The 144,179-nt window shown below is 36.2% G+C and overlaps 11 protein-coding genes and 1 pseudogene across 12 annotated transcripts; 4 read left to right on the forward strand and 8 right to left on the reverse strand.

Moving 5' to 3' along the window:
• Positions 1–2,161: 2,161 nt before the first annotated feature.
• Positions 2,162–4,120, reverse strand: LOC133305996 (uncharacterized). Its single transcript, XM_061506259.1, has 5 exons — positions 4,007–4,120; positions 3,188–3,280; positions 2,809–2,910; positions 2,618–2,725; positions 2,162–2,266 (listed from the first exon to the last, which is right to left on the reverse strand). Exons 1-5 carry the CDS (start codon positions 4,118–4,120, stop codon positions 2,162–2,164), a joined length of 522 nt encoding a protein of 173 aa, XP_061362243.1.
• Positions 4,121–28,173: 24,053 nt separating this feature from the next.
• LOC133305991 (precursor of CEP9-like) lies at positions 28,174–28,590 on the reverse strand. Its single transcript, XM_061506255.1, has one exon. It carries the CDS (start codon positions 28,588–28,590, stop codon positions 28,174–28,176), a length of 417 nt encoding a protein of 138 aa, XP_061362239.1.
• Positions 28,591–39,115: 10,525 nt separating this feature from the next.
• LOC133305997 (uncharacterized) lies at positions 39,116–40,378 on the reverse strand. Its single transcript, XM_061506260.1, has one exon. The coding sequence runs from the start codon at positions 40,376–40,378 to the stop codon at positions 39,116–39,118; it is 1,263 nt and encodes a 420-aa protein (XP_061362244.1).
• Positions 40,379–41,165: 787 nt separating this feature from the next.
• LOC133305999 (uncharacterized) lies at positions 41,166–43,145 on the reverse strand. Its single transcript, XM_061506262.1, has one exon. The coding sequence runs from the start codon at positions 43,143–43,145 to the stop codon at positions 41,166–41,168; it is 1,980 nt and encodes a 659-aa protein (XP_061362246.1).
• Positions 43,146–61,847: 18,702 nt separating this feature from the next.
• LOC133306000 (uncharacterized) lies at positions 61,848–62,675 on the reverse strand. Its single transcript, XM_061506263.1, has one exon. It carries the CDS (start codon positions 62,673–62,675, stop codon positions 61,848–61,850), a length of 828 nt encoding a protein of 275 aa, XP_061362247.1.
• A 6,274-nt stretch (positions 62,676–68,949) lies between these two features.
• Positions 68,950–72,950, forward strand: LOC133306003 (SPX domain-containing protein 4). Its single transcript, XM_061506266.1, has 3 exons — positions 68,950–69,378; positions 71,265–71,430; positions 72,260–72,950. Exons 1-3 carry the CDS (start codon positions 69,100–69,102, stop codon positions 72,748–72,750), a joined length of 936 nt encoding a protein of 311 aa, XP_061362250.1. The 5' UTR covers positions 68,950–69,099; the 3' UTR covers positions 72,751–72,950.
• A 968-nt stretch (positions 72,951–73,918) lies between these two features.
• Positions 73,919–83,726, reverse strand: LOC133306001 (phosphate transporter PHO1 homolog 9-like; annotated as a pseudogene).
• A 1,195-nt stretch (positions 83,727–84,921) lies between these two features.
• LOC133306006 (mogroside IE synthase-like) lies at positions 84,922–86,643 on the reverse strand. Its single transcript, XM_061506268.1, has 2 exons — positions 85,996–86,643; positions 84,922–85,638 (listed from the first exon to the last, which is right to left on the reverse strand). Exons 1-2 carry the CDS (start codon positions 86,641–86,643, stop codon positions 84,922–84,924), a joined length of 1,365 nt encoding a protein of 454 aa, XP_061362252.1.
• Positions 86,644–92,067: 5,424 nt separating this feature from the next.
• LOC133306002 (transmembrane emp24 domain-containing protein p24delta9-like) lies at positions 92,068–100,064 on the forward strand. Of its 2 annotated transcripts, XM_061506265.1 has the most exons (5): positions 92,068–92,089; positions 96,151–96,299; positions 96,651–96,863; positions 99,035–99,111; positions 99,729–100,064. In XM_061506265.1, exons 2-5 carry the CDS (start codon positions 96,159–96,161, stop codon positions 99,871–99,873), a joined length of 576 nt encoding a protein of 191 aa, XP_061362249.1. In that variant the 5' UTR covers positions 92,068–92,089; positions 96,151–96,158; the 3' UTR covers positions 99,874–100,064. The 2 variants fall into 2 exon arrangements, with proteins under 2 accessions (XP_061362249.1, XP_061362248.1); XM_061506264.1 differs by lacking the exon at positions 92,068–92,089 and having other exon boundaries at positions 95,967–96,299.
• A 1,535-nt stretch (positions 100,065–101,599) lies between these two features.
• LOC133305993 (uncharacterized protein At5g39570-like) lies at positions 101,600–106,137 on the reverse strand. Its single transcript, XM_061506257.1, has 2 exons — positions 104,894–106,137; positions 101,600–101,880 (listed from the first exon to the last, which is right to left on the reverse strand). The coding sequence occupies exons 1-2, from the start codon at positions 106,052–106,054 to the stop codon at positions 101,806–101,808; spliced, it is 1,236 nt and encodes a 411-aa protein (XP_061362241.1). The 5' UTR covers positions 106,055–106,137; the 3' UTR covers positions 101,600–101,805.
• Positions 106,138–108,823: 2,686 nt separating this feature from the next.
• Positions 108,824–119,542, forward strand: LOC133306005 (pectinesterase 31-like). Its single transcript, XM_061506267.1, has 6 exons — positions 108,824–109,066; positions 109,177–109,281; positions 110,432–110,509; positions 110,761–110,948; positions 118,253–118,426; positions 119,237–119,542. The coding sequence occupies exons 1-6, from the start codon at positions 108,824–108,826 to the stop codon at positions 119,397–119,399; spliced, it is 951 nt and encodes a 316-aa protein (XP_061362251.1). The 3' UTR covers positions 119,400–119,542.
• A 17,029-nt stretch (positions 119,543–136,571) lies between these two features.
• On the forward strand, positions 136,572–137,806 carry LOC133305990 (uncharacterized). The gene is made up of 5 exons (XM_061506254.1): positions 136,572–136,739; positions 136,820–136,906; positions 137,158–137,307; positions 137,404–137,601; positions 137,702–137,806. The coding sequence occupies exons 1-5, from the start codon at positions 136,572–136,574 to the stop codon at positions 137,804–137,806; spliced, it is 708 nt and encodes a 235-aa protein (XP_061362238.1).
• The last annotated feature ends 6,373 nt before the right edge of the window (positions 137,807–144,179 follow it).

Genomic DNA, 144,179 nt, shown 5'->3' on the forward strand with positions numbered 1-144,179 from the left:
GAATATGAAGTTTTAGATTAAAATGATTAGCGGAGCTATTAGAGTTAATACCAACGGATTAAGTTAAGTGCACCTATATATAGGTTGCACATTAACCTAGGTCAGAAACCTTAAACCCTCAACGTGAAATTCTGAGCTGCCTTAGTGCTCCACCTTAGCTGCCACCTTCCTCTCTTCTTGGAAGCCTGAAATTTTGCATGAAAACCAACCAAGTCATCACCTTTTTCACTTGATTCTTCCTTTTCCACCTTGTGAGCGCGTGAGAGTATACATTGTGAGGGAGAAAGGCACCTTCTTGCTGTGTAGGAGCTGCTGGTTGGGGAGGTTAGGGGCTGTCTTCACTGTTTGGTTGAGAGGGAGCCATTTACTTAGCATTTGGAGCTTCAAGAAGCTACCTTTGGAGAAAAGGACCAAGCTTGTGGACCATTTTCGTGGCCTTGTAGTGGTAGAATCCTAGAGTGGTGTAGAAATCACCAAGTCACTTCCTTTTCTGATTTCACAAGCCTTAAGGTAACCTTTGATCATTTCACTTGAAATTTCATGATTTTAGCTTGTTTGAGTCATTAAAAAGGGAAACTTTGATTATTCAAGTTGAGGGCTGATAATCTATACATAATAAGTGTTAATGAACTTCTGTTTGTGAAGTCATTGGACTCAAAATCGTGGGAGGACCTTTAAAATGGAGATTATGCAGAAACTGCACGAGTTTCTGCATTCTGTCTGATAAGTATTCGAATACTTTTCGTGAAGTATTCGAATATTCATCAGAAGGTAGTCGAATACTCATCATGGAGTATTGGGATACTTTTCTGGAAATGAAAGTATTTGAATACCTTAGTAAAAGTATTCAGATACTTAGTAGTATTTAAATACTTATCAGGGAGTATTCGGATATCTTGTGGTATTCAGATACTGTAGTAAAAGTATTCGGATACACTACAGCAAAAGAGGTATACAGAGGCGGTTCATAAGGCATTTCACGACGGTTCAAACCGCCTCCATATGCGAGCTTCGGCTGTTATCCAACCGTCGTAGTTACTATCGTCGAGAGGCAATTCCACGACGGTTTCACTGAACCACTGGAATGACCGTCGAACCCGACATCAGCGACAGTTGCCAAGGCGGTTATCACCGTAGTAGCATATCTTTTAAATAAATTTACGAATATTTAAAGACGGTTCACAAACGATCGTCGAATTTAAATTGACGTCATTTGGACAACCGTCGTGGAATAATAATTCCAAGGCGGTTAGACAACCGTAGTGGAATAGTAATTCAAAGGCGGTTAGTTAACCGTAGTGGAATAGCAATTCAAAGGCGGTCAGTTAACCATAGTGGAATAGCAATTCATAGGCGGTCAGTTAACCGTAGTGGAATAGCAATTCAAAGGCGGTTACATAACAGTCGTGGAATAACAATTCAAATGCAGTTTGATAGTTGTTGTGGATATGTATACTAAGGTGGTTTTAACCGTCGTTGAATAATAAATAAAATTTATTAATTTTTTATTTTAATAATTTTGTAATAAAATAATACACTATTTTTTCGAGTAACTAATGCAATATTGTACAATACGTTGTCAAATAAATATTAATTTATTTTCAAGAATTTAAATATTGGATATCATTAAAGCTGATAATTAAATGTTTTAAAATTTACATTTATTTTTTAAATACAATTTGATATATATATATATAATTATTAAGAATGGAAATATATGTTTAATTATTAAAAATGGCAAATTGGATTAAAAATCAATCTTTTATAACCCAATATAATAATTATATAAATAAATTAAAAATATCAAGGCTTTTCATCCATAATCATAGTTAAAGGCAGTAAACTTTTCTACAAATAGCCATCTAACCATTTGCACCGAATTCTAATAATTTAAAACATCAAATATACAGGGGAATGTAATAGTTAGTTAACAGTAGCATTGTCATAACACCAAAAAGACATTCAATCACCCTGACATTGTGATATACACCAAAATACAAAAGCTATCCATCAAAAAGTAATCACCAAAATACTCGAAGTTCAGGTCCTTGTGCATTTGGGTACTGAAAAATGCACAAATCCAAAATACTTGAAGTTCAGGTCCTTGTGCTATTTTAAATACATTCTGGAAAACAAAAACAAAAAAATATAAACCCGAGAACTATGGAGGAAATGGGTGTCCTTGAAGTTCAGGTCCTTGTGCATTTGGTACATGGCTAGCAGAAGAGGATGGCCTGAATCCATTGAGAGAGCCCAAATCTTGAGGCTGTAAAAAAAAAAAGAGAGCTCAAATATAAGTCTCAATCTTATACATATTGGGTACTGAAAAATATAATATGATATAAGCAAAAGAGGGTATTTTGTCCTTGAAGTCATATTATACAATCATCATCTCAAACAGAAAACATAAGAAAATTTAAGTAAATGTAATATATACCTGATGCAATCCATTTGATGCAAAACCAGGGGGCATTTGATCCCAAAGCTATGTATAAAAAAGTCAATGCTTCCTCCAAAGACTGAACCTTAGATTTCAACTCTCTAATTTCATTGTCTGTAGATGTTGAGGGAGATGCCCAGAACTACAACGATGTTTAAAAAATTGGGAAGGACAGACCCCAAATCCCATACCCCGTACACGTCCAGGGTGCTCCTTCCCAAACACCTGGACGTAAGCTTCTTCTTTGGATAAAGTTCCATAATTTTGTGCAGCTAATAACAAATCCTACAAAATTTGATCCAACAACCAATTTAAAAACAGTAACATTGTCATATAGGAATACAAGTAAACAACTATATTCCACTTACATTTTTCTGCAGAGCCTCTTCATTCACAAATGTACCATCTTTTTTCAGATGCGAATAGGCATAAAATTCCGCTCTACTGATAGGTCTACCTTTTTCAATTTCCTAAAATAATAAAATAACCAACAAAAGAAAAGAAAAATTATGATTATAAACTACTGCACTATATTTATTTGATATATTAATTGGACATATCACTGAAGAGACAAAACTAAGTGTAGATTTATAGCAAAACTAATTGGGCATATAAACTACTACTGATAGGCATTACACGTGAGCTTGGATATAGCAAAACTAAGTGTAGATTTAACCAAAAAAGGTTTTTTTACTTAACAAGAACCATAGAACCACATAATCATACAAAATAAAAAAATACATGTACCAGCTCTCTTTTTCTTCTTGCAATAGACTTTGAGCCTAAAGTGTGAGGAATTGTTAGCTTTGCCCTATTGGCAGTATTCTTTTCAGCAATTTCCTACATTAAACATAAAATAATTAAGTAACTTATTAAAAAGTTATATCAGAAAATACATACTCGAATGTTATATCAGAAAAACTACCAAATGTTCGATGATGAAAATGAAAAATGAAAAAGGTACCAAATGTTATATCAGTAAAACTACCAAATGTTATATCAGAAAAGGTACCACTATTATTTTAAGAAGTGCTACTATGCTACACATAGGAACTAGCAACACAATCTTTTGAGTTTTAAAACCCAAATAGACGAAGATCCCAACCCTGTCGCTAAGGAACAATCAAGTTCAACATTGATAGTAAATTTGAATCAGGACCTATTCTAAGAGTCTCAGAAACAATGAATCAACAAGAAGCATTCCCACTAAATCATATAAAATGAGGACAAATTGTGTTATTAGGAAACCATCAAAGGGAATTACATAACACAGTATATGGAGAATAAAGTAAAATCTTATTACTCAAAAACAACCATTTTACCTAAAAGTGTTCACTGAAGTTACTTAACCTATAATAAGCACTTTCCTACATTACACAAAATAATAATTAAGTAACTTATTAAAAAGTTATATCAGAAAATACATACTCGAATGTTATATCAGAAAAACTACCAAATGTTTGATGATAAAAATGAAAAATGAAAAATGCTATATAAATGTATAAAAAAGAACCCCAGAATGATTACCATAATGATGACATGTATAAAAATGAGAAATGCTATTACCATTGTTCTTTTCTCAAATATGTACTCCAAAAAAGAAGCCCATTGTTCTCTTGAAATTCCCATTGGGCATCTCTCAATACTTTCTTCTAAGGACATATCAGAATTCTTAAACATGTGCCACAGCCTTGATCTATTGTCCTTCCATTGTTTGGTGAGTGTGTACACCTTTGGCTTTGCATTTCTGGTGCCAAGGAGTCATCTTTGGTGCAAAGAACCAAGCTTTGACCACCATTTTCGTAACCTTGTAAGATCAGACGTGTAGAGTTGAAGTGAGAGCTCCAAGAGTATCATTCACCTCTGTTTTGAGCTTGTGGTATGATCATCACTTTTGTTCTTGAGTTTCCTTTGTTAAAAATGAAACCTTGATGCATGTAATAAACTAAAGTTGATAACTTAATGTTGGGTAAGGTTAAACACACCTAAAAATGCATATTTAAGCTTCTGGAATCGTTAAAAGAGCAACCTTTGGGAAGGATATCTCGCGAAATGCAGAACTGCATTCTGTCACGAAATATCCGGATATGGGGTCTTGTGATATCCGGATATGGAGATCCGGATACGGCCCCGACCTATATCCGGATATTCTGGGAATTTCGAGACAGTAGCTGTACTGTTCATAGTGAATTACATTTTGGGTTTGTGGACCCATGATTGGTCAATGTGGACTTCTATAATAATTAATCTAAGTCAGAATCTAAGAGATTAAGGGCTTGTGGCTTTGTGAGAAGCCTAAAGACATGAAACGTAAAGGGAAAGCGTTGTCTTTATGTTATATGTTTGTAGAGTATGATTGTTGATATGATTGCTGGTCTAAAACAGATTGTGATTCTGCTGTTTGTGGACTTTGAGCGTGGTTGGACTCTTGTTTGGATAGTTAACTTAAGAGGTAAGCTTTCGTGTCCTCAGTTTAGCCGTTGTTGGTTCGACCATACGCCATAGGGGAATGGTTTATATGCATGATGTGTTTTCATGTATTGATTTATTGAAATGTTGTTGAGTTGTTAAGTGCAAAAGCCCTATGATATGTATGTGATGTTCGCCTAGACGGGATTAAGTTCCTTGGGCAAGTACGGTGTAAGAACCCACACCGTTAATTAAAGAAGTTAATTAATTAATTATGTGAAATTAGGAAATAATTCCATAATTGACTCTAATAATTATTATAAAGCTTAAATAATTATGGTAAGTGATTAATAATGCTGAAAGTCGCTTTTCTGACGAAAAGTGCAGATACCGGTTCTGCTACTCGGTATAAATGTGTACCGATGAAGTATCCGAGAAAATTATAATAAGTGCATGAATATTCCTAGAATAATATATATTCCCAGAAAATTAGAGATCTCACCTTGTGTTGGGGAACATTTTCAGGTACAGGTACCTCGCGGGTTGAGACCAGAGTTGAGTTGATTATGCATGCTGCTTACTGATATTCCTGGATATTGATTATGCTTTACTTTCAGTGTATTGCTATTAGATTGAGACACTGTGACTATGAGCCTTATTTGGTGAGCATGGGGGTTGTCCATGCCATATTGATATCAGACGTGTTTGATTTTATTTGAGTTGTATAATTGTATCTGGATATGGTCCGATCTATGTGTTGTAGTTGCGTGACTAGATGCATATATATATATATATATATATATATATATATATATATATATGATGAGGTTATTCAGTTAGTTATTTATTGCAATGTACTTACAGGCAATATTTTGAAAAGGAATAAGTAATCTACATGGTTAATAATGTATAGTTCATAATTGAAAAGAAAAAGTTAGCTCCGCATTTATTTAGCTGCGCTATTACCATATATATGCTTAATACATCGGGTGCACACAGGGTGTTACATTTTATGGTATCAGAGCACTTTCTAGGAAAAAAGCATGTATGTATTGCAATAATTTAGGATGCCTTGTTGTCTGAACTGTCTATTGAGTTTCTTTTGGGTTTTTACTATGATGATGCATGCGTGACCATATTGTGTGGGCTTGATCAGCTCATTATTTGTGTAACATGTGCAGAGTCATGGTACTTCCTAGGAGGAACCGAGAGACGAACGAGGGTCAGCCGGACCCAATCCTGAGTGCATTAGCTGAGATGCAAGCGACTAAACAAGGCGACCAGGAGGCCGCTAGTGTGGCCAATCAGGCTATGATGAACGACGTGAGAGAGGCGAACAGGAAAGCAACCGAAGACGTGCTTGAGGCGAACCGGTTGGAGAACATGACCATGATAAGTGTAAGAACCCGCACCGTTAATTAAGGAAGTTAATTAATTAATTATGAGGAATTAGAAAATAATTCCATAATTCACCCTAATAATTATTATGAGAATAAAATAATTATGGTAAGTGAGTAATAATGCCGAAAGTCGCTTTTCTGACAAAAAGTGCAGATACCGGTTCTGCTACTCGGTATAAATGCGTACCGATGAAGTATCCCGGAAAATTATGAAAAGTGTGTATAAGTCACTAGAATAATATATAAGACTTGTAAAACGAGTTTCAAGTTAAAATAATGAGAAATGGTGCCAGAATTGATACTGGCTATGGAAAAGCGCGTACCGAGAAGGTGCTGCGAAAAATAAAATAAAAATATGAAAAATCTTAGAAGAATGGGTAGGTTCATTCACAAATGTACCATCTTTTTTCAGATGCGAATAGGCATAAAATTCCGCTCTACTGATAGGTCTACCTTTTTCAATTTCCTAAAATAATAAAATAACCAACAAAAGAAAAGAAAAATTATGATTATAAACTACTGCACTATATTTATTTGATATAGTAATTGGACATATCACTGAAGAGACAAAACTAAGTGTAGATTTATAGCAAAACTAATTGGGCATATAAACTACTACTGATAGGCATTACACGTGAGCTTGGATATAGCAAAACTAAGTGTAGATTTAACCAAAAAAGATTTTTTTACTTAACAAGAACCATAGAACCACATAATCATACAAAATAAAAAAATACATGTACCAGCTCTCTTTTTCTTCTTGCAATAGACTTTGAGCCTAAAGTGTGAGGAATTGTTAGCTTTGCCCTGTTGGCAGTATTCTTTTCAGCAATTTCCTACCTTAAACATAAAATAATTAAGTAACTTATTAAAAAGTTATATCAGAAAATACATACTCGAATGTTATATCAGAAAAACTACCAAATGTTCGATGATAAAAATGAAAAATGAAAAAGGTACCAAATGTTATATCAGAAAAACTACCAAATGTTATATGAGAAAAGGTACCACTATTATTTTAAGAAGTGTTACTGTGCTACACACAGGAACTAGCAACACAATCTTTTGAGTTTTAAAACCCAAATAGACGAAGATCCCAACCCTGTCCCTAAGGAACAATCAAGTTCAACATTGATAGTAAATTTGAATCAGGACCTATTCTAAGAGTCTCAGAAACAATGAATCAACAAGAAGCATTCCCACTAAATCATATAAAATGAGGACAACTCATGTTATTAGGAAACCATCAAAGGGAATTACATAACACAACATATGGAGAATAAAGTAAAATCTTATTACTCAAAAACAACCATTTTACCTAAAAGTGTTCACTGAGGTTACTTAACCTATAATAAGCAATTTCCTACATTACACAAAAAATAATTAAGTAACTTATTAAAAAGTTATATCAGAAAATACATACTCGAATGTTATATCAGAAAAACTACCAAATGTTTGATGATAAAGATGAAAAATGAAAATTGCTATATAAATGTATAAAAAAGATTCTGAGAATGATTACCATAATGATGACATGTATAAAAATAAGAAATGCTATTATCATTGTTCTTTTCTCAAATTTGTACTCCAAAAAAGAAGCCCATTGTTCTCTTGGAATTCCCATTGGGCATCTCTCAATACTTTCCTCCAAGGACATATCAGAATTCTTAAACATGTGCCCATTGTTCTCTTGAAACTTCGAGTTTTGATGGTGACCTCTTTGTTTGGGGGTGCACTTCTCGAGGCGGAGATTGCGAGAGTCGAGAATGAGTTTTTGGAGAAGACCCAATAGGTGCAAGTGCTAAGAGGGTGCCGGGATCGTGTGAACAACCAGGACAGTGTGTCTTGGAAGAAGGAAGAACTTTGTTGCTTGTGCTTAAAGGTGAAGATTAAACACCAGAAGCCGTTTTGTAAGCTTCAACCTCTTGAGGTACTGCAGTGGAAGTGGGAAGGTATTTCCATGAACTTCGTGGTGGGTTGGCCTAAGACTCAGGCTGGTATTGACTCTATTTGGGTCATTGTGGACAGATTTTCAAAGTCTGTCCACTTTCTTCCGATACAGGTGAGTTTCTCTTCATTGCAGTTGGCCAAACTGGTTGTTCGCAAGATCGTGAGTCTTCACGGGGTGCCCGAGAGTATCATTAGTGATAGGGACCCGAAGTTCACTTCTCGGTTCGGGGAGGCGCTGCAGAGAGCTTTTGGAACTCAGTTGCTACTGAGTACAACCTATGACCCTCAGACTGTTGGACAGACTGAGCGGATCATCCAGGCCTTGGAGGACATGCTGAGGGCTTGCACCTTGGAGCAGGGCCCAATATGGGATAGGTACCTGGCATCAATTGAGTTTTGTGCAACTGTGTTTTCCTTGCTAGCCTGGGCAGGGAACCCTATGAGGCGCTGTTTGGTAGGAGGTGTAGAACTCGTACCTGTTGGTCTGAGGTTGGAGATAAAGATTTATTTGTTTTGGACCTTGTCCAATTTACCACCAGCCAATTCAGATGATCAGAGAAAAGCTGAAGCAGGCGCAGAGTCGCCAGGAAAACTACACTGATGTTAAGCATCGTCCACTGGAGTTCAGTAAGGGTGAGCACGTGTTTGTGAGACTTTCACTGTCACCGGTGTTGTTCGGGCCCTCGGAGTGAGGAAACTGAGCCCACGATTCATTGGCCCATACCAGTTACGTGGTAGAGTAGGACCTGTTGCCTACCGGTTTGCCTTGTCTCCGAACTTGACCAACACCCACGACGTGTTTTACGTGCCCCAACCTCGCAAGTTTGTAGCAGATCCTTCGCACGTTGTACAACTGGATGTTGTGGAGGTTCGGGGGAACTTGAAAACTCCCGTCGGACCACCCAAGTTTCTTGATCGTGGCGAGAAGCAGCTGAGGAGCGAGATCATTTCGATGGTCAGAGTACGATGAACGGGAAGAATTCCTGAAGGGTAATTCTGGGAGCGAGAGGACGAGCTTCTCCGGTAGTATCCAGAGTTCCGAGACAGGTATGTTTATGATTTTGAGGACAAAATCCTTAAAAAGGTGGGGTGAATGTAAGAACCCGCACCGTTAATTAAGGAAGTTAATTAATTAATTATGAGAAATTAGGAAATAATTCCATAATTCACCCTAATAGTTATTATGAGGCTTAAATAATTATGGTTAGTCAGTAATAATGCTGAAAGTCACTTTTCTGACGAAAAGTGCAGATACCGGTTCTGCTACTCAGTGTAAATGCGTATCGGAGCAGTATCCCGGAAAATTATGAAAAGTGTGTACATGTCACTAGAATAATATATAGGACTTGTAAAACGAGTTTCAAGTTAAAATAATGAGAACTGGTGCCAGAACTGATACTGGCTATGGAAAAGTGCGTACCGGAAAGGTGCTGCGAAAAATAAAATAAAAATATGAAAAATCTTAGAAAAATGGCTAGGTTCAGAATCCCAAGTTTGAGATTAAAAAGATAAGCGTAGCTATTAACGCTAATACTGCGTGATTAAACTTGATCGCGCTTGTAAATACCCAAAGGCACATGATCCTAGGTCAGCCCTTCATCTTCTACGTAGCATTTTCTGAACCTACGGAGGCAGCCACCTTCTCTCACCTTCTCTCCTCCATTGAAGCTCCAAGAGAGCACCTTTCCACTTAGTTCCTTCACCAAAATTGCTTATAAGAGTGTGCTCTAGCCTTGGGTGGGTGAAAATCCAGCCATTTCTGAGTTGTGGGTGTTGTGTTGAGTGAGGGAGCTGCTGTCTTGGAGGTTGTGAGGTGTAGGAGCCATCTTCATGCCATTTTGTGCTTTCATGGATCCATTTTGATGAAGAAAGGTCTAACCTTGTGATACATTTTCGTGGCTTTGTTGAAACTGAGTTTTGGGTCAGTTTGGAGAGCTCCAAGAGCCTATTTTCTGCTGAGTTTGAGCCTCCATAGGTATACCTTGAACATTCTCTTTGAAATTTCATGAAAATAGCTTGTTTGTGTTATGAAATAAGATAACTTTAATCATTCAAGCTTAAGGTTGTTAATCTAGGGTTAATAAGTGATAATGAACATCTGTTTTGGGTCAAAACCGAACCTTGGATCATGGGGAGCCAATTTTGCTTCGGATTGTGAAGAAAAATTCTGCAGAAAACTATTCTGCCCGCGTGGTAATCGATTACCTTTTGTTGGTAATCGGTTACCATGTGCAGTAATCGATTTCCAAACCATGTTTTTGTTAATCGGTTACCTAGTTCAGTAATCGATTACCATGTTTTTGGTAATCGGTTACCTAGTTCAGTAATCGATTACCATGTGTTTGGTAATCGATTACCACCTGTGAAAATGACCAGAAACCAGTTTTAATACGTGGGAAAGTCCCCATTTGGGCATGGCCTAGGAAGTTGGTGTTACTGTTGGGAAACAGTGATACCTTTAATTGAAGGACTTAATACTTGATATTTATGAACTAAAAAAGATGTAAACGAAATAGGAAATGTGTCATGATGAAATGAATCGTTAAAGTATGGTTATTGATGATATTTCTGATATAAACAAACTGTGATTGTGCTGTTTGGTGACATTGAGCTTGTGGACTTAGTTTGGATTGATTGCTTGAGAGGTAAGCTTTTGTGTCCTCGGTTTAGCCATTGTTGGTTCCACCATTTTCCATGGGGAGATGGTTGTATGCATGATGTGTTTTCATGTACTATTTTATCGAAATGCTAATGAGCTGTTAAGTGCAATTGCTTATGATATGTATGTGGTGTTACGCCTACAGGAGGCCAAAGGGTGGTCCTGTAGGCGGGTACAGCAATGGCAAGTACTGTGTGGGTTTAGATGGATTCCTACACTTCTCTGATCAGTAGAAATTTTATAACACACATGACATGATTATTTTCCGCATTGCACTATTTTGAGAACTTATACTGTTAAACTGCCTTTTGAACTTATATTGCACATGTAAGTGAGCTTGGGGTGGAAGATCCTTTAGGACCCCTTGTCTTACTAAGATTTCTTGTTTAGAGATCTCACCCCACGTTTGGGGACGCTTATTTCAGGTTCAGGTAATTTGGGGGCTGATGCCTCTGGCGGCAGAAGGTCGGAGCATAGTTGATTATATATTTGTTGTATGCTGACATGACTGGATATTGGCTGCTGTTTATTTTTTCTGTCCTTATTATGATATTTGAGTTGAGACTGCTGTTGGGAATTGTTGCCTTATTTGGTAAGCACGGGGATTGTCCATGCCACATTGATTTGAGTTTGATGTTTTAGTTTGGAGTCGAATAATGTCTCAGGATTATGTCCAAACTACGTGTTGTAGATTCGTGACTTAAATACACACATATATTTACATTATGAGATATTTCAGTTAGCTGTCTTTTGCAATTTACATACAGGCGATGTTTTTATGAAAAATGATTAAGTAATCAACTTGGCTAAGTATAATGACGTCATAATTGATAATAAAAGATATTCCGCAAATTTTAAATTAAGCGTGGCTTAATACGATGACATGTTAACAAACCGGGTTAACACGGGATGTTACAATGAGGGTCATGTTGGAGGAGATGAGGGCTGGCCTCAATGATGGTCAGTTTCCTCCACCACCACCTCCGCCGCCGCCGCCTCCACCTTGTCACCAGGATGGGGATGGAGGAGCTGGGATCCACATTCTTGAGGACGATAGTCAGAGTCGCATGGAGGGTGTTAGTCACCTCACTGGGATGATGCAACCCTTGTATAAGCTAGTGGAGGACCAGGAGACGAGAGACCGTCGGCTGAATGCTTTCCGTAAGCATAAGCCATATTCCTTTGATGGATCCTACGATCCTATAGTTGGTGCGAGATGGCTTTAGGCCCTGGACAAGATATTCAGGGTGAAGCAGTGTACAGATCCCCAGAAGCTGATGTTTGGTACTTATATGTTGGAGGGAGATGCTCACGAGTGGTGGATGAACACCTCTCAGGTCTATGAGATGTAGGGTGTAACACCCTGTGTGCACCCGGTGTGTTAAAATACATATGGTAATAGCGCAGCTAATTAATTGCAGAAGCTAACTTTTTCTTTCCAATTATGTACACGTTAAATTAACCAAGTTGATTACTTATCCTTATTCAAAATATCGTCAGTATGTAAATTGCAATAAATAACTAACTAAATAACCTCTTAGTATAATTAACTGTATATCTAGTCACAGAACTACAACATGTAGACCGGCGATATCCTGATACATTATACAACTCAAATAAACTCAAACATGACTGATATCAATGTGGCTTGGACAACCCCCATGCTTACCAAATAAGGCAACAAAGCCAAACAAAGTCTCAAATCAAATAACAATATACTGAAAATAAGAGATGATCAATATCAAGACATATCAGCAATCGACATGCATAATCAACTCAACTCCGGCCTCCTGCCGTTAGAGATATCAACCCCCGAGGTACCTGTACCTGAAAATGTGCCCCAACACGGGGTGAGATCTCTAAAAAGAAATGTCAGTAAGACAAGTGGTCCTCAAGGATCTCTCCACCCTAAGCTCACTTACATGTGCAATATAAGTTCCAAAACAATATACAGTATAATTTCCAAAGCTTGTGCAATGCAGCATATATCCATGTCATGTGTGTAAGCATCCTACTGGCCAAAGAATAAAAGGTAGGGTTTACATACGTCTACAACCTACAGTACGAGGCTCCCCGCTTGAACCTAACCCACAGAGTTACCATCTTGTATGTCTCCACATACTCATGGGTTACCGTCTAGGTGGAACATCACATACATATCATATGGCAATAGCACTCATAATTCAGCTCAATAGCATATCAAGAACCATCATATATTTTCATAAAGACACAATATACATATAACTATCCCTCCATGAGGTATGGTGGAACCGAGGACACGAAAGCTTACCTCTCAAGCTAACAATCCCAATTAACAGTCCACACAAGTCCATGGTCACCAAACAGCACAATCATAGTCTGTTTATATCAGAAATAATCATTAATATTCATGGCCCCGAGATTCATTAAGTGTTTAAGACTTTCCTACTTGTTTTAAGTGATTTTAGGCTGAATCTGCAGGAGGTATTTGAATACTCCTCGATGAGTATTCGATACTCCATGTCACCAGAAAGTATTCCAACACTTTCACTAAAGTATTCGAATACCACAAAGTATCTGAATACTTTCACTATAGTATTTGAATACCACAAGGTATCCGAATACTTTCACTATAGTATCTGAATACCACCAAGTATCCGAATACATTTACTAAGGTATCCAAATACTTTTTTTCCCAGAAAAGTATCCCAATACTCCTTGATGAGTATCTGAATACCTCTTGATGGGTATTCGAATACTTCACGAAAAGTATTCGAATACTTATAAGACAAAATGCAGAAACTCGTGCAGTTTCTGCATAATCACCATTTTAAGGGTCCTTTCACGATTTGGAGTCCAATGTCTCCACAAACAGAAGTTCATTAATACATTTTAAGCATAGATTTTCAACCTTTAACTTGAATGATCAAAGTTTCTCTATTTAATGACTCAAACAAGCTAAAATCATGAATTTTCAAGGGGAATGATCATGAGTTACCTCTAGGCTCAAGAAATCAGAAAAAAAAGAACTGACTTGGAGCTTCCCACACAGCTCAACCACACTGACTTCACAAGGCCACGAATTTGGCTTGCAAGCTTGGTCCTTTTCCTCCAAATGTAGCTTCTTGAAGCACCAAGTGCCAAAATGATGACTCCTTCACCACAAACTAAGGAACTCAGCCCTCAACTCACACTAAACAGTAGCTACCACTCAGAAATGGGGAACCTTTCACCTTCCCTAGGCTTATGCACCCACAACCATGGAGTTTTTGTGAAGAAATCAAGAGGAAATGTGACCTCTTGAAGGTTTCTATGAAGAGAAAGGTGGTGGCAAGTGAGGAACACCAAACTCAGAAATGGAGGCACGTATAAACTTATGGGAAATCAGCCTAGGGTTTTGTGCATTTAGTATTTATAAGCATATTAAGTTTTAATCGTCGGTATTAGCACTAACAGCTCCGCTAATCATTTTAATCTCAAACTTCATATTTTGAACCTAGCCATTTTTCTAGGATTTGTAATATTTTTATTATAATTTTCACAGCACTTTGCCAGTACGCAATTTTACGTAGCCGGTATAAGTTCTGACATCAAAACTCATTATTACGACTCGAAACTTGATATACTCGACCTAAGTATTTTTCTAGGAATATTCATGTACTTATTATAATTTTTCGAGATACTTCATCGGTACGCATTTATACCGTGAAGCAGAACCGGTATCTGCACTTTTCGTCAGAAAAGCGACTTTCAACGTTATTAAACCCTTATAATAATTATTTAAGTCTTCCCATATTTATTCAAGGTCAATTATGGAATTACTACTTAAACTCATAATTAATTTATTTAAATTCCTAATTTAACAGTGTAGGTTTTTACACAGGGTCATGTTATCACATGGCCATTCTTTGAGTAGCTGTTCCTTGTAGATACTTTCCATATGACGCTCAGGAGAGAAAGCAGGGGGAGTTCGAGCGTTTGGTGCAGGGCTCGATGTCCGTTGATGAGTACTTGGCTAAGTTCAATGAATTGGCCAAATTTACCCATTTTTGTATTGCTATGCCTACACCGGCATTCTTAGCTTCTAAGTTCCATAGGGGACTTAATGGAGAAATAGCGGATCGCATTGCTGGTACTGCTTCTAGAGGTTTTGGTACCTTGGTTCAGCGGTGTAGAGATATTGAGGATGTTTGTGTGACAAACAAGAAGAGAATGACGGGAGAGCTTGAGGTGAAGGGAGCAGGTAGCTCCACTTCCTTGAGACACAAGAAGTTTGGAAAAAAGGCAAAGGGAAGCAGTTATCTGCTAGGCATGCGCCGAATCAATTTAAGAGGACTTCGACTCAGGGGAGTGCAGCTAGACCTTCCACTATTCCCAGGTATACTGGATGTGGGAGATCATATATTGGGTCGTGTGCGACCGGTCAGATCATTCATTTCCATTGTTGCAATGAGGGCCACTATGCCATAGATTGTCCTTCGTTAGCTGCTAGAGCTGCAGCAGTTCAGGCAGTTCCTTTGCAGATGATTCCTACTCCACCTACAGAGACACTTGTTGTGCCATAAGCCACTGGCCGAGTTTACACCTTGGATCGGCAGCAGTTGGACCGAGCTCCGAACCTTGTGAGAGCTACCGTTTCTATTGGTAGTCGTGCTGTAGATGTATTGTTTGACTCCGGGGCTACGCATTCTTTCATCGCGACCCCGATTGCTGTGGGGCTTGAGTTGCCTATTTCTGTGCTTTCTCCACCGTTGTGGGTTACTACCGCCACCAAAGAAAAGTGTGATACTTTCGCTGTACATTGCGATGTCGTGTTTCAGTGGGATGGCCGTGAGTACTCGGTAGATCTGATTGGATTGTTGATGGCTAATCTGGAGATCATCCTGGGCATGGACTGGTTGTCCAGGAATTGTGTGATGATTGACTGTTGTGCTAAGAAAGTGGTGATGTCTCCGTGTAATTTCACTTCCAATTCTTCTCCTTATATATCAGTGTTGCAAGCTAGTAGAGCCTTGAGAGCGGGGGCATTTGGTTATGTCATGTTGGGAGGTTTGGTAAGTGGGACACAGGAGGATATTACCGGCATTCCTGTGGTGAGGGAATTCCTCGAGGTGTTTCCCGAGGAGATTTCTAAGTTTTCATCACAGAGGGAGATAGAATTGTCCATTGACCTGTAGCCTGGTGTGAGGCCTATTTCATTAGCTCCATACCAGATGTCTCCACCTGAGTTACCGGAATTGAAAAAGCTTATTGAGGATCTTTCCGCGAAGCATTTCATTCGACCGAGCGTGTCTCCATGAGGAGCATCGATCATTTTTGTTAAGAAGAAAGATGGGACAATAAGATTGTACACTGATTACAGACAGCTGAACAAGGTGACAATCAAAAAGAAGTATCCCCTCAATCGTATTGATAATTTGCAGGATCAACTTAAGGGTGCTTGCGTGTATTCCAAGATTGATCTTCGATCTGGATATCATCATATCCGGGTTAAGCCGGAGGATGTCCCCATGATCGCGTTTCGTTCGAGATACGATCATTATGAGTATTTGGTGATCCCGTTCGGACTCACCAATGCACCAGCGGTATTCATGGATTACATAACCGTATCTTTCAGCCGTACTTGGATCGCTTTGTGATCGTCTTCATCGATGATATCTTGATTTACTCCAAGAGAGAGGAGGAGCATGCGGAGCTCTTGAGGATCGTGTTGCAGGTGCTTAAGGAGAAAAACTTTATGCAAAGCCTTCACAGTGTGAGTTTTGGCTCAAGTCGGTGAAATTCCTTGGACATGTGATTTCTGTAGAAGGAGTTGCAGTAGATCCGAACAAGATTTAGGCAGTGTTGGATTGGGAGAGACCCAAAACGGTTACAGAAGTTAGGAGTTTTTTGGGTTTGGCAAGTTACTATAGGAGGTTCATTGAGGGATTCTCTAAGATGGTTTCACCAATGACTCACATTACCCAGAAAGAGACTCCATTTGTATGGACTCACCAGTGTGAGAAATGCTTTCAGGAGTTGAATGAGAGATTGACCACTGCACCACTGTTGATCCTTCCTGATACTGCTAAGCAGATTGAGCTGTATTGTGACGCCTCTAAGAAGTGACTGGGTTGTGTGTTGATGCAGACTGGTAGAGTTATTGCATATGCTTCGAGGCAGTTGAAGCCTCATGAGAAGAACTTCCTGACTCGTGATTTGGAGTTGGCTGCTATTGTTTTTGCCTTTAAGATTTGGAGGCATTATTTATACTGTATGAAGTTTGTAGTGTTCAGCGATCATAAGAGCTTGAAGTACCTGTTTGACCAGAAGGAGCTGAACATGAGACAAAGAAGATGGATGGAATTTCTGAAGTACTACGACTTTGAGTTGAAGTACCATCCTGGCAAGGCCAATGTGGTAGTTGATGCTTTGAGTCGGAAATCCGTAAGTTTTTCCAGTTTGATGATGGGTGACTTTGATGTAATTGAGAAGTTTCGAGACTTGACGGTGACCTCGTTGTTTGGGGGTGCACTATTGGAGATGGAAACTGTGAGAGTAGAAAATGAGCTAATGGAAAGGATTAAAGAGGTGCAAGTGCAAAGAGAGTGCCTTGATTATGTGAAGAACCAAGATGGTGTGTCTTGGAATGATGAAGGATTACTGATGTTCCAAAAAAGGGTCATAATACCTAGAGGTCCATTGACTGAGGAGGTGATGTCAGAGGCTCATAAGGGTCAATTCACTATCCACACTGGGGCTACAAAGATGTACCAAGACTTGAAGAGGAATTTCTGGTGGCTGGGCATGAAAAATGACATAGCGGTGTATGTGTCCAAGTGTTTGATATGTCAGAAGCTAAAGATTGAACAACAGAAGCCGTCTGGTAAGCTTCAACCTCTTGAGATTCCACAATGGAAGTGGGAGAGCATTTCCATGGACTTCGTGATGGGATTGCCTAAGACAGAGGTTGGTTGTGACTCTATTTGGGTCATTGTGTATAGATTGACTAAGTATGCCCATTTTCTTCTTGTGAAGGTGAGCTTCACTACAGAGCAGTTGGCCAAACTATATTTTCACGAGATTGTGAGGCTTCACAGGGTTCCCGAAAGTATCATTAGTGTTAGGGACCCAAAGTTCACTTCTCGGTTCTAGAAGGCACTATAGAGAGCTTTTGGTACTCAGTTGAGATTGAGTACAACCTATCACCCTCAGACTTACGGACAGACTGAGCAGACCATCCAGACTTTGGAGGACATGTTGAGGGCTTGCACTTTGGAGCAGGGCTCAGCATGGGATCGGTACCTACCATTGGTTGAGTTTTCGTACAACAATAGTTTTCATGCTAGCCTAGGCATGGTACCCTACGAGGAACTGTATGGTATGAGGTGTAGGACCCCTACCTGTTAGTCTGAGGTTGGAGATCGTGAGTTATTTGGCTTGGATTTTGTCCAAGAGACTACCCAGCAGATCCAGATGATTAGAGAGAAGCTGAAGCAAGCGCAGAATCGCCAGAAGAGTTAATATGATAACAAGCATCGACCACCAGAGTTCAGTAAGGGTGAACATGTGTTTGTGAGACGGTCACTTGTCACCGGTGTTAGTCGTGCTCTCGCAGTGAGGAAGCTTAGCCCGAGATTCATTGGACCGTTCCAGATACTTGGTAGGGTAGGGCCTGTTGCCTACCAGCTTGCCTTGCCTCTGAACTTGGCCACATCCACGACGTGTTTCACGTATCTCATCTGCGGAGATACATAGCGGATCCTTTACATGTAGTGCAACCGGATGATGTGGAAATTCAGGAGAACTTAAAGACTCCCATAGGACTATGTTGGGTGAAAAATATATTATGATGAAGAACGTTCTAGTTCAGTAAGAGAAAACACTTGTGCTCTCTCAACTTCAACCCAAGTGCGCAAGTGCACGCATCAAGTAATAAAGGGACTATTAGTGCCCAGATTATCGTTCGCACGAGGGTAGAACTCTAATTAATGCCTTAAACTATTTTAAGAAAATAATGAAAATGAAATGAAAAGTTAGTAATTGACCTGTTTGGTCCAACATTCCCTACTGTCTTGACAGCGTTCCTCAAGAATAGTACGTTCAATCTGACAGCAAATAGTTTATCATTTCGTTATGTATGATACCCTTCTTGTTGAGAGAAGGAACAACAATAATCATGAGAGATTTATAGAAACAAGATTTAATAAAGAGAAAATAACAATAGTAATAACAGTAATTAAGAGACAACAGTGTGAAGGGTTTAAAACAGTTTTAACACAAGGAGCAGATTCATTGTTCCATTCTTAAGTAGTTATTTTCTCTACTCAAGACTTAACACTTTTGTCTTTGTTGCAGTCTCTTCACTGCCAACTCTGATTCCTCAGCTCATGGACTAAATGGCTCACAAGTTTCCATATTCCTATGGCTCCCTTGACTCCAACAGTTACTTAGCACATGACCTTCAAATGAACGAGGTGGTCCCTTATTCCTAAGGCAACCAGCAGTGTTGTTCCGAACAACACTGCCTTCCCCCTCTGATTAAGCTGTCTGAAATCCCTTCCTTATGGAAGTTCCTCTCTCAGTATGTGTTCAATTTCCATTGATACACAATGAATATAGCTTACTTAACCAAAGAAATACAAAAGCTCAGTACAAAAGTTTTGAAAATAATTCTTTAAGAACTTTGCAGCTTTTCTGTTCCACACATAGTTTAGCCCATGGCTACTACTATAAACAATTATTCTAAACTGAAATCCCATAGACCCGAGATTCGGTGCAGAGATAACGAGTGGAAAAGAGAGAAATAACACTTATATTTACATGGAAACAACTTAGGTTACAATAAAATAGAAAGTGGAGAATATGGTTGCTGCTCGTGAGGAGTCTCAAGTGGGTGATATAGAATAGAGAAGAAGTGTTGTCACTTAACTACAGCTAAAACTATACAAAAGAAAAACTACAAAATAAACTAAGTGATCTCTTCTTAAGGAATTCAATTATGTTCTTCGCGCTGGGACGTCCTATTTATAGGAAAAAGAGCGGATGACAAAGTGTGTAATCCCCTTAGAGTTGTTTTCTTGACTGCATGAACGGGGCGGTGTGAATAGTGCTTTGAGGGGCGCAAGTGGTTGGATGGGACAATTATTGTTGAGATTTGTCTTTCCTTCTGATCTCCCACATGCCTTGCTTTCCTCTTTAGCCAATAGGAACCGTTTATTCCCTGCTGCGCACGTTTCTTCGTGCTTGATTGTTGTACCGCTTACGCTTTATGGAACCTTCTTTTCAACGTTTCCTGCAAAGTGGTCAGAGAGATTGAGTGAGTGGAGCAGGTGTATTTAATGTTCCCAATCTGTTCCCCTTTTTATATATTTTCCGAAGGATTAGGTCACCATCCGTTCTCCACTGTGTTTTTGTCATAAAGATATTAAACATGTGCTTTTAGTGCTAAAGTTGCTCATCAGATGAGGGAACAGATGGTATTTTGCCATCAAAATGGGCTTAGATGGGAATGAATTTTCGTCCCATCAGACCACTCAAGATTCTTGATCGTGGTGAGAAAAAGCTAAGGAGCAAGATCATTCCTATGGTCAAAGTGCAATGGGAAGGAAGAACTTCTGAGGAGTGTACTTCGGAGCGGGAGGACGAGCTTCTTCGGCTATACCCCGAGTTTAGGGACATATATGTCGCTAATTTTACGGATAAAATTCTTAAAAGGTGGGGTGAATGTAACAACCCACACCGTTAAATTAGGAATTTAAATAACTTAATTATGAAATTAAGAAATAATTCCATAATTGACCTTGGATAAATATTGAAATATCAGAATAACTATTGAGAAGGACAAATAATGCTTAAATCGTTGTTCTGATGAAAAGTACAGATACCGATTCCGCTTCACGGTATAATTGCGTAACGGTGAAGTATCCCGAAAAATTATATTAAGTATATGAATATTCCTAGAAAAATACTTAAGTTGGGTAAACCAAGTTTGGAGTCATAATTATGAGTTTTGATGTCAAAACTAATACCGACTGCGTACAAAATGCGTACCGGCAAAGTACTGCGAAAATTATAATAAAAATATAATAAATCCTAGGAAAATGGCTAGGTTCAGAATATAAAGTTTTAGATTAAAATGATTAGCGGAGCTATTAGAGTTAATATCGACGGATTAAGTTAAGTGCACCTATATATAGTTTGGCACATTAACCTAGGTCAGAAACCTTAAACCCTCAACGTGAAATTCTGAGCTGCCTTAGTGCTCCACCTTGGCTGCCACCTTCCTCTCTTCTTGGAAGCTTGAAACTTTGCATGAAAATCAACCAAGTCATCACCTTTTCCACTTGATTCTTCCTCTTCCACCTTGTGAGCACTTGAGAGTATACATTGTGAGGGAGAAAGACACATTTTTGCTGGGTAGGAGCTGCTGGTTGGGGAGGTTAGGGGATGTCTTCACTGTTTGGTTGTGAGGGAGCCATTTACTTAGCATTTGGAGCTTCAAGAAGCTACCTTTGGAGAAAAAATACCAAGCTTGTGGACCATTTTCATGGCCTTGAAGTGGCAGAATCCTAGAGTGGTGTAGAAATCACCAAGTCACTTCCTTTTTCTGATTTCACAAGCCTTAAGGTAACCTTTGATCATTTCGCTTGAAATTTCATGATTTTAGCTTGTTTGAGTCATTAAAAAGGGAAGCTTTGATTAATCAAGTTGAGGGCTGATAATCTATACATAATAAGTGTTAATTAACTTCTGTTTCTGAAGTCATTGGACTCAAAATCGTGGGAGGACCTTTAAAATGGAGATTATGCAGAAACTGCATGAGTTTCTGCATTTTGTTTGATAAGTATTCGAATACTTTTCATGGAGTATTCAAATACTCATCAGGAGGTAGTCGAATACTCATCATGGAGTATTGGGATATTTTTCTGGAAAGAAAAGTATTCGAATACCTTAGTAAAACTATTCGGATACTTGGTAGTATTCGAATACATATCAGGGAGTATTCGGATACCTTGTGGTATTCGGAAACTGTAGTAAAAGTATTCGGATACTTTGTGGTATTCGAATACTTTAGTGAAAGTATTGGGATACTTTCTTGGGACATTGTAGTATTCGAATACTAATTGAGGAGTATTCGAATACTTCCTGCGTATTGAGCCTAAAATCTTTTAAAATAAGTTGGAAAGTCTTAAATACTATGTAGAACCTTAATGGAACTTTGTGTGATGAATATTAATGATATTTCTAGTACAAACAGACCGTGACCTTGCTGTTTGGTGACCCGGGGTTTTTGCTTGAGATTGCTAGCTTGACAGATAAGTTTTCGTGTCCTCGATTTTGCCCATTGTTGGTTCCACCATACTTCTTGGAGGGATGGTTTTATGCTTGATGTGTTTTATGAAAAAATATGATGATTAACGATGTGCTAATGAGCTATTTTATGAGTGCAAATGCCATATGATATGTATGTGATGTTCCACCTAGACGGTAACCCCTGAGTATATGGAGACATACAAGATGGTAACTCCGTGGGTGAGGTACATGCGAGGAATCTTGGACTGTAGGTTGTAGACGTATGTAAACTCTACCTTTTATTCTCTGGCCAGTAGGATGAGTACACACATGACATGGATATATGCTGCATTGCACAGATTTTGGAAATTATATTGTTGTTATTGTTTTGGAACTTATATTGCACATATAAGTGAGCTTGGGGTGGAGAGATCCTTGAGGACCCCTTGTCTTACTGAGATTTCTTTTGAGAGATCTCACCCCGTGTTAGGGAACATTTTCAGGTACAGGTTGTAAGAACCCGCACCGTTAATTAAGGAATTTAATTAATAAATTATGAGAAAATAGGAAATGATTCCATAATTGACCCTAATAATTATTATGAGGCTTTAATAATTATAGTAAGTGAGTTATAATGCTGAAAGTCGCTTTTCAGAAGAAAAGTGCAAATACCGATTCTGCTAGTCGGTATAAATGTGTACCGAAAAAGTATCCCGGAAAATTATAATAAGTGCATGATAATTACTAGAATGATATGTAGGACTTGTAAAACGAGTTTCAAATCCAAATAATGAGAACTGGTGCTAGAAACCGGTACTGGATTTGAAAAGCGCGTACCGAAAAGGTGCTGAGAAAATTATAAGAATAATATGATAATTCTTGGAAAAATGTGTAGTTTCAGATTCCAAAGTTTGGGATTAAAATGCTAAGCGTAGCAATTAAAGTTAATACTGTGTGTTTAAGTGCGTTTGGGCTATAAATACCCTCTTTATGGGCACTCAACCCTAGAAAACAGAATTTTGAGCGTGAGAGTGACTGACCAGAACTTTGAAACACTGTTCCATAGGCTTCTCTTCTCCTTCTTGAGACTTGAAGCCATTTTCTTCACACTTTCTTCTTGTAGACACCTTGAGTGAGTGGGAAACACTATGGTGAGTGTGTTGGGATCATCATTCTGAGTTTTTACCTCTGTTGGAGGGTCCTTGTTTGCTGACTTTGGGGGTTGAGAGTGTTGAGCCTTTGTGGTAGCATTTTGGAGCTAAAAGGAGCTTTCTTGTGGTATAAAAGAACCACCTTTGTACACTATTTTCGTGTACAGTGAGAGACAGAACCTTGGAGCTGTTGTGTGAGCTCCAAGAGCACCCTTTTTCTGAGTTTGAGCTTTGGTAAGCTTCATCACCTCTGATCTTGAGTCTTTTATGCTTAAAATGGAACCTTGATGCATGTAAAGGTTAAAAGATGATAACTTAATGTTGGGGTTGGTCAAACACACCTAGAAATGCATGTTTAGGTGTTTAAAATCGGTAAAAACCCAACCTTGGAAGGATATCTTCACGAAATGCAGTTTCTGCATTCTGTCGTGAAATATCCGGATATGTGCCCGAGAAATTTCCGGATATGTGATATCCGGATATGGGTTTTGAGTATCCGGATATGGGATTCTGGATATCCGGATATTGCATATCCGGATATATCCAGTGAGATATCCGGATATTGCATATCCGGATATGGTCCCAAGGAATATCAGGATATTCTGGGATTTCGTAGAACAGTAGCTGTGCTGTGTGTACAGTAGGCTATTGGGGGGGTTTGTGGACCCTAGATTGATGAAGTTGAACTTCTGTAATTAATGAGTTAAGTCAGAATCAAGTGATTAAGGGCTTATGGCTTGGTATGGAGCCTTAAGACGTAAAACGTAAGGAAAGGCGTTGTCTTTAAGTTATATGCTTGTGTTGCATTATTATTGATACAGTATTGGTCCATAACAGATTTTGAATATGCTGTGTTTGGACTTTGAGCTGTGGACTCTTGGCTTTGGGTGTTAGCTTGCAAGGTAAGCTTTCGTGTCCTCGGTTTAGCCATGTTGTGGTTCCACCATGTCCCTTGGGGGTGTGGTTGTATGCATGTTGTGTTACATGCTTTGAATATTTTAAATGCTGTTGAGCTTTATGTGTAATGGCTTTTAATATACATGTGTTGTTCCATCTTGACAGTAAACCTGAGTATGTAGCGCCATACAAGACGGTGATCCGGGGTGGATGCAAGTAGCGTCTTGCACTGGTGTGGGTATTTGGCATATGTAAATCCTGCATTTCTCTGGCCAGTAGAATAGAATTGACACACATGACATGATTATCTGCTGCATTGCACTATTTTAGAACTGATGATGATAAACTGCTTTTGAACTTATATTGCACATGCAAGTGAGCTTAGGGTGGAAGATCCTTGAGGACCCCTTGTCTTACTGAGATTTCTTGTTTAGAGATCTCACCCCACGTTTGGGGAATGCTTATTTCAGGTTCCAGTAGTTTGGTGACTAATGCCTCTGGCGGCAGGAGGCCAGAGCTTAGTTGATGATATTATGTTGTATTGCTGCCATGACTGGATATGGATGTTGTTTATGTTTTCCGCTATTTATGCTTATGTTGTTGTTGAGACTGATGTTGGGCGTGTTGCCTTATTTGAGTGAGCATGGGATTGTCCATGACACATTATGTTAGTATTTTAGATTGGAGTTGTATAAACTGTTAGATGGTCCGGTCTACATTGCTGTAGTTCCGTGACTAGAGCCACACTTTTATTATATATGTGATGAGGTATATTCAGATAGCTGTTTTATTGCAATTACATACAGGCGATGTTTTATTAATTGATTAATAAGCAAGTTGGTAATGCTAATGACATCATAATTAAAAAGAAAAAGATATTCCGCATTTTTAATTAAGCGCTGCTTAATACGATAGTATGATAACATTACCAGATATATACGGGGTGTTACACAGGTACCTCAGGGGTTGAGACTTTTGGTGGCAGGAGGCCAGAGTAGAGTTGATTATGCATGCTACTTACTGATATGCCTGGATATTGATTATGCTTTACTTTCAGTGTATTGCTATTAGATTGAGAAACTGTGGCTATGAGCCTTATTTGGTGAGCATGGGTTTTCTATGCCATTTTGATATCAAACGTGTTTGATTTTACTTGAGTTGTATAATTGTATCTGGATCTGGTCCGGTCTACACGTTGTAGTTCCGTGACTAGATGCATATATATATGATGAGGTTATTCAGTTAGTTATTTATTGCAATGTACATACAGGCAATATTTTGAAAATGAATATGTAATCCACTTGGTTAATAATGAATAGTTCATAATTGGAAAGAAAAAGTCAGCTTCCGTATTTATTTAGTTGCGCTATTACCACATGTATGTTTAATACACCGGGTGCACACGAGGTGTTACAATCTTCATGGAAGTTTGAACCAGTTATGGTTTTACCTTCCTTAATCTTCATCGCGCTTCATGGAAGTTTTAACCAGTTAAGGTTTTACTTTCCTTAATCTTCATGGAAGTTTTAACCTGTTAAGGTTTTACCTTCCTTCATCTTCACGGAAGTTTTAACCAGTTAAGGTTTTACCTTCCTTCATCTTCATCACGCTTCATGGAAGTTTTAAGCAATGAAGGTTTTACCTTCCTTAATCTTCGTGGAAGTTTTAACTAGTTAAGGTTTACCTTCCTTAATCTTCATTCTTGAGTTTTTAACCTATAGGCTTTATCCTCAAGTTAAAACTTGAGCTTTTAATCTTTGTCAGGTTTTACCCTCAAGCGTCTTCAAACCTAAGCTTAAGATCTTTAAATGCTTTTAGCAGATTGTAGACGAGGTTCATATCTCTCTCGTTTGGTAAAACCTGCAATTTCCACAAATCTCACAGGATAATAATATCATGTCATTCGGATGATAAGGGCAACAAGATCAGGTTAAATCAGTTCAAAGTAATAACTTTGCTGATATCAAATGTAAAACTTTTCTGAGTTTATCTGTGGTTCACGCGAGATTTTGGTCTTTGTCTCTTATCAATCGTGGATCCTTGCAACCTTTTAAGAATTTGCAGACATGGATCCTTGCAACCTTTTGGGGTGGGAATTGAATTTTACCTCTTTCCCACAGACAGCGCCAATGATCAGAACCAGTTTTACAACTGGGCTGATCATGTGATCTTCCTCTACAAAATGACCCGGAACCGCCTTGGGTCAGAGCATCTCGCTGTTGGAGCAGCTTTAACCCATGGGTCTTCAATGGAACAAGATGTGGGGTGTACCTGCAAGACACTCCGACGCTCAAGTCAAATATGGTTCAAGCAGGTTTTAATTATGTAGAAAATGTGGACCTTTGTGTTAACACATATGTATTTATAATGCAGAGATGACCAACTTGGGAGATGTCTTTTTTCATGGTGAAGGCATTCATATCTTTTCATTGGTTCTTGTGGGTGGCTGATGTTTCTTGGCAGTGAGGTTTGTGAAAGAAGAAGCTTGCTGTCATACGGCATTTAATCTTGAAGAGCTTTGCAGAGATAGGCTCTAGGAGATAAAGAAGTGGTAGCAGCCTTTGTTGACTATCATCTTTCTTGGTGATGAAGGCTTTTAATTTGGGTCTTGTGTTATTATAATATAAATCCAGATCAGGTATATTTGAAAGTTTGTTTTCTTCGATTTAATTATTGAAAAAAGTCATGCAAAAACAATAATAAATGTTGCATGCAAGTTATTTTGTTTCTCTTATAAAGCTGTGAGTATGGGTGCTAAACGAGCCAGGGGCCTTACAGGGGCCTTTGGCTCGGCTCGTGAAGGCCTGAGCTTACATGTCTAAAATTGATTGTTAGAACAAGGCTTGGACTTGTATAAAAGCTCGTTTAATAAAAAGGCCTCAGGCTTCAATTCAAAAGCTCGGCCTTAGAACCTCTGAGGCTGGCCTAATATATTAATTTTTATTTATATTTTATATTTTTTTATACTACTTGTGATAGCCATCTCTCTCTTCTCAATCAATTTCATCCCATTTTATTAATTAAACATACTTTTTGAATGATTTTGTTTTATATTATGTTGTTTAGATATACATTAAATTTATGAATATTTATGGAATTACTAGTGCTGTTGATTGTATATTTTGTTTGGATAAGTTTTTTTTGTCTTATTTTTTTAAACAAGCTAACAGGCTAAATCAGACTTTTATTTTTTGTAAATAAGACAGATCACAGGCTGAAATTATATTCATAACAGGTAACAGGCTTGGTCAGGCTGACACATTTAAACACAAGCTTAACCTTTTAAGACCAAAACTCGGCTCGACCCTTTAACACCCCTAGCCGTGAGCCTAACGTTTGTCCGTCAAAATTAGTGACATAATTTGACGTGCATCCTTTCATTTAAACAATATTTACAATATTATGCAGACATATATGATTTTACTGAATTTTTAAATAAATACTTATAATTTCATAATTTGTAAATGACTGCCGCCATATATACAATTAACCTTAACTGTATTACATCAGTTAACAAATCAAAGCTAAATTTAAAACATACCAGCGGTTAACTCTAATCACCACCAGTGAACCGGCCACAGTGTAGTGTAAAATAGAAGGGATCATATTTTTCAATATATAACATCATTTATTTATTTTGCAATTTGCATCACATAAACACTATAAATAGAGCAAATGCAAAACAAAATTTACATACGATGATGTCGCTGAGATTTTGAACCTATAATCTCATGTAAACTACACAAATTCTTCACCACCAGGACAATTCTAATAGCTTAAAAACGCTAACATTTTGAATGATGCATAGAGGGGACCTTAACACGACTTTAAATTTATGATATTCACATAAACCTACTAACCCAAAGCAATAATTAAAGCCAAGCCAATGCCACATAAATTGTTTGGCATGCAAATACAAGAGTCGAAACTGAGGACATTATTATACGTACACATGAAGCAGGACTACCACTGTTTTGGGACATATGAGGAGTCGCTTATATTGATATTACTAATTTAGTTTTCAATTTTGTTTTGGAGAGCATGGCCAACACCAGGGCTGTGACCTGGGTTTGTGGGTTTGAAATCATTTTTTGATCCCTCAGTCATAGAAACTTCAACATTTGGACTCTTAACTACCACCATTGCTTTCATATTGTTATCTTCTCTTGAAAAACTACAGTGGCCAACACCAGGACTGCAACCTGGTGCTGTGGGTCGGAAACCATTTGTGTAAGGTGCATCTGAGTCTCCAAAACTAGGTACTGCATAATTTGGCATCATGGGTGAGTCAACTTTATTCTCTGATGATGGAATAGAAACATGTTGGTTCGATGGCTTTATCTGCCTGCCATGAGTTAGAAGGAAATCATTGCAGGCAACTAGTGCTACAAAAACAGCAAAATATTTTAGCGTGGCCTGAAATTTAACCATGACTAGAGAAGCTAGAGGTACGTAACTGAAAGGCTTTTGTGTAGGTAGGGACTAGAGAGAATGACCTGTAGGAAATTAGAGCTAGTTTGCTCAAATATTTGTAAGAGGCAAATGCGAAGGGAGATGATATGATCACAAGTTATGGGATCCTCACATATTTATAATCTTGTTGAGTATGTAAATGCTCTCTCAAGATTCCAACTACTAATTATGTCATTTGACTAAATGTGTGGAGTACATGCTCTGCAAATGGGATCATTTGAAAATGGATCCTCTGACATGATATGAGGTATACATGAGACGATCAGAAATGTTTATAGACAAATGAATAGTTATCATTTTCTTTTTCTCTATTCTAATACGCATTCTATAGCTGTTTGTAAATGGTTAAAAACATCTCACCTGATCTCATGTCACATGACATATGATCCATTTCATGGAAAGTTTATGTAAATTAGCTTTTAATTCCATAGGTCTCACTCTAATATGTTCTTTTGCTTACATAAAAATAAATTGGGCTCATAATTTTTTTTATATGAAATTTTCTCTTGATTTTGATATTTGTCTCTTTTGATCTTCACCTCTTCTTGTGTTGCATAGTATTGTATGATTTTATATCTATGTATCATATCTTAATTAGAACAGTCACGATTACGCACAGAAATGCTATATAATATACATATACATATTGAAGGACTTGAAATTGAAGTTTGAATTTAAACTTAAATCGTAATTTACAAAGCCCCCTTGATATATGTTTTTTTTCATTAGCCAAACAGGTACTAAAGAAGAGCTATGAGAAACCAATTAAAGAATAGTTATTCGACTTGCGCACCATCAAAATGGACCCTTCAGAAAGATATGGGGATTCTTCTGTACCTTCCTTCAACATGATCCTCTGTTATGAAAAATATATTTTTGTTTTTGGGACGCTAATTATCAAATGGGGTAGAATGATTGCGCAGCCGCAGGCTCAAAGCTAAAGAAAGATAATGATTTTTATAAGCTTATCGCTTTTAAATTTGACTTGCATCAAGATTTGGTAATGCACTGCGTATATGATCTATTTGATTGGGTATTGTTTAGACCATTATATTTGGCAATCGATATTCAAGCCTCCTTAATTTGAATCATCGAATCACAAAGCTGTGGTAACTACACTGTTACGTGTACCTGTTCTTCACCACCATCATCCAAAATAAACTATGCATATGATATGATAGATGCACACATTCATGCTCCCACATACGTCATATTCTTAGTTGGGTTTTTTTTTTTTTTTTTTTTATGACTCCTATGTTGAACGGAAAATTCAGATGCACACATACCATAACATCACACTTAAATAGAAATGAGTTGATGTGAATTTCTGGGATGACACATTTTTCATTATGTGAGGCTATGTGGTATATATATGCATTTAATTATTAGCTAGTAAGGATTATTTTTTAGATATTATTATTATTTTATAATTTTATGCAAAAGGAAGGCTAGGTATAAAGATTGTCTCCACCCCACATTCACTAGTCGATTTTAACAGGGAGTGGGCTTTTTTTTAATTTAAGGTCACTTAATTTAAGAGAGAGAGAGTGATGATTTATTTATTGGAAATATTCCATCGGTTCATCGCTTCGCGATTAGTCCGATTCGGGGCGGGTCCAGGATTAAGGCTTTAAACCCCTCCCAAAGGTGGTACTGGGGAGGTTTGAACACATGCCCTCACCCCACCTGCTCAGCTCCCATGCGACAACTGAGCTACCACCATTTGGTGATGATTTATTTATTCGGATAGCGGAGAACAAACAAAGACAATTAGAAAGCAAAAACTATTACCCTGAGAAGGTCTAAAATCTCATAGTATCCGCTACGCTGATGGGAGCAAGACCGGTAGAAAAGGAAATCAGGAACACCATTGCCTTCCCTCAAATGATGAAATTTACTATTAATAAAAAATAAGAATAATAAAATTGATTCTAATAAATAAAGCGCGCAAATGAATAAAGGTCGTAAATGTCTTTGCAAGTAGTATAATATTACGCTTTTAATAAGTTTTACTACTCACTGTGATGATTTTTCATATATCCAAGTTGCGATGAATCACGATCTTGCACCATGAGATACGAGATATAACATGATACGACATTTTGATACATTAATTCTAAAAAAATGATATATTTTAATATATTAGAACATATTTTGATATTAAATAATATTTTTAATATATGTAGTGTATATTGTATTTAATATTCAATAGTCTAATAAAAAAATAAAACTAAATTTATAATACCCATCAATTTTGTAAAAAAAAAAAATATAAGATATAAATATTTACTATTATATTTTCAAATTGAAAATCTCTTATACACTCCAGTGAGATTTATTTCGTATCTATTTTTTATTTTATTTTATCAGTTTGGTAAAATATCGATAATTTTTCTATTGATATGTAATGAAATTTCTAATATTATAAATGTCAAAACGTGTCAAAGAGTCGGAGAGTGTCGGGGTGTTGAGAAGTATCAAACATGATACTTCATATTTTTTGAAGTATCGGTGATAAATAGATGAATCCCTATGTCAATGAGTTTGTATAAACTTTTTACTTTACAATAACTGTAATTATAAATTAATTTGTCGCGAATTTTATACGTAAGTTTTTCTCTTTGACTACTTTAGGAATTTTAAACTTTTTAGTAAATCATCAAATTTGTCAATCTTTTTTTATTTTTTAATGTGAATTTGTTAAACTTTGTTACATTAATTATTATTTATGAATGAAACTATTGACAATTCTAATGGAAGAAAAGTTAATCCTTTATTAAGAAGTCCCTCTCTTTAGGAGACGATTTTGTGGTGCTTCTTGTAGTTCCTGCTGATCTGGATCATGTTCCCTCTATTTTGTAGTTTTTTCTTTGGCCTTGCCTTTTCTATGTACTAAAAAAAAAAACTAGTCCTTTATTATGAAGAATATGATATATTTTTTTCGTGTCTACTTTGCTTATTTATTTCCAGTATTATTAGATCAGAATTTTGGAAGTAGAAAAAAATTGTGAAAGTTAGATGAATAAGTAGAGTAGATATATATATATATATATATATATATATATATATATATATATATATATAAAAGCACAATATCTTATACCTATTCAAATATTAAAAAAAATTATTGAACAAGGTATGTTACTCTTTTATATAGACTTGGCAAAAACTGGTCAACCCATCCCGCAATGTTTTTAGCCCGTCAAAATTGGAGAGAGTTAACCTGTTATTAGTGAGTGCACGTAGATATAGATTGTGACCAACGAAGCACGAACACGTTGAATTTTGTAAAAGTTGCATGTCGAATACTGACACACTCCGACATGCGTCTGACATGCAGTCAACATTTTGGGACATGTGGTCAACTCTCCGATACGTTCCGACACATTTTTCTGACACGCAGTCGACTTTTTCTGACACACAGTCAACGCTCGGACACGTTTTTTTTAGGTCTTAATTTTGATTTATTAACTAAACATAAAAAAATAATTTATAAATCATATTTTTTCTGTTATAAAATTTGACATGAAAAATTAATAAGATAAGATAAATTTATTTTTGTTTATATTTATATTGTGAAATTTGAATATTTGATTGGTTATATGACTTGTTATGGGTTGTTATATATATTAAATATAAATTATAGTATATATATTAAAAATATTATTTAATATTAAAACGTGTCCCAACGTGTCAAAATATGACATTTTATAGAATTAACATGTCGGTGTGTCGTGTCGTATTCAGTATTCCATGTCAGTGTCGATGCAACATAGATTGTGACTCGTGAATTATTTTCTTGAATTTGGTCGCCATCTTTTTTCTTTAAATTTATTTATTTTTTATTTTTTAATTTTACTGCCCATTGTCAGTTGTCACTGTTTGTGAGACTATTGAACTGGCATTCTTTTCTTCCAATGTATCAACCAAGAATGAATGAGATTATTGGCCAACGCTAGAAATTTTTCTTTAAACTACGCATTATCGCTTTCAATTATTTGCATACTGTTTGTACCGATGAGATCTATAAGCCCACTATGTTCCCGATGGGATGAGTCAATGTATGGATAATACCTTTAGCACTGATACAGACCAGGCTAAGAAGTATAAAGCCAAGCGTAAGCAGTGAATAGATAATAAGCAAAAGAATGATATGACTCAAGTAAATGGGCAATATAACGATACATAAGATACCTGTAAGGTGTGCCCATGGGGGTTATTTATAGGGGAAATGGTGTGGGTTGGTGAGGGGGGGTCAACTCTCCTTGGGATTTACTCCCATGATGAAGTGTTAGGCGTGCTGGGGCTATCATTGTGGCAGTGTTGCGCCCTCTGTATACTGGCGGTGTCAGCACCGGGCAAAGGGGGAGTTTCCCTTTGCGGTGTCTGTGGTAGTCGCCTTCGATGGCTAGCGTTCCAAGATGGGACATTTTGGTGTATGTCTTGGACCTGCTGCTACGTTGGGGGTTGAGTGGGTCCATGTCAGCCCTTAGGGCTGACGCGGGGTCACGCCCGGTATTGGGCCTGGATAGTTGGGCCACTTTAGTACTTGGGCCATCCGGAACAGGAGCCCCCCAGCTTGGTAGCAAGCGTAGTTTGGTGCCAAGTTGTAGTCTTTGGGCGCTACCTTTCTGGTGATTACAATGATTAATCGTTGCCTAAATATTGTAGTAGACTTGTGCGGTCGCTAAGTCGCGACTGTTAGGCGTTCAGGTTGGTGTCGCCCATTCGCACCTTCTCGGTGCCTCTTGAGAATAGTACGGGTAGACTTATATTGGAATCGAGTCACAATTATTGGGCGTCTCCAGGTTGGTGTCGCCCATTTGACGGATCTTGGGCGTCTTTGTTTGGTGCGGTGACATCAACCGTTTTGTCTCTTGCTCTTCCAGGGATACATAGGGTATTTCACCTTCCTAACACGGGAGTTGTCTTTCCGAATTTCGAGGAATTATAATGATGAATTGTTGATCTTTGCACGCATCTGTTCTTGAAGGCACGTCGCATTAATGTGACGTGAGGGGTGTCTTATCTCCTTGAAGTTACCTATAGGCCCCTTATCTTGACTGTCCCTTAACTGACGGTTATGACATCCAACGGTTGGAATATCAAAGGGCTGAGTGTTTGCTTCCTCTTTAAAAAGGGGGGGTTTATTTTCCACAAGCACATTGTGCTCTTCTCTCCTTGCCATAACGTCCGAGCCGGTCTTCTTTTCTTCAGTGTCTGCATTTACCTCAGGTACAATGTCTCACTCTTTTTCTCCTTTGTGCTTCTTTCTGTACAATTTCTCCTCTTCTTTTCCTGGGCATAGTACAATCATGGACGTTCCTGGGTTGGGTTTACAGGAGTTGGAAGTTGAGGTTAAAGAGGAAGAGTTTGATGAAGCCTTCGACTCACTCGAAGGCTGTACGGTGGGGCCCGCTATGCAGGAGTATCTTGCTAAGCAAGGTGCTTTCCCTCTTATCGTTCTTTAGTTCCTGGGGTAGAGTCGTTGCCCCATGGTAGAATTCCTGAACTTCTGGGTTTTTCTGAAGAAGAGATTCAGAGTCTCTTGCCTGAACGGGCTATAGGACCTGTGCTTCCCTATCTGGGTGAAGCATTTGGATCTCGACCGCGTGGTGATGGTCAGGTGCCAGGTGGTGAGTCCGTTTCTGGGTCTGGTAGACGTCATTCTGCCAGATCTGAGGGGCGACGGTCTGGGAGTTTCAGTTGAGGGGTGAGGACTCGCCCATCCCATCGTCGTGGTTCAAGGTCTTCTGTTCGTACCCACGGACAAAAGGGAGGTTCATATCGCCGCGTTTCGCGGCGTTCCGCTCTCGATATAGGGCGACTTGTTCAACCTTTGTCTTCTATTAACCGCCTCTCACAAAATCGCCCCATAGAGTATTACTATAAGCCTTCCCGTCCGACTATTGATTCCTCTGTTGCTTTGAGCGCTTCGCGGGGCCATATTCCAAACATATCTCAGTCCTTTCATCGCCGTAAATATGACGAATCTACAGACAATCGACTGGGTAGATTTCACCCAGAAGACGGGCGACTTGTGAAGTATGGTGTGTGGGATGCCATACATGAAGACTTGGGGCTTTATAAGATACTACCTGCTTGGTGGCCTTCTTCTTTAAGCTACTCAGATTTTTATTCTTCAAGCTCTTCGGAAACATCAGAATCTGATGGTAAGTTGTTAGTGTTTGAGCTATTTTTTCTTGTAGTAGTTGGTAAGGAGGGTGTTGACGTTCATAGGAGTGAGGGATAGGGTGAGATGGGAACTCTCTTTTCTTTGCAGTGGTATTTTTGACATTTGAGAGGTATTGAGGATTGATTGTGTGTTTGTCGCTCCCAGGTAGGGTTTGAAGGTACTTTCTTGACTTATGGCGACTAACCGGTCGGTCGACTGTCTTGAGGCGAGGAATTGGGTTGACCTGGCGGTAGGTAATGCGTCATCGAGTTATGCTGACCATGATTCTTTGTGTTGCCTCTACCAATCTGAATCTAGCTTTGTCATCACTGCAAATGGTGTAGATGAGGAGAAGTGGCAACCCTTCGCGGTCAGTAGCGATCGTCGGGCTTGTGACAAACCTCAAACTGCGGCGAGATCTCGGTGGCGGTTCATGGTATATAAGACTCATTTTACGGATCATAAAGTGAGGTTTCCGCTGACTGAATTTGAGATGGGAGTACTCTCCCACTTGCAGGTTGTGCCATCTCAACTACATCCGAACACTTGGGCGTTTGTTCGGGTCTTTGAGAGCATATGCCAATACTTTGACATGACGTACTCCGTATGATTATTCTTTTATTGCTTCCAGGTATCCCCTTCAAAGAAAAAGCTTGGTTGGGTTTCACTAAAGGCGGGAAACACAGTAGGATTGATATTTGCCCAGTACGCCAACTCGTATAAAAACTGGACACGAACTTTTTTCTGGATTGAACCAATGTTGGGCGAGGGGGAACTTCCTTTTTTGTAGATCGGGAGAGCAGGGAGTGCATGTTTCCCTTGTATTGGGCTAGAAACCATTATGAGACGCCCGCTGGTTAGTATTCTACTGCGTTTGGAAATTTGACTCCTGAGGAAGTGATGATGGTTAGTTGGTTTGTTGAAGTAAAGGAAAGCCTTGACCGGTGGCCGTTGAAGCAGGTGTTGTGCCATGGAGGTGTGATGGCGTTCTGATTTTCTTGCGTTTGTGATGACCTTTCTTATTTCTATTGACGCCTGTCTTTACTACTTGATTTCTTCTAACTTTTACTTACTGTTTACAGTTGGGAGTATGGCGACGGATATGTTGAAGCTTGCACGCGAGGCGGCTGCTAAGGTGAAAGCCAGAAAGGGCGCGGTTCCTCAAGCTCCGCCTGTCCCTGTTCCAAAGGATACTGGGAAGGGAAAGGCTCAGGAAAACAAGGTTAAGAAGAATAAGGTTCATTCAGCTGCTGACATTCCTGCGGGCGAACTGCAGAAAAGGATCAATCGTCCTATCATTAGGGATCCCCCGGGCGTGGCTGGTAATTATTTGGCGAGCGAGTCAACGCCGGGATCTGGGTCGTTTGCCCCAGGTGGTTCTGGTGTGAAGCGTGGTGCGGATGCAAGTTTGACACCGCCTTGAGCTTCGAAGTCCACACGCCGCGAACCTTCAGAGGGTGGGCAATTTGATGACCAGCCTCGAATGAGCCCGAGGGTTGAGGGTTCCCCTGCTTTTACTGCTGTATTTCCTGTTGGCAGGGCCCTTACTTTGTCAGAAAGGGACCTTGGTACCGGATTTTCGAACATTGAGCGTCCTGAGATGGTGGCCGCCCCCCCCCCCCCCCCCGGCCTTGATCGTAAGCAGTTGATGGATTGCGCCCAAGTTGTGATTGGTCGCATCTTAGGGATGCAGGAGATCGCTCTTGCGGTCGATGAACAATGTTCCTTGCAAGAGGGTCGCCTTGACGAATTTTGGCGACGGGTGGAGGGCCTTACTGCTGAGGTGGGGCGTCTTGGTAAGGATATTGCTGACAAGAAAACTTCTATCCAGTCATTGTCTGAGCGGCTGGAGAAGGCGAAAGGAGACGCCAAGCAGTTTTCTGATGAGAGAGATGATCAACGTAAGGCATTGGTCAGCATTAAGAGGGAGAAGGAAGCCCTTCAGACTGAGAAGGATCAACTATCTGCCGATTTGTTTGCTGTGCAAGGGAGTCTTCATGCCAAAGATGAGGATTTCAACAAAGTCAAGGGGGAGGTGGAGAAATTGGAGGAGGCTCTGGCTAACCTGATGTATCATTCTTTTAACAACGCCCTACGGCAGGTCGGTGTCAGATATCCTGGGGCTGACTTGACTGGGCTCACTCCCGACTATGAGGTAGAGGATGACAAGATTATACAACGCCTTGACGGTGGCGCCATTAGAGTGGTTGAAGCAGCGCCTGAAACTGATGATGACGAAGGTGCCAGGGGGGTTCTTCCACCCACAGATGCTGACAGTGATGATGATCACGAGAGTGATAATGCTGGGCGTGGCGTGCAAACGGAAACTGTTACTGGGATCTTGGTTGACTCTGGGGTTGCGAGTGGAGGTGGAGTCATTAACGCGGTCGTGTCAGAACAAGCGGAGGATGCTCACGCCGTTGTGGATAGCGGGAATGATCGCGCATTAGATGCCGAAACGGTTGCTGTTAATACAAACTTAGGTTCTTAGCTTTTCTTCACTTTAAGCCTGTGGTTGGCATGTCAACCACGGCTTTGTAACCCTTTCCTTCTTTTGTGTCGATCACGCATCAAATGAATTTCCTTTCCTTTCTTGCTTTATATTCTAAACTTGCATATGGATGTTTATTTAGTCTGGTGGCCGTTGACCGTGGATGAGAACCATCTCAGTCCAACTATGGCGGGGGTGAGAACCGTCCCGCATTTGGGCGTTGGCTGGGGGTGGGAACCATCTGAGTCCAACTATGGCGGGGGTGACAACCGTCCCGTAGTTGGGCGTTGGCTGGGGGTGAGAACCATCTCAGTCCAACTGTGGCGGGGGTGAGAACCGTCCCGTAGTTGAGCGTTGGCTGAGGGTGAGAACCATCCCAGTCCAACTGTGGCGGGGGTGAGAACCGTCCCGTAGTTGGGCGTTGGGTGGGGGTGAGAACCATCCCAGTCCAACTATGGCGGGGTGAGAACCGTCCCGTAGTTGAGCGTTGGCTGGGGGTGAGAACCATCCCAGTCCAACTATGGCGGGGGTGAGAACCGTCCCGTAGTTGGGCGTTGGCTGGGGGTGAGAACCATCCCAGTCCAACTATGGCGGGGGTGAGAACCGTCCCGTAGTTGGGCGTTGGCTGGGGGTGAGAACCATCCCAGTCCAACTATGGCGGGGGTGAGAACCGTCCCGTAGTTGGGCGTTGGCTGGGGGTGAGAACCATCCCAGTCCGACTATGGCGGGGGTGAGAACCGTCCCGTAGTTGGTCACAATATTTGACAGTGTTAAATTGAATTGGCGATTTTTTATTGAAAGCTCAAAACTCTGCCTCGTTAAAAAATTTTCCCAGCAAAACCCTTTTTGGGATAAAAGCCTAGGAAAGGAAACGAGTGCAGGAGTTGTTACATGATAACTCAACTATAATATTTTTTGAGCTTATCGGTGTTCCAAGCCCTCGGTAGCGCCTTTCCTTCTAGTGTTTCCAGGGAGTAGGCTCCATGACCTAGCTTGTTGATTACCCTGTAAGGTCCTTCCCATGTTGGGGCGAGCTTTCCTTCGCGAGCGTTTTTGTTTCCTACGTCTGCTCTTCGAAGCACCAAATCTTTTTCTTGAAAACTCCGGGGGATGACCTTCTTATTGTAGTAAGTAGCTGATTTTTCTTTTGAATGGAGATCAGACTCAGCGGCAGACCTTCTGAGTTCGTCTAGCAGGTCTAGTGCTTCTTTCAAATTTTGGGTGTTGTCGATCTCGGTTACGTGCTCTCGCCGCCAGGAGGGTTCACCAATTTCTACTGGGATCATGACTTCAGTGTCGTAAGTCAGCCTGAACGGAGTTTCTTTTGTGGATGACTGGGCGGTCGTCCTGTACCCCCATAGGACGTTGTCAAGGTTGTCAATCCAAGCCCCTTTGTGTGCTTCTAGTTTCTTTTTAATTCCTTTCCCCAGCATTTTGTTGGCTGATTCTACCAAACCGTTGGATTGTGGGTGTTCTACGGCAGCAAAGTGGTGTCGTATGTGCAGACTGCTCATTAATTCGCAGAATTTGGCATCGGTGAATTGAGTGTCGTTATCCGTGATGACTTCCCCGGGAATGCCAAAACGGTAAACGATGCTTCTCCAGAAGAACCTTCTTGCTTTTTGAGATGTTATAGTCGCCAAGGGTTCTGCTTCTACCCACTTGGTAAAATAGTCAATAGTGACAATCAGCCATTGAACCTGCCCAGCTGCCATAGGGAAAGAACCCAGAATGTCGATGCCCCACTTGTAGAAGGGCCATGGTGAGGTGATTGATGTTAACTCTTCTGGCGGTGCTCTGTGTATGTCGGCGAACTTCTAACATTTTTCACACTTTTTGACGTGTTCATAGGCGTCACGTTCCATGGTTGGCCAATAAAATCCAGCTCTCAACGCCTTCTTTGCTAGTGAGTGACCGCCCATGTGATGGTCGTTGATTCCTTCATGGATTTCTTCTAACACGTATGGAACATCAGTGGGATTTAAACATTTCAGGAGTGGGGTTGAAAGTCGTTGCTTGTACAACCGCCCTTGTACTATGCAGAAGTGGGCGCTTCTGCGAATTATCTTTCTAGCATCTTTTTGGTCGAGAGGCACGACCCCTTCAGCTAAATAATTGACAATGGGCGTGATCCAGGTTTCTTCAGTGGCTTCAGGGGCTGCCTCTGAGATACTCATGACTATGCATGGGTTTGGCATACTCTGCTGGACTATAGAACGGTTGTTTCCTGGGCTTTTAGTGCTTGCCAGCTTGGAAAGAACGTCCGCCCGGGTGTTTTCAGTACGCCAGATATGTTCTACCTCAACACTTTCAAAACCTCCAATTAGCTCTCTGACTTTTTCTAAGTATTTGCACATCAGTGGTCCTTTGGCTTGGTACTCGCCAGAGATCTGAAATGTCACCAGTTGGGAGTCACTAAAGACTTTGAGGCGTTCGGCCCCCATTTCCTTTGCTTGGATCAGACCAGCTATCATGGCCTCATATTCTGCCTGGTTATTTGTGGTGTTGAAATCAAATGACAAAGAATGTTCGACAGCCACGCCATCCGGATTTTCTATTATCATCCCTGCACCGGAGCCTTTGGCGTTTGACGAGCCATCTACGTATAGTTTCCACACTTCTGATAACGGCGTTATCATGGCTTGGTTCTTGGGCGGGGAAAGTTGTGTCATTTCTGCAATGAAGTTAGTGAGTGCTTGAGCCTTGATGGCGGTTCTAGGCTCATAGGTGATTTGATACTCGGACAGCTCGATCGCCCAAGACATCATCCTTCCAGCCAAGTCAGGTTTGTGCAGGACTTGGCGAATTGGTTGGTTGGTCCTGACGGTGATTGGATGGCACTGGAAGTACGGTCTTAATCGCCGCGCGACAAAGATAAGCGTTAAAGCTACCTTTTCCACCTGTTGGTATCGAAGCTCTGCTCCTTGTAGAACCTTGCTAATGAAATAGACAGGCTTTCGTCCTTCTTTTGATTCTTTGACAAGGGCTGCACTGATCGCCTCGGTACCTACGGCGAGATACAAATACGACATTTCTCCATTGTCTGGTTTGGCAAGTACCGGTGGGCAAGAGAGCGCCATTTTGAATTCCTGGAAGGCGTTCTCACATTCTTCTGACAACCGAAAGGCGACTCCTTTTTGGAGTAGGCTAAAAAGAGGGAGCGACTTGTGAGCCGAATTGGCCAAAAAATGAGTGAGAGCTACTAACCTTCCCGTCAGTTGCTGAACTTCCTTGATTGTTTGCGGGCTTCGCATTTCAATCACCGCTTTTCATTTGTCAGGATTGACCTCAATGCCTCGCTCAGTGAGCATAAAGCCTAGGAATTTGCCTGCGGGAACGCCGAAGGCGCATTTGCTGGGATTCAAGCGCATGTTGAATTTTCTGAGTCTTTCAAATATGTCTTAAAGGTCAATCAAATGTTGTTCCGACGTTCTTGATTTAGCGATCATGTCATCGATGTATACTTCGATGCAATTGCCAATCAGTTCTCTGAATACTTCATTCATCATCCTTTGGTAAGTGGCCCCAGCATTCTCTAGACCGAAGGGCATCATTGTATAACAGTAATTGGCGTTATGAGTGATGAACGTCGTTTTGTCTTGGTCTTCTTCAAGCAGCGGAATCTGATTATAACCAGAATATGCGTCCATGAATGACAGCATTTTGAATACGGATGCGTTGTCGACCAACTGATCAATGCTAGGAAAAGGGTAAGCATCCTTTGGGCAGACTTTGTTTAGGTCGGTGTAGTCAACGCACATTCTACATGCGCTGTTTGGTTTTTTAACCAATACTGGGTTGGATAACCAAGTTGTGTACTTGATTTCCCTGATGAACCCGGCGGCGTGGAGCCTTTTGACTTCTTCATCAATCACCCTCTGGCGGTCGAGACCGAATTTCCTCTTTTTTCTGGGCGACTGGCTTGGCTTTGGGATCCACCGACAAATGGTGGCAGCAAACGTCTGGATTGATACCCGGCATGTCAGAAGGTTTCCATGCGAACAAATCTTTGTTATCTTTGAGCAACTTGCATTTCATTTTGGGGTCGATGGTGGCCCCGATAGTTGTCATTTGATGATCTGCATCGCCTAATACAACATGTTCTAACGCCCCATCAGGCGTGGGTCTGTCATGCTCCACGCGCGGATCATCCCTGGCATCAAATTCTACCAAAAAACATTGGTCACGCTCCTTTGTCTCCTCGCCTGGATTTCTTTCGGCTGGCGATGTCACCCTCTGTTTGGGCGCCATTTCATTATAGAAACTAGCTTTGGCCATTGGCCTCAAGGATATGTTGTAGCAGCTTCGGGCTATCGTCTGATCTCCCCGTACCGTGGCGACTTTGTTATCCCGGGAAACAAACTTCATTGCCAAGTGGGGGTGCGAGATGCTTGCCTCGAAGGCAGCGAACATCCTTCTACCAAGAATGGCGTTATAAGCTGATGGGGTGTCGAGCACCAAAAACTGGATGTCTGCTGATCGTGAGGTGGGCGGCGTTCCAAGGGAAAGTCGCAAGGTAATCACTCCCAGTGGCTTTGTGGTGGTAGCATTGAAACCTGAGAGTTCATCTGTAACAGGAGTTAAACTATTAACAGTAAACCCTAATGCTTTAAAGCATGGTAAAAACAAAATGTCGGCTGAGCTGCCGTGGTCAATAAAAACGCGATTCACGCCCAAGTTGGCGATTATTGCTTGAATGACGAGTGAATCGTCATGTCCTGGGAGGATATCGCCCAAATCGCTGTTGTCCCAAACAATTTGAGGCCTGGTTGGGCCAGGGTTGTTCTTTACTTTGCTAATGACTCTGCCAACAACCGCCAGACACTGCTTCAAGTGTTTCTTTCTGGCGTTCGCCGTTTCTCCTCCTCCGCTCAGTCCGCCTGATATCATGTTTATCACTCCGTTCTTTACCGCGGCTGAGTTTTCTTCCACTTCTTCACGCCTCCCTCTGCGGTTTGGGCTTGCTTGCGCTCTGCGATTCCTGGGGGAATCTTCTCTCCTGTCACGGTTGTAGAAGGGTCTGGAGCCAGATTGATTCGTTCTTCTTCTTTTAGGCGATTTGCTGCGCTCGCGATATCGCCTTCTTGTTCCAGAAGGGCGTGGACCGTCTCCTCCTCGCCTCTGCGCTCCGCTTTTGATGAGTTTATCAATCTCGTCTTTGAGGTGCCTGCATTGCTCAGTGTTATGACCGTTGCTGCGATGGAACTTGCAGTACATGACGTTTTCTTTAGGCGGGTTCTGAGGCTGCGGGGTGCTCTTAGATTCTTCCTTATATTCCGTTTGTAGGACGGCGTGTGTCTGACGACCTGATATGTCGCGCCCAGAAGGGAGGTTTGAATATTTGGCTGGTTTGTTTCCTTTCTTACTTTCTTCCATTTGGTTCTTCTGTTTACTGACCGCCTTTTCTTGACTGTGGGCGTCATCAACTCGGCTTCCTTTGTACTCTTCGATTCGCATGTACTCCTGGGCCACCTTCTTGACTTCTTCCAGGTCAATGATTTCATGGCAGGAAAGTTCGTACGCGAACGCACCCTGTCGCAAGCCCGAAAGAAGTATATGTACCTGTACTTTTGGGTCCATGCCTTGTACCTGCAGGGCCTCTTTATCAAAGCGGTCTAAAAAGGACCTGAGGGACTCGCCCGGCTGTTGGCGTATTTTTTCTAGAGAGTGGACAGATTTTGGCACAGGGCGACTGGTTGCAAAGTGAGACTGAAACTTGCTCGCTAACTCGTCCCATGAAGCGATACTACCAGTCGGTAGGGTGGTGTACCATGTTAAAGCTCGCCCCCCAAGTAGCGTGGGGAAGGTCCTGCACATGAGGAGGTCTGTTTCATCATGGAGAGTCATTGCTGCCTCAAATTTTTGGATCCACTCAAAAGGATCGGCATCTCCGACATATGTGGCGATATTGGAGGGTCCTTTAAAACCAAGGGGTGTGGGAGTTAACCGGAGAATATCATTCAAGGGTTTGTTGCGCCCTGACGTATGAGCTGGCGTGACTCGTATATTGTTGTTTCGGGCGGGCCGGTCTGTTTGTGGTTGAGGGGCTTCAACAGAGTAGGAGAGGTCGGGGCGTGATTGAAAGGCTGTTGGGCGACATATGGTAGTTGACCCTGGTTTTGATAGGACACTTGGTGTAGTGGGATGGCCGGATTCTGGGGTTGGGCAGCGTAACCATGGAAAGGAAAACCAGTTAGGTAATGTTGAGGGAAAGGGGTGTATGGTCCCATAGAGAACGGGGTGACCATCGGCGCTCGGTAATCGTTGTGCATGGCTACTGGTAGACTTTGGGCTGGTAGTGGACGATGGGCTCATGGGATGGGAATGACTGGGGGGCAGTAGTGTGGAAAGGCATTCCAAAACGAACTCCTGGGGGCGGGGGTTGGTCTTGTACCAAGTTTTCCCCTTGCATTTCACGCATAGGTGCGCGATAGTTCAACTGTGCTACTCTGGGTTCAACTGCTTGCATTTGTGGACGGACGGATTGTAATACTGGTTGGAGTATCTCGCCGGGGGGTCTCTCGGCTGGGGCTGAATGCATCGATGGTGGGGAATTTGAATGTATTGTTTGTACATGACCGTAAGGAGTAACGACCCTGGTTTGTTCCGCTCTTCTGGTTGTGACAACCATGTTTGTTACCAAAACGTAAAACACGTCTTGTGGATCTTTGGTAGGAGAATGGGAATAGAAGTTTATAGATTCCCACAGACGGCGCCAATGTACCGATGAGATCTATAAGCCCACTATGTTCCCGATGGGGATGAGTCAATGTATGGATAATACCCTTAGCACTGATACAGACCAGACTAAGAAGTATACAGCCAAGCATAAGCAGTGAATAGATAATAAGAAAAAGGATGATATGACTCAAGTAAATGGGCAATATAACGATACATAAGATACCTGTAAGGTGTGCCCATGGGGGCTATTTATAGGGAAAATGGTGTGGGTTGGTGAGGGGGAGGTCAACTCTCCTTGGGATTTACTCCCATGATGCAGTGTTAGGCGTGCTGGCGCTGTCATTGTGGCAGTGCTGCGCCCTCTGTGTTTTGGCGGTGTCAGCAGCGGGCAAAGGGGGAGTTTCCCTTTGCGGTGTCTGTGGTAGTCGCCCTCGTTGGCTAGCGTTCCAAGATAGGACATTTTGGTGTATGTCTTGGACCTGCTGCTACGTTGGGGGTTTAGGGGGTCCATGTCAGCCCTTAGGGCTGACGCGGGTTCACGCCCAGTATTGGGCCTGGATAGTTGGACCACTTTAGTACTTGGGCCATCCAGAACAGATTCAAATCTCAATACCACCATTATATCCAAAAAATATATGTATAAAAGGCAAAGCTCACTCCACATAACTCCCAACTTGAGGGTAGGGATGAGGTCATTGTATGTAGCCTTATTCTTATATTTTTTTCAAAAAGACTGTTTCTTCGTAACCTTTTAATCACAAAAAACAATCTTAATGTTGCTTCAAGGTATAATCTTGTCTTCTGACGAGAATATGTACACCAGTCTTTTTTTTTTTTTTTATCCAAACTGACTTAATTTAGTTTAAGTTATGTCCGCTTATATTCGGGTTGGGTCTAGTAACACTATTTTCTCCGTTCCTAATTAGTCATTGGTATCTATGTCATTATTCTAACTGTCAACTTAAAGTAGTCTTCGATTACCAAAATTGTTTGTGAATGTAGATGGTCCTGATTGCTGGAAGCCGGAAGAACTCTTAACGATGTGAAAAATTACTGGAATACCTATATTCGAAGGAGGGTATCCTCTCATAAGGAAGATATCATTGCAAAGCATAAGGAAATAGTGAAACCTCATCTTGTGATAATGCCTCAACCTCTAACTTTCTCTAGAACTTCGCCCTGGTTGACAAAGAGATTCGTTAGCGAAGATCAAAGCAAGGCCAAACAGTGCAGTATCCAAGCACATGGACAAAACGACAAGGGAGACAACACCGACAACAAATGCAATAATTGCTGGGAACAGTGGTGGGAAACAATGATGGACAACAAATGAGGGGCTTTCTTCATTTACCGTAGATGCTGAGGACTTTCTTCTAGAAGATCAATGTTGGAGTGATTTTCTTCTTGATATCAATTTGTGGGGTTCATGATTTTAATTATGGGATATTAGTTTCTTATATTATAGGAGAAATTTTTTGTCTTCTGCTGAAAGAAAAAAAATGTGGGATCCATTTAATTAAAAAAAAAATAGCACAACCTTTTATGTGTTTGCTTAAGTCTTAAGAATATGTTTTTCTCGTACACATGAAAAAAAATATCAGTTCGTTTTTTTTTTTTTAAGTTACATTAAAAAAATTTGTCTAATGTTCACCGAAACAACGTCGTTTTGGGGCGAAAATCATAGTGTGTTTGTAATTTTAATCTATTTTAAGATTATAATAGTCTTTATCACTCTAATTTTTTAATCTTTCACTCCAAAAATTATGTCGTTTTGATGAATATTAGATAAAAAATTTTAAAGTAACTTTAGAAATTTTATTCCCATTTATTTTAATTAATAAGTTATTATGAGTGATCTAATAGCAAAGAGTATGACATTTTTACAATAGATCATAAACTTAAACTTCATATGACATGGGCTAAGAGACTGATTGCGATAATTGAATTTGATATTATATTTCAATTCCAAATATTATGACAAAATTTAAATATTTTTCAAGGATATATTATTTCTCATATTGCATGAGATAATTTGTCACAACCAACATATAAAAAATAGGTGGAATTTCACCTATTTTTTTTGTATTAGATGCGACAAATAGTCCATGCAATATGAGAAACGATCCCACCTATGTTTTATGTGTTGCATAACGAACAATATCCCCGTTTTTCAATCATATGATACTCACCTCAACCATTTCTAATTAATATATACTTTTCATTCATAATTAAATTTAATTTCTAACATTATACACTTAAATGTCAAATCAACATTTGTTTCATTATCAATGTAAAAAAATAAATAAATATATTATTATCAAATGACAGGTCGTTCATCATTCAAATCTGCCAATAAAACTTTAATGTTTACAAGTTGCATTTATTTATCCCAGAATGCATAGATGAATTTGTTAGAATCTAAAAATTCGCCTACCTATTCTAGGATAAATGAATGGCAAACGGGAGTACTAAGTTTTTTTCCCCAAATCTTCTCTACTGGTCATGGAGATTCAGGTAATTAAGCCACCAATCAACAGACATAAGTTCATTTTCATCAATTTGACTGGTAGTTGAATTAGTCAATTCTCATGTGGGGCATCTCCGCATGTGCAAATGGAAAACTAGAGTTAAGAAGTTGAAAGTAATGTTATTAAAACTCACTTGGTGATTAATCCGGTCAAGGTACTGGGTCACTGGTTCAACCAGTGGGTCACTGGTTTAACCGTATGACCCGATAATTATATGTAATTTTATAATTTATATTAAAAAAATTATAAACATACTCAAATATCTAAATAAAATTATTAAAAATTTCAAATATTTTAATACAAAAAATAATAAATCACATATTATTATCAAATAAAAGAGCAAACAAAAATATAATGCTCGTCATACGAGGCTTTAGCTTCATAAAACGACATCTCTAACTATAAATTAATTCAAACTTTTATGCATAGTACATAATTGAGATAATATTAGTGTTGTAGGTACATAACTTATGTAAGTCAATAAGCAAAAAAATATTGAAATATGACTATTATGATTTTTTTTGAAAAAAATAAAAATTTGGAATTTTTTTTTTTGAGACTGGGCCGAGTCACCAATTTTTATGAAAACCGACCGAGTCGGACAGGGTCGCACGGTTCTGATGCATGACCGGTCCGTTGCTTCAACCGGACCGATTATATAACCAGTTTACTAGTTTCCGGGTCGACCTGGCTGAGTCAGTCCGATTTTAATAACTATGGTTGAAAGGGTGTTGTTCCCCATAGTGCTTTTTCGTGGCTTCACTTTTGACACTCCCGGCTGACAAGATATTGGGTGGGGTGGAAGAGAGAATGAAAAAGAGATTGATAAAAGAGGGGGGAAAAAAATCATGTATCGCTCTGTTAATAGAAGGATTGTCATGGTCCAGAAACATATTAAAAATTTCCCAACTATTACAGCTTGCACTCATGTGTCAGGTATCAGAACGAGAAAGGAAGAGATGACATTTTCAACAGATTCTTTCTCTTTTTGATTGTTTATTTTATGGGGAAAAGGTTTGCAATTTTTAAAGACATAAATTATGTTATCTTAAATTTTAATATTATATTGCCAATAGTATATAATTATAATATAAAAAAATTCTTTTTCTTCAATCACTTAAACAGACGTTAAAAGAGAAATAAAATAATTTTTTATATTATAACTATATATTACCCATAATATATAGTATTAAAAATTAAAAGGTTAAACTCTTATTTTATTTCAAAACTTGATTATGTTTAATCTATTTTCTTCCTATATGGAATCAAATCAGTTTCGGAGAGGTGAAAGTTGCATTAGATTTAAGTGCCAGCGAGTTTTGCATAGATTGAAAACGAATTAAGTGAGAATGATTATAATTTTTCACAAACTTATTACATTTAGGTTTTGGGTTAAAATATATTTTCTGGCTCATATATTATAAATTATAATTTTTCGCTTATTAACAGTGGTTTTCTTCAATGATGGATTACCTAATACTTGAATTTTTATATATATATATATATATATATATATATATATATATATATATATATATATATATACTAAGATTAAGTTAATTTATAATGTATAGTAATTTTTCATGCTTACAAAATCTGGTCAATTTAACTATTAAATTAAAATATTTTATTAAATAAATTATGTTTGGATATTTATATAATTTAAAAATTAATTAATAATTCAAACTATAATATTACTTAATATTACATGACTTTACTAATCTACGATAAATTGTAAATTTTAAAAATTAAACCCTTAAATAAATCATAAGAAAATAATTATATTAAATTACTACTAGGTCGTAAACTAAGAAAATGTATCTCTAATTTAGAGGTGGAAAGATCAGCCCGTCGCAACCCATCCTGTTAAAATGAACGTGGGTTGAAAGGCCCAACCTATCCTATTTTATGATGGGTTGGCGGATCAATCTTCTTAAAAAATAAAAATATTTAAAAATAAAATAAATTATATTTTATGAATTTTATAATATTACTTATTTTCGTTTTACACTTCCCTTAATTTTTTTCATCTCAAATCTAAATAAATGCTAATATTCAGTCAGACATTCTTTTGTAATTTATTTTTGCTTCTATATATAGATAACATTTGTCATACATAATTTTTTTCTATACTTTTTATAAGGGAGTACTAAGATAAAAAAAATTAGGTATCACAAAAGTTTAGGGACAAATAAAAAATTACCTAATTGTAAAAAATAAAATAAAGAATTGACCCAACAGGCCGACTCGCCCCTAACCCGTTTTGACCCGCAACCCAGTGAGGCGGATTCAGATGGGTTGGTGGGTTGAGATGTGTAAGTCAACCAGTCCCATTTTGACGGGTTGACTAGTTGAATTCAACCCATATTACCACCTCAAATCTAATTTATTATATGAAAAGAAAGTCACGTCAATATTGTTAGGAAATGTACATTTGATTTATTATGTAAGATTTTTATGTAGTTGAAAAATAAAATTGAAAAGCACGTAATGTTTAATTTAAAAATTAATAGTCAAATATAAAAGATAACATAATATTATTATATTTAGGGAAGGAATCAATTTATATTGGTGTAATTTTGTACCTGAATCAATATTCTTACAATGTTTTAAAATGTTATATAGAATTGATTTTTATAGATTCAACTGATTAATTAATTGTAATTATCTATTATCTTAATAGTTTGTGTCAAATATCCTGGATGTACCTCATAGCTAAGGGTGTAAATGGGTCATGCGGTCTAACAGGGCCGTAATATCAAGTCAAACTCGACTTATTACATATAGTCAATTAGAACACATCCAGACTTTTAAAAAAGCCTATTTAGAAAGCAGGTCGTAGACTTTTATTTACATGTTGGGAGCATAAGCCTATATAGGCTGGTCTATATCATATTATTTATTTTAAATAAAATTACTACTTTAATGATTTTGAATAATAAAATAATATTATTTTAATTATTTTTTTAATTATTGAATATCTGATAAGCTTAAACAGACTAAAAAACCTAGGTCAAGACTTTTATTTTTTAAATATAAGCTAAACCAAACTTATGATTTTGAGCTACACAGACTAATAGACAAGGTCAGACCTAAAATATTTTATATACGTTGAACCTATTTACACCCCTATGAGTCACATCCCAATGTTATGGGCTAGCTCGGGCCTTAGAGGTCCATTAAAGGGTCATTTTCCTACCTTGCTATAGTAAGATCATAGATTTTATCATGGAGAAGCTCTCATTCCCCGATAGAGCTCACCACTCTAAATGTAGTGGTTACAGCCTCACTCACATTGATGCAGGGCAAAAAGGTTATAACTTCTCTTCTCATTATTAGTGAATATTTTCCACCTATATATATATATATATATATATATATATATATATATATATATATATCTTTACCATTTGAAGAGGCATTTTGCATCCATAACTTTCATGTTGTTATTCTACTGAAATATAGAATCATTGTGCCCTTACACATTACTCCTCTCTCTGCCTTTCTGTGATATGCCTATGATATAACTCCTCCAAAAACTTTAGTCCGTACCATGACTTCTAAAACCACCCTTATACTAATATACTTCACCCTATCATGGATACGAGCTAACTTTACTATATAACATCTCATCAAATATTATAAAATTTCAGCAAGATTAAGAGTATAATCAAATTATTCTTATTTTCAATATTTCAAAATTGTATATTACATTAATTTTGATATATATAAAAATACTAAATAATTTTGGATTAAATGATATTTTATAAATACTATCGATATGATATCAGCTTCTTCTTTTGTTGGGGTTGGGGGGGGGGGGGGGGGGGATGGGGTTAGCTAATATGCATTTTAAGATAAAATTATTCACTAAAACATTATTAAATATGATCACTCCTCTTTGAAGGGGAGAGAACATATTCACACTTCTTAATTAATATTGTATCATTTAACACTTCATAATTGGTATGATTTATGAATATATGATCATTTCTATAAATCACTGCTTAGCTTATTCCTTTTATGCAGATGGTACATGTTTGCAGGAAACCTTTTGGACAATTGCTTGGGATCAAACTAATTGCGAGAAATATTGTCTCATCTTATGCTAGCTTGACGAATTTGAAGTATGGACGTACAAACAATTATTAATATTAATGAATCCGATGAACACTTACCATATGCAATTATTAATGCATCAGATGAAAACTTGAAAATCTGGGTTGGCATGAACAATTTCAGTTTTGAAATATCTAACAAATGTTATTAATTAACGCATCAAATGAACATGAGCATCTCACTACATGGAGCATCTCATTTCACCACTCTCACCTAACTTTCATCCACTACAAATAACCATCCACTAAGCATTGCATGAAACCATTAAGTCACCTACAAACTACACATTAGGGGCATAATCTCCTAGTGCATTTCATATATATATGACCCCCTATAACTAACAAGGAGAGGGATCCATCTGATAACTTATTTAAGTATTCACAAGGCTGGCCACCATGGCTACAAGCTTCATATTTGTCTTCAGAGCACATCCTATCCACTAAGCATATGACTCACACACACCCATTGTTAATACCATCAGACTTTGGCCTAAGGTGCAGGACTTCTCATTGTCTGTCATCTTTACCATAAGCTCCATAGGTACAAATACTAGCTACCCTGCTAGACATAAATGTTCATTCCCGAACATTTGGCGCCCTCTGTGGGGATCATTAAATTTCGATTTCCACCCACCACACAACCGGGATCAGGGACGAATGACATATCAAATGCAGAAGCCGAGTTGATCTTTGTATCGCCTTACGAGTTTTGGTCTCTGTGTGTGCATCCACAATACACAAACTAGATGAATGCTGATGGTTACTCCTTTAAGCTAAGTATTCTTTCTTTTTTTCTCATCTTTAACTCAACACCATCATTGTAAATTTTAATGGTTTCATTTACCTCTGTATGTTCATTCTTTAATGTGGAAAAATTATAGTTTTGAAGTCTTAAACATTTTTATGCATACCAAGTCAACCTGAAAAGTTCCTAGTTTGATATCTTGTGTACAACAAGCATTTAGAAATATATACTAGAAATATAAAAGTAATAGTATTCATTTTCTTTCCTTCTTTTTCTCTTTTATATCAATGATTCACACTAAATTTTGTGAAGCATCCTACCTAAACGTTTCAATTTTTTTTTGGTATAACCTGGAGGTATCCCCATTCAACCTCCTCTGGTCGCCTTGCCCTCGAGGTACGACCCTGTAGGCTAGCCCCTCATTAGAACAGCGGGTGCATTGAGCTTCGCTACCAGAGAAAGGATGACACTAATCCCTCAATCGAAGAGGGAGGCACATCCTCTGGCCCCCAAAGATTTTCCCAAAATTTGCTTGAGGCAGGGTTTGAATCCTTTACTCAAGGAAACCCTTGGGAGCTCAGTTGCCAACTGAGCTACCCTTGGAGGTTACCTAAACGTTTCAATTTGATAATGCCTTCGTTCCACCATACCTCTTTTTGAATAATTTCGATTGTACATATAATTTTTTAACAAAGAAAAGATGTTTATACGTAAAAAAATATATTACTTTTATATGTTTGAGAAATAAAAGAATAAACAATTCATACAGTATGAATTGCATGACTTGTGTTGAATTGTCTAATATGGTTAAGTAAAAAGAAAACTGGTTATGACTTGTATGAATAGCATAATATTGGCATAAGAATTGATAAGAAAAAAAATTAAACAATAAAGTGTGTGTCTTGTATATTTACATGGTATTATATCATTTTATTGAGTTTTATGTTGAATTCCTTCTCTAGGTGTGCCTAGGGATTGCGAACATTTGGATTCTTTTGGAGCAAGATAAGTGAATTATGCAACAAGTAAGAATATTGTAAAAGCTCCAAGAGGTAAACTCTATGTTTAATGAGTTATCTCCTATCTATGTGCCCCACCGTGATTAGTGGACTATGGTTGGATTGTATGATTATATTTGATGCTTTGTATAGATGCATTCATCTAGAGCTATATGATAATATGATATATTTTGTTTTGATGTGATTTCTGTAATGATCTTTGGCCATTGATTCTATGTGCACTGATGTGTGCTTGGGGTCTTCCCTTGGGACTGGTTGTGTACACCTCTGTTATATGTTTGGTTCCACTTGGGGTCCTCCATTGGGAACATGTGCGTTGATTTCCGCTTGGGGTCCTCCCTTGGGAATGGCTGCGTACGCCTCTGATAAGATATGTATATATGTTTTGTTCAGTTATGATATTTGTTTATATGATGCCTTGTATACTCTGTATCTGACTTTCATGCAGGAGTGGGCCCAGGGTATGGAGATTTCTCTATAAACCTGGAGCTTATTGAGATTTGTTATCTCACCCCGTTTGAGGACATCACTTCAGGTGTACAGATTGCCGATGAGCCTTCACGTGGCAGGGATACGACCCGTGGATAAAGTGCATTCGTGGACCGGATTTTGGGTAGCCGTATGCTACTACTATTTTGGAGGATTATTATTTTGCTTTAGTATTCCATTCGTTTTGGGGATCATGATGTCTGATCCGTTATTTTGTATATGGCCTGTATATGTTTTGTGCATGTTTTTCCTTTTGATGCATGTACATTTGTGTATTCAAGCATGCTTATATAATGAGTAATATTCAGATATGTGTATCTGTTGGTTATGCAAGCTGTTAGATTTAGTTGCACGGAGCCAAATTATGCATACGCCCATGGATGAGTATGTGATCCTTGATGGATATCTGATATTTCAAAAATCATAGATTGTATAAATTGTTTATTAGGATACCTTGAGAGTGAGATTCGTAAATCTCCATTTGTCCAGTTTTCAGCCGTTACTCTGTCCGATTTTCGTCTCCATTAAATGAAATGTAAACTAGAAAAAGTATGCAATATTATATATCATGTGAAAAGGAAAAAAAGAAAAAGTTAGCTCGTATTTTCTTAAGTTAAGTCTTTCGCTGATCATGTTTAGTATCATATGTGTGTTAACTGAATCGACTCGAGACGGGGATGTTACATTAGATATAAATGTTCATTCCCAAACAGGCATATATAGTGGCTGATTATAGAAATATATATACATGTTATAAGATTGCAAGGCAACCACGTGTAGATAATGAAATATTTCCCGAACAGGACATCATCTTTATTTGCTAATTGTTAGTTAGAGGTGATAAGAATTTAGTTAGATTCTATTTGGATTTGTTAAAAACCAACGATATAATGACTAAGTAGTCAAAACGAAATCAACAGAGTGCCTATAGATAATGAAATATTCCCTAAACATGACATCATCTTTATTTGCTAATTGTTAGTTAGAGGTGTTATGCCAGAATGTCAGAGGTGTCTAATCGGAGGTTAGTTTGTTGATATTGGATCTATTGCTTTCTCTAGATACCTACAAATTTTGGTATCTTGGGGACAACAAATCACGACACACGATATGACGACCTTAGCCAAGATGGGGAGTGAAGTGTGTGCTGTGTGATTGCATAAAATAGGTCAAAAAGGGATCAGTCATACCTGTGGTCTTTAGCTCTTATTTATAGAACTTACCTGTGGGCTTTAAGTCGTCTGGGCCTCTCAAGAATATGAGCCTTGCTCAGGTCCATAACAGTTGCCCCCCAGCCTGGTAGACTGATAGTTCAGGGTGCCAAGGTGTGTAAGTCGTCTTCTTCCGTATGGATGTTTATCCCAGATTCATTTTTGCCCTGGTTCATTTCACACTCCTCTTTTAATTCGATTATCCAGGCCATAGCCGAGATACTCCAACTAAGCACGAATAAAGGTTTTATCCGAGCTTTCATCTTTAATCAAATTACTAACCGAGATATCCTGGTTGAATCACGACAACAGTTTCTCTTTTAAAGAAATGATTTTCCTCCCATGCAATGATTTTCTTCTCATGTAATGATAACCACTTTCCACGTGGCTTTCCCTGATAGACGCGGCGTGTGCCACTACTCCCTTCCATGTCGCTTCTCATTAATTTGTAACAGTCAGAACGTCCCTCAACTGTCCTATCTACAAGTGATTTTACTCTTTTATCCCTGTCCTTTCGTTTCGCGGGTTATACCCATTCAACTTTGTTTCCCTCTTCACACTTTCATATCTTGGTATCTGTTGATTTGCTCCTGCCTTTGCTCCTTCTGGATTTTCTTTCGCTTGCCATCTTCAGCTTTTCTTTCGTCTTCCATCTTATCAGCTTTACGTTCACAACTCTTCAAATCTTGTTTCAGGTATGGTCTATGATTCACCTTTCTTGTTATTATCTTGCTTTCCTTCTTTCACGTTGTTTTTCACTTTTATCATTTTCTTTCACTGTATGCTATGAACATGCCATTTTTCTAGCGCTGCTGCATCTCATGTTTTGAATATATCCAGTTTGCCTCTGTTCCTATGATCATTCACTATTTACTGTACTTAGCATGCATTGCATTGTTTGCATAGAACTTCTCGTTATTGTTATTTTTCAATGTTCCTCACTTCGAAAACTCCTCTTACTATGAGTGAGAGAAATTCCACTGGTCGGGGAAAACCCACTTGCACTTGTGGCTTTGGCCGTAGTGATGAGATGGACGCAGAAGAAGAAAAAAGGTTTATCCAGAGTTTGTCTCCTGGTCCGAGGTTTTGGCTGTTTGGTAGACCTCGGACTGAAGAAGAGACTCAAGCCGCCCTACTAGGAGGCTATCGAGGAAGTGGAAGTAGGGGAGCACCTTCATCTCGTCCTTTAACTAGAGGATTCAACCCAGGCATCTTCCGTAATCCAGGGGGATTATCAAAACGTACTACTCACACCCTAGGTCAAACCTCTACCTCTTTATATTCATCCCCAAGTTCAAATTATAACCCTGCTTGTCCTCTTCCTGTTCAAGCCGCGACAATTAATCTGGGTGGTAGGAATCTAGACCCTTGCTTTAATTGTGTTTATCTCAGTGCCCAATTTGTTGAAAAGGGGAATGACTTCATGGCCGATCTAGTATTAGGTAGTTGTTCACACCATCTCGGCTCATCTACCCTAGCTCCTTTGGTTGCCTCTAATGACTCTTCCAGCTCTTCCCATAGTAGTTTGTTTAGTTCAGGTACGTACTTTTCCTGCTACGTACTTTTCCTGCTTTTAATCCTCTCATGTTGTTGTTCTAGGTATTTATGGAGTCACATTCTGTAGAATTAAATGTGGAAAATCCCTCATTCAGCCAAGGACAAGAAGCCGAAGTGACCCAAGCTGAGCAGGGCTCTACCCCTATCAGTAGAGATCTTCGAAGACAATTTCCATAGGTAACAGAGGAAGTTCTGAGCTTTAGGTCCACCATGTCTACTAAAGAGGTATCCGAGCTTCCGATAGGTAACCCAGTTGGGTTTAATACTTTCTGTCCTGTAAATGATGAGCCTGTTTGTTCAGGCCGAAATCGCGAAGAGCCGCATTCTTTTTTCTTTTATCGTGACTTCATAACCAAGATTGGTATTCGATTCCCTTTCTCTCCCTTCCAAATACAACTTTTAAATCACCTTCTCCTTTCTCCAACCCAGATCCACCCTAATGGTTGGGCTTATATCATTGCTTTCGAGCAACTGTGTGCATCTTTGTCCTTGCCTTGCACTTCTCCTCTCTTTTTTTATTTCTTCAACGTGTATACTCCCCGCACTGGTTCTGAGCCTCCTAAATTCAAAGGATGGACCAGCATCCGAGGTCGTTCTAGTAGACGTTCAAGGAAATTGTTCTCCGTTTACAATGACTCCTTCAAAGACTTCAAGGGCTCGTACTTCAAAGTAATTGTCAAAGTTGGAGAGAGACCATGGTTCATTGGAGAGGATGGAGAAGGAAAGTTTCCCCTTTGCTGGTCTCAGGAACATCACCTGTGTAGGTCGTCTGACTTTAAATTAAGACTATCAGGGGAAGACAGGGTCAATGCTAAGACCTTATTGGCTCATGTGAACTCCAGGGTCATTTAAGTTCGGCCTCCCTGGTAGCCAAATCACAGATCGACACGAACCAAACTAGTATACCTATTTCAATGTTTTATCTGTCTTTAACTCTTATTTTTCTTTCCTATTTTAACTGTTCTTGTTTGATTTACAGATTCCAACATGGATCCCAACATGGAAGAAGAGCCTGACTACATATTATCTTTATGAGGAAAGGCTGCAGCTCGGCCTCCTCCAGCTGCTAAAAGGCAGAGAACTGTTAGCCCTTCTATGGCTACCACTTCTTCTATCCCGACTGCTAATCCCAATATATCGGTGTTAGATCTCACTAATGATGCTAACAATTGTTGGATTCTGGTTGTAACCAAGCTTCTCCTGCTGAAGGCACTGGAGGTACCACTCGTGCCGTGGTATCTGTGGATCGTGGTACCCTAATTCCTCCTGCTCTCCCAGCCGGACTTAGGAGAGGTGCGTTATAGGAACCAGGTAAGCTACTGAACTCCGAGGTGTTACTCGTCCCTTGCCCGCATTTTTTGGGTCTGGGGTCATTTCGAGAACCGAAATGGAGGAACTACAGAGGGCCGAGTTATATGCTTTTAAGGCGACCTTCTTACTGAAGCCTTACTCTTTGCTGTTGGAGAAGCATACAAAACTTTCTGTTGATAGAGATGCACTCTGGGTTGACCGTGACAAGGCAGTCCAGGAAATTCAAAACTTAACAGTTGCTGCCGCTGAATTGAAGTCATCTTTGGAGCAATCCAAATCCGACTTGAAATTTCTATCAGATTCTTTTGACCTTGATGCTGACAAAGAGGCTATCGTCAATTACTTCAAAGAAAAATTAGCTTTGCTAGCATAAAAGGAATCAAGAATTACGGATTTGGCTTTGGATAATGACAAGTTAAAATCCAACCTTCAGGATTTGCAGTCTGATTATGACTTTAGTCAAGCCGCATTGGAGAAAGATGTTGGTTCTGCGTTTAATAATGCTATCAACCAAATGAAGTGCTTTAATCCTGAAGTAACATTGAAGACTGATCAATTGGATTGTTTTGGTTACATCCGGGTGGAGTCTATATCCCTCCTCGAGTTGAGCCAAATCTGGATGTACCTGAGAATGTGACCATTACTCTAGAAGCTGAGGCCGCTGGGCAGGAGTTTGAGGCCGAGGTTGGGGAGATGCTGCGGAGTGACGATCAGTAGTTTGAAAGAAGGACCAGGATGCCGGTTTATTTTGTATTTTTTTGCAATGACTCTGAAAAGTCCTGTTTTGATTTATGATGAACATCGCATATTTTACCATGCCATATGCATTTGAATATACATTTAACTCGTCATTGATTGATTTTTAGATAGCTTACTAACCTGATCAGGGTTATTTTATGCTATTCAGTATTTCCATTTTTAGCAATATCCTCGCTTTATTCGCAAGAACCTAAAAATTTAAGGGTGTCCTCTTATTTTTCAAGTTTATTTATCTCAGTTAGAACTCACATGTTGCTATTTTGCAAGACAGGTTCCAATATCGAAGTTTTGTTACCTCGGCCAGAACTCGTGATCTTGCTATTTTGGCAAGACGGGTTCCAATACCTTGGTTCTAATGCCTGGCTAGAACTCACGATCTTGCTATTTGGCAAGACGGGTTCCAATACCTCAGCTTTAATGCCTGGCTAGAACTCACGATCTTGCTATTTAGCAAGACAGGTTCCAATACCTCGGTTTTAATGTCTGGCTAGAACACGATCTGGCTGTTTTAGAAAGACGGGTTCCAATACCTCAGTTTTAATGCCTAGATAGAACTCACGATCTTGCTATTTTAGCAAGACGAGTTCCAATACCGCGGTTCTATGATAAACATCAAATTTCTGAAGAAATGAATGCTTGCTTTATTCAACTTACTCATAACCGAGTTTGAAATTACAAAGTAAAATTTAAATATCTTTCTGCTCTTCAGCTAAAATACTTCTTCAATTTGTCTGCATTCCACTTTCTTTTAAATTCTTCGCTTGTGGAATCTCCAACATGTAAGCCCCCTTTAAAAGCTTTTCCTTTACTTTGTACGGCCCTCCCCACTTTGGAGCTAGCTTTCCTTCAACCGCGTTACAACCTCCGACGTCTGCTCTTCGAAGAATCAAATCCCCTACCATAAATGATCTGGGCTTCACCTTTTTATTGAACCAGTTAGCAACGAGCTATTTAGCTGCGAAGTTTCTGCAATGAGCCATAACCCGGACCTCATCTATCAAATCCAGCTCCACTGCCATTTTCTTACTGTTTTCTTCTTCTGTTTGTGCTAACACCTGAACTCTCCTCCAGGACGGTTCTCCTAACTCCACTGGAATCATGGCTTCGCATCCATAGGTCAACCTAAATGGGCTTTCCCCTGTGGAAGTCTGCATCGTGGTTCTGTACCCCTAAAGTACGTAATATAGTTCTTCTACCCATTTTCCTTTGGCAGACTGTTCTATCCTCTTTTTTAGTCCTTCTATAATGACTTGGTTAGCTGCTTCCGCTTATCCATTTGTCTGGGGATGCTCTACTGATGCAAATCGATGTCAGATATGAAGGTTCGCCACCAGCTCTTGGAAGGATTTGCTTGTGAACTGTGTTCTGTTGTCAGTGACTACTTCAGCCGGGATACCGAACCTGCAAATTAAGCTCCTTTCAAAGAAATGTTGTATCCTAGCCAAAGTGATTGTAGCCATTGGTTTTACTTCTATCCATTTTGTAAAATAGTCAACAGCCACAATAAACCACTTCAGCTGGCCTTCTGCTACAACGAATGGGTCTAAAAGGTCCATCCCCCATTTAAAAAATAGCCATGGAGCCGTAATTAAGTTTAACTCTTCTGAGGGAGCTAGAAGGTTCTTCCCATGCCTTTGACATTGATCACACCTCTGAACATGCTCCTTGGCATCATTGTTCATTGAAGGCAAAAAATGGCCAGCTCTAACTGCCTTTCGAGCTAAGGCTTTTTCTCCGACATGCTACTCGTTTATTCCTTCATGTATTTCAGCCAATACATATTGTGCCCTATCCGAGTTCAGGCATTTTAACAAAGGTGAAAAAACTCATTTCCTGTAAAGTTTTCCTTCTATCACAGTGTACAAGGCTGCTTCTCGGACCAATTTCCTGGCTTCTTCTTTTATTGATGGTAATACCCCCTTTTCCAAGTATTCCATGATGCTAAAACGCCAATCATCAGTCCTTGTTATTTGCATAACCCAAGTGGGCTTTAGGATGCTCTACTCAACCACTGTCCTGTGATTCCTTCTTCCTTTTGTACTTGCTAACTTTATCAGCCCTGCTATTTTCGTTTCTGGGAATGTGATTGATATCCACCTTTTCAAATTCCGCCATTAATTGTCCGGGGGTGTCTAGATACTTTGTCAGCAATGGCCCCCTTGCTTGGTAACTCCCTGCAATTTGGGAGGTAACCAATTGAGAATCACTAAAAACCTGCAGCCTCTGTGCTCTGAGTTCCTTAGCCTGCTGAAGACCGACTATGAAGGCTTCATATTCTGCCTGGTTATTTGATGTTTCAAAACCCATCTTCATTGAATATTCTATCGATATACCTTCAGGGCTCTGAATGATGATCCCGACCCCACTTCCCTTTGAATTGGAGGAGCCATCCACATATACTTTCCACATATCTGGGCTACTCGAACTCTCGGTTTGGATTGAAGTGAGCTCACTGAAAAAATTTGCCAGTGCTTGAGATTTAATTGCTTTTCGACTTTCGAAAGTTATGTCGAACCCCGATAGTTCAACAGCCCAGCTCATCATCCGACCTGCTAAATCAGGCTTGTGAAGGATCTCCGAATTGGCAGATCTGACCTGACAACAATATCATGCCCTTGGAAATATGCCCTGAGCCTTCTAGCATAAATTAACAAGGAAAATGCCACTTTCTCCAACTTTTGATATCTGAGCTCCGCTCCTTGTAAGAGCCGACTTACAAAGTAAATCAGCTGCTGTCCTTTCTCATCTTCTTGCACTAAAACTGAACTGACAGCAACATCACCTACAGAAAGATATATTATTAGAGTTTCCTTCTCTCTTGGTTTTGTCAAAACTGGTGGAGAAGCTAGCTGATTTTTATCTCTTGAAATGCGACTTCGCATTCCGGAGTCCATTCGTACTGTACCTCCTTCCTTTGTAATTTGAAGAATGGTAATGCTGTTTCTGTAGATCGAGGTAGGAACCTGGTAAGAGAGGCTAACCTTCCTGTTAACTGCTGTATTTCTTTCTTATTTTTAGGAGCCTTCATATCTAGAACAGCTCTGCATTTGTCCGGATTAGCTTCGATACCTCTGTTAGTTAGCATAAAGCCAAGAAATTTTCCTGCATAAACTCCAAAAGCACACTTTGCTGGATTTAAGCGGATGTTGTGCCACCTTAACTTCTCAAAAGTCTGCTCCAAATCTTCAATATGCGCCACATACTCCAATGACTTGACTATCATGTCGTCTATATACACTTCTACACTTTTACCTAGTTGGTCTGCAAACACGTGGTTCATCATCCATTGATAAGTAGCCCCCGAGTTTTTTAATCCAAAAGGCATCACATTATAGCAGTAGTTTTCCTTATCCGAGATGAACGCTATTTTTTCTTGATCATCCTGGTGTAACGGAATTTGATTATATCCCGAGTAAGCATCCATAAAGGATAACATCTGCAATCCTTACGAGCTATCAACCAGCTGGTCTATATTGGGCATAAGGTACGCATCTTTTGGACATACCTTATTTAGGTCGGTATAATTCGTACATACCCTTCACTTTCTATTTGGCTTTTTTACCATCACCACGTTAGACAACCACGTGGTATACTATATTTCTCGAATGAACCCTGCCTCTAACAGCTCCTTGACGTGATCTTCTAGCACTTGTCGGCGCTCAGGGTGAGCTTCCTCTTCTTCTGAGCTACCGGCTTAGATCCTGGGTACACCCCTAACTTATGACAACAGAAAGCAGGGTTTACTCCAAAAAAATTTGTTGACTTCCAGGCAAAAATATCCTTGCTGTTTTTCAAACATCTGACTAGCAGGTCTTTAACGTCATCCTTCAACCCCTTGCCGATCTTCGTGGTTTGCCCTTGCCCCCCAATGGTAACTTCCTCTAATTCTCCATCAGGTTCTGGCCTTGGCATCTGGGTGTCATCCCTCATGTCTAATTCCACCATGTTAACTGATTCTCATTTCTTCTGGCTTGGACCGACTTGGCCATTGTTGTCATTTTCTTTGAGTTGGGTTGAGGATATGGGACCTTTCTCGACCGCTCTAACTGACTTAAAGTAGGATTCCCGAGATTCTCTCTGATCTCCAGAAATGGTGACCACCGTATTCTGTTTGCCAATCATCTTCATTTTCTAATGCTTGGTAGAGACCAACATATCCCAATTATGGATAGTTAGTCTTCCCATTATCATATTATACTCTGAGAGGAAGTCGGCTACGATGAATCGTACCCTTTCGATCTTGAATGCCTCTTTTGACCCGAGAGTAAGTTTGACATCGATGTATCCTTTAGGGGAGGTATTCTGCTCATTGAATGCTATCAAGGTCGTTTTACAAGGCTTCAGATCCTCCTCATCTAGGTTCATTTTCTTGAATGCCTTCCATAAAATTATGTCAGCGCAACTGTCGTTGTCAACAAAGATCCTCTTGACTCGACAGTTGACTAACATCCCTGTTATGACTAGTCCATCAACATGTCTTGGCATTACATCTTCTAGATCTTCTTTGGTAAAGAATAGCAACAGTGGCTCTGGTTGTTTGGGTTCTTCTTTGAACTTGGGCCGCCCTTGGATTGATATCACTTCCCTTAGGTATTTCCTCTTAGCATTCATCGTGTCACCTCCTCCACCAAAGGCTCCACTGATCACGTTACATTCGAACTCTGGTTCTACGAACTCATCTTCTTCTCTGACCGGCTTCTTACCTCGGTTTTCCTCCTTCAGTCTTTTTTCTTTCGTCCGGCTCAATGGCCGACCTTTCCTTTTCCTGTTGTTCTTCCATCCTTGGGTTCTTATAAGGTATTGATGCAACTTGCCATCCCTGATGTACCTTTCGATTGCGTCTTTTAAATCCCAGCATTCATCGGTTGTGTGCCCCAGTCCATCATGGAATGCACAGTATCGAGATTGATCTAACTCGGCCTGATTTAGTAACGGCCAAGGTCTATCAACTTTCTTCATCTTGGTAGAGGCCACGTCCCTCCAGATTTGGGATCTGGTGCATTAAGAGGTGCGTATTTTTCAAACTTTCCTCTTACTGGAGTTCTTTCTTCTTGCTTTTTACCCCGGAAATCATTTTGTCTTTGATTCCCAAGATTTTCAAACGTATTTGGGTTCTACCTCTGATCCATGTTCTCCATTTCCATTTGTTCTAATTCAAGGTACTTCTTCGACCGAGCTGTGAACTCCAGCAACGTTCGAGCCGGATCTTTGTAGACTGATTTAGCCAGCCTAGAGGATCAATGCAACCCTGCTATCACCAGGTGTAGGTGAACGTTTTTAGATAACCTTTAAACCTGCAAAGCTGCCACTTTAAAACGGTCCAAGTATTTATGTAGAGTTTTACCGGGTTGCTGTCTTACTTTCCTTAGTGCAAACTCTGACTTCGGCTGTTTTTTGCTAGTAGCAAAATTCAACAAAATTCTTCAACCAAATTCTTCAAAGGATCAGATAAACCCGGCTGGCAATGATGAAAACCACATTTAAGCTGCTCCTGTTAATGTGGTTGCAAAAAGTCGTGTAATTAAAGGCTTTTCTATCCCCTTAATATACATGGTCGTGTCAAAAGTATCTAAATGCACCTGGGGATCTTGAGTTCTGTCATACTTAGGGAGTTCTGATAAGTTTAAATTTTTCGGGAAGGGTGCATCAACAATCTCGTTCTCGAAGGGACTATCTTTGTATTACCCCCTGTTGTACTTCTTCCTGTATATCCCGGATACATCATTTGGGTTTCTGATTTGTTGTATGTCAACTTGAGGCTGGAAGTTCTCCATTTGTCGTGTCAGATTCCTCTCTCCACCCCGGCTACCTTCATGCCGAGTCCTTGGATTTTGAGCTGAGTTGGTAACTACCCTTTGACCTCGGCTGTCAATGTTCCTCAAATGACCAAGTCTCCCCCCTCGATTATCATTACCCTGACGAGGGTTCGTGATTCTCAAGTCGGTCATGACTTGCGTTATAGCTCGTGCAGGATCCGGGTTCCTCACTTGCCAGAGTTGCGATTCCAACTCCCGGATGTGCCTAGCATCTTCTTTTCTTTGGAGCTCATTCCTTCTCTCCATCTCATCCATCCTTCTGAGCACCGCAACAATGGCTAGATCTGTCACTCGCTGGTCATTGTTTGCACCTTTTGGCATTTGTTCAGCATTCACAACCTGTCTTTCAATCGGCTATAACCCTTCCACATATGGGGCATGGGAGTTAACTCTTGGAGTTGATGTCGAGTCAGAATGTACATCGCTGATATGAATAGCGTTGGTATCTTCTTGCTGATGGTTGTTGGGCACCTGACGCCCGCTTGGATCCTCCCTAATCAGGGGAATTAGTTCATGTCTAGGGTTCGACATTTCCGGTTGCTGGTAACCGCTTCTAGTTGCTCGCACCATTTTGATTGTTGACCTTTAACCACGTGATCGTGGAAACGTGGGTTCGTTCCCCACAGACAAAGCCAATGTTCTGCCTGAATGATAGAGGTGTCTAACCAGAGGTTAGCTTGTTGATGTTGGATCTAGTGCTTTCTCTAGATACCTATAGATTTAGGTATCTTGGGGACAACAAATCACGACAGACGATATAACGGCCTTAGCCAAGATGGGGGGTGGTGTGTGTGATGTGTGATTGCATAAAATAGGTCAAAAAGGGATCATTCATACATGTGGTCTTTAACTTCTATTTATAGAACTTACCTCTGGGCTTTAAGTCGTCTGAGCCACTCAAAAATATGGGCCTTGCTCAGGTCCATAACAAGAGTGATAAGAATTTAGTTAGATTCTATTTGGTTTTGTTAAAAACCAATGATATAATGACTAAGTAGTCAAAACGAAATCAACAGAGTGCCTATATATATATATATATGGGTTTGATTTTTCTGCAGTCGCTTTATGTGCAACATGATTTTTCTGCAGCCGCTTTATGTGCAGCAGTGACAAATTTTCTATATATATAGGTTGAAGCATTTAATATGGGGAATTGTAATCATACAAAAGGTGAAAGCATTAAATGTGGGAAACCATAACCATACACCTATCATTGCTGCACGTACATCATCTTTAGATATGATTTTACCTATATATATATATATATATATAAATGTTATATTTACAAACTTTTTGTTTACAAACTTGTACAAACTACATTAAGTATGACCGATGATACTTCATTAAAGAGTGTATGACCGGTCATACTTAGTGTAATTTGTAAAAAAAAAAAATTGTAAACGGATCCTTCCCCATATATGTGTGAGAAAAATATTTCTCAAGCTGTTTGATATATTTATCTCCGATTATTTTAAAACTACGTTATTTTATTTATTTATTTTCTTATATTAATTGATTCACCTTTGAATAGTTATGGTTCTCTTTTCTCTCTCTCTCTCTTCCTTTATCACCATTGATTCATCTTTGTACGGTTAGTGGCCGGAGATAAAGTTATCTCAAGCAGCTTGAGAAACAATAAGCCTTATATATACATAACCTGAATTCGGAAAAAGGAAAGGGAGTTACGGCTTGGGAAAAAAAAAATAGAGGGAGAAGAAGAGAGAAGATATAGGAAGGGAAAAATGTAATATTGGGAGATAAAACCTCTCTCTTATTCTTCTTCTTTTCTTTTAAAAGTTTTTTAACGGTACTGTTACTCTGCCAGGTTCCTTTCTCAAAATTCTTTTTCTACTTAATTTTATTCATGCCTTTAACTTTATAATTACCTATTTTTTTAAAGTTGATTATTGACTGGTGAATTATTTGGTACCAAATAAATATTAAGAGAATGTGTAAATTTTAACTGTATGATATTGTTATGAACTGAACCACAAAGTTTTGGGTTCAAACGGTTATAGGATAAAGGACGCCTTATCATAGCTTGAGCTCCGCCATACAAAATCTTTCACATGCAAAGACCCACAAAAATTGGGCATTTAAATTAGCTTCAGTTAAATATTACACAATTTATTATTTATTTATTATTATTTCTGATATAATTTCTTTTTATGAAATTACTTGAGAGAATGATATTGTTCGTTATTACGACTGGAATGGTTATAGTTATAAAATCTCAATATTACTGAGAATTTTATTACGTTTTATTTCTTTTGCTAACCTTTCCAGATGCCTAGCTTGTATTTTTACGAAGAAGGATGGAATATTACAGTTTATTTTTATGATGACCATTGTGAATACTACATTGTGATGGGAAATCGGGGAGCCGTATCTGTATTTTATCCAGATAAGGTTATGCATATACTTTAGACTAAACGAGAATCATGTATTAGTGTGTGACTTTAGGATGTAAAATATATAATAAAGTGAGGTAATATGACGTAGGATGTAGGATTGATGTAAACTAGCACTGTAGGTTAGAAAGTATACTTTGCTTTGAAATATGTAGCATGTATAAGTCTATGTACAAATTCACATCCATGTTTATATAAATGAAAGATGTTAATTTTAATTAAATAATTCTTCTAAATTTAATTCCTTAGATTTTCTTTTATTATTATTATTACTATTATTAGAATACACTTTAAGATTTAAGAAATATTTTACCAAAAAAAAATTAAGAAATAATATGATATTCTCTGGATCGATGTTACAAGCTATCCCTGTTTTAAAAGTCACTATAACAACAGCTTAATGTCCTATATGTGCCATATCATGGAGGGACATGTTAGTAGGAACGAGTCATCTTGCTGCACTCGCTGTGGCACATAGGCGTGATAAGTGCCGAGGCCTTAGCTTTCTCTACTCGAGTTCAACTCTTTGTTGCTCTCTCCATGTTTTAATTATATTCATTTTATAGGTTAGTCAACAGTCTAAATTTATTTTATAATCAAATTTTATTACAGAATATTTAAGAAATTTTTTTATTAAGAATATATGCTTTGAATAAAAAAATTGAGTCATAATATTATAGATAATAGCACTAATAGTCTAATACATTATAAGCGTTGACAAAAATAAAATAAAATTTGTTTATAACAAACACTAAAATCGTATAATATCAAGAAGGAATCAACGGTTCACTTGGGCCAAAAGTGCTTTAATCAAAGGATAGATGCTTCCAAACAAAAATGGTTAACCAAGAAGCAACACCATTATAAAAGAAAAAATAATGGGTTTTTTTAAATGTATGACACGAGGATATATATATATATATATATATATATATATATATATATATATATATATATATATATATATATATATATGAGAGGATTTTATGAGTCCAGATATAAATTAATTATTATTATTTTTATACTTTTTTTCTAATTCATTATTTTATCTCTTTAATTTGTACTCGAATGATTAAAAGTCTCATACTTGACATTATATATGTGGCATGAAAGAGTTCATTCCGAAAATATTTAGAAAATATCACTACATAACTAGCTTGTTAAGAGCTCCTTTTCATATTTATATTATTAAAAATATAAAATATATTTCCATACATTATGCTTTCTTTTAAAAAAATTTCTTTCAAAATATGCAATTATTAATTCAATGTCAAATCAAATTATACCGATATAAATGTTAATTTCAATCCTAATCGTTAATTTCATTTGCGTTTACGTCTCTAATTTATTAATTATATTTACCATTACATATAAATAAAATCTTATAAAACTTCTTTCTCTTACTCGATCCCAATGATAATGTATATAAATAAAGATTTAGTGTTACTCCTATCATATGAGATAAAGATATCTACTACGAATTCTAAAATTTTGGAGTTTTAAAAAGGAAAAAAAAAGCATTTAAAAAAGCATATTACAAGATGAAATAAAATTATCAAAACACCCTATAATTTTATTGTTTCAAAAAATAATTTTATCCCTTTTTTTAATAAATTAGTGACAATAAAATTTAAGTTTATAAAATTGTACAAACTACCCAAACCCTTTAATATTTGACGCATCCTGATAGCTTTGAAAAACACATAAATATTTGAAAATTATGCTAGAAAAAAATTCTCATGCAAAAAAAATAATTACGTAAGTAGTAGATAATTATAATATTAAAGCTGTTTTATTTTTCTTTCTTCTCAGATATTGTCCGCTGGTGTGATGGAAAGAGAAAATAATTTTATCATTATAATTATGTACTACCCATAGTATATAATAATTTTTTTTTGTATGAGAAAATAATTTTATAAAATCATAAAAAAATGGAACCCATAAATATTTGTAGGAAAATTATACTCTTATGTTACATCAGATTCTTTTTTCATGTTACGCTCACATAAAATATGTGCCTCATTTTTTTTAAAAAAAAATTGATAGACTCCGCTTAATTTATCCCACAATATAAGATAACTTCTCCCCTGTAATGCTCCAACCTCATGGGATGCCACACTGCACACCTAATAAGTGAGTTATGTCCAAGAAGTAAATTGTTGAGACTAAAAAGTTTCCAATTCGAATCATATGGAAAACAACTTGTGGTTAGTGTCAAAAACCTATATCGCAAGAAGGATATTAGTATCATCCAAATAGATAAGCATCTGAATAATAATAATAATAATAATAATAAATCCACTTATTATCAATTAATTTTATTATTTTTATCATTAAATTTTTACCATTAATTTTTATTTATCTGACGAATATAATTTATTGATGATGTTTTTTAATTAATTATTAATTTTTAATAAATTAATCAACAGATTAATAAAAATTAATAATTAAAATTTGATGATAAAAATAATAAATTTAATCGTTGGTAAATATATCCCAAAAAAAATGTATGCATGTATATATACGGATGGACAGAACTAGGAGTATAAATAGGCTACGTTAGACTTTGACTTTTTTCTTGTTACATAGGCTAGGCTTTTACTTTAATAGATCAGACATGTGGAAAAAAAATTAGATCTGGCATGGCCTGTTAGTCTATGTAGACTCCAAATTACAAGTCTGACTTTATCGATATCTAAAAAGTATAAACCTTGGCATATGCCCTGTTAGCATGTTTAAGTCTATTAAATATTCAATAAATAATATTATTTTATTATTTAAATGTATTAAAATAATAATTTTATTTAGAATAAATAATATAATATCGACAGACCTTATAAGATTGATATGTAAAAAAGACTATAATTTATTTTTTAAATATATTTTTTAAAATTTAAACCTATTCTATTTTATTATTTGTAAATTGTAAGAGAGATAGCCCCCTCCTCCACCGGACACAGTCACACACCTATAGCGCATAGCATATCATATCGTGTCGCTCGTTTTGTCATTTGTCAAATCTTATCTAATATTATAAATATTCCTAGATTCCTTCGCACTTAGCACTCTGTTTCATTCATCAAATATGCAAAGGCAAATCCAGTTTTTGAGTTTTCAACTGTGATATTCAATCCAACCCGATAACATTCAGCATCAATGAAATTCGGTAAAGAGTTCAAAACCCATTTGGAAGAAACAATCCCTGAATGGAGGGACAAGTTTCTATGCTACAAGCCATTGAAGAAGCTCATCAAACATCACCTTCCCACCACAACCACACCCATCAACCTTCTTCCTCTTGATCACCTTCTTCAACAACAACCATCTTCTTCCCAAATCCTCCAGGCCTGGTTCGTTCGGATTCTCAACGAAGAGCTTGAAAAGTTCAATGATTTCTATGTTGACAAAGAGGAAGAGTTTGTTATCCGATTCCAGGTTCTAATTTCCCAATTCCAATTTTTATTTTATTTTATTTTCACTTCTTTGCATGAACATGTTATGTTGGTACCACTGAATCATTTTGTGATTCTGATTAGTTTCTATTAAAATGGGTAATTGGTAATTAGCAAATTATGTTTGCACAATTGGGTATTTGAGAAAGTTCTTGGCTTGATCAAACCCTAATTTTTTTTTGTCTATACATATGTATATATAGGCATGCGTTGTGACATGTACATAATATGTTGGTACTAATCCATTGTTATTAATTTTGATCAAAATGGGTAATTACTAATTGGTAAACTGTGTTTGCACAATTGGGTATTGAGAAAGCTCTTGGCTTGATCAAATATAGACACATACAATGTGAAAAATACTAAGTCCCTTCCACCCCTGTTTTGACTAAATGAATATGAAACCTTAAATTTCTAGTGGGCAGTTCTGCTGAGCAACATGCCTACTGATACTTCATGGGTTGTTGAAGATTTTTTTAGCAATTATACAAAATAATCTATATGGGAATAATACAAGTATTTTACAAATTGGTACATTAATTTTTAATAATTTTAGTTGAAAGGTTCAATAGAACCAATACCATCCACCCGTTTATATTCCTACTATACAATTTATATTTCTAACATACAATAGTCGGGCAGACTTTAGGTTTTACCCTAGCTACCCGATATATTCCCGTACCCAGTTGCCGAATCAATCTAATAGTAAATTGAGCCTATCAGACTTGAGCTTAATCCAAATTGCTGGGAGTAGCAGATGAAAGTAATAGGGTTGCAGCTAGGACATATGAGGAGACACTCTTGTAGCAACTCTCTCACACATAAAAGGGAAAATTCCGACTTGTTGAGGATAAGGGTGAAGGTCGATTGTATACAGCCTGATCTTTGAATTTTTGCTAAGAGGTTGTTTTCCAGACTCGGACTTGTAAACTTCTGGTCTCAAGGAACCACCTTACCGTTGCAAATGGTGTTCTTATATGGACAGTAGCCCATTATATAAGCTCAATCTGTCTATTGAAAAGAGATAAATCATGTGTAATAAAACTTATCCTAATCTGAAGATTAATAAAACCTGCAGCTAAGCAAGGCCCAGAGTCCTTACTCCTAGTAGCTAGCTAACTAACTGGAGCCCAAGCAATACACCAAGTAACATAATTAGGCTTCCTTGTTTGGCACATGGTTCAATACTCATTTTAAGACACTATCGGTGATTAATTTATAATGTTGGTAAATGGTAAGTATATGCCTTCATAAATGTTGACAATGGTCTAAACTCTAACTCGATGGCTTAAAATTGACATTCATTCTCTCTGTTTTCTCTACAACATATGCAGCTCCTATGTGACCCTACCGATTAGAGTGATTTTCCTCAAACAATTTGATTGTCACAACTCACAAGTGTTCATCAATATGAATGTGAAATCTTTTTTTATTTTTATTTATAAATATATGACATAAAGTAACTATTAGGAATGAAAATGTAATGAACAAATATATCATTCTAATATGTAGCATATCTAAATCTATGCAATTTAATCATCAATAACATTAATGATATTAGATTCCTCATGCTTTTCCTGCAAGCTGGAAAACTGGATATAATCTCTCTTCTAGTGCAAAATTTTTCCTAGTGTTAATGCAAGACACAGAATCTGCAATGGCATAGTTCACTAAACACATGTTTGATTGGTGATTTTCAAGAGTGGCTCTAGGCTTAGCTTATCAGATATATACCTTTCCTACTGTAGGGGATTAATAATTGACTATGAATTGTATACTGAATCCAACTGTTCAAATACTTGGTTAAAAGACTGGATTGACAACACGCTGCTTTGTTTCTTTCCTGATTTTTGTTGCAACTTTGAACAGGAGCTGAAAGAAAGAATTGAACGACTTAAAGAAAAAAGCAGCCAGAGTGAAATGTACACCTCTGACTGTGAATTTAGTGAAGAAATGATGGACATCAGGAAGGACTTGGTCACTATCCATGGCGAGATGGTGCTCCTCAAAAACTACAGTTCCTTAAACTTTGCAGGTACAGCATCGAATTAATCTGATGTGTCCTTTTGATGGTATGGAAGTCACCGCTTTAATGTGGAAGTAGCATGGTTTCTTGATATTGCCTGTGCAGATTACATGATTCATATATTTGAATATAGGAAAAACTGCACAAGCCACCCTAAACCTTATGCCTTTTGTAAATAGGTACCCTTAACTTCATCCCAATTAGTCTATAAACTCTAACTATTGTTACAATAGGCCCTTCTTTTAGCTTAGAGTTAATTTGCGGTTTACAAATCCTAATAGTTCATCCTTTTTAAATCCAAACCATTGATTCCTATTTTCATTTAGAAATCATATTATCTTAATTTTAAATTTTCTTAAATTAAAAAAAATATGAAACAAAGAACTCAAAACTTGAGACATTGTCTTCTTCTCCTGGACTAAGAAAAATAACGAACGTCTCAAGTTTTGTGTTTTTTTATTGGTCTAGCAAAGAAAACGAAGATAACAAATCAACTTGTGTTTATTTATTTTTTGTCCTTTTTAATTTAGTAAATTAAAAAAAAAAAAAGATATGCTTTTTTATTTCAAGATATTAATAAGTGGTTTGGATTTGATAAGGATAAATGGTAAGGATTTATTAGCTGTCATAAACTCTAAATTAACAAAACGACTTAGTATAACAATAGCTGGAGATTAGGAACTATTTGGGACAAAGTTAAAGATGAAGGTGCCTTTTTTGCAAAATGCAAATAAGTTAAGGGTGGCTTCACTTTTCTCTTGAATATATATATGTCTGATGAGGTTTCAGTTAGGTAATTGTTGATTCTGAAGCCATTAACATATTTTGACTTCAACAGGACTAATTAAAATTTTGAAGAAGTATGATAAAAGAACTGGCAGGTTGTTGCGTCTGCCTTTTACACAGCTTGTTCTTCGTCAACCTTTTTTCACTACTGAGCCTCTCACAAGGCTAGTTCATCAATGCGAGGAAAATCTTGAACTACTCTTTCCCTTAGAAGCAGAAGTAATTCAATCTACTCCCCCTACGGACCATCAATCTAGTAGACCACTCGTCGAAAATGCAACAAATGGATTACCTGGGGCATCCTCAACTCCTGGGGAGGAAACTGTGGATATATATCGTAGCACTCTTGCTGCTATGAGAGCCATAAAGGGTCTTCAGAAAGCAAGCTCCACATGCAATCCATTTTCCTTTTCTTCCCTCTTTAACAACCAAGATGATGATGATAATACAGGTGCTGTAACAGCTGAAAACTCTGCAGCAAATTCTCCAGCTACCTTGCAGAATGAGGAAGGCTCAGATAAAGAGGATACTGACTGTGTGTAGGACAACTTTTCTTTTAGGGTTGCTTCCTATCTCTTCTTTTGGATTGCTTTTTCAGCCTTGTTGGTTGAAACTAAATGTAGTGGTATATGTTTGTTCGTATATACAATAAATTACGCTTAATAATGAAACACTTTGTTTAGCATTTCACTTGTAAATTGATACTTGAACACTGCCTTTTTGCCCCTTCACTTCTATGCCTTTATGCTTCTCTGTAACTCTTGTTGTTTTAAGTTTTAAATTGTGCTGGTAAGTGGTGACATTAATATACAATAAGTTAGACGTAACGTGAGATATACTTCTTTAGCATCTAACTATAGAAAATGATACTTCTTTAGCAGTGCCTCTGGATTATGTTATAAAATTATGGGAGATCTGACGTGTGGTGTGGCATGGGATCAAACAATTGTACTCGGTTATGTCTGAGATACATAAATAAAAAATAAAGGCTACAAGTAACATCCAAATTTCACCTCACAAAGTAGCAACCAAGTAATAATTGTATAGGTGCATGTGTCAATTATATCTGGTTTTTCCGAGATAACTCCCTGTGAGTCTCTTAAAGTTGAAGCAAAAAAGCTATTGTGTGCCAGGGTAATAGATTTGGCACATTTGGCACTGGAGACCTACTTGCACCAATACTCTGGAAAAATTTGAACTGTCATGTCCGACACTCTAATATTCCGCTCCGATATTTATAATATTTAAAATTTTATTAAATATCATGAAAAAATTGATCGATGTTTTATCAAACTGATATAATAAAAATTAAAAATAGATATCGAATAAATCTTATTGGAATGTATAAGATATTTTCAAGTTGAATATATAATAGTAAATATTTATATTTTATGTTTCTTTAAAAAATTGATGAGTATTATAAGTTTAGTTTCATTTTTTTGTTAAATTATTGAATATTAAATATAATAAACACTATATAAATTAAAAATATTATTTAATATCAAAATGTGTCATTAAAATATTGAAATTTAACCTTTTTTAGAATTAACGTGTTGGAGTGTCGTATCGCGTGTCCCAGTATCGGTGCAAATAGCTGGAGACTACTAATTACTATACAGAAATTCCTGTGTACAATTTTCTTGTTCATTTTCCTCTTAATTTCTTTATCTTTACATCTCCCTGGCCATCTCCTCTTTCCTCCTTCATATATTTATCTGGCCCTCTCTTCATCATCATCTTCATAATTAAACAGAACGGGTACTGACTTAAATGCGCGGTACTTGCCTACATTGTTCAAGAACAGACAGCCATCCAGTCTTTTTAATCAAGTAGCAATGAGTGAAGTTTTAGAACAGTGGGCCTTGATTGCCCACTACAGTGATTTATGAGGCACTAAACGTATAAGAATTCATGCAATAAAACAAAGAGAAATTTCATATTACAAACTTTTTGTTTACAAATTATATTATGTCTGACCGATAAGACACTCTTGAGCATAGTCTTACCGGCCAGACATAATGTAGTTTGTAAATTTGTAAAAAAAAAAGTTTGTCAATATAACCCTATATCTAAAAAATCTTGTTTTGTTAACAGGATTAAATTAGAATCCAGTCACAATTTATGAATAAGACCAGAATGTGCTTCCTTACATATTCGCAAGTGTAATGCACCATAAACTTCTACTCATTTCACCTTATATTAGTTTGATTAATCAGTTATCAAACTTATTTAACCAATAATTTCAGCAACAAATCCCCTAGTTAATTATAAGTTGAATGTTGATTAAAATTTATGTAGTTGGTTAGCTGAGGTAATATATGTAGAATTGTGTATATCTAACATTATTCACGTTCACAAACTTTTTCTTTCATGTTCTGACACCCACTAAATATAGTTATTCTGCTGCATTACTAGAGAAGTTAATAAGTGCACCAAAAAATTAAGTACCTGAAGAAATTCCTAATGCCACGACGAAGGTTCTCCAAGCATGCAACTATAACAGTTAAAGCTGTTCTATGCAGGAAAGGGGTTTGCCTAATGCCTAAAACCGATTGCATCCACGCAAGTCGTAGAAGAACATTCAACACCTAAAATTTCATTCATGTACACACCACAAGTCAAGCATGTAACCAACACAACAACGAAGAATTCACATGCTTGCCATCCAATAACTTACCATGGTACACTTTTCCTTGGTATACAATTTTCCTTGGTACCCTGAGTTTATCTCTCAGCCATGGGTTTCTTGAATTCCTTTGCGGCATACCGTAATTTATGACAATGTCCCAATATGTATTAGTAATCATTGCAAAGCTTGAAGTTGATGCAGCCAAAATAACCCAAATCATCTTTCCTTTGTTTAAATCATTTCTAGTCCTCATGGCAAGTTCATTCATTGTTGAAATTTATTTAAGCCCACTAAGCCCATGCTTTGTTTCTCTTTCCTCTATTAAACGTCGAAGGCACTATAACATAACAAGGTTCAATGTTAGATATGTAAATTACTACTAGGCCATCATTATAAGTGATCAGAAATTCTAGTCCACAAGATACTTTGAAAAAAATATTTACCATGAAAGAAAATTAGCCAGATTTACATAGTTTTCTTAATATTGAAAATGAATGATTTTTTTATTTTTGAGATTTCTCCCTGGGTCATCAATTACTCAATTAATCTGGTCGAGTCAAGTTTTTAACATAGTTGCATATCTAGGACTTGAACTTGAGACCACTGATTAAGCTAAAACAACCTTGTGCCAATACATCCATGTGCTTGATTGTAAAAAAGAAAAAATGAAATTCTGTGAGCCTATCAGTTGCATTCCTGGACATAACGGATCCAGAATGGAATAATAGCTACAATGACATAAAATGTTTTATAAACATCACTTTGAAGGCAATTGTTTGATCTCTTCTTGAAGTTTCCCCAGCCATAGCAGCAAACATAGAATTCCAAACTTCTGAATGCCTGCACCTGAACCCAAAGAAAGAATAGTGTTGCCATATTAGAAAATCCTCACCTAATTGGCAATTAAGATTTTACTATTTGAGGATTCAAGTAGCACAAGAATAGCTTCTATATGATTTCATGATTTGTGCTTGTGCTGTTACAGAATTGTGGTTTGCTAGATGATTAAGCAAATATTATGCAAATTCAGCCTTAACAAAAATGAGAGTATACATAATGACCTGCAAACATGAAAAAAAACAAGATTATTACCATTAGTAAAGTTTTCAGCATAAGCAGATCATGTATCTTCTTGGAATTCTTCTTTACCTTATAAAGAGGAGCACAAATACACTGCAATGCAGTTTGAACAAGGAAGAAGCGTCTGATTTGTGTATAATGTTGAAGGGACAAAATGTTATAAGAAGCAAAACCTGATCAACAAATTCATTAGCATTTGTTCATATAGCCCAGTAAAAAGGATTATATCATGAATCAAAAATAACAATAGCATGTGTTGTGGTAGTCATTTGCTTTCCACAAGGATTGCATTGAGTAACAAACCAAATACAATCCATGACTAAATCTGGAAGAAGATATTTTCTAAAAAAATATACCATGACAAGGCCTAATGGTACTAATTATGTGAAACTTTTTGTTCATGGTTCCATCTCCATATCCAACTTTGGGACGATTGCGGCCAATGTTAGTACTGCAAGGCCAGAACTAAGAAAAAAAACTTCTCTGTAGCCCAATTCTGTTCCTTGTTTGAAGCCAAATATAAATGTGTAATTGATTTTAAAACGACTCCAAAAGTATACATTTGCTGAATACATGAGCATATGTAAGATGATCTATCCAAATAAACTGCAAAAAACATGAAGTTCATTAATCATGTTTCTTGATATCATTGTCCCAAAAGAGGTCTAAAAAGTAGTGTGTAACCATTACCATCTTAACAACTAATTGCTATGGAAACTCAAATTTTGAGGTTGCTAAACCACGAATGCATGAAATACAAACACACAGAACAGTAAGTATACCTGTAAAGAGGAAATATTTGTTTTTAGAATATTTCTTGCATGTATGAGTAGCAGAAGTGCCACAATAAGAGCAAGTTAGCATCCATTAAACAGCCCTAGCATATGAAATAGTTAAGTGCTTGTTCGAGAAAGTAAATTGAATATTGTGTATTCTTTCTGAGCAAAGAATTGTTATGCAGATAGAGTTAAGTTACTACAATTCCATTTTACTTACTGTTTGATCCTTGAACTTTTTTTTTTCAATGTTCATGATGATACTAATATAGGCCAGGAATTGCTATCTTTAAAAATCAACCATTTATTGGAGCTCAGCCCTTCACCAATAAGAAAGTAACTCTGTGTCGTTCCCTTTTAGCAGTTGGTCTCAATGTGTTCATTCCTTTTTTGCGATTTCCATTTGCAAAGTGCTTAATGAAGGCAGATTCTACATTTTCCGTAAGCCTATTAACCTGTGCAAGACATGATGGAGCAGGCAGCATTTTAGTCTTGGAAGACTACTTTTGATGCATTGAGAGAAGATGAGAGAATATGTTTTGAAGGTTGAACCTCATCTGAACTTCCAAATTAAGAATTTTCAACCACCTTTAAGTATTCCTTTGAAGCCTTCCTTGCAGTGACCTGCAGTAATAATAGTCAGTGCACACAGAACAGAACTGTAAAGATTGCAGCCAAATGAGATCTTGTCATACTTCTTCATGATTTTTGAGAATACCAAAATGTTCAAGAAGCTGCAAAACAATTGAGCATGTCTTCTTTATTAATCATGTAAAGAAAGGAAGAAAGATGTAAAGAATCTGATAGAACTAAACTCTTCTATCAATTAAAGATGGAGAAACTTTGTATATTAATGGAAAAAGGGAAAAACAATTACAGGAATTTATAACAAGAAAAGATAATGAGCCAGAGCTCCCAGCTATAGAGATCACTCCAACAGCCCTTCTACACAGTAGAAATTAACTGAAACAAATGCATACCCCACTCTCCTCTCATCCCCCCTCATATAACAATCCAAAAGCAAAATAACAAACTGCACTCGTCATTCTCTCACTATAACTGCCCACACAAATCTATTACACGTCACCCCCTTTTCTTTCCCTATTCCTCCTATAGTAAACCAATGTTGGTCCAGTCCTCTTCCCTTGCTTGTCTTGCATCTCTGCTTCTGTTGTATTTGGGCCTGTTACAGCTGTTGTGTTTGGGCCTGTATTCAGGTTTGCTGCATCATTCAAGTCTGGGCTTTCAATCATCCTATCAATACCACCCGCTATAGAATTTGCCTTGTCCTCAAGGCAAAAGGTAGGAAACTGCCCCTTGACATCAGAGGCCTTCATCCAAGTAGCCTCTTCAACTGGCTTGCCTTTCCAAAGAACCAACAATTTGTCCTGTGAGCTGTCCCCATTAGGAGAGCTACGTACAGCCAGAACAGATTCTGGTTCGTGGATAATAGTCTCATCCACAGCCAGACCTTTGGGTAACTCCCCCTCAGCAATCACCGAGCCAATGGCTTTGCGTAATTGGGACACATGAAAGACAGGGTGGAAGCGGGAACCAGCAGGAAGCAGAAGCTTATAGGCCACGGCTCCAACCCTCTCTCCTACTTGAAAAGGCCCATAAAAACGCGCAGCCAACTTAGGATTAATACGCCGAGAAATAGACATCTGCCTATGTGGTCTCAATTTCACATAAACCCAATCACCAACATTAAATATGAGCTCGCGACGATGAATATCAGCCTGTCTCTTCATGGAAGACTGGGCACGAATTAAATGGTATTTTAATTGGCGCAAGGCTTCGTCACGATCATATAAAACTCGAGAAACAGCATCAATCTGAGTTTCTCCTACCAAATAATGTGTAATATTTGGGGGAGGTCGTCCATAAACAGCAGTAAAAGGAGTAGTATTAATGGAACTATGAAAAGAAGTATTGTACAAGAATTCGGCCCAAGAGACCCATAATGACCAAAGCGTGGGCTGCTCCGAAGCAAAGCAACGCAAATATGTCTCAAGGCAACGGTTCACCACTTCCGTTTGACCATCTGTTTGAGGATGATAGGAAGTGCTCATCTTCAATACAGTTCCTTGCAAGCGAAAGAGCTCCTTCCAAAAATTGCTGAGGAAGAGAGGGTCACGGTCACTGACAATAGACCTTGGTATACCATGGAGGCGTACCACTTCCTTAACAAATAATTCAGCAATGTTTCGAGCAGTAAAAGGATGTTTAACCAAAATAAAATGAGCATACTTGGTTAAACGGTCTACTACTACAAGGATCACCTCATATCCATGGGATTTTGGCAACCCGGATATAAAATCCATGGAAACATCTTCCCAAATCAATTGTGGTACAGGCAGCGACTGTAGAAGTCCAGCAGGAGCTAAGGTCTGATGCTTATTTCTTTGGCAGGTATCACACGACTTCACAAATGCCATGATTTGTTTTTGCATCCCTTTCCAGAACAAACCACTAGCAAGCCGCTTGAATGTCCTAGTAAAACCCGAGTGGCCTCCAATGGGAGAAGAGTGAAACTCCTGCATCAATGTAGGGAGGAGAGAAGATTTAGATGACAATACCATGCGTCCTTTATAAAACAGCAGCCCTCCTTGCCAAATAAAATCAATAGGTGCTCCCTGTCCAGCTAGAATAGCTGTTATAACTTCTTGAAGAAAAGGGTCAAAATTGTACTCGTCCTTAACCGTTCCCAAGTCCAACCAATATGGGTTGGATACTACGTTAGACAACTTAAGTTCCACAGGCTCCATCATTCGGGAAAGAGCATCAGCAGCCTTATTTTCGGGTCCAGGCTTATAAATCACCTCAAATTGATATCCCATTAGTTTAGACAACCAACAATGTTGATCAGATGTAGTAATTCGCTGAGTCAAGAGATGCTTTAAACTCTTGTGATCTGTATAGACAGTAAAGGAACGCCCCAAAAGGTATGGACGCCAATGTTGAATGGCAAGGGCCAGTGCAATAATCTCCTTCTCATATACTGATTTGGCAAGGTTCCTAGGGGCAAGAGCTTTGCTATAATAAGCAATTGGTTGTTTCTCCTGCATCAACACAGCACCAAGACCAGTCCCAGAAGCGTCACATTCAATTACAAAATCCTTAGAAAAACCTGGAAGGGCAAGCACTGGGGCATAAGTAAGAAGCTCCTTCAGCTTGTCAAAAGCTGTTTTGGCATCATCACCCCAAAGGAATCCATCTTTCTTTGTGAGCTCAGTCAGTGGTTGTGCAATCTTGCCATAGTCTTTGATAAAACGCCGGAAGTAACCAGTCAATCCCAGAAACCCACGAACTCCCTTGACATTACGCGGCTGAGGCCAACTAAGTACCGCTTGAATCTTGGATGGGTCCATTGCTACCCCTTGGTATGAAATGACATGGCCCAAATACTCCACTGATTCCTCTCCAAAGCTGCACTTTTTCTGCTGAGCAACAAGATGGTGTTCCTGCAGTAAAGACAACACCTCTGCCAAATGACACAAATGAGCTTCCCAAGAGGGACTATATACAAGAATATCGTCAAAAAAGACCAGAACATGATGCCGAAGTTTTTCTCTGAAAACAGAATTCATAGTGGACTGAAAGGTAGATGGCGCATTTGTTAAACCGAACGGCATAACAAGATACTCATAATGTCCATCATGTGTACGGAATGAAGTCTTAATGGTATCCTCTGTTTTCACTCGAATTTGGTGAGAGCCAGATTTTAAATCAATTTTAGAAAAGTATCGAGCACCATAGAGTTCATCCAGTAACTCATTGATGGTAGGGATAGGATACTTATCTGGAATGGTGACCTTGTTCAAGGCCCTATAATCCACACACATCCTCCAGGTGCCATCCTTTTTTTTAACGAGAATGACTGGACTGGAAAAGGGGCTAACACTGTGTTTGATCTCTCCTCCCTGTAGCAATTCCTTCACTTGCCTTTCGATCTCATCCTTATGATGATGAGCATACCGGTAGGGCCGAACACATACTGGAGTGGTTCCTGGAATTAAATTTATGGCATGGTCGTGCTCTCGGAATGGAGGCAGCCCGTGTTTCTTGGTGAACACATCCTGGAATTGAGAAAGCACTCGTGTAAGGGCCAAATATTGCTCTTCAGCCAGATGGGTGGCTAACTGAGCACCAGGTGCTTGGATCCCCTTAGTCAGATCTGTCTCTGCCGCTTGCAACAACCCTTTCAACGCTATGGGTTGTACCCCAGTACGAACCTGATACCCACGAAGCATAATAGTTTTTCCGTGATGGGAAAATTGCATAGTCTTTCTTTTCCAGTCTTGACACACCTCTCCTAGGGTCTCCAACCACTCCATCCCCAAGATTAGGTCAACTCCTCCCAAATCCAGAAGGTAAGCTCCTATCGTCAAGCGGTACCGCCCCAATTGAAGGCTGAGCGCAGTACATCTGCCTTTGGAAATCCTTTGACTGCCATCTCCCAAACAAACGCTGAACTCCTTGGTGTTGTTGATCGATAAGTTAAGCGAATCAACTAATTCGGGTGCGATAAAATTATAGCTCGCTCCACTATCAATCAGCACAAGAATAGGAAAACCCTCCAACTCCCCTTCGATTTTCATGGTTTTGGCCTGAAGAGCAGCATCGTTCTCTGGTACAGAATGGTTTCCATTTTCGCAGCTAACAGAGTTGCAAACCAATTCCCAATCTTCGTTCCCTTCCTTTTCATTCGTAGTGAATTGTGCGTTGGAGTCCTCTACGACGTCGTCCTCCTCTCCGATTAACAAACGCAGTTGCTTGTCTGGACATTGGTGGGTTGGGCTAAAGTTTTGCCCACACTTAAAACAAAGGCCCTTGAGCCTTCGCTCCATCATTTCGTGATAAGGCAAGTTCCTGACCCCTTTAAAGTTGGACCCATGTCTTCTATCACCGGTTTTATTGGGCTTGTCCTCAGGTTTAAACATTTGGGCCTGGGTCCCATTAGATGCAAACTTATTTGGAATACGCTCACCTGTGTTAGAAGGCACAGAAACCACTCCGCGGCGAAACGGATTCGGGTCACGCGGTGGCGGCTTCCATTTTCCCCCTTGTAGCTTACGCTCCACCATCTTGGCCAACGAGATCAATTTGTAACGAGTTTGGGGTTCAAGGGAGAGCACCTCGAGTTTAATCTCGTCCTTGAGGCCACCTGCAAACAAACCCATATATTGTTCGTCAGGCAAAGGGGAAATCTGAGCCGTCAACATTTCGAAAGCTTCGACGTATTCATCCACCGTTCCTTCTTGTAGCAGTCCTTTTAATTGAGTAAAAGGGTTTCCAAAATGGCCGTCCCCATAGCGATCAAATAAGGCATGTTTAAATCGCTCCCAATCCAGCTGTGCATCAGATTCTTTAAGCACCTTGAACCAGTGCCATGTGGATCCTTCCATGCAAATTTGAGCGTATGGGATACGCATTGTTGGTGGGGTCCTTTGGACAGCAAAATATGCTTCGGCTCGAGCAACCCATCCTACTGGGTCCGTTCCAGAGAACACTGGAAGCTCAATCCGCTTCGCTTTAATGCGATAGTCGTCTCCTTGATGTGTACCGTGAGCCACCGTAACGGGGCTTTCGTTGTCACCAACTTTCGCGACTCCCTTGTGTTTGGGTGTCTGACTGCTTTCGGCCGTAGTAATCATCGGAGTTTCTGAAAATGGTTGACGATGCTGGAATCCCTCGCGGACCTCTATGTGTAACGTTTGCAAACTCTGTGCAATTTCTGCAACACTATTAACCAAGGCACCCAACTTAACGGAGTGATCCGAAAGTTGACCAGAGTGACCCTTGGATGTTACATCCTGTGATCTAAGAAGCGCTTCCTGGGATCGTAGTGAGTTTTCTACCGCTGTCAGTCTCGCGTCAAGCAAATCGATTTTTTGAGAAGTCATTCTGGTAAGCATAAACAGCTCTCAATGAAAGCACCAATTTGATAGAACTAAACTCTTCTATCAATTAAAGATGGAGAAACTTTGTATATTAATGGAAAAAGGGAAAAACAATTACAGGAATTTATAACAAGAAAAGATAATGAGCCAGAGCTCCCAGCTATGGAGATCACTCCAACAGCCCTTCTACACAGTAGAAATTAACTGAAACAAATGCATACCCCACTCTCCTCTCATCCCCCCTCATATAACAATCCAAAAGCAAAATAGCAAATTGCACTCGTCATTCTCTCACTATAACTGCCCACACAAATCTATTACACATCACCCCCTTTTCTTTCCCTATTCCTCCTATAGTAAACCAATGTTGGTCCAGTCCTCTTCCCTTGCTTGTCTTGCATCTCTGCTTCTGTTGTATTTGGGCCTGTTACAGCTGTGGTGTTTGGGCCTGTTACAGCTGTTGTGTTTGGGCCTGTATTCAGGTTTGCTGCATCATTCAAGTCTGGGCTTTCAATCATCCTATCAGAATCAAATCAACCTAAAAGTTTAAGCTTTTGAAGGGTGAACAATGCACAAAACTTTCTATGTGTGCTAAAAAACTCTATAATATTCGATTTTTTATTAATAGAATGGGATAATAGTGATTGAACTCATGAACACACTTGGTAATATAAGCTCTCTTTTTTTTGGATATATTGAGGAATTAAACACACAATTTGTTATATAACTACCTACACCCCTCACGACTAGGCTAACCCTAGCGGCTTCTAGTCATAAAAGCTCTGATACCATGTAACAAATTATTTCAACCCAACAAGGCATTAAACCACATTAATGGTTTTGAGGAAGCCAAGTCACCTATAGTTTTTCAGAAGTTGAAGCTTATGATAGAATTCCTTCAGGGTTATGCTCATTAATATGATGAATGAAAGGTCCTGGTTTTAAGCCAAGTATTGCGAATATTGGAGTTTCAGGTGTGATCACATTGATCTTTACATGGTCAAGGATATCCAAAGAGGCTGGTCTAAAGCCTAATAGGGATACTGTAGAATTGGGTTGTTTCACAGGACTACCATTTTCATCTCCCAAATGACTTGGATTGCTCATCTCAATTTCTTGAATCACTTCCATTGGTAAATGTGAGCAACCTTCAAACTGAACTTTAATTATATTTATGAAATTATCATAGCACATATTTACATTTTTATTTTTCTATTCCTTTTGAGTGAGAGAAACTTAAAATTTTATAATGGGTATAGAAAATACAGTTATCTATTTTTTGTATCTTATCATTATTGTCAATGATTGTTGATTAATGGTCATGAATCTTCTTTGATAAAATACTATCCTCTAACTTGTTTATGGGGAATATCTTTGCAATGCAAATTACAGTCCATGGTTTGCTATTGAATTCCTTTATTTTATTTTTTTTATTTTTAAATATATCTTTTTAGTTTGGATTATCTTTGTAATCTAATTGTGTCTACACCGTTTTTACAATTTATTTTTTTCAATTACCTTATTCTTTAAGTTATTTCTTATTATTATAATACTGATTATTAGTTGTATCTCCTGTTCTCCTTTATTGGATAATTTTTGTCTTTTATATTGAAAAATAAGTTGTAATATAGTGTAGGCAAAAATGGATTACATATTCTTAAGATAGCCACAAAATAAATCATATAAATAACAAATTAATTTGTGACTTTAAAAATGTTAGAGTTTTGTGACATTGTGCAAGTTTTCTTTCAATAATCCGAACATATAGTGAACCGTATTTTATTGCTTTTTTAAAGAAAATAAATGAAAATTGAAACATCAATCCAATACAAATTATTTTTAGATTGAATTTGATTTGAATTTAAATCAAAATTGATTAGACGATAAATAAAAATCTTATGCAATTTTTGTTTTTGTTTTTGATAGATAACTAGTATCCGAAACCTTAATGGACCTATTAATTCGGTTTTAAATTTGAGAGTCTTCACTCCGTAGTAACTTTTCTTTTAGAGATCACTCTAATCCAATCTGCAAATCCTTTTAAGTACGGTATCCCAATGAAATGCATCATCATCATTATCAAAGGAAAAATAATAAGTAGCTAAAAAAGTTACTTAAAATGCACCATCATGTGTCATTTATACACTCAAAGAAGGGAATATGAAAGATAGTACATTTACAAAGGAGTATAAATTTATTTGCAGGTACTTTTTCTTGATACAAAAGGATAATCTAAATTACAATAAGCCACATTGATTCATGCAAATATAAAGTAGGAACTGTTTGTCTGATAAGAGGAAGTAGTTTGTAATTCAGGGCATGCAGCTTATAAATGACACAAGCTATTCATAAATTCAGCAATGTTTTTATGAGAACTTCCACCTTCACCAACAGCCCCTGCAGCTAAAGTCTTCCATTTAATGGCATTCCTCTTTATTTCTTTGCTACTCTCACTCTCCATAATTTCCTGTATAGAATGCTTTAGTGCTTCTCTTCTCACAATCTTTTTCTCATCAAATGGGGCTCTAATTCCCATTTTCCAAACATCTACAATATGCTTAGCATTGGTGCTTTGGTCTGACCATAGTGGCATTGCAATGGTTGGGACTTCTAAGCACAAAGCTTCTAATGTGGAGTTCCAACCACAATGTGTTACAAAGCATCCTATAGCTTCATGAGCTAGAACTTTTAGCTGGGAGCACCATGTCACCACTAAGCCTTTCTCTGATTTCTTTTCAAAATCTTTGGGTAGCTTAATCTCTTCAGAGGCTCTCACCACCCACAAGAAGTAACTCACACACTCTCTCAAACCGCAAGCTAGTTCCTCCATTTGCTCCTCGTCAAGGGTGACTATACTCCCAAATGACACATAAACAACAGATCCTTTTGGCTTACCATCTAGCCATTCTATGCATTCTTCACTCTTAAATTGTGCAAAACCATAATCTTGGTCATCTTCATATCGCTTGTCTAAGAACATAGATGGTATGTTTGGTCCTATGGTCCGAAATTTTGGCCAAAGATTCTTCATCCAATCAGCAATCTAAAAGCAATTTCCAGTTACCAAACATTAGAGGCTGAATTTGGGGGGGAAATTAAAATACAAATGAATTAAGATAAATATATTTTTTATGTAGGTTTGCATTTGATGCATATTGAAAGATTGCACAACACAAGTGGTTGAGTTATAGAACAACTTTTTGTGTTACTAGCAAATCAAAGGCAATCATAATCTTTTACACTACTAGCAAATCAAAGGCAATCATAATCTTTTACACTATCACCCCATCATGTATTGTCAAATTATCAAAAGAAGTTTGATTCTCCTCCTCAAAAGTCACTGTTTTAATAATTTTCCAATTCATAATTCAGTGTTAAATATAAAAATTTAGTCTCTAACCTCTTCATGCAGCTCATAGAATGTATTGCATAGGACCCAATCAGCTTTGTCTATATTGGAGAACTGACCCTCTAACAAATGAAACAAAGCTGGATTTTCTGTGTATGTAAAGAAGAAAGAAGGCATGTCTTCAAGTTGAAGTTTGGGCAAAGCAGGAAGTGAAATCTCATGCCCCATGAGGGGAACTTGCAACTTTCCCAAGAGTGCATGATAGTATATGCTATTAACTGGCAAATTTTGAGTTAGAAAAGCAGCACCAACTATCCCAAATCTCTTAGTAACATCTAGTACCCAAGGGAAGAATGCATCATAAATAACACAATCAACAGGGTTTCCTAATCTACCAAGTTTCTCAAGAAGCTCTACAAGAGTCTCTGGACCCACTTGCCAAAATTTATCCATGTAGGCCTTAAAGTTACCAGCTTCTTTTTCACCACCTTTGTCAAATCCATCAGAAATGGTTTCAAGTGCAATGCTAGCTGGCAATTTTTGCAAGTTCTTGCAAAAGAAACGAGTGGAAACTAGTGTTACTCTCACCCCTTCATGTTCCAAAAGCTTGGAGAATTGAAGCATGGGATTTATGTGACCTTGTGCTGGATATGCTAAGACCACACAATGAGCTCTAATTGTTATGCTTTTCTTCTCCATTTCCATTTCCATGATGAACAAAAAAGCAATTAACTAGTATTGATCACAATGAATAGTTGAATTGGATTTGCAAAGTAAACTAACTAGTACTCATGAACCCATGACAAGAAAAGTCAAGATTTATATTTTAAATAATTCAATGATTGCCAAATGCAGATTCCTTGTTACACATAAACGTAATGAAAAAGGACGAGATACGAAAATGAAAGATAACACAGTTTTTATTGATGTTGCTTTGTACGTTGGATACATTATAGGGTGGTCCACAATAAATGCTTATGATGAAAGCATTATTTTTTAATTTATATATTTCTCATAAGATTGATTTTTTTTTTTTTTTAAGTCTTAAACTCTGTCTAACCTAATTATCTACGTCATCTATTGAATTATTGATAGTATATTATTCCTATTATATAAAATAAAATGTGCTGGTGAATACGTTTATTCTTTGTTTAAGCCACTAGTAATATAAAACCTTGTAATTTTAACCATTATAAAGTAGGAGAATTATATACCTCTCGTAGGTAGGAGGACCACTTATAATTAAATACATGTTACCCTAAAATTATTAAGTACGTTTTGTTGTCTAGATTATAATATAATCGTATTTTATTATTAACTTGAATATTATTACAGGCACCTACCTTTTCTTCACCATACTCCCCACCCTGTCATCACATTTTGACGACATCAAAACCAACAAACTAGACAGGACAATTAGTAGAGAGTAAAAGGGTAAAAGGGTAAAAGTGATAAAATCCCTCTACCTTTCATCAACATAAAATAACATGTTACCCAATCGATTATAATAATGAATAACATTTTTTTTTATCCCATAACTAATCTCTTACTATGTGTTTGATCCCACGAAGATAAAAAAATTGCTGTTGGATTTGAGAGTTAACGATATTTATGGGAAAAACAGTAGTAGGTGCACCATAGATCACTCTATAAAATGAGTAGATAGCTAATGGGTAATATGTGTGCCGCGGAAATACTATTCTCCAGGAAAGAGAGAGAAAAAATAACGAAGTGAGAGAAAATATTTGGTATGGACCTATCTTATTCCCTGCAGAAATATTATTCACCTTTGCAGCATGTATGCAAACTTCATTTCCCTATGTGTGCACGTTAATAATAAGTGTTCTGGAATGAACATTAATTGTCTAGCATGATAGCTAGTATTTGTATCTACGTAGCTTATGGTAAAGATGACAGGCAATGAGAAGTCCTGCACCTTAGGCCAAAGTCCGATGGGATGAACAAGGGGTGTGTGTGAGTCACCTGCGGTGGAGAGGATGTGCTCTGGGCACAAGTATGTAGGTTGTAGCCATGGTGGCCAGGATAAGTTATCAGATGAGTTCCAAGATGAGTCCGTAGATACAAATACTAGCTATCCTGCTAGACAATTAATGTTCATTCCAGAACATTTGGCGCCGTTTGTGGGAAAAGATAAATTTTTACTCCCACAACCATGTTCAAAGGCATAGAGACAAAGACAGCAAGGAAGCGCAGTCAGCATATTCGAAAGAACCGCTTCACACCATTAAAAAAGCCTACTTCGCGTTCGCAACACCTAACAGGAAAGAAGGAAATTATTCTTTGACAAGATCACAAGGAGATTATTCTTTGACAAGATCACTAGACTGGAGGAACTTGGAACCCCAACTAAATTGTACCACTACTCCAATGTTAGAAAATGAAAGTTGTTGGGTAATGCGCCAGATGTGGTTACAAGAAAGCTCCATACAGGTCCTTGCATAGAGCGGAACTCGGAACACTAATCAATTGCACCACTACTCTAATGCTAGAAAATAAAGGTCATTGGACAACCTACGAGTAACCAGGGGGAAACATATCTACCAGCATCATAAGTCACGAATAAAGCAATCATAATCCGGCTACAAATAAAAGTCCCTTGCCGCCTTAAATGGCTTCTTGGGCACCCGTTCAATTCCTACTCGGAAGCGGGAAGCTAAAGTCCCTTGCCGCCTTAATTGGCCTCTTGGGCAGCCGTTTAATTCCTACTCAGAAACGAAAAAACAAAGTCCCTTGCCGCCTTAATTGACCTCTTAGGCAGCCGTTCAATTCCTACTCGGAAACGGGAAAACAAAGTCCCTTGCCGCCTTAATTGGCCTCTTGGGCACCCGTTCAATTCCTACTCGGAAGCGGGAAGATAAAGTCCCTTGCCGCCTTAATTGGCCTCTTGGGCACCCGTTCAATTCCTACTCGGAAGCGGGAAGATAAAGTCCTTCGCCGCCTTAAATGGCCTCTTGGGCACCCGTTCAATTCCTACTCGGAAGCGGGAAGATAAAGTCCCTTGCCGCCTTAAATGGCCTCTTGGGCACCCGTTCGATTCCTACTTGGAAGTGGGAAGATAGAGTCCCTTGCCGCCTTCAATGGCCTCTTGGGCACCCGTTCAATTCCTACTCGGAAGCGGGAAACAAAAGTCCTTTGCCGCCAAAAGAAGACCGGCCCTCCGGGATAAAAATGGCTTAATAAAAGAAGACCGGCCCTTCGGGATAAAAATGGCTTAATAAAAGAAGACCGGCCCTTCGGGATAAAAATGGTTTATTAAAAGAAGACCGGCCTTCCGGGATAAAAATGGTTTATTAAAAGAAGACCGGTCCTCCGGGATAGAAATGGTTTACTAAAAGACCTTTGGGCACCCTTATTTTTCCTAATTGGAAGCAAGAAAATTATTGAACATTTGATTCTGAAAGATCCTAATCAGCGCGCAAGACATGATCATATAGGGTTCTCACACTTTACTCAGCTTCAAACTCAGAAGCACTTACAAACCCGGAGACGACTACAACCAACGAGCAACACGATAAAGCAACTTAGAACTCGGAAGCATTCGCAAGCTGGGTTTTCCCGACATTCATATCCTTTTTCACAACACTAAACATTCTTTGATAGGCACGGGGGCTTTACTTTTACCCCGGCATTCCGACTATGCGCAATGCCAAGCTGGGGGGCTTATGTTGTGGACCACTTATGTGGTACCCACTTCCTATCCCCACTACATGGAGCATCTCATTCCACCATTCTCTCCTAACTCCCATCTACTAGCAATAACCACCCACTAGCATTGCATCATGCCATTAAGTCACCTGCAAACTACCCACTAGGGGCACAATCTCCTAGTGCATTCATCTATATATAACCCCTTATAGCTAACAAAGAGGGGGATCTGATAACTCATCTAGGAACTCATCTAATAACTTATCCTGGCCACCATGGCTACAACCTACATACTTGTGCCCAGAGCACATCCTCTCCACCGCAGGTGACTCACACACACCCCTTGTTCATCCCATCGGACTTTGGCCTAAGGTGCAGGACTTCTCATTGCCTGTCATCTTTACCATAAGCTCCGTAGATACAAATACTAGCTATCCTGCTAGACAATTAATGTTCATTCCAGAACAATAAGTAAGGTTGGAATTTCAAATGGCTTACATGTGGGGTGAGCTCCCTTTATAGAGATTTTGTTATTTAAAAATGGTTTAGTGTTTGTCATGTTATATGAGATAAATTTATCTCTTATACATATATAAAAGAGTGTGGAGTTTATATGAATCCATCCCATGTGAAGTATAATAACCCTCACCTAAATTAAATACTAAATTGCATTGGGTTAAGTATTTAATCATAGAGGTAGGATATTCATACTACCAAATTTTTTTACTACCACTCTAATCACCATTGGATTAAAAGAAAAGTTGAATGAAGAGAGAGAAAAGAAAAACAACTTTTGAATCCAATGGTGATTAGAGTGGTAGTGAAGTGGTAGTAGAAAAATTTGGTAGTATGAATATCCTACCTCTTAATCATATATAATCAAATTAATTAAGTGAGAGGCTTAATATAAAGGTTAGATTAAATATTAATAAAGCACACTGTAGATAAAATAAGTGGGAATATGATATGCATCCAGCATATGGGTAAATCCAAGCCAAAAAGAGAAAGAATATTGGTTAATCTTAAGTAAAAAAGGCAATATTTACTGTTGATCTGTTAAAATCTCAATCAGAGATTGTACAACTGATTTTATGTTGATTTCGTAGGAAAAACAGACAAACTGGAGCTCAATGGGAAAATACCAAAAAGAAGGCCACGCTGATAACGTGAGTGTGGCGCTGACAACATGAAGGAGCCCTTTCATACAGAGACATCCACGCTACTAGCGTGGAACTCACGCTAGTAGCGCCAGAGTTAATGAACAGCCCGAGACATCCACGCTACTAGTGTGGAACTCACGCTAGTAGCGCCAGACCTTCCTGCAAGCCACGCTCACAGCGTGGGAACCACACTAGTTGCGTGGAACTCCAGTATTGTGAACAAAACTCCCACGCTCATCTTTTTCAGTATCAGCGGAAGATTAAACAGAGATTTTAAACGAAGATTCAATCAAAATTTCTACACAAGGTCAAAAACTCTATAAATAGAGACTCAGACCTCAAGAGAAAACAATCTTTTGGCTGGAGCAAATTGCGAGGATCAGAGAATTGAGAGAATCTTGGAGGCTCACGCTGGAGATCAGGATTCCGACAGAGTTGAAGACCGGAGATCATTGATTCTTCTTATTCTTCTTCTCATTCTTCTTTATTGCTTTTATGAATTCTTTTTATTTTAATTTGTTTAAGCCAGCTATGTCTGGCTAGTTTGTTTTTGTAGTTGGGATCACGGACCCAATGTGAATCCTTTATAGTTTCTGTATTGATATTTTATAAGTTAATTAGTTAGTTTGTTTTATTTTACCTGGTTTAATTTTTCATATTCTGTTTAGAACTGATCACTCTAAATTATAGGGCTTTGAGGGTTAGAATTCACAATAGACATATTGAGGTTTTAATCTGGACAAGGGTAGAATAACAATTTGTGTATGATCTAGACATAGGCTTACATAAATTGCAGACTCATAATTCATTTGCTTAATGCTTAATTCAAGAGGGATTACTAAGACATTAGAATTATGATCCGGGTTAAAGGGTTAAAATCACTAAGACATTAGGGTTCAACTATTTTATAGGGAAATAATGAATTGTCTAAGCAAACGAATTAATTATTTATAAAATACAATATAGGAATATAAGAGAGGATCGGAGGTGAAGTGTGTCCTGGCTATAGTTTTCTTATAAATTTTTCATCAATCTTCTTTCGCGTTCTTGATCCTTTCTTGCATGCGTTCAAATTCCATTGTTATTTAAATTATGTTTTTAAATTTAATTATTTTGAAATTCTGTTTAGAATTTTCCAAACTATTTCACAACACAATCAACTTTTCTGTTCCAAATTAAAGGGAATAGTTAGACTAGTACTTGGTGCCTCAATCCTTGTGTGAACCATACTTTTCTTATCACTTTATTACTTGGAATGATCGGTATACTTGCCGAGTTCGCAACAGAATACTTAGTCAAATCAATATGGAGTGGTATTTGCGATTAAATATTTAATCATGAATTATTGAGTTTAATTAGGTAAAGGGCTTAATTAAAAGAATTAAAGTCACTTTTGGGGTAAAAAGTGCAGTTAGTAAAAGTTTTGGGATAAAAATGTGTGTAGTCAAAATTATCCGGAACCTAAAAGTAAGTTGGGGATATTACTATAAAAATATTTCGAGCCTATGTGACCAGTTTAGAAAAGAGTTAAGGTAACAAGATAGATAAATTTTTACTAGTTGAAAGTTATTTAATTAAAGTAAGTGTTATAACTTAGAAACCCTTCACAATTCATCTTCATCGTGTGACCCACGTAAACCATAGGAGAGAAGCTTGATTTTGCATCTTTCTCATTTCTCAACCAAATCACTTGAGACTTGAAGCAAAGTTTCTTAGAATTGTGAGATAAACATAACCTATAATCCATAATTTATCAAAAAACTTTGTATTGAGAGAAAAATGGAAGGAAAAGTGGTGACCCATTGTTGATTAGAGAGCTTGGAGTGTTGTTTGATCACATTGGAGACTTGAAATCCACTCCCTAGGTGATTCTAAGACTACCCATGGTAAGAAATCCTAACTTAGTTCAAGTTTTATGGATATTGGATTTCTAGGTTTTTCTATGAAATGAGTCTTTGAATGAGGTAGTTAGAGCTTGATTGAGGCTTATGCCAAGTTGGGAAAAGTGTTTAGATGATGATTTTAATGGTGAAAATGTATTTGGAAGATCATTTTACTCATCTTCATAAAATTTCAAAAATTAGGCCTAGATAGTGCGAATTCTTGCATTTCAAGTAATGTGACTTGGATTGTTGGTATTGATTGTGTTCATTGTGCTTCTAGGTTGGAGGCAAGTGGACTTATCTTGAATGATCAAGCATTGGAAGAGCCAATTGAACTTGATATTGGCACATAAGTTATTTCAAGTGAAGGTGAGTTCATGACCATATAAATGGTGTATGTAATTCCTTGTGTTGGTTGTGAATATATGTTGATAATCACATGGTTGCAATTGATAATGTGTTGATGTTGATTGCATTGTATCATATCAAGTAGGTGATTATTTGGCAAGTTATTGATTATTGCATAGAGAGCAAGCTAGTGGTTGTGGAACTTTGGTGCTTGGACCAAGCATTAGGTAGGAAGCGTTACAAGGTAAGCTTTCAGACTTTGGGATTTATCCATTTGTTGTTCCACCAAGTCTCGAGAGGATTGAGGTATATGTGGATATGTAAGTGTATGAATTGTGAGATATAGCATTTTGTGTATATTGTTTTATGTGTCATACAAGACGGTTGCTTCCTTGCGTAGTGCATACGTTGTAGATCTCTGGCCAGTAGATTCATTATTTCACACATTGCATTGTTACATATTTATATGTTTTATTGTCATAATGGCCTGCTTTTATATCAAGTGGACTTTAGGGTGGAGAAATCCTCTAAAGACCCTTAGTTTACTGAGATATATATGTAATTCTCACCTCGTGTTGTAGGGACCCCTTTCAGGTACAGATGATGTGGGAGCATCCGATGGTAGGAGGCCAAAGTAGACTGCATATGTAGATGACATGCTTAAACATATTTTTGGAATTACCCTATATATGTTAGATGAACATGTATAGGATTTACATTTGATAGCCATATTTACATCATGCTTTATTTTGGTGGACTTAGCCTATGCTCACCTCCCTTGGTATCTCATGTTGTTGAAGGGAGCCAAGGATTTGAGCATAGTATTTTGTAGCTAAGTTCCATGGTTATGTATTAAAGACATTGGACATTGTGTAATATTGTACTTGTTGTATATACGATGGAAGAGCCTGGATGCTTATTTTGATAACATGTGAACCTTAAAATGGTAAGGATAATGTATTGTAGTAGTTATACAATGTCAAATAGGTGAAAAGATACCATGTCTTGTGGTCCATTTTTCTTATATGATAGATTTGGATCTTTTGGACTTATTGGAAGTTATAGATCTTTTTCTTAACTTTCCAACGAGACCAAGATTGCATCAATCAGATAAGTATAATCTAAGTTATGGATGAAATACCAAAGTAGGTTGAAATTCTCTGTTTTGGAGTCTACCTCCAGACCTGCAGCGCTTTTGGTGCTGTGGTGGCACTAATAGCACCGTCAAACAGTGGGTTGGCATAGGGGTGGCAATATGAGGTGAGCCCGGCAGGTCAACGCACTAACACACCAAAACGAGGCGGGTTGGGTTGAGGTTTTCAACCCAGCAACTCACTTTGACTTGCCCCGCCTAAAAGTTGGTCAAAACAGGTTCAACCTGTCGTGGGGCGGGTTAACCCGCCGGGTTATATTTTTTTTTTATATACAATTAAGTAGTATTTCATTTGTCATTAAGTTTTTGTAATATGTAATTTTTTTTATCTTAGTACTCTTTAAAAAAATAAAGAATAAAAATTTTATTTATGACAAATGTTTAACTGAATATTAGTATACAATTAAGATTAAGACTGAAAAAAATTAAGAGAAATGTGAAATAAAATAAAATAATATTAAAAAAATTCATATAAAGTATAATTTATTTTTGAATTTTAATTAATTTTTTTAATTGGCGGGTTGGTGGGTTGACCCGCCAACCCACCATAAAATGGGGTGAGTTCATTTTTTCAACTCATATTTGATGGCGAGCCAGCCCATATTACCACCCCTAGGTTGGCGTTGCTAGCGCCAAGTTGGTGCTAACGGCATTGAAAGACCGTGGAAAATTCACTTTCTAGCGCTATCAGCGCCAGGCCATGTGAAATTCAACACATTTTTCTTTGAAAATTCATAACTTGAGCTACAGTGCTCCAAATTGAGCGCGATTTGAACCCACGCACAACTAACGAAGAGATCTATAATATAGTGAGAGATGAGTAGTATAGAGGAGCTATAAAATTCCTGGAGTAATTAAAAAGTGAAGATATTTATGTTGAATATGAATAAAAATGAGTTTTAATCCTTGTTGGATTAAAGAAACTATTTGGCGCTTTGTGGGAGTGATGTATGGCATGGTTAGATAAACCTTAGGTGTTCCGCATATGTTTTAAGCTATGATTACAACTTTTGAAATTGTTTTAATTACGAAATTGATTTAAAACAGAAACGTTTATTAACACAAAGAAGAAAAAAATTATTCATATTTTAATTCAATTGTTGTGATTGTAACCGCGCTTAATTTCATACATAATGTTAACAAACTAGTTCTAGAATGGGATGTTACATGAAAAAAGAAAAAAAAAACATAGGCACAATATAATTATGTCTGTATAAGAGAAACACTATACTCATTTACAAATGAGTTGAGCCAATTTCAGATAGCGAGCTTGAAGCCCATAATGTATGTCCCAAAAAATATATGATTTAGTCCCGACTCAGAATTAGTCACATAGCAAACTAAAAAAATTAAGGCATGTGAGAATAACGGAAGCCAACTTGTCTCAAATATATAAGGGATAAGATATTGTGACACCCAAGTTATGTTACACCCATGTGACACCCAGTCAATCTCACCGTTAGATCGCTTACGTTGATCAAACGGTTATATTTATTTCCATCTTTGTATGGTCATGATTTCCCAAATTTAATATTTTATATTTATTTCTACCTTTGTATGGTTATGATTTCCCATATTTAATGCTTTCACTTTAAATTTGGGAAATCATGACCATACAAAGATGAAAATAAATATAACCGTTGGATCAACATAAGCGATCTAACGGTGAGATTGACTGGGTGTCACATAACTTGGGTGTCTCAATATCCTATCCCTTTTAGAAATTATCATTACAAACTTTGTTTTAATTAATTTCATTTTTAAAAAAAGCTAGTTAGTAGCATAACAAAACCAAAATCGCTGCCCATTTCTCCGTCTTGAGGTCACTGTGGCTCTTCTCCATTGCCGTTTTGTTTCCCCTTTCTATATTTCCATACAAACCCTACTTTGGCTTTCAGTTCCCAGTTTGTCCCAAATTGAAAACACCCAATCGACGCAATGTCCGATTCGATTCTTCTCCTTGCGTTTCTGAACCTGGCATTGTTGTGTAGCGTAGCGAATTCGATGAGGTTCGAGCTGCAAACGGGTCACACCAAGTGCATATCAGAAGACGTTAAGAACAATGCCATGACCGTAGGCAAGTACAGTGTCGTTAATCCCAATGAAGGTTACCCAATTCCTGATACCCACAAGATCGTTGTTAAGGTAAAGCTCATGATCCCATCGCCAAACCCTAGTTTGAATGTGTGCCAATTTGGGTTCATTTTATTCTTTCTTTGACTATGAATTAACCTTAAAAAGTGAAAAAAAGATGCACTTTTTAAAGTCTAAAGTAGGAAATGTATTAGAACCAATAATAATAATAATAATAAATATTAAAGAAAAAACAAAAACTCAAATGGGACAGCTGTACTAGGTTTCATGATCGTTTATGTTTTAGTTTGAGTTATATAAGGTTTCTGAAATTTGAATGTTTCACACTTGTTGTGGATAATATGGAATCCTCTGGCTTGTGTGGAGAGGATTGACTTTGTTATTATAATGTGTGGTTGCAAGGTGACTTCGCCTTATGGGAACAGTTATCACTATGGGGATCATGTGGATTCGGGTAATTTTGCATTTACTGCAGCTGAGGCCGGTGACTACATGGCTTGCTTTTGGATACCGGATAGCAAGGCGGCCGCATCAACTATAACCATTGAATTTGAATGGAGAACTGGGGTTGCTGCCAAAGACTGGTCCAAGGTTGCCAAGAAAGGGAAGATTGAAGTAAGTAGTATTATTATGTTCCTTGACTTGGCATTAGTATATCTACGATAGGTAATTTGTTATCATCAAAGCATTTTAAGTCTGCCTATGTCATGCTTTGTTGCAAATTGTTATGTCGCGGGTCCCAAGCCTTGATATTGAGGAAGGTTGTATCAGGAAGCTGGCTGCCAATGTAAAACTTTGTTGAATATCTATTACATTGATCATTGATACAATTGTGCTAAACTTTATGAGAAACTATTAAAAAACGTTGCTCTCTAAATGGATTTATTGAAAATTTTGATTTTTTATAGAGAGTCCAATGGCTTTGTTTGAACCATGTTGGCAACCCCACCTAGTGGATCCACTTACAACTCCTTTAGAAATATTTCCAGAATAGTATTTTTTCCCGTTTATCAAATACTTTGCACATTGCCCAATAAGTTATTGCATGCTCTTTTAATAGTTTCGGAAACCTGCTATATTATGAACTAATACTATGCTGCTGTTCTCCCATTCTATCTGGTAGAGGTGTTCGTGGTCTGGATTGGATCGGTTTTGGAAGCAAAAATCATCCGATCCAATCCCTTCGGTTTGGATTTTTTTTCAAATTCGATCCGATCCAATCCAATTTTTTTCGGTTTGAATTGGATCGGTTTTCGGTTTTTTAAAAATCCTAAAATTTAGTTCATGATTATTGTGGAAATCACATCTTTTGTATATAATGACTTTGTAAAAAAAATAATTTGAAATACAAAAGCATTAGTAAACTATAATATAGGTTTTTTTTTTTGGCAATAAGATATGAAGCTCTACAAAGATAAAATTTTGTTGATGAGATGTGACTATATTTTTTTTGGGTTTAGTTGATGGGTTAATAGGTCTTTGATTTAGAAATTTTTGAACTATGATTGGGAAAAGACCCAATTAGGTAGAGGAAAATTAATATATTGGATCGGTTTTCATCAACCCATCCAAAAAGCGATCCAATCCAATTAAAATTTGCGATTTTTTTTCGGTTTTTGGTTTTTCGGTTTTTGGTTTATTCGGTTATCGGTTTTTCGGTTCGGTCACTGCGGTTTGAATCGGTTGATGAACACCCCTACTATCTGGAATGCACTGATACAGAGTTGTGTCTTGCTTTGATTGGCTACTAGTTGGAGATGAGAATAATATTAGTATAGGGATAATTGTAAAGAACCTTGGGATACACCACCCCAAAAGCTAGCTCAAAGGGTGGGAGTGCCTAAGGCCTTATAAACTCCACATTAGTTGCACATACAACCAGTGTGGGACTATATATCTCAACACGCCCCCTCACGCAAGAGTCCTCTTGGCTTGAAGCGTGGATTATGCAACAGGTCCAATCTTTGGTTTACCTTTTTGTGCTTCCACTTTGAAGTGGGGGGCGGCGAGACTCTGATACCATGTAAAGAACCTTGGGATACACCACCCCAAAAGCTAGCTCAAGGGGTGAGAGTGCCCAAGGCCTTATAAAGGCCATATTAGTTGCCCATCCAATCAATGTGAGACTATATATCTCAACACGCCCCCTCACGCAAGAGCCCTTTAGGCTAGAAGCGTGGAATTGCACAGACCCATTTTTGGTTTACCTTTTTGTGCTTTTTTTTTTTATTTTAATTCCACTTTTTAAAGCGGGGGACGGTGAGGCTCTGATACCATGTAAAGAACCTTGGGATACACCACCCCAAAAGCTCCCAAGGTTCTTTACAATAATATTATAATGTTCTTGGTATTCCCTATGGCTCTTTCAAAATCTTTAACAATTTAACTTTTTAATTCAGCCATTTTTTCTGGGATGAAATGCACAAAATATATGTGTAAATGGCTCAGTCAATGGAATTTTCTGAAATCCTAGTTCATGTTGTATTCATAGAGAAAACAATGAACTAGTAGAACCTGTATGAGAAAGGATGTACCAGTAACCCGGATCTTTACTTTTGAGTGTGTATCTTCTTGCGTAAGATGTTCAAATGACTCTAATCCCTCCAACTATGAACATTTATTATATCATGGTTCATTCGAGTTTGTCATTGTAATAATTCCCTGTTTAATACTTACAAGATCTTAAGTGAATAAACACAAACTAGTTATAGGGATTTTTGGTTTATAAATCTAAGTATTTTTGGTCTTGTGTGTTTTTTAATGTGTTGTTTCTTCACATTGTCTAGGTAATGGAATTTGAGTTGAAGAAGCTGTATGATACTGTCATATCCATCCACGATGAGATGTTTTATCTTCGTGAAAGGTATGAATGTGATGACTTCTGGCAACATGTCTCTCAACCTCATCATGTCATTCATTTAGCATATAATGGCTGTTCATCTTCTGCCAACAAATCTCTCCATATCATTACATTTGTTTGCTCTTTTTTTTAAAAGAGAAAAGGTGATTTTTTAATTTAAAAACATATTTGAAAAATTCTCTGATAATTAAACAAGATTTAAAAAAAAATCTTAATAAAGGTGGTTTTAGTGCTTTCTTCATGTGTTAAAAAAAAAAGCACCTTGTGAAAAAACTATAAAAAAAGTTATATTGTAAAGGCGCTTTTCGAAAGCTTATTCAGACACGCCCTTAATGTGTTGAAATGGATCCGAAATTAGCTCTCTGTGATGCCACCAACATCCTTGTTTCCTGTGCTCTACCCTTGTGAATGAACTTTTTAGCATGTTATGCTGTATGGTTCATGAGAGTGATAAGCCAAGGAAGGAATCAATTAGTTGTATATAACAAATTACAGGATTCTATTTTAAGTTTTGGAAGGTTTGGCTTTGGCGACGTTCGTGCACTCTTTTGGAGCATAAGAATTTTTTTATTCATTCTTATAGTAATTTGGATGACGTTTTATCCATGTGGCTGATATAGGGAGGAAGAGATGCAAGAGCTTAACAAAGCAACTAACTCCAAGATGTTTACCTTCAGTTTCCTTTCGCTTGTGGTTTGCTTGTCTGTGGCTGGTCTGCAACTATGGCATTTGAAGACATTCTTTGAGAGGAAGAAGCTCCTCTAAGTTCCTCCACACGAATTTTGTTCATTTTGTTTCCGTGGTTTTTATTTCCTTTTTATGTATCCAAATGTATTATTAGTTAATCTTTCTCTTTTACAATTTATGATAATTAGAAATCGCTCCCCATCGTAAGTCATATTGAATGCATCTTACATTGAATTGGTGGATGTTAGAAACAATATTTACATTTCTCAAGGTCCTTAATTTACATTTCTCAAGGTCCTTAATTTATAATCTTGAGCACTGAAGGTTATTACTTGAACATTTAATAGTTGATAGAAGTCCATCAGAACGGCCTTCATATTTCAAATGGTAAAAGCAATTGCCAATATTTATATCTAGTAATCATCTTGTTTGAGTGAAACGTGTACGTAACATTATAAAATGGACTCTGACTAGGGATGTGCATGGGTTGAACCGAATCAGTTTTTTTGAAAAACCGAACTGAATTGGTTTAAATGGTTCGGTTCGGTTTAAAACTGGTTCGGTTCGGAAGTGGTTTGGTTCGGTGGAAAATGGTTCGGTTCAGAATCGGTTCGGAAACGATTCAGTTCGGAACCGGTTCAGGTCGACCCTCTTTTGAAAAGAAAAAAAGTTAAAAATTTAAAAAATAAAGTTATAAAAATCAATTTGGTCCGGTTCTTAAACTGGTTTTAAAAACCAGTTCGGTTCTTAGACTGGTTTTAAAAATCAGTTCAGTTCATGAACTGGTTCTTTAAAAACTGGTTATTTTAAGGGGCGGTTTGGTTCGGTTCGATTCATGGTTCGGTTCAGTTTTTTGATTATTTTGCACACCCTGACTAGGACAGCTAGAGTAGAAGAATGATAAATGCAAATGGTTCTACAAATGATTGATGTGGCACTTTGTTCTTTCGGTTTTTCTATCAAGCTTTCATTAAGATCTTAATTACTAGTCTAGGCAATTAGTGGCGACTGCCATCAACTACCATTTTCTCAGTTCTCCATATACCTGCAAGAGTGAAAGTGAGCTACTTACAGATAATTCTTTACACTAGACCAACATTCATTGGAGGCATTTTGTAGTCATTCCATATTATTTTGACATTCCACGCATTGCTTAACGAGTTAATGTTGTTTTTACACTTTCATATTTTACACGACTTAAAATAATACAATTCTGCTTATAACACAAACCTATGGGAATGTTTACCTAAAATATATGAATACGTGTGTTCCAGTATGCTTTTCATTTATCCAACTATCGAGATTCAAATCCTCTATTGAAACTTAGCCAGCGATAATTTTAAGTCAAAATGACAAGATGCAGGGCACGGTATTCACAAAGCTGAAATTTTTGAAGAACCGAACCAAATTAATTTGAAGCAAATTAATTTAAACAGTTTGACTCAAAATCGATTCAGTTCGATTCAAAAACAATTCAGTTCAAAACCAATTCAATTCGGTTCAAAAACGATTCGATTCAATTTGGTATCATCGAGTCAACCCTATTCTGATAAAAAAACTAAAGAAATAAAAAAATTAAACAATAAAAACCAATCTGATTTGAAAACAGTTTGATTCGGTTCTTGAATTAATTTTAAAATCCAACCGGTTCTTTAAAAATCAATTTGGTTCATAAATTAATTTTAAAAATCAGTTATTTTAAGTACAGTTCAATTTAATTCACAGTTCGGTCAGTTTTTTGATTATTTTGCTCATCTATACCCAAATTTGAGTATACCCGTCCCAACTTTCCCAGGAGATAAATAGTTTAACACACCAACTCAAACATTAGGGATGTTATTAGAACTCAAAAAGCCAAACGACAACATAGTTTAGACCAATAGTTCTTAAAGCTTAATACTTTTAGTAATAGTCTAAACACGCTGGAAGGTACGTACAATGCGTCAACCCTTTATTTAGTAGGTAGCTATGGGATGACTTCAATTCACAGAGTAACCATAGGCATTTTGATCACTCATCATCATAACTCTTATGATGATGCTTGTGGTGATGCTTCTTCCTCCCCTCATCGTCATCGTCATCTCCCTGCCATGGTAGGAAAAGATCATAAAATGAAAGCCAATTTGAATAGGAAGAGTTTTATATAGCATGCAAATAAATTTTTTAAAATTCTTGGGGCAGCATTTTATTCTGCTTGCAGAACCTATTAAATGCACATGGTTGGAATGTTGAGACATGGGAAGCACTATATGGATTGCCATACAATTCATAGAAATCCAGATCAATTCAGGTATTTAGTGTACGAGAAAATCTTGGTTCATTAAGAATACAACGAACCACCAAGTCAAAACAATTACTGAAAAGAGAGAAATTTTGTAATAGAAATTCTAAGATTTCATCAAACAGAGGAAAGCCATCTCAAGAAACTATACAGAGAACAAGACATGATGGTAAAATGATCGCAATGTCAGTGGAGATGATATCTATATGGTCTAAAAGATCAAGGCACCTTTTTGGGGTCAAGGCTGGACAATTATCACACTACTAGACTGGGAGTAATCTGGGATTAATCCCGTACCGGTCCGGGTCCCTTTTCCTAGGGGTGCAAACGAGTCAAGTCAAGCTAAACTTTAGCCAAAATGGATTAAGTCTATGTAAAATATTTCAAACCTGACTTGACTTGTTAGCCTGATACAAGTTAATTATAAGCTTGGGCTGGTTTGTTTTTAAAAAAATATAAGAGTCGGCCTGACCTATCAAGTCTTTAAAAATAAAAAATAGATTATGATTATTTTGTTTCTTTTGCATGTTTACGTTGATAAAAAGTAAAAATAGTACAATAGCTGAAGTCACACCACAACCCAAAATAATATTTTATAATAAAAAATATAATATATTATTTTATAAAACAATTAAATATTACATATTAAAAAATATAGACCGGGCCTAAAGGCTTTAAAGGCAAGGCCTTTTAAAATAGGTTTGTGCCTGATTTGTAAATTTGCCTTTTAATGAGCTCAAACTTTACTATTTTTAAAAGCACCTGACAAGCCGCCTAATCCATTTACATCTTTACAACTTTTCTTGGCCAAGTCGCGGGGATATCCAGGAGACTTGACTAACCCCAAAGAAGTAATTAGGGTTAAAAAAAAATAAAAAATCAAGGCACTATCTAAAGGATAAATCATGCAAATAAAATAGCAAACTAAACAATTCATCTCTTTTCTATTATCATGTCTCACATCTGCCAACAAAAACGCTATAAAGAAAAAAAAAAAGTTCTAAAAATTCGATTGATTCCCATATTGCATATTTTCCAATAAAATTCACTTGAATAGTACCTAATTGATTTAAGGGAAAACTTCATTTTCACCTACTATGGTTTTGTGATTTATCATTTGACCCCTTGTGGTTTTAAACTTATCACTTAGACCCATTGTGCTTAAAAAATTTATCATTTAACCCCTCGTGATTTCAAACTTTCACTTAGATACCTTGGGGTTAGAAAAATTTTCACTTAAATCTCTTGTGGTTACAAAAATAAAAATTTTAAAAAATAAAATTTAAAATAAATATTCTCTTTTTTTATTTTATATACTTACCTAATGCATTTAGGGTTTAAAAAATAGTTTTTTTAAAAAAAATCACTTATTTTTATCAAGAAAATAAATTCAAATCAAATATTATTTTATTTTAACTATTTTATACCCGATATCGCTATAAAATTATCTAAAGAAAGTACATATCTTACTTTGATAATACATACTTAATTTGTCTTAAATAATATTTTTTTAATTTCAAATACATTTTAAAAAATTAAGATAATTTATAAATTAATTTCAGAATAAATAACATGAAATATTTTTTAAACCATAAATGCATTCATTACATAAGGATATAAAATAAAAAGAGAGAAAATTTATTTTAAATATTCATTTTTTAAGATATTTATTTTTTAAACAAGGTGTCTAAGTAAAAATTTTTGTAACCAGAAGGAGTGAAAATTTGAAACCATAGGAGGTTGAATAACAAAATATCTCAACACAGTGAGTCTAATTGATAAGTTTAAAACCACAGGGAGTCAAATGATAAATCACAAAACCACAGTGGGTGAAAATGAAGTTTTTCCTTGATTTAATGACACATACTAAACACATATCATTATCATCAAGTCATATTGAAAGTATGTCAAAGGAAAATGAAGAAAACAATCAGTTTTTTTGAATTTACCAATAAAAGTTATCTAATTGTTTTCTTGAGTAGTTTAGACTTGAATTTTATAATTGAGACTCGAATAAACCCTAAACATAGAATCTCCCAAATTGACCAAGTTCAAGTGCTAAGAATGAGATGTTCGGTAAGCCAATATAAGATTCAGAGCCTAAGGCTATGTTTCAATTGATGGAATGAGATGATAACAGGTTCTATTGTTTGGACTTGAAAAAAAATGATGGAATGGAATGGAAGTGTATGGAGTCCATTCCACTCCATACCATCCCACTCCCCCATATTTCATGGTCTTTGCCTTCTATACTTTCTGAGAAATGGTCCCCATTACTGAGAAAGTCAGGCTAGTTTCATTAAAAAAATATAACATGTTTAACTTATATTTGATGAAGTTACATAATGTTTCAGGTCAACCTTATCACCCTGATCCTTCTTTTCACACAGTCATTACAAAATAAATTTGAAAAGCTTCATGACATTTTAGAATGGGGTACCAAGGATCTACGCATATAGTAGTACAACAATGTAATCCTCATATGAACCAGCAGAAACAATGCACTTAAATACGGACATACATAAGGCTTTTGAACTGTAAACAATAAAGCAAACCAAGCTTAAGCATCGCCAAATATATGAAACCAACAAGGTATATATTATACTATTTCAAAACTCATAACATACACAGCAAGCATTTAAGAATTACACTACACCAACCAGTTCAAGCAATAACCACTATAACAATAACTTAAGAACTCAATAATACACACAATTTCAATCAGAGTGAGATACATTGTATGCTAGTGCAAAAAATACCATTTTACTAAAGAATTAAACTAGACCAATGAGTTCAAGAAATGGAGGAAGTACTCACATATTTCTTACGACCATAGCCCTCATCATCATCATCACGCCTTTCAGAGCGGCCATAACCATACTCAACTCCTTGCTGGCTCTCATAGTTACTCTTTCCATAGCTTGGTTTCTCCGCATACTCACTCCTTCCTCCTCCATACCCAACCTGTTCCTCCCCATAGCTGGTCTTCTTCTCACCATACCCGGATCCATATTCCGACCCACCCGTCTCATACTCGGTCTTCCGCCCGTACCCGGGATTCTCCTCACTCCTCCCACCATACCCACCTCCATACTCCGAACCTTCAGTCCTGCGACCATACCCGGATCCGTATTCGGATCCGGGTTCGGGTGCCTCGTACTCCTGCTTTCTCCCACCATACCCGGGTGCGGGCGCCTCGTACTCCTGCTTTCTCCCACCATACCCGGATCCATATTCGGACCCATACTCAGTTTCCTGCTTCCTACCACCATATCCGGATCCATATTCACCCTCCTGCTTCCGACCACCATACCCGGACCCATATTCGGATCCGGGTGCCTCGTACTCCTGCTTCTGACCCCCATACCCGGATCCATATTCAGTTTCCTGCTTCCTACCACCATACCCGGACCCATATTCTGACTCCTCCTTCTTTCCACCATACCCGGATCCATATTCAGATTCCTGCTTCCTCCCACCATACCCGGATCCATATTCCGACCCGGGTGCCTCATACTCCTGTTTCTTCCCATACCCAGATCCATATTCCGATGCGGAATACTCAGACTCAGGCCTCTGGCCAATACCAGACCCATAATCCGAACTGGGCCGATCATAATCGGATCCACCATACCCGGGTCGATTCACACTGGAAGGAGCATCATAACCGGATCCTCCACCTGGGTTGAAACCAGCAGGTGCGGGTCTAGGCTTGGGTCGACCATAGCTGCTATACTCAGTGGCGAGAGCTTCATCAGCATAAGCAGAAGGTTCGGAATACGAAGAGTATTGGGCTCGATCGTAATCGAATGCATCGTCGGAACCGGAGGATCCGATAGGGTAGCAGGTTTCATCGGAGGGAGGGATTGGGCGACCGTAGGTGAGAGCAATGTCGTAACCGCCACCGTAGGGTGTCGGATCGTACTCCTCGAAGTCGTCGACGCTGTCTTCGCCACCACCCCTTGGAAAGAACCCCATTTTTCTTCACGAAACTTGCGAGCTTCTCTCTGTCTCTGTGTCTCTGGTTTTGGGATCACACAATTGAGAACGATGATTCAGGATCTCAAACTGCGTTTTATTTTATTGGGAAAAAAAACAAAACTCCACCGGGCTTCACTAAAACGACATTACACTTATCTGTCGTTTGCTCTCTCGTTATTGTTTTGTGAGGCCTTGCCCAATTATAAGAGTGCATCTGTCTTTGCACTGTTTTTTATTCCATGATTGCAGTTAATCAATCTAATTCTGTTATTTGTATAAAAATGAAGATAAATATTCACAAAAGAACCTTCATCAAATCTTTTCTTATATTGGTGTAACTTATATTTTTAAAGTTGGTTGCGATCTTATTTTTATTTAAGTGCTCTAATTTATTACATATGTGAGTAGTTAAATATATACAAATTAATGATTAAGATTAAATGTAAAATTTTGAATTCTTGTATTTAAATCTTTGTAAGAATAATATACCTCAAGCATAATGATAAAAGGTTAAGATATTTTGCAGCTTGACCTTCTTTGCTATGTGCTTTTTTTCTGAAAAATAATAATAATTACTTTATGAAATAAAAACAGTAAAAAATAAATAGTTTATGAATTTTTGTATTTCCAAAAAGTTTGATATATAAAGAAGAAATAGATTTGATTGAATATAAGACCACTAACCGTACATCATACAGATGTTTTTTCAAAAAAACAAAAGATTTATTTTTGAACCAAATAATAGTAGCTCAGTTAACACATGTATGGATTCGATCCTTTTAGTATTATTTTTGGTAAAAATTTAAAATCGTAATCCTGAATTTGTCCCGAATAGAATTGCCTTCCGATCTTCATTAAAAAAAAAAAAGAATTGCCTCTCATAAAGATGTACCTGTAATTTATTTTAAAAAAATAAATAAAAAATCAGTTTTTGAGAAATGAATGTTGCACAAAAGTGTATAGACATCTCTTAAGAAAGGATGAATTAATGAATTACCAAATTGATTTGATCATTTAATTGTTAATTTTAACTCTAAATCATGAATTCAAGATCAGTCTTTTTAAAAAAAAAATTATACATGTCTTTTTTATTTTTGGTAAACTTTATACATGTCTTCTTTAATTTATTGGTACTAGATATACATTTATTAATTAAACAAATTCAATAATTTTTTATCAATCATCTTTTATTACCTAAATAAGTACATGTAAATAGTTTAATGATGAAATTTTTAATTAATGTGCCCTTTTTAAGAAATGTGTATAATTATTTGATGTGCAAATTATGTAATTATATATGTAAAGGATCATCTTATGTGTAATTTAATATGATTATATTATTTAAGAGAATTTTAACTACATATTAATAAATCAACAGCGATAAGAGATAAAAGAGAAGAAAAGATAGAATACAGAAAAAAAATATGCTAATTTATCTATGAACAGATAAAATTTCTATATATGATCTGATTATCTTAAATTACACCTAAAAAATCCATTATGTGAAGTGTGGAACGCAGTTAGTGGAAGTGTGGAGCTATCAACGAAGTCAATGTGATGTATTCTAATATCTTGTTTCTTACATGATTGGGACATTACAGTTATCTACACTTGTCGGTCCAAACGCTTTTCAAGCTAATTGGGCCAGCCAATTAAATAAGCCCGTTGTTGCCAGTGATTTTTCTAAAAAAATTCTATGTTGGCCCAAGAAAAGTGTGGGGAAGAAAGTTTGTTTTTTGAAAAGTTTGCTAAGTTGTATTTTGCTTCTGAGCATGAATTCAGCATTGGTAGCTAATGTATATATGATAATGAATACTAAAACGCAACTCTATTAGAATAACATGAAAATTGAATGTTATGAAGAAACACAAATCATGTCTACTCAGTCTTGTTCTAAGGATAGTGAACAAACGGAATCATTATGCTTAACTGAATTTGATTGCACTTAGTTACATAACTTTACATAATTACAAAAATAATTTAATATTTTTTATGCTGTAAGAATTAAAATTATCTCTTACATATAATATAAAAATGAATGGAGGTCATATGAGACCATGTGAGGAGAAGAGAAAAAAAATAAAAACATAAATCCAACGTACTTTTTATGTGTGTATATGAGATAAAATTATTTTTATAACATAAGAAACAATAAACTCTTATAAAAAAATAATTTCAAATCATTTTCGTATAACATGTCATTATAATAGACTAAGGCATGAGAACATATCTCCTAAAATAAGTAGAGGGTTTATTGTTTTCTATAATCACGAGATAATTTTATCTCTCTTGTAGATACGAAAATAAATATATCTTGTTTTTTCTCTTTCTCTTTTCTTTTCATAGAATCTTACTCACTTTCATGTGTTATTATATTTGGTTATTTTTATATTAATTTGAAAATTTTATACTAAATTTTAGTATAAACTTACTTTTTAGATAAAATTTTTTAAATATAAATTATTTTACTTTATTCACTTTTGACCAAATTGATTATATAAAGTTAAAAATATTCGAAATTAGTTTACAAAAACATCGTCCTATTATGTATAACATTAACTTAAGATTCTGTCTAAAAGAAACCAAAATTAGACGTTAACTGACCATACATGAATCTCTCCTAGCTTCTTTGTGCGTGTCCTTACCTTTCTTTGCGTTTTGTGTCCGCTACCTACACTCACACTACATAACATAGCAAAGCAACAACGACCCTTTACACTCACGAACACACACACAAGTAACAGTTATTGAGAGTGCAGAGCAACAATGGCAGCTTTTGTATTAACTGTGTCACAGGACGGAACCGGACACTACCGGACGGTGCAGGAAGCCATTGATGCCGTGCCACTCCGAAACTCTCGCCGGACGGTGATCCGGGTGTCGCCGGGAATCTATAAACAGCCAGTGTACGTGGCCAAGACCAAGAATTTCATCACCCTCGTTGGTATGAGCCCAGAGGACACTGTTCTCGCGTGGAACAACACTGCTACCAGAATTGAACACCACCAAGTAGGTGCATTTTTTTTATGTTCTCATCGTTTGGGGAAGTGGGTTAGTGTCAAAATTTAAAATTGTTCATTCTTTGATGGTGGTGGCGGTGGTGATGAGTTTTCTTGTAGGGTTCTCGGGTGGTAGGGACTGGGACCTTTGGTTGTGGTAGCACCATTGTGGAAGGGGAGGACTTTATTGCTGAGAATATTACGTTTGAGAACTCTTCCCCTGAGGTATTGATTGTAAGAGTTTTGTGTTTTTTAGGTGTTAGCAAGTTTCGTTGTTATTGCTTTGCTGGACAAAATGAGCTTATATGCATTTTTTGTTTTGTTTTTAGTACAAAGCTTATATGCATTTAGGTACACAAATTTGATTGTTGGGATCAGCATGTGTGATGGGTCTGACAGGAATTGTTTATCAAGGAGTTTGTTAGAGATAAAATATAAAAATCATCCATGTACTTTTACTTAAAAGCTTAAGCTTTTGGGATAGTTTATTTGCCACGTAATACCAAAGTTATGTAACCAAGTTGTTTAGAATTTGATCCTTGTCGTTCCTATTATTATATAACAAGTTGCATTTGGGCTATTTTGAGATGGTTTATGATAGACTTAACTATATGGAAACTTTCAAATTTTAATACCATTTGTGTTCATAAAAATAAAATAAAATTGGATGATTCCCTTTATAATTTGAAGCCTTTTCTTTTGAGGGGGCTTTGGATTTGCCAATTGCCAAAGATAGAGATTGACGGCTATTTATTCTATTACTGTTTTGGTCCGGCCAGATGGTCCTGCCCAACTAGCTCTAATAGCTGCCTAGCAGGACTACCATCACATGGCAGGTGTACATGTGTCTTCTCACATTTTTTATGCACACATGACCCTTTACACGTCATGGGTCACCCAACCTCACACCTAGTGGGACCCACGAGGATGGAAACAGTTATGACATCACATCTTGCGCACTCGGAGGGAATCTCCAACCTCTTATATAAAGGGACCTCAGCTCCCTCACTAACCATCTTCTTCATTGACTCTCTATTGCTGTTATTCTGCCAAATTCTCACCTCAGCCATAATCGTAGCCCTTAAACACCTCTCTCTTAGCACCTGAAAGCTCTGGTCTATACTATTGCCTCTTTCATCTCCGCCAAATTAGCATACTTCACCTTTTTGGAAAACAGATCCAGATCTTCATACTCTAATTGAGTTCAATTACTAACCAAAGATGTGGTTTTTAATTCATTAGATTATTTGTTATTGTTGATTTTTGCATCAACATCTTAATTAGTATCTTTGTAAACTTTATGCAGACAAATTTTTTTTGACGGGCACAAACCAAATTGTGACAGACCCTATATACTGCTTTTTCCCCCTTGCAGGGCTCAGGGCAAGCAGTGGCAATTAGAGTAACAGCAGATCGATGTGCATTCTATAATTGCAGGTTCCTTGGATGGCAGGTAACTTCACTCTCTTGATGTATTAGTTTACAGGTTCGAGGATTCTTAAAATATTTTATATGGTAATGTATGCATGTTGAATTGCTGAAAAGACTTTGATAACTTTCAGAGAATTCATCTGTGCTTATGAAACTCTTGAAAAATGCATTTGTGTAAGTTATAGTGTGCTTGTATCCTAATAACTGATTGTATAGAAATAATAATATCTTTAATTAACAAGCGGATAAACTTATTTCATGATTATGGTGTAGGACACACTGTATTTACATCGTGGCAAACAGTATCTAAAAGATTGTTATATTGAAGGAAGTGTGGACTTTATTTTTGGTAATAGCACTGCGCTTTTGGAGCATTGTCATATCCACTGCAAGTCTGCAGGGTTCATAACTGCACAGAGCAGAAACTCTCCACAGGAAACAACTGGTTATGTATTCTTGAGGTGTGTGACCATGTCTAGTATTAACGACCTCATTTTTCCATTCACCACTAAAGTTCTTAAAATGTCCAACAAGGAGATAGTTAGTCTTAAAATACCATGTCTAGTATTTTATGTTAGAATTTTATTTTATGGGCAATATTAATTAATTAGTTTTGTATTTAAAATTAATCGGGTTAATGGATATTTCAATATTATTATTGTAACTAGCTCATTGTGATCACATTGAATTGAGCTTCTGGCATCTGTTGTTATTGGGCCTAGTTGGGCAGCAGTGTAGGCTTTAGTGTGACCCTGGTTTTCCATGATGGGTGGACCCAGTGGACACAGACTCTTTTGTTATTAGCTAGGTCCCCTCTCTAGCCTATAAATATTGGAGTTAAGCTCCATAAGCCATCATGCTCCCATCGCTGAGGCTGCCTTTATCGAAATAGGTAATAGAGAGGAAGATCTGGCATGTAGTCCCTTTTCTCTTTCGACTTTGTGATGATCCAATAAGGTACACACAATCCCAACTTTGATTTCATATTGTTTAAGTATTTTATAATCATATACATGATTCAGGGTTAAAATATCTCTATCATTTGGTATCAGAGCCTTATGTATATGATTATAGGATCCATGTTGTTGAATGGAATCAAAGAATTTGGGTTTTTTTTTATGCATTATTTCATGAATTTTTTTTTTGTATTGAATTAAGAAACTTAGGGTTTTGCTCTACACGTCGAAATCTTTACGTTAATATTTACTGAGTTTTTGTTAGCTTCAATTAGCTATCCGACCTAAGTTTGCTATAGCTACAGTACCTTCATTCTAACATTTAAATGGCATCTTCTTCTACGTTGTTAACCCTTTATATTTCATTTTGTTGGGTTATTTAAAATACTTTGCGATAAAACATGGTTGCATGTGCTTGTTAGTGAGATTAAACTTCTCATTATTGTTTTCACTTTTTTGTTAGTCTGTCGTTTTTACATTTTTTATTTTATTTTTAGTGAATTGTCGTTTTACCATTTGTCTTGCGGTATACTTTGTTAGCTATGAGATCTTTATTTTTATTTGTCTATGGCGTACGGAAGTAACGTAGAAGAGAATGAAATGGATTAATAAATTTTAGAAATATGGAATTCCCTATAAATTACGTTCAAGCTATCGGTATCCAGAAATTGGAGAAGGAAGACCTATAATAAGGTAGCTGGTGTATCTGCAGTATTATGTTAGTGGTTGGTTTTCTGTTACTTTGACAAGTTGATTTATTTATTTATTTTATTCAAAACTTTTGAAGAAGTCCACGGAAGTTTTGTAGTGAAAATTTGTTTGTTTGTTATAATATAATGTTCCATTTTTTAAGTTACGATTTTCAAGGCAAATTTCTGTTTACTTGAAATGTTTATTTGTTTTATCAGTTCCGATTTTCAAAGGCATGATTAAATATTTTACCGTTTGAACATATACATCTATTAGTGCCAAAATAATAGATGATCCAGGGTATCAAAATTTGGTATTTGTCTTATTATATTAAATGTTGTGTCATGGCCATAACTGTTACATACTTTTTCGTGATATTTGTTGCATGATATCAGTTACTTGAAGTAATATTCCGTGGAACATAACCATTAGTGTTTTGTTTAGTGGTTTTACTGTAAACCCATGATATTAACTTGTATGTTAGTGTATATATAGTATCACTATTACTGTTCCGCTTTTCCGTTTTTTGTTTTGCCAATTCCGATTTTCAAGGCACGGTTTTTTATTTCAACAGAAACTTCTTGTTATATAAATAAATTAACAGATTATTATATTATTTTAACAAGAAACGATTTTTTCGGTATTTTACACTCAGGGAATTGAACCAGACGTGAAATATTTCTATTCATATATTTCTAATGACATATCACTGTTCATATACCTTCTAGATAACCTTCATCGTGATATAATACTACTGTTCTTTTTTTTACCGTTTGAATGACATATGACAATAGATATCTTGATCAATGACATATAACAATAGATATCGAGTTATTATATTGTTATTATAGTTGGTATAGGGATGTTATATTTGGTATATTGTTATTGAGAAATACAAGTGTTATGTTATTATATTGTTACTGTTCATATACCCTCTGTCCACAGTACCGTTTCGGGATGTTACATATGATATTGTTATTATATTTGGTATATATATATATATATATATATATATATATATATATATATTTTAGGATATATCTATTCTGTTAGATATATATATTTTTACCGTGATATTTTTTGTTGTTGACTGATTCAATTTAGTAGATATACTTCTTGAATCGCATCGTCATATTTGTTTGAAAAAGATATATCTTACTGGTGTCTAATAAATATATCAATTCCGATTTTATCGATTCCGATTTTTAAGAAGATTGTAAGTTTGTAACAATAAGATATATCTTATCTTTTGCTTCCAGTAAAATCAAATGGGTTTGCAGTAACGGATTCAAATGTGCGAAGATTAATAAGCTTCAACAATAAAATTGGTTTTATATTGTTCCTATTATTATATTATTGAGTAGCATATCCACGTTGTATTTTAAATATACGCTGCATATATTATTTGAATGGGACACGTTACAGTGTTATATGCCTTCTTCATAAAGGTCCAGCCATAATTTCATGAATAGTTTAAGTCTTCAATTTATTATTACTGCAAGTTTCCCTAGTGGCTAGTTGGTTTATTGTTGTGTTTGATAAACTCAAGAGTACTTGATTCGAAATTTGTGTAAAGGCTTTTCTCAACCTGGATTTCAAGCCACGTGAATCGTGTAGATCATTAGTTTTTTTTTTTTTTTTCTGTTGTTTTTCGAGCTGTTTCGTACAAACCGTTTACAATATATCAGTTCCGCTTTGTTAAGAATATATTGTTCCGATTTATTTTGTTTTTTATTTATTTATTTTCACGATTACAAGTGTATTTGTTATCGTGGGCACGATTTACAAATTTACCAGTTCCGTATTTTATTAAAAATATTTGTTATCGTGGGCAGATTTACTGTTTATTTGTTATCCAACAGAAATATTACTCAAAGAATATCAGTTCCGGTTTTTTAGTCAGTTCTGATTTATATAATAATTATTATTCAAATCGTTTCAGTTATATATCTCATAGATATATCTATTATTGTACCATGCGCTAATGGATGACAATTTTATTTTTTATCTTTTTGGTCAAACATGTTCTATTATTGACAATTTTTTTTTAGTCAAACATGTTCTATTATTTTACAGCATTTTGTATTACGTGTATATATAATGGTTATATCCCACCATAACCATAGAGCAATGTTGGATACACTTGTAATGATTATAATTATTGACGTCCAGTATATATACACTGCTCTTGTTCTATTCATGTTCGCTATAAATGTTTGATTAAAAAATATATATTTCCTGTACTTACAACATGTATAAAGTCTAACAGAATGGGGCTTACAACCTCATGACCCACTATTTAGATATATATATATTTTTACAGTTTTTATTTATTTATTCAAAATCTGTAAAATATTATTTGGATACACAATTTTAATAATTGTAGTTGACAATGAGTGGAATTCTTCTTGATTGACAAATGCTATAATTTTTAGAAACACATGTTGAAGAAGTGTTTCATATTGTTTGAGCATGTTTGGTTCAGCAGTTATTATTACGGTTGAAAATCCTAGATTCCTAGTTGAAAATTTCAATATTGTTATTGAAAGATATTTAAAAATCATGGTTGCAGTTTCCATCTTTTACTGTTTAAATTTTGTTGTTGTTTAGATTCTTTATATTACATAGGCCTCCAATATTGTTACGATTTTGATATATCTAAAAAGATATTTTTGTGCTGGCCTTCAGTATTGTTACGATATTTTTTATTTTTTATGGGAAAAGATTTTTTTTTGAGTTCATCTACCACCAATCTAATTAATTTGAGATAAAGATGTAATTGATGTTGATGTTATGAGTGTAAGTTATGGGTATACTATATCATCATACTTTATATTTAGAATCAAACCTTAATTTTGGGGGCTAAGTTCATCTTCTTTGTGGCCTTGATTTGTGCACAGATCTATAAGAATGTATGTTTCCTATGTGCACTAATGTCAAAAATTGGCTTAGAATTTGAATACATTGTAACGATAGGAAAATGATAGAGTTTTAATCTATTCCTATCCAATATTTCTAATATTATAATATTACGCGATACATTCAATGTTAATATACATGTGGTATTATTACTTAAGTTGCTCTCGGTGCACAATTTTAAAGTTGTGTTTGATATTGAATGAGAATTTTTTTTGGATTATTTTAGAAACACATTGGAAAAGTGTTTCATGTTGTTTGAGCATGTTTGGTTCATAAGATATTATTGTTGTTTAATAATTATTATATGTTAATTATCTGCCCAAAGGAGATTTTTAATATATAATAATAAATTACATGAAGATAAATATTATTGATGGGAATATCTAATTGAAAATTATTTATCTGTCCAAAGGGGATAAATTTTTTGAAAATTAAATATGATGCATTTATGTTGGAATTAAGGAGATATATAATTTATAAAATTTATCTGCCCAAAGGGGATAAATTTTAGACAATTGTATATAATTTTCTCCGTTGTTAAATCTTCATGTGATGAAAAATAATTATATATTATATACTCTGCCCAAAGGGGAGTCTATGATATTTAATTATTTTTGTTATTGCTCATGATTAATTTATTACATTATGTGTATAACTTTTGGTGATAAAGATTAACTTGTGTTAAATTCTATCAATTATGAATTTTATTTTATTTTTGGGTATATTTTGGTGCAAAATGTATTGAGAAATTAGCTCTCATTTGATATTGTTGTATAATTTTGTACTCTCAACCTGTGTTGCATGTTGTAATATTTTGTTTATTGGATTGTATGCTTTCGCTTGAATTGTTTACATACAAAAAAATTATTGAGGAGTGCTTCTAGTTATTTCATGCAATTTCCTGCCCAAAGGGGGTTATTGTGTGTTTTAATTGGAAGCTTAACTGTAATAAAATTATTGGAGGTGCATTGGTCTAGGTGATCTATCTGCCCAAAGGGGACAGATCTCTGAAGCCAGTGTATGCTCATTAATTGATTCATCTACATGAAAGTAAGTGGGAGTAAATATATTTTCTTAGTACTTTATGTAAATGACATTTTATTTGCTAGTAAGATGTTGATTTATTGAATAAAACAATAGCCTTTTATCTAAAAGCTTTGAAAAGAAAGACCTTAGAGTAGCTTCTTTTGTATATAGAACACGAGTTCTTTAGAATCTTTTGATTCCCTTAATTAGTGGGAGTAATACTCAATGCTTGCTTTTGAATATTTTAGATTTTTTTGATTCCTTTGGTTAGTGGGAGTCATATTCAGTTTGTTTCTTTTCTATGCAAACTGATAATTATTTTGTGATATTTGTTAGAATTTACGTAATTGATGATGATCATCATTATTATTATTTCTCCTGTCGACTAAGAAATATATGTATGGAATAATATCTTTAAGCATGATGTGAGCTTAAAGGTGATTGGATGTCACAAATTTTGAGATCTCATGTTGTACTATGACATACTGGCTTATTTAAGCAAAGCAATTTCATGTTGTTTAGAAATTGCGGTGATGCGATTTCATATTGTTGAGAAATCGTATCAAGAAGTGCAATTTCATGTTGTTTAGAAATTGTGGTAATGCAATTTCATGTTGTTGAGAAGTTGCATTACAGAGTGTAATTTCATGTTGCTTGGAAATTGCACTAATGTAATTTCATGTTGTTGAGAAATTACATTGAGGACCGATAAGAATTAGTGTGTCACATTGTTGATCACATTTTGGCACTAATTCTTACTACACTACTAGGCCTTGATTCATGAAGATATAATACTCATTGTATGTGAGTATGGAAGGTCATATGCTATGATATTTTCGGTATATTGATCGCCATATTCCTATGAGGAGATTATCTTGGATTGAATTGTGTTGAGATGCTGAAATTGGAATATTGTTTTTCAAAATTGTGGCCACGTAAAATTATTTTTTAGTTATTTACCCGATAGAGTCGTTTTCGAAATAAAATGATTTTCAAAATAATATTAAATTAATTAATATAGCCCAAGTGGGAGAATGTTAGAATTTTATTTTATGGGCAATATTAATTAATTAGTTTTGTATTTAAAATTAATCGGGTTAATGGATATTTCAATATTATTATTGTAACTAGCTCATTGTGATCACATTGAATTGAGCTTCTGGCATCTGTTGTTATTGGGCCTAGTTGGGCAGTAGTGTAGGCTTTAGTGTGACCCTGGTTTTCCATGATGGGTGGACCCAGTGGACACAGACTCTTTTGTTATTAGCTAGGTCCCCTCTCTAGCCTATAAATATTGGAGTTAAGCTCCATAAGCCATCATGCTCCCATCGCTGAGGCTGCCTTTATCGAAATAGGTAATAGAGAGGAAGATCTGGCATGTAGTCCCTTTTCTCTTTCGACTTTGTGATGATCCAATAAGGTACACACAATCCCAACTTTGATTTCATATTGTTTAAGTATTTTATAATCATATACATGATTCAGGGTTAAAATATCTCTATCATTTTAATCATCATCATGTTTTCCATACAACCATGTGAATTTTGTTTTAACTTCGATATATGATGGGGGAGAAAATTAGTGATTTCTGCTTTGTTTTCCTGATTTCCAAGGCAGCATTTCTTCGATATTGTAGCATGACTGCAAATGCTTAGAAGTGCGAGAAATATGGATTCAGGAATGAACTCAACTTTTCATCGGAATCAATAGGATTTTCATTAGACAAGAATTAACTCAAAAAAAAACCCATGATTTTAAGCAAGAATCAGCTTCATGTTTGGACCGATCTTATAAGAAGTCTATGAATTAATATTGGAAATCTTAGAACATTCAATTTTTAGAGTAAGCAAAAACTTACTGAGGAGAAGAGAAACAACTGCATGAGTAGGGATAAAAATTTTAGAATCTCATACTAATTTCTCTGTATCAACTGCCATATTTTTTTTATTTGTTTGATGTGTCAATTATTCTGTTCCAAGTCCTTTGAGACTTGAAACTGAATTACCCATGGATGCTAATTATTGATTATGAATAAACATACTTTTATTCGTTTGAAATTGGTTTACAAATGGTTGTACTCCTCTTCATTCATAAAACTTTCTTTGTGTTCTGGACCATTTGGTTTCTAACATTATATGTATTTTACATGCAAATGGTTTCTGGTGTCATTGCAGATGTGTTATCACAGGTAATGGAGGAACTTCATATGCATATCTTGGAAGACCATGGGGGCCTTTTGGAAGAGTGTTCTTTGCATTCACTTATATGGATCAATGTATAAAGCCTGTTGGCTGGAACAATTGGGGGAAGATTGAGAATGAAAGAAGTGCTTGCTTTTATGAATACAGGTACTTTGAATAGTTCTTTGTATGAAATAGTTTTAGCTATTACTTATATTGGCTTTATTAATTTCATGTCGTAGGAGAGTAGTTATCTCCTACCATAGACACAATTATAGATGGAGTCCACTCACTTATACATCAACGTCAACAACACCTTTATCCTAAATTAATTGGGGTCGGTGGTAGATAAACCCACATGAAAGATACAAAACGGTTCCACTCACTTATAAAAAATAAAAATTGAGTTACACGGAAATTGATGGGTGTGTAAGAAAAAGAGCCACCACTGAGTAATTTTTCCCTCCTTATATATGGCATAAATCTTTTTCTCATCAAATTAATGGATCTGAGTACAACCAGTACAGGTGTACGTAGGTTGAGTTCAGATAGTGAACTACAACATATATTAAAAAAAAAAATATTACGTTACCAAAGATTAAGAAAACCATAATGCAACATATTCTACTAATAACATGACGTGAATATGACAAGGTTGCTACTTCTTCCAAGTGTATGTACTATTGCTGGAGGCAGAAAAAACCAACTAGGATTTCTAAGCCTATTTATATTCTCCTTCTAAATAAAGTGCTTTGCAACGAGTGTGATAAGAAGGATATATATATATAGTTAAATAATGCTGGACGTAATCCACGTTGGATGAATCAGGGTAAATCTGTATCTTCATTCTTTTTTCCCTTCTCTATTTTCACTTTTGTGTCCAGGTTTCATTCCTTGAAATAATTTTTACCTGCCTTCAATGCAAAATTGTTGTTTATTGAGTTCAAGAAGTTTGGAGTAATGGTATCAAAAGCACAGGTGTTTTGGACCGGGTTGCTGTCCATCTGAACGGGTAAAATGGGCTAGAGAATTAATGAATGAAGAAGCAGAAAAGTTTCTGATGCATGGCTTCATTGACCCAGAACCAAAGAGACCTTGGCTTGCTCAAAGAATGGCCTTGAGGATTCCATATTCTGCTTAGAAATTGTTGAGGACAATTGATGAGAATGTCCCTCACAGTTAATCACGTAGCTTGTGTGCTTAATGTCATGTCTATCAGCATAAGAAAATATGCCAAATTTGTATATCTATATCAAGGGCTTGTCATGAATAAAAAATATTACCTACGAGATTATTTTTCATTTAATAGCAATATGAAATGTTGCACCCATATGATGTACCACTTCTTGCACTATTCCCAAGATTGGAAAAGTTACCAAGAAAATGTATATCCTAAGGTTCCAATTTATTGGTAAAAAATATGCATGTCTCTTCTTAATTTGTTTATTTAAATATAGGTAAATGATATAATACAATACTTTTATTTAATGTATTAAATCGTTCTATTCCTTAATTGCAGTATTTATTTACTTTTTTATGTTTTAGATCAACAGGCCATATGTTCATAAAAGGAAAAAAAACTGTATAATTAAGAAATAAAAGATAATGGAATTATATCAATAATATGTTAAACTTGTACTTTTATTATTACTCAAAGCAAAGGGAAATGAATTTATTAAGGGATAGAATGCCTATTCTTCCTATTCCTTTTAAACACTATTAGATCACAATCTCAAGATGAGAGAGATATACTCAAAGTTAGTTGAGATTGTGAACTAATAGTATTGGAGAGGAGTAGGTAGAATAGGCATTAAAAAATAAAGTCATAATATTGTATCATGTTTATCCTTGTATCTTTATTTTCAAAGCTGATGAATACCTTAACCCCTTCCTCCTTCCAACCCCTTTCACATCCTCTTTTCAATAAGATTCTTCAAACCAATAAGATGTCTGATGTATGGAGAAAAAATATAGTTGTGTCTGTTTACAAAAATAAGGGAGATATTCAGAATTGTTCTAATTATAAAGGCATTAAGCTTATGACCCGTATTATGGAGTTGCGGGATAGAGTTATTGAGCATCATTTGATGAGAGAGACTAAGGTCTCTGTAAATCAATTTGGATTTATACCGGAAAGATGTACCATGGAAGCCATTTTCTCTTATGAGACAATTAATGGAATGATATCAAGAAAAGAAGGACTTACATATGGTGTTTATAGATTTTGAGAAGCCATATGATAGGGTTCAAAGAAAGGTTCTATAGGGTGTTCACAAGAAGAAAAAAGTACTATCAAAGTATGTAAAAGCAATTAAGGGTATGTATGATGGTGCTACTACATGTGTGAAGGCTTGTAATGGAACATGAAGTTATTTTCCTATCACGGTAGGTGTACTAGGGGTGTTCGCGGTCTGGATTGGATCGGTTTTGGAAACAAAAATCATCCGATCCAATCCCTTCGGTTTGATCACATAATCATCCATTCGGTTTGGACTTTTTTTCAAATCCGATCCGATCCAATCCAATTTTTTTTTTGGTTTGGATTGGATTGGTTTTCGATTTTTTGAAAATTCTAAAATTTGTTTCTTGATTATTGCTCAAATAACATCTTTTGTATATATTGGCTTTGGAATTTTATTTTTTTTAAATACAAAAGTATCATTAAACGATAATATAGATTTTTTTTTTGGACAATAAGATATGAAGCTCTACATATATAAAATTTTGTTGATGAGACGTGACTAGATTTTTTCTTGAGTTTAGTTGATGGGTTAATGGGTCTTTAAGTTTAGAAATTTTTTAACTATGATGGGAGAAAGACCCAAGTAGGTAGAGAAAAATTAATATATTGGATCGGTTTGGATTGGATCGATTTTCATCTACCAATCCAAAAATCGATCCAATCCAATTAAAATTTGCGGGTTTTTTTCGGTTTTCGGTTTTTCAGTTTTCGGTTTATTTGATTTTCGGTTTTTCGGTTCGGTTACTGCGGTTTGAATCGGTTTGGATCGGTTGATGAACACCCCTAAGGTGTACACCAAGGTTCTGCTCTAAGTCAGTACCTCTTTGCTCTAGTTATGGATGAACTAATAAAAGATATTCAAGAGAAAGTGTCATGGTGTATACTTTTTGCAAATGATATTATGCTTATTGATGAGACCAAGGATGATATTAATAGAAAACTAGAATTATGGAGAAGCACGTTGGAGTCTAAAGGATTTACGTTAAGCTGCAGCAAGACTGAGTATGTGAAATGTGAGTTTTCTTTGGAAAGAGATGGAGATCAAGATTTCGTGCATCTGCTTGGACAAGAGGTACTCAAGAAAGATGATTTCAAATATCTGAGATCAGTTTTGCTAAAAGATAGAGAAATTGATGAGGATGTAAATCATAGAATCAAAGCTAGGTGGATGAAATGACGTAGTGGATCAAAATTTTTATGTGACAACAAAATTTCCTATAGGCCGCAAAAGGAAAATTATACAAAACAGCAGTAAGACTTGCAATGTTATATGGAGCTAAATGTTAGTAAGCACTTAGGCAACATAAGCATAAAATGGGAGTGACAAGAATGAGGATGTTAAGATGGATGCGTGGTTATACGAGAATGGATAAGATAAGAAATGAAGATATTCGACAAAAGATAGGAGTAATACCAGTAGCTGAAAAGATCGGAGAATATAGATTGAAGTGGTTTGAATACGTAATGAGAACCCTCTGATTGTTCCCGGAAGTACAAAAGTTTGTTACCAAAAGCTTGACACAAAGAGAGGAAGAGATAAACTGAAACTTACTTGGAAGAAGATAGTAATACAAGACTTAGTGTAATGAGATATAGATTGGCAAACAATGTGTCTTATGACTGATTGGAGAAAAGCTATTAGCATGGTTAAGAACGTTGCTAAATTTATTATATATCTTACACATCAAATTCTACAGACTGCAAAACTTGGGAAGTTGTAAACCAGTTTCGATTCAAGACATCCTATGGTATGTAGACAATTTCTAGTATGATCATCTTGCCTAGACAAATCCACACCTGAAAATTTGGAGTTTTTAAAATAAATATTTTATTAAAAACCCACATATGGATTTTCTAAAATTCAAGACAAGACACACAAAATATTTTATTAAGGACTTCATTTTTAAAATGAAATTTGGATTTTTTCTACATAAAAACAAATAAAATAAAAACAAATAAAATAAAAAACATGAACACTCTCTATCCTCAGCATTGAAGTGGTGCTTGTAAACAGTGTGAAGAAAGTTACAGCGCTGAAACAAAAATTAGACTAAAAAGGCATTATTGTGGTTGAAAATGATTCCCAAGGTGGCAAAGTGGTAAGACTGAAGCTCAAAGCTAATGACCTTGTGGAATAAAGAGAAGATGAGAATCAACCATTGGAAAAGTAAAATATTGTTGCAAGTAGTGGAATCGGAAAACTGACAATTGCGACTAAGGTTTCTTTTGGGAAGAGTTGTGATATTTTAAAATTTTGTGAATAATTTTGTTTTTTTTTTTTAAAAAAAAAAGCACGACCCCCCTTTTTTTGTGACCTGACCGAGTCTTGATTTTTATAAATCCCGGCTAGTTCAAATCAGTTTTCAGCAGGTCCGATACATGGTCGATTTATTGCTTGGCTCGATTCGATTAGATCACCAAGTTTCGAGTCGACCCGACCAGTTCAAACCGAGTTTGATAACACTGTATTTATGTATCTTTTATCTCTTTATTTTTATTTTTTATTCTTACTTTCTTATTCTTGTGTACTCTTATATATCTTTATTTTCATTTTATTTTATTTTATTTTTCTTTTTAATTGTTTATTGTTTTTTAGGGAGGTTATATTTACAACCTTTTTAGTTTACCATCTTTTACAACTAAATCTTAATAATTGATTTTTGTCAATTTGATGGTTATAATTTATTGGGTCACATTAATTAATTAATTATTAATTTTCAATAAATCATAACGACAGATTGATAAAAATCAACGGTTAGGATTTGATTATAAAAGGTTGAAGGCCAAAAAATTTATAAATATAACATTTCATTCCTCGTATAATATTTTGTCCATCTATTGAAAATTTGAAATGCACTTTCTAAAACTTTATGCGTGATTACCGCAGGATCTCGTTGATCAGCTAGATATCAGACATCCAATACAAATGTAATCACCGTTTGATCGATAAGATTAATTGATGCCTACAAAATGAATAATACTTAATGCTTAAAGATACAGTGTCACACATATACATTCTATTTGATTTGTTACAAATATATGGCTTGCATTGTTGCTGAATCTGGCCATAGGCAACAAGGTCACGCCTTGACGAAAGACAAGTATACAAACATAATTAAAAAATAGTAAAGGAAATTAATAATTGAGCTTGCGCACAGACAAATTAATAAGATCCAAACATCTTGATTACCAAAAAAAAATCCAAACATCTTCAGATCACAATTGCTCATATTTTGGTGGCGTGTCTGAATATATATATATATATATATATATATATATATATATATATATATATATATCCGTTTCCGAAATTCAGCAAGGCAGTTCTTCTGACATTGTATCACATCGTAATTTAAATTTTGTATTTTGTATTTTTCTATTTATGGTCAATGTGTAATTTTAGTTTTTAATAATTTTTTACGCGAACTTAATCTTTATATTTTTTTTGTTTATATAATCAAGTTCTTCTGATAATTTCTCTCTACCTAATATATATCCCTAATTTACTCAAATAATTAGGGATTTAGCTAGGATGGATGTAGGAAGGTAAATGATTTGAACTGTTCCAAATATCGAAATTTGATGAAACTAGAAAAATTATATGTAAGAAGCAAGGTTAAAATTTCGAAAAGGGAAAACTTTTTGGATTTTTTATTTTATTTTGAGTGAATTCTGATGTCTTGATTTGGGGGTTTTGAACGGATGAAAGTTAAAAATAGTTTAATCAGTTTAATTGATTTGTGGCTTTTTCATTAGGGGCACCAATTAATGAAAAATACTTACCCACCTAAAGTAGATTACCGATTGATCCAGCTCAATTGCAAAATATTTCAACCAAAGATATATTAGAAAACAGATTGTTTTGCCATTAACATGTGCATGCAAGTAGTCTGTATAAGTTATTGGGTTTGATCAATTGTTTTGTTAGTGCATGCTTGAAGCTTAGGATTTTGCCAAGTGATGGCATCTGGGGAAATTTAACAGTTTAAATATATTCCTTATCTGTGAAGTAATTGGAGGAAATTCAGTCCAATAATGTTTCAATGGATGGCGCTAATCAATTAGTTATTGGCAACTCAAGCTCGACCTAAAATAAAATAAATTTGAGATACTTTTTATTTAAAAAAATTCACATAACATTTAACCAATAACAAATAATATGTTAAATAAAAATACAATTATCATAACTAAACTTGGTCAAACAGTATCATACGTGTACATATGTGCACGCACCTTCGTTAGTAAGACCCCAATTTTGAATCCTAGAGGAAAGTTAGTAATTCAAAATTAAGCCCTTAATTAGCAAGCTTGAGCCAACTTTGAATCCTCATTAGTAAGACCCCAAAGCTCATTATAAAATCATATATCTAAATTAACAACAGAGAGTAACTAATTCATTTTATAAATTTGCATTCAAAATCTGAATAACAAACAAGAGCACAGAGAAATAGAGAAAAAAAAAACAGAAAGTAGTAAAATATATTTCCATAGACGAATCCAAAACTGAAAAAGCGAGAAATCAACATTAGAACCAGTGGCGGAGCCAGAATTTAATTTTAGTCGGGCTAAAAAATTTGACATGGCAAAATATTTATCATAATTACACATACCTTTTATTTTTTTAATAATATAATATATTTATGATATATACTATTTATTTAAAAACATATTTTGTGATCATAATTTGTAACATTAATTTTCAAAATGATAGGATTAATGTTATTTTAACAAATAATAAATATTTAATTACAATTTAAAATATAATATAAAATTCAATTAGTAAAGAAAGTGCAAATTAAATGTATATATACATATATGAAGTTTTAATGTGATTTTTATGAACATTTTCATGTGATCTTTATGAATATTATTTCATGTGATGTTAATGAAAATTTATATCATGTGATCTTTGTGAATAATTTTTTTTTTATCTTTTACATTTCAATTTGGTTTGGCCTATAAACTTTAGGGGGTGTATTAAATTATGATTTTAAGAAACTTTTTTTGAGATAAAAAAATCTTATAAATTTTAATAGAATTTAGAAGATTTGAAAGGACAATATGGATTTATATGATTTTAAAAAATCATATAAATTTTTAACAAACATTCAAAATTACAAGAGTCAATAAAAATAATAATAAAGAAATGCAATGATATTAATAAAAAAGTAAAACCTAATATAATTTTTTCAATCAGTAAAACTTAATATAAATTTTAACAAACATTCAAAATTACTAAGCATCAGCTCTTCACATATCTAAAGCTATACTAGTCCTCCACGCATCAGCATCTTCTTATTCCTGCTCTTGGGTTTAACCAATGAGTTAAAAATTATCTTCTTCATTAACCAGTGATACTGAAGATGAAGATGCATCTATTGATTCAATTGAAAATTTATCTGAACGACATTCTTTGCGAAGAAAGTTATGTAGTGCTACACATGCTAGCACAAGCTCTGCTTGTGTTTTAAATGGAAATGGAGGTACTGACTTAAAATATGTGAATCGTGATTTAAATATTCCAAATATCCTCTCAGTTACATTTCTCAATGATGCATGACGAAGATTGAACACGAAGAATATTAGGATTATTAGGATTTTTAATAGAGCTTGCCACCGGATTATTAAGATTTTTAATATGTATCATTGCCAAACACGAAGAATGTTAGGATTTTATGCTCGTTATAATCTAAACAATATACAAAAGAAGAAGGTTGACAAAGAATGTATGTGGTAATCTTATTAGTTCAATTTTAGAGATTAGATACATGTTTATCGTCAACTCTATACAACTCTGGTAAAAACAAATGAAGCACATCATTAATCATGAAGGATGAATACCAAAACCTGGTAAATACATACGACAAACACAATTATTAATCATGAAGGAGGAATAGCCAAGCCTGAGAAAATATATGAGAATCAAAAAAGAACATACCTTGGCTTTGAGAAAATGCTAAAGTAGATTGTGAGACGCTGCATTAGAGAAATCTCAAGAAATCCTAGGGGTTAAGGTGAGATTGTAAGAGAGACATCTTATTTATATTTCTCACTAAAAAATCACACGAAATCCACACAAATGGAAAATCCATTAAAATCGTCAGATTTTTGAATACCACAATATTATTTTTCCTTTGTTTAAAATTCTGATTGAATACCAACGAATTTGAACGTATTCTAAATTAATATTTTAAAATCCTAATCAAATACCACATGACTTTTTTCAATCCTTTAAAATTCTAATTGAATACCAATGGATTTTTTTGTCCAAAAACAATCCATTAAAATCCTCTGAAATCCTAATCCAGTACACCCCCTTTGTTTGCAACTTGGTAGGCCTTACAGGCCGCATTAGGTTTTTTAGTTTTTTATAATAGGTCTGGCCAAACCAATAAATCAAGCATTTAATAGGCTAATAGGTCAGTATAGGCTCTAAATATTTTAAATAAGCTTAAGCTATTAAAGCCAAAGCCTGCAGGCCTAACCTGCCACATTTACACCCTAGTCGTAACTTGTGAAGAACATGAACATAAAGGGACAGAGCAAACTTCACAATTAAAAAGAAACATGGAACAATTTGCGATAAATGTCTAAAATCATTTAAATGACATTGGATCCACATAAATCATTTAATCAATATTTTAATATTTAAAAAAAATTACAAAACAAAAACAAAGAATTTATTAACGGGTATGTAGAAGAAACTTTCATACTCCATATATATACGTATATCTTCATTGAATTTTCTCTTTAACAGTTTTTACTAATTAATCGCCAAAATTTTTATTCCTGTTGTGAAATCAAATACAAATAACACCAAGAAACAATTTAATTTCATTACCAATAGCAACTGTAGCTCTACATTAAACTAGTTTTTTAAAAAAAATAGTAAACGTGAAACAGCACTCCGTTTTTCAAAAGAAACAAAATCAATAAAACAACCACACAAAAAAGTTGTAAATAAAAAAAAGGAATGAATTTCACTCATGTTTGAAACACCCAATAAACAATTATGGTAAGCAAAGAAAACAATTTCTCTTTTACAATGTCCAAAAATGTAAATCAATTTTTTTCTATCGGATAATATAATTACCAATGCATATTCTAAGAACATGTATCCGTAAAATCTTGAGAAAGGAACGAAACATCGTACATTGTCGCAGAATGGCTGGGTTCCGGGGGGTGAGTGCGAATAAGAAAAAAAAAGGTTAGAAGAAAATAATAATTAAAAAAAGATGAAAGAAGAATAAGAAATTAAGAAGAAAGCGTTATCTGGTCACACACACAAAGCAACTCAAAATCTTCGTCTGATAACTGTTATAAATTTAGCTAGGGCCAACTTATAATTTAAGAAAGGGCCCAATTATAATTACTTATATAATTATATATAATAAATAAAATTTACTGAAATGTAACTGAGGCCTAGGTCCTACCTAAGGATAACGTTGCTCCGCCACAGTTTGTGTATGTTCTCCAGCATTTCTTTCTCATAGGCAATTTTTTGTTTCTCCAGAAAACATAGCACCGAAACACCCCCAACGCTTATGTTAGACCACAGCGCCACCCAGCTGTCACCGAGCTCCCCCACTATATAAGCCTATAATTACAAAATCACCCTCACAATTCATTACAACACAAAAAAACACACACACTTGTGTATATATATATATATATATATATATATATATATATATATATATATATATATATAAATATATAAGGCATGATATTCTTACATCGGTGTAAGAGTTAGAAGTCTTACATTGAATCTTAATCATTGATCCACTTGTATTCAATGGCTCACATTACTAAAAAAGTAGTGCCTTATATATATATATATATATATATATATATATATATATATATATATATATATATATATATGTATGTATATATATATAGTTTATCGTTTCTCAAGTCATTCAATATAACTTTATCTGCGGTCATTAAATCATAATCGTATAAAAATGGATCAATGGAGATAAAGGAAGAGAGACGTCTAAAGATGGATCAGTAGTGTTAAAGGAAGAGATAAAAAATAAGAAATTATAACCAGGTGAATCAATTAATATAAGAAAATAAATAAACAAAATGACGTAATTTTGAGATAGCAGGAAATAAAGGTATCTCAAATAGCCGGAGAAATATTTTTTCGTATATATATATAGGCAGGATCCTTTGACATCGTGTCAAATTTCAAATTTGACACCTCATCTTAGAGTCTTTAGATCAAAAAAAATCAACGACTCTGATTTGTAAGCATGTGACACTATTGATCTTTTTTTATCTAAAAGCTCTCAGATGAGGTGTCAAATTTAAAATTTGACACCGGTGTCAAAGGATCCTGTCTCATATATATATATATATATATAAGGATCCTATATATATATATATATATATATATATATATATATATATATATATATATATATATATTTATCTCATTCAATATGAGATAAACCAAATTTATACTCACACATAACAAAGTTGGGTCTCATCTCTATTTTTTTCTCTCCAATTATTTGTGGGTCCCTCTTATAGTTTTGTTTCACTAACATAAGATATCTATCTCCAACAACATAAGAAAAACATTTCCCTATATATATATAGGCAAAAGTATCTCTACAGCAACTTTAAAGAGCAACTTTAACGTTATAACTATATTATCCAGGAAGAATATACTTAAAAATAGCAGCTTGTAGATAAGCTTATCTAAAGTTACTCTACACATACTTTTGTCATATATATATATATATATATATGAGTTGAGGTATCATATGAATGAAGGGAAAAAGCTACTAGCTAGGACATGCACATCCTGATTCCTGAGCGTTGACGTCAAGATGATCAGCAATGAGGAAACGGAAACGTGAGGAATCCAAGTTAGTGCCAGAGCCAATGACGCGATTGGAGGGAAACCCTGAGAGCTTCCAAGCCACGTAAGTGAGCACGTCAACGGGATTCGAAACGATAAGAAGAACACAACCTGTGGAGTAACGAACCAAAGGTGGAATGATTTTCTGAAACAGAGCCACGTTCCTCTGCAGCAGGTTCAGCCTGGACTCGCCGCTGAACCTGAAGTGCTCTTATGCATTTATTTTTTATTTTTATTTTTTAACTTCGTTGAGAACAAAGATAAATGGAATGGATTATTTGTTGCCGTCATGAGGTTCAGGGAAGTGTATTTATAATTAATAATGTTGGGGAGCGAGGATATCAATAAACAACGCTGAAACTTTGGGAAAACTAAGGGGTGTTTGGTATAAGGGAAAAGTTTAGATTTATGGGAAAGTTACATTGGCATTCTTGTATTTCCACGTTTGCTAGAAAGAAGTGGAAAATTTTTCGTGAAAATCTTGGTTTTCTAGGATTTTTAAATGTGAACAAAAATGAAACAAAATCAACGAATTGTTCTGCTGAATATGTGGTATTCGACGAATCTCACACACAGGGAAAATTTTCGATAATTATTTAGACTAAAATACTCTTCTTAGCTTTCCTTTGTGCATCGATTTGCTCAATTTGTTCGTCCCAGCTGAAACGCTCTCTGGTTCAAGGTTATTTCTTTTTCTCTCTTTGTGCCGCTCATAGACTGAGTTTTTGGGTTTCTTTGGTGTTTGTAAAGATTGGCACAATGCTTCTTCAAAAGCTAAACATAAATCTTTCGACATGGTTCAATGTTCTTCTTTTGCCCGTTTTTCAGAACAAAAATAGAGCTTCCAAGCTGTCATTTCACATAATTATCTAACCATATTGCAACATTTTCATCTGTTCCCAGTTCAATATAAATTATTATTTACAAAACCCACTTCGGATTTTTTATTTTTAATCGGTGTTTGAAAAGTTCATATTGTGGAGGTTAATTTCGTAAATTGACCACATATTTCATTAATATTTTATCATCAACTACATATAGATTTAGTAAATTTACCTCAATATTTCTGGTAATATTTTGACCTACCAAATAACTTTTTGGTAATATTCCCGGAAAACTCATTTTGCCACTATATTCTCAAGAATCATGATTTCTAGATAAAAAAAAATTTCTCCACTACCAAACGCCCCCTTAAGGTAAAATGGTTTGGGACTTTCAATAAGGAAGAAAGGTAGGGCTTTTCAACAATCAATCCTATGGTTTCTTGGTATAAATCTTTTGGTACTACTGTTGCATCTAATTGGGTACAATATTTTTTCAATTTTGAAAAAAAGTGCAACATGGCAGGAAAAATAAATTTAAAAAATGTTGAAATTGTTTTCAAAAAATGAAAAAATGTCGTGGTACCAAAGATTTATTGGGTTTCTTGATTCAAGAGGTGGGTGAAATTTTGAGTCATTTTTCCGCCCAATCCACTTTTCTTTTTTCTTTTTTCTTTTTTTGTCGCCGGTGACTAGAGCCGGCAAAACGGGCTCGGCTCGGCGGGCCAACCCGCCAAACGGGGCGGGGCGGGCTGAGTTTTTCAACCCATCTCAAAAGCGGGGCGGAGCAGGGCGAGCTCATTTTTTGGCGGGTTGAAGGCGGGCATAGACGGGCCGAGGCGGGTCAGTGTAAAATAGGCTCGGGCTGGCGGGGCGGGCTGAGTTTTTCAGCCCACTTTCAAAAGCGGGGCGGGACGGGCTGACTTATTTTTTGACGGGTTGATGGTGGGGTCCCGCCCACTTTGACACCTCTACCGGTGACTGCCAAAATTTTCTTGCTACATTAAGTTGCACCCTTCCGTGGGGGAAAAGTTACGGCGGCTTGTTAAGTTTCAACAGTTTCTTGTTCACCAAGGAGATTGGCTAATTTGATGGGTTGCAAAAGGAAAATTTTCAAGAGGTTGCAAGTCAAAAAAGTTGTAAATATAATTGTTTTTATATCCTTTTATATATATAAGATTAGGGTTTATATTTATCTTTTTTTCTTAATTTTCTCTTTCTTTTTTTCATTTGAGTTTCTACTATGAAACTTAATTAATTTGAGACAAAGATACTATTGACGTCGGTGTTGAGGTTGATATTTGGCTAAATCATATGTTCTTGCCTGCACGCTGGAACATTAACATCCAAGTTACGAGGTCAAAAGGCAAGTGTTTACAAGCCACATATAGCAATTAAATCAGCTATGGGGACCACAATCCTCCAGTGCTGTTTAAGCCGTCTATAATATAGCATACTTAGTACGATTTGGTTAGCAGTCATGGAAAGTAAAGTCATCTCTTAATTGTGTGTATGACAATCTTTTTAAAATCTTTTTTTTTTTAATTTTTTTTTCCTGGAATAGAAATGGATAAAAATAGTATTTGACAAAATTAATTTATTTTTTTTCCTGAAAATGAACCGGTTCAATTTCTGTGCTAAGAACATAAAAAAGAATAAAAAAATTGCTATTTTTTTAATTCTCGGACACAAAATGATAAACATTTATCTTTCTTAATCACTCTCCACCACTACCATAGACACAACCAGTGCCAGCACCCCGACACAACCACCGCCATCATCATCTCTGCCGCCATCGTCGTACCACCATCGTCGTCTTCATAGTCGTCGCCACTACCATCATGCCACCACCATCGCCATCAATACCACCTCCACCATCACCATCGTTACCATCTCCACCATCACCACCACCATTACCATCCTTAAGGTCCAGAACTTACATTTGGTGTCTGTAGAACTTGAGAAGGGAGACTAAGGGTTCCAAGAAAGGTTCTATAGTGTGTTCTTGAGAAAAAATATTATCAAAGTATGTAAATGCAATCAAGAATATGTGTATGATGGTGCTACTACATGTGCGAATGCTTGTAACAAAACATCAAGTCAAAAGATATTCAAGAGGAAGTGTCATGATGTATGCTTTTCGTAGATGATTTTATGCTTATTGATCAGAGCAAGATTGATGTTCATAAAATTATGGAGAAGGACATTGGAGTCTAAAGAATTTACGTTAAGCCGGAACAAGACTGAGTATATAAAGTGTGAGTTTTCTCTGGTAAGAGATGGAGATCAAGATTTTGAGCATCTGCTGGGACAAGACGTACTCAAGAAAGATGCTTTTAGATATCTAGGATCAATTTTGCAAAAAGGTAGAGAGATTGATGATGATCTAAATCATAGAATCAGAGCAAGATGGATGAAATGGCATAGTGCATCAAGATTTTTGTGTGACAACAAAATTCCCTATAGGCCAAAAGGAAAATTCTATAGAACAACAGTAAGGCTTACAATGTTATATGGAGCTAAATGTTGGTCGGCACATAGGCAACATAAGCATAAAATTAAAAGGAGTCGTAGGAAAGAGGATGTTAAGGTGGATATGTTATCATACGAGGATGGATAAAATAAGAAATGAAGATATTCGACAAAAGATATGAGTAGTACCAGTGGCTGAAAGATCAGAGAATATAAATTGAGGTGGTTTGGATACGTAATGAGAAGACCACTGGATGCTCCCAGAAGAACAAAAGTTTGTTACCAAAAGTTTGACACAAAGAGAGGAAGAGACAAACTGAAACGTACTTGGGGGAAGACAGTAAAACAAGACTTAATGGAATGAGATATAGATTGACGGACGGTGTGTTTTAGGACTGATTAGAGAAAAGCTATTGGCATGGTTAATGTAGACCCGTTTTTCTTCTTATATTCCAGATGGTCATCTTTTAGTCCTTTTCCTCTTTATCTCCCTTTCTTTCTTTCTATATCTCCCTTTCTTTAATTTCTTTCCTTCTTTTCTTTTATTTATTTTTTCCTTTAAATCTTTTTTCTATTATTTTTTTATTTATGCAATGTTATTAAACCTAATTCAGTTATTGACTCGACCGGGGATTGGGTTATTGGGACTGGTTCCACCAATGGATCACTGGTCGAACCGTGTAAGTATATGCAAATCTATATTTCATACTTAAAAATCCAAGGTAGAATCCATAACAAAATTATTTCACATCAGTTTCCATAAGAATGTTGCTAAATTTATTATATATCTTACACATTAAATTCTACAGACTGCAAATCTTGGGAAGTTGTAAACCAGTTTCGATTCAAGACATACTAATGTTATGCAGACAATTTCTAATATGATCATCTTGACTAGAAAAATACACCCCTGAAAATTTGGAGTTTTTAAAATAAATATTTTAAAAATATTTTAATAAAATCCCACATATGGATTTTCTACGATTCAAGACAAGACACACACAAAAATATTTTATTAAGGACTTCATTTTTAAAATGAAATTTGGAGTTTTCCTACATAAAAACAAATAAAATTAAATAAAAAAATAAAAAGGATGAACACACTCAATCATCGGCATTGAAGTGGTGCTTGTAATCAGTGTGAAGAAAGTGACAGCGTTGAAACAAAGAAGAGACTAAAGAGACATTATTGTGGTTGAAAATAATTCCCAAGGCGATAAGGTGGAGAGATTGAAGCTCAGAGCTAATGGCCTTAGAAAGCAAAGAGAATATAAGAATCAACGATTGGAGAAGAAAAATATTGGAGCAAGTAGTGGAACCAGGCAACCGGTAATTGCAAGTAAGGGTTTCGTTTGGGAAGAGTTATGATTTTTTTTAAACTTTGTGAATAATTTTGATTTTTTTTGTAAAAAAAAAACACCCCCCCCCCCTTTTTGTGACCCGACCGGGTCATAGATTTTGATAAAACCCGACCGGTTCAAACTGATTTTCACCGTGTCCGATACATGGTTAGTCTATTGCTTGGCTCCAACCGGTTAGATCATCAGTTCGTCGAATTTTGAGTCGGCCCAATCGGTTCAATCCAGGTTTGATAACACTGTATTTATGTATCTTTTATTTATTTATTTATATTTTTTATTCTTATTTTCTTATTCTTTTCTTTTTTGTCCTCTTTTATATCTTTATTTTTATTTTATTTTAATTTATTTTTCCTTTTAATTAATTACTATTTTTTATGAATAATGTTATATATATATATATATATGAATAATGTTGTATATATATATATATATATATATATATATATATATATATATATATATATATATATACATATATATATAGGATGATTATACTTACTACCATTTTAGTCTTACTATTCTTGCTACTTGATTGGTTACCGTTGGATCAATTTGAAATCAGTGCCTCCCATTTCTTAACTTGATTGGTTTCCATATATATGAGGCAGGATCCTTTAATACTAGTGTAAGGTGTCAAACCAAAAAGTTTGAGACCAAATCCTAATTGATGATTTCGTGAGTCTAACTATTATAATTTATTTGGTCATTTTAGTTAATTAATTATTAATTCCTAATAAATTATAACCGTTATATTGACAAAAATTAATGATTAGAATTTGGTGTCAAATTTTTTGGTTTGACACTAATATCAAAGGATCATATCCATATATATATATATATATATATATATATATATATATATATATATATATAAGGCAGGATCCTTTGACACCGGTGTCAAATATATATATATATATATATATATATATATATATGAGGCAGGATCCTTTGACACCGGTGTCAAATTTGAAATTTGACACCTCATCTGATAGTCATTAGATCAAAAAAGATCAATGGCTCTGATTTGTAAGCATGTGACACCATTAATCTTATTTGATCTAATGGCTCTCATATGAGGTGTCAAACTTCAAATTTGACACTAGTGTCAAAGGATCCTACCTCTCTATATATATATATATATATATATATATATATATATATATATATAGGGTTAAGATCATTTTACATCAGTGTAAGTTACACTCTTAATTTTGACTGTTAATTCCAATTATATCTAAGGGCTCTAATTTTTTGATAATGTGAGCCGTTGGATACAAGTGAATCAATACTCAAAATTGAATATAAGACTTCTAACTCTTACATCGGTGTAAGAATATCTTGCCCCATTTATATATATATATATATATATATATATATATATATATATATATATATATTCTCTAAAAAAATCTATTAGAATCCATTTTATTTGCCCTGACTGCACCTAAGAATTGATACTATTATATTATGATGTATTTCCTCTATCTTCAAAAATTTAACTATGAACTACTAGCAGTATATGATTTTTTTTTTCTCTCTTCAGAAATATTATAATTATGTACTACATGTAATACATAGTCATAATTTTTTGAGGTCTCAAACTTTAAATCCAGTCACTGAGCCATATATATATGTGATAGGATATTCTTACATCGATGTAAGAGTTAGAAGTCTTACACTCAATCTTGACCATTGATCTACTTGTATCCAATGTCTCACATTACTAAAAAATTTGAGCCCTTAGATATAAATGGGATCAAAGGACAAGATTGAGAGTGTAACTTACACTGGTGTAAAATAAATGATCCTGACCCTATATAAAATTTAAAATTTGACACCTCATCTGAGAGTTGTTAGATCAAAAAAGATCAATGATGGCATATGCTTACATATAATTTTATTTTTATTTTTTTTTAATATTTTCGTACTTTTCATCTACTACGGAACTAAATTAATTTGAGACAGAGGTACCATTGATGTTGAGGTTGATATTTGGCCAAATCATATGATCTTGCCTGCACGCTGGAACATTACCATCCAAGTTAACGAGGTCAAAAGGCAAGTGTTACCAAGCCACATACAGCCATTAAATCAGCTGTGGGGACCACAATTCTCCAGTGCTTTTTAAGCCGTCTATAACATAACATGCTTAGCACGCTTCGGTTAGCAGTCATGGGAAGTAGAGTGATCCCTTAACCAACCCACATGGTTAATTCCAAAAAAACTTAGCTAACATTTTTAGTAGTGTTGAAGTCACATGATATAAACTTATTTTAACTAATTTGTCTAAATAATTAAAGTCAAAAATAATGGCTAATGATCAACCAAATATTAACTGGACAAACTATCTTGTTCCATTGTAGTTAATTTTTTTCTCCTAAATATAATTATGAGTAATTAGGAGAACCACCTAAATTGAACTCTTTCAAATTTAGTTAAATACAATGAATGAAGGAGAACAGTGTATCAATAGTGTACCTTGTTCTGTTGAGAAGACAGATTTATAAGCTAGATATATTCATTGTGTCAAGTCAACTATATCATGGCAAGTTTTATCATGATTCCCTGCCAACCTCAATTGCTGAAGAAGCACAGGTTTCTTGGGCATTGTCATACAAAGGCAGCATCAAACTCAGTGATTAGGAATGAGAAAACTTCCTCATTCAGTTATAGAAGCATAGTTAATGTTCCTCTTTATGAGTTGCCAGGGGTAACTAGTTCTCACCCTCCCCATCCTCCTCTTCCATATCAGTGTGTCTCTAACATAAATGTTATTGATTTGCTTTGCAGGCTTCCTTTGATCAATATATGGACAACAAGGATAGAATAATCCAAGCAGTATTTCCTGATAAAGGAACAGCTAAACAGCTCAATGAGGTAATTTGCATTCATCATCTAGAAAAAGTGAAAGAAAATCTGTTAGTTAAAGGAATGGCCCTTTTAGATGGATCCTCCTTAATTAGAGAAAAGGACCCCTAGGAAACTTGTTAGATATAATATAAATATGTTAAGAGATATAATAAAATCAATCATATGCCTTCACCCAATAGCTTAAGTTTTCAGAAGAGTTAGTTTGTGACAAAACTTTTGTCATCTCAAAGTGCTTGTGGTATTATGTATTTATGCAGGAAGAGTGGAGGATAAAAATGCCTCCTATACAATGCTTATTCTTGAATGTGCAGCCAATAGCAGATGTTAGATTAACACTTAAGTCCAATGGGGAAGGATACCCACCTGACATTCCTCATCATATCACCAAAATTCTTGAGCTTCACTTTGTAAGCACTTCCATTGGAATATATACATATATACTTTTGGTGAGTTTGTAACTTGTTTTTATTAAATTTTGTAGAAATGAACATTTTCTTTTTCAGTTAAGGTGGGAGCTGCAGGGCCTCAGAACCTTTTACATGGATCCTAACTTCAACCTAGATGTTAAAGGTGCCATATACCCAGAAAGGAGGGGAACACAAAGCTGGCTTAAGAATCAAGCAGAGATGAAGATAAGCTTTTGTGTTTCTCCAACAATGGCTTTCATTCCTGAAAATGTCTTACAGGATGCTGGAGAGTTGGTTAGACTTCCCATGTTCAATTCATTTTCTTCTATTTGGCACATGGATGTAGCTAAATTACTTTGTTTAAACCAAGTATTGATAACATGCTAATTAACAGGTTTTCAAAACAATGTTGGATGAAGTAAAGCAGGAATTCCAGGGTAGATTATTAGCAGATTATAGCAGGTTCAAGAGGAACAAGTTGAACAAGAATTCAGTGTAAACATGTTGTTCAGCTATAAAGCACCGACTCTGACACAGTGTTTTCTTCGATACGTTCCTAATACGTTCTTGATACGAACCATTAATATTCATCGATACGATACAATACATTTTCGATACGTTTTCGATACGCATATCCGATACGTTGGAAAAAAAATTCGAAGTATCAGTGCTTCATAGCTGTTCAGTTGTGTTTGTTGACAACTTGATAGCAAAGAGTTGTGAAGGATATTTGCAGTCAATTGAATCCATGGGATAGTAATACATATTCCTTTTTATACTGCAGTTCAGTTCTGATTAACTGTCATGAATCTTTCAAAAGGAAAATATGATTCTGTTACCTCATCTCTAATTGCTTGAAATTATACTCTCTCTTTTTTTCTTTTTCTTTTTAAAAAAAAAATCTAAATCGGTTTGATCCATTTTGGAATTTGTCGGACTCATACTGGGGTGCCTCTCTCAGTACCATTTCATAACTCAGAACTTAAAACCTCTTATTAAGAAAAATAAGCTTTGTGCCACTTGAATCAATTATTATTATTATTATTATTATTATTATTATTTTGTTGTAAACATGAATTATTCTAGGTGTTTTCTCTTTTTAACAAAATAAGAATCTGATTTTTAATGACAACTAAAGTTGTTGGAGGATTAGGACAAAAAAGGAGTAAAGAGATCAAATCAAATCAAGTATTTTTTGAGCGGTGGTCCGTTTTGTTTAGCTTATTAAGGATTCGTTTTTTTTATATAAGTTATCTGCACTAAATTAATATAACGTTGTTTTAGGACAGAAATTATGATGTTTTTGTAATTTTAATTTATTTTAGGGTTATAATAGTCTTTATATTTATAATTTTTTAAGATTTCAATACCAAAACGACGTTATTTTATAAATAAATACAGATAATTTCTCTGCATTAACTGCGAAAACATTTTTTCTATTAATTAATAACAATGTTGAATCGTTGACTACTAATCATTACTTGAAAGAAGAAGAAAGAAGAAAAAGGATCCGGTCACCTTATCTAATTATGTGAGGAAGAATGGCATATTCAGCCAAAAGCTTAAATAGTGTACGAGAGTACAAATCATCAATTACAATCGTGAAGAAAAATGTTAGTGTACCGGGAACACAGAACTCGGTGTTCATTTTTACTAAAATGAAAAAAAAATTAGAACTTAAGTGAAAATTAAAAAAAAAAAATTCTTTTTAGTAAAATAGAGCACTGAATTCGATACTTCCCCTGCATCAAAATTTTTCTCCACGAGGGTGAAACAAATTTGTCAGACCTTATGTTACCTGAACGTCGAAAGTTGGAATTGACAACGGCACCCCGCCAACACGTTTGGGTGGGAAATGGCACACACAACACACTAACGTAGCTAAAGTTTCTGGGTTTGGTGTTTGTCATTTTAAATGACATAAGTTATGTCATTTTAGGAGAGAGATGTATTTTAGAAGAGAGATAGACACAGAAAAATAAAAATCATGGGAGAGAGAAAGTGAATGGTTTTCTTTAATTTAAAATTCAAATTTTCTGTGTCTGTATCTCTCTTAAAATGACATAACTTTCTGTTATTTTAAATGACAAACACTTTTCCCAAAGTTTATACAAGAATAATCTAGAGGCTTGACAAACCAGAGGAAGCCTTGTATTTTAAAAAATAAGTGAAGCGAAGTTTATAATTTGGTTTGTATATAACTAACAAGTGAAGTCAGAGTTAAAATAATTTATACAAATTTAACCTATTTAAGCTAAAGTTTAACTTGACTTCGCTTATTTACTATACCTACTTTAGGAGCTGAAGTTTGCTTGCTAAATTTTATAGCAGAATCAGACTGATTATGATCATGCCGACAGCAAAGCTTTGGGGGAACCTTTCATGTCCATTCTGAAACTTTTTGCTTTTTCGTAATTCTGGAACTCCAAGTGATGTTCAATAAGGAACACGATCACCTGAAGTTAAATAAAAATTTCAGGACGTGCAGTTCTAATTCTGACTAAGAATTTTTATAACATATTTATAAAATTTGTGTCCAGTTTTTTAAGAAACGTAGAAGATCTAGATCAGTCCATTTTTTTTTTTTGCATTACATGAGAATTGAACACACACCACTATACTATAAACACCTAACACACTCCCCACACCACTAGGCTAATCCTAGTGGATATCTAGATCAGTTCATTAGTTATATATTAAATGAGATATTGTTATTTTTGTTAAGTAAACGTTGAATGCTACTTTAATGTGTTTAAATTTGTTAGTTATAGACAGTTTATGAGTCATGAGGTTAACATTTTATTTTAGAAGTTTTGAAAAGTTAAGAGTTTATTTTTTGTTATTAAATTTTGTTTTTAATTGTGGTTTATGGCTATTTAGTGTTGCAGTTTTAGAAAGACAAATTATAATCTATAAATAGTCTAGTATATTGTATTTGTTGACAACTTGACAGCAAAGAGTTGTGAAGGTTTGCAGTCAATTGAATCCATGGATAGTGATACAATTCATTTTTGAACTGCAATTCAGTTCTGATTAACTGTCACGAATCTTTCAAAAGGAAAATATGATAATGATGCCTCATCTCTAATTGCTTGAAACAACTCCTATTTTTAGGATTTTTTTTAATCTAAACCGGTTTGATTCAATTCGAAAATTGTCGGATTCATATTGAGATGACTCTCTTAATACCATTTCACAACTCAAACATAAAACCTCTGATTAAACAAAATAAGCTCTATGCCACTTGAATCATTAATAATTATATATATATATATATAGAGGTAGGATTTTTTGACACCAGTGTCAAATTTTAAATTTGACACCTCATCTCATAGCCGTTAGATAAAAAAAAATCAATGGTGTCACATGCTTACAAATCAGGGTCGTTGATTTTTTTTGATCTAACGGCTATGAGATGAGGTGTCAAATTTGAAATTTGACACTGATGTCAAATGATCCTACCTCTCTCTCACACACATATATATATATATATATTTGGTTTGTGTTTTATTATAAGCATGAATTATTCTAGGTGTTTTTTCTCTTTAACAAAATAAGAAAGAATGGCATTTTCAGCCAAAAGCTAATATAGTGTACGAGATGGTCCAAATCATCAATCACGGATTCACAAGGGTGAAATGAAACAAATTTGTCGACATTGATGTTACTTGAATGTGGACATTAAGTTAGGCAGATTTGACTACGGCACCCCCATCACGTGTGGGTGGGAAATGGCACACACAATATACTAACGTGGCTAAGCTTTAAACAAGAATAAATGGACTAATACCAAACGAGAATTTTAATCCCCAAAAGATACATATTCTTTAGAAAATGATTTTTTTTCTTTTTATTACTTGTATTATCAAACAGGGTTGGTATATTTGGTCGATATTATTCCATTGACGTGTTTACGTTAGTTGTCATTTGAGTTTGATTGTCAAAATTTCCTTATCAATAGACAATATATGAGGGGCATAAGTATCGTAATCATTGGACTTGCACCCGAACTTTGGATTAGTCCCATAGGCGGCTCAAATAGTCGAATCCGTGGGGATACCGAGAGATTCTGATTCGCCTCAAAGAGGTAATTAGGATCAATTTCCACAACAACAAAAAATTGACAATCGAACTCAAATGACAACTAACATAAACCCGGGCCAATAACCTAAACCCATACTCATTATAAACCTTTATTGTGAGATGCTTTTTCCCTTAATATAAGTGATCTGAACCTACTACATGTAAGATAGAGACCCAAGATGTTAAAGGCTCACAAGGCTTAAAGGATCCCTGCGACATAGCCCCAAAGGCAGACCATCCCGCAAAAGAGGTATGTAGCTCGTTAAATACTTGGTTACTAAGCCCATATGACTTAACCTGAAAGGTACCATCATTGCTTACCCGAAGCCAGTGAAAGGATAGAAGCTTGTACTTGCCACCATATCTACTAAATCTACTCTAAACATAGGCTTGCTTATCAAAGAATAGTCTGAGAGAGGCCACCACCCCTCTCCGTCAATAATCATGAACACCATATAATAAAAGACCTCAAGCACTATAAATACAGAGGTCATTGGCTCGGGTATAACATCTCTCTTTGAATACTTGAATCTTCTTGAATATTAAATTGACTTGAGCGTCGGAGTGCCTTTGCAGGTACCCTTAGTCGCTTTTAAACTGCCCAGATATGCAAAAGTGCTAATCAACCATCTCGACAAGTAGGGGTGTAAATGGACTAGGTCGGCCTACAAGGGCCTACGACCTAGCCTATATTAGGCCAGACTTAGCCTATTTCAAATAGTAAAATAAAACAGGCCTAGTCTTTTAAAAAAATCTAGTTAGAAAACAGGCAATAGGCTTTTTTGAACATGTCGGGCCTATAAGCCTACAGGCCGGCCTATATCATATTATTTATTTTAAATAAAATAAATAATAATATTATTTTATTAATTTTGAATAATAAAATAATATTATTTTGGTTATTCTTCTAATTGTTGAATGTTTAATAGGCTTAAATATAGGTCAGACCAAACTTGTGACTTGGGACCTATAAAGGCTAACAGGTTAGGCCAAACCTAATATTTTTTACACAGAACTGGCTTATTTAAGCCAAAGTCTAGCCTAACCTAACTTATTTACACCCGTATCCACAAGAATCCGAGCATCTCGACACCAACATATTTATCTCGTCTTCTCTTCAGCAACATCTTTTACCTTCAACTGTGTGTGATTTGACCCAGCCTAATTGGTGTTAGACCGATCATTGGCATCATCTGTGGGGAATAATAAACTTCGACTCCCACTCCATACAAATAAAAACATGGTTGATACCAGGAGCATGATATCCAAATCTCAAAACGCTTCCAAAGGAAAAAAGGAGGGAGGGTAGACATCTCGTCAGAGAACTGCCTCTTCTATAGCTCCAGTTTCTCCCAGCGAGATCCACCAACAAATCAGCAACTTTTGGATCTCCTTACGCAGCAAAATCAAAGGATTAAGGAACATCAAAAAGAGTTGCGAAAACTAAAAGAAGCTCATGCTAAGCCTGAAAAACATACATATAATGAAAAATCTTACAAAAATGAGCAAGGACCAGAACGTAATACCCTGTAGTACTCTAGTAGGTTATCATTACGTATCATAACAGTTGAATTAAAATACGACTAAACTTTTTCTTTTTAAACATTACATGTTTCTGTTTAAATCATTACCATATTTAAAACAAACCAAAACTATAATTATAATGTTGTAACATTGCGGAATATTTAAAATTGGCTTAAATATATCATACATTGCTTTTACATAAATGCAAGTGGTCCCCAAAAACCAACAAGGCTTAATTTCACATTTTTACCATGTTCAACACTAATAGTCTTTCAGTTTTACTAACCTGGGAATGATCTACATCACCACAAATTTTCTATCCTTTAGTATGTTAAACTAGACCTCTTGATCTTTTCAATGGCATATTATAAGCCTTAATTGGATCTGTATAACTCAAGATACGTTCGACGTAAGCCAACTGCTTGAAATCATACTACCGAAAAATAGGGTAGCAAACTCAAATTTAAAATGGTAATGTTCCACTACCTAGTTTATTCTAAAAAATTTATATAAGAAACTAGACTTCTGGGCCTTTAATTTGATATATAGTATGCCCCATTTTATTAAGGAACGAAGGAGATATGGTCGTTCTAAGAACTGACTAGAAACTGGGAGCATTACTACGAATCTGAACAGGGCACACCCTCTCAATAACTTGGGACGAATGTCAACCCAGAAAATTCTCATATTTTAGAACATAAGAATAGACATCCTATGATTTATTTTGGTACCTCACAGGACCTATTTGGCAGAGAATTGAGTGAGTTATGATTTTCTTAAGATCGAAGTAATATAAGACCCTGTAGAAAAAGGGAAAAGTGTTTGTCTTTTTAAATGACACAACTTATATCATTTTACTCTCACAAAGAGGTGGAACCTACACCTTTATTTTTTTTGTCCACTCTCTCTCCTCGATAATCTATTTCTTTCTCTCACTTAAAATGACACAACTTTATATCCTTTGAAATGATATACATTTTTCCCATAGAAAAATGGGCAGCATCATTTTGCATTTCCAACCTAGTGTTATCTAATCCAATCTTGGTACCTAATTGACATGGCATGGCAACCAAAGGCCCAAAAAATCTAGGTACACTTACATTCATTTACATGTTTCATTAGTCATACAATTATTCACTTTCTTACATCTCAAGTTATCTATCCATTTGTTGCTTGATTGCCAAGTTTTCCACTTCCTTACTTAGCATACATGACCATATTATTTCCTTGCATGTTTCCCATGTACAAAATAGGCTTAAGAGCCC

This window comes from Gastrolobium bilobum, unplaced genomic scaffold, assembly GCF_033153095.1.
Source record: "Gastrolobium bilobum isolate Gb01-03AN ecotype WA unplaced genomic scaffold, APGP_CSIRO_Gbil_v1 utg36576, whole genome shotgun sequence".
Taxonomy (NCBI): domain Eukaryota; kingdom Viridiplantae; phylum Streptophyta; class Magnoliopsida; order Fabales; family Fabaceae; genus Gastrolobium; species Gastrolobium bilobum.

What these genes read in the sequence shown, in the direction of transcription:
- LOC133305996 (XM_061506259.1), bottom strand. Translation starts at nt 4,120, where the DNA reads ATGTTTAAGAATTCTGATATGTCCTTAGAAGAAAGTATTGAGAGATGC. An exon ending in TATTTGAGAAAAGAACAATG is followed by an intron (nt 3,281 to 4,006) that starts GTAATAGCATTT and finishes TGTTTAATGTAG; the next exon opens with GAAATTGCTGAAAAGAATAC. An exon ending in CAAGAAGAAAAAGAGAGCTG is followed by an intron (nt 2,911 to 3,187) that starts GTACATGTATTT and finishes TTATTATTTTAG; the next exon opens with GAAATTGAAAAAGGTAGACC.
- LOC133305991 (XM_061506255.1), bottom strand. Translation starts at nt 28,590, where the DNA reads ATGGTTAAATTTCAGGCCACGCTAAAATATTTTGCTGTTTTTGTAGCA.
- LOC133305997 (XM_061506260.1), bottom strand. Translation starts at nt 40,378, where the DNA reads ATGGCGCTCTCTTGCCCACCGGTACTTGCCAAACCAGACAATGGAGAA.
- LOC133305999 (XM_061506262.1), bottom strand. Translation starts at nt 43,145, where the DNA reads ATGACTCTCCATGATGAAACAGACCTCCTCATGTGCAGGACCTTCCCC.
- LOC133306000 (XM_061506263.1), bottom strand. Translation starts at nt 62,675, where the DNA reads ATGAAGAAAGTTGATAGACCTTGGCCGTTACTAAATCAGGCCGAGTTA.
- LOC133306003 (XM_061506266.1), top strand. Translation starts at nt 69,100, where the DNA reads ATGAAATTCGGTAAAGAGTTCAAAACCCATTTGGAAGAAACAATCCCT. An exon ending in AGTTTGTTATCCGATTCCAG is followed by an intron (nt 69,379 to 71,264) that starts GTTCTAATTTCC and finishes AACTTTGAACAG; the next exon opens with GAGCTGAAAGAAAGAATTGA. An exon ending in CAGTTCCTTAAACTTTGCAG is followed by an intron (nt 71,431 to 72,259) that starts GTACAGCATCGA and finishes TGACTTCAACAG; the next exon opens with GACTAATTAAAATTTTGAAG.
- LOC133306006 (XM_061506268.1), bottom strand. Translation starts at nt 86,643, where the DNA reads ATGGAGAAGAAAAGCATAACAATTAGAGCTCATTGTGTGGTCTTAGCA. An exon ending in TCTATGAGCTGCATGAAGAG is followed by an intron (nt 85,639 to 85,995) that starts GTTAGAGACTAA and finishes AATTGCTTTTAG; the next exon opens with ATTGCTGATTGGATGAAGAA.
- LOC133306002 (XM_061506264.1), top strand. Translation starts at nt 96,093, where the DNA reads ATGTCCGATTCGATTCTTCTCCTTGCGTTTCTGAACCTGGCATTGTTG. An exon ending in CCCACAAGATCGTTGTTAAG is followed by an intron (nt 96,300 to 96,650) that starts GTAAAGCTCATG and finishes TGTGGTTGCAAG; the next exon opens with GTGACTTCGCCTTATGGGAA. An exon ending in CCAAGAAAGGGAAGATTGAA is followed by an intron (nt 96,864 to 99,034) that starts GTAAGTAGTATT and finishes CACATTGTCTAG; the next exon opens with GTAATGGAATTTGAGTTGAA.
- LOC133305993 (XM_061506257.1), bottom strand. Translation starts at nt 106,054, where the DNA reads ATGGGGTTCTTTCCAAGGGGTGGTGGCGAAGACAGCGTCGACGACTTC. An exon ending in GCTATGGTCGTAAGAAATAT is followed by an intron (nt 101,881 to 104,893) that starts GTGAGTACTTCC and finishes CTACCATGGCAG; the next exon opens with GGAGATGACGATGACGATGA.
- LOC133306005 (XM_061506267.1), top strand. Translation starts at nt 108,824, where the DNA reads ATGGCAGCTTTTGTATTAACTGTGTCACAGGACGGAACCGGACACTAC. An exon ending in ACTGGTTATGTATTCTTGAG is followed by an intron (nt 110,949 to 118,252) that starts GTGTGTGACCAT and finishes GTGTCATTGCAG; the next exon opens with ATGTGTTATCACAGGTAATG. An exon ending in GCTTGCTTTTATGAATACAG is followed by an intron (nt 118,427 to 119,236) that starts GTACTTTGAATA and finishes TCAAAAGCACAG; the next exon opens with GTGTTTTGGACCGGGTTGCT.
- LOC133305990 (XM_061506254.1), top strand. Translation starts at nt 136,572, where the DNA reads ATGGCAAGTTTTATCATGATTCCCTGCCAACCTCAATTGCTGAAGAAG. An exon ending in CAGCTAAACAGCTCAATGAG is followed by an intron (nt 136,907 to 137,157) that starts GTAATTTGCATT and finishes GTATTTATGCAG; the next exon opens with GAAGAGTGGAGGATAAAAAT. An exon ending in AAATTCTTGAGCTTCACTTT is followed by an intron (nt 137,308 to 137,403) that starts GTAAGCACTTCC and finishes TTTCTTTTTCAG; the next exon opens with TTAAGGTGGGAGCTGCAGGG.